Below are 144,179 nucleotides of genomic sequence, written 5' to 3'. Positions count from 1 at the left end.
AATGAAAGAACAAGAATGTTTCATTAACATAGTAATGAAGAAAGAGCAAATCCTGTTAAATTAGTATTTTCTTGTGTCACAGTTTGGTTCTTTTTCAGCCATTTAAGTCCTTCAATAGGACTTATTTAATCATAGGTTACCATGTCTTGAACTAGAAAAACTTACTAAGTCTTGCACACTTTCTCCAAATCAGATTGTAAGGAAATCTCTTGTTCAGAGCCTTCTTGTGAGGACAGAATGTCGAACATGTATCATGCAAATTCAAAACTATAATCGTTTTTTTGTCACATAGATTTTTTCTGTTAACTTTAATCTTTAACTGACTGTGATATAAAAAAAAAATCACATCTCTGAAGGTTTTGGGTTCAAACTGAATGGTGTTTAGAAAAGTGCACAATTTTTTCCCATTCTGTCTATATGGAGAATACAAGAAAGTAAAATGTTGTTGCAGCTGCATCAGAATAGCTGCAACCTTGTAGAACCCTTAATCAGTTTCTATCTATACAAGGTACAAACTTCTAGCACCGTTGTCCCTTATTTTTTCTAATTACTGAGGTTGACATTGATTTTATTTTATTTTTTTTTAATCCAGCGACTAAAACCTTTGATATAATAAAATTTCAATCTGTGAAATCTCTCTGCAAAAACATAGGTCCAGCTAAAGGAATAGCAACAAATCTGAATAGAGAAACCCAAACTTTATTTTAGGTCAGTCAGATTCACTGTCAGATTTTAACTTAAATAAAAAAAAGCTGAAAAGGAACCAAAATGTGTTTTTTTTTTAAGTAATAGCCTATGGTGTGCACACTATTGCAGTCAGATTATTTTAAAAATCCTCCTCCTACTGGTTTAGTTATTCTAGACTAACTGCACACAATATATGTCACAATAAAGATAAAGGAAATTTTAATATGATATTAAAACCAATTTTTTATTGCTTCACAAAACCTTAGCATGTTACCAGGGATGTGTGGACTTTTGAGAGGGGTTGTAGATTTCCAGCACTTTTTCCCTCTCACCATGTCTCATGCAAATATTGAAATAAAACCACAGAATCTCTCAACCCCAGAATGGGGAGCTTTTATTAGGAGAGCATCACAGTGGTATCCCAGCCAAGCTTACCTTGATTAAAAATGCATTAAATCTTCAGGCACTGTGAAGTGTAATAATTTCAGTTCAGCCATTATTTTTTCATACCCTCACAGACAGAGATGTAGATTTCATGAACGCTCCTCGAGAGTGAGATGGCTTTGCTCAGGAGGTCTTGTGTGTAGGGAAGAACATAGGAAGATATGAGCTGGGGATGAAGGTCCAAAGCCGCAGGAGTTGGGATGGCTGGAAATAGACTGGGTCATAACACAGGGGCTCGAGCCAACATCCCCCTTCTTTCCCTCCCCATCTCAAAAGTTATTGTTACTGAGCCGAGCAACGTCTGTATTCGCACTGTTATTCATGAATGTATCCTCACCATCTGCACCAGCCATGCTGCCCTCCAGAGAGCTGAGCAAACCGATGTTAACGTAAGGAACCCCATTTTTAATCTGATTCTGCTTGTAAGCAGAATCCAACTTAACTGAAGCCAAATATCCCACAGATCCAAAGCTTCTGGAGTCAACCTGTCCCAAAAAAATAGATGTGGCTTTGCTCAAAGACTTCTCTGTATGGGTTTGCAAGGCTGCACTTTTTGCAATTCAATAATGCTGCTGGAAAGATACACCCTGAAAACAAGAGTCTCCCGCTACGGAATGGTTTTCCAGTGTGTTGTGACAATTTCCTTTTGTCTGATTCTTGTCTAGCTGGTTGTCCAAAGCTTACTTTTTCAAATACAGTGTGAAAACCTGTATCTTTTGTGGATGTAACAAATTAGAAAAGTATTCTGCAGCACAATATGTCGTGGACACGTGAAAGCTTTTAGGCATTCTTTTCTCGTAGATCATAGCTCACAGCCCTCCCCTGCACATCAGGTTTAATGGGCCTGGTAGTGTAGCAGGACAAGCTTGTCCAGGCTAAAACTGAAACGCTAAACCAATACATTATGCTCGAAGAGCAAAAACCATTTTCCTTAATGGTCTTTTCCAGCAAGGCTTACACAAGAGAAACGATTCCTATCCTCTCAATGTTCCCCTCTCCTATTCCTCTTCTCTGTGACCATCACAAGGCCTGAGTAATGTTTTCTATGCACTTGTTAGCATGTTTTCCTGGTAGAAATTTTTTTATCAGTTCCATACATATTTATTTTTGTCCAAATGCATTTGGCAGGGAGTGTGTAAGGATGAGATGTAGATATGTGGTACAGGTGGATAAAAGAGATGGATAGAAAGCAGGTTTTAAAAAGTCAGCTAAGGGACAGATGTAGTTAAGGACAATAAAAGCCCCTCAAAAGTCACAAAAATAAGTTTTGGTCATTTGCTTTTGTCCTTCTGTTCTCAAATATTCTGTCTTTAATTCCCTACTACATGAAAATCCTTTTCTATTTTTAATTTACTACAGAAATGGAAGCAGAGCTACACATTCCACAATTTTCTTCTTTGAATCCCTTATCCTGTCAAACTGTATCATGTTGGCCTTCAAAGTGGGTGTCTGCAGGATCGAGTGGCTGATATTTAATCCAACAAATAGAGACTTTTCCACTGGCTGGGCAATCCAAGAGATAACTAGATTCCAACTCCCATGAGGAAAGACAATGATCAGTCATTATCTCAGAGCCTCAAAATGAGACTTCCTACACCCAGAATAGCACAGGCCCCTCCTGCCTCGATGGCGACACATTCCCCATCCGTGCACCCGCTGTGTCCAAGAGCAGTCAGTCACGTTCAAAACAATCTTAGGAGAAGATGCAGTCTGTATGCTTATCACAACAGTGTTACTAGATCTCAAGCAGATACCATTTGAAAGACAATGTATTACTCCTTAAAGTTATATTCTGTTTATGGTGTGTGCTCATATTACTCACCAGGCCAAATGTACAGTCCCTGTCTCTGTTTTGATGTTGAACTGGGCAAAATTAAATGACATGAATAAATAAATAAAACAAGTGTATCAGAAATGGTTGAAATACTGTGTACATATTTGAACTTTTGGTTTCTAATTTATAAAAGATAAGCTTTAGCTCTTGGAGTACTTATTTTATTTTTTTTCCTTTCATGCGTAGCTTTGTGTTTTTATTTTCTATTTCTGTAAAGTGTGTAAATATATCTTTATGATAATAAGTAATATTAAAAATCTTATTTTAAGAAAAGATGAGTGTCTTGTGTCTTTTCTTGTTCTAATATCGGGGGGGTAGTGTTAACAGAGATGATAATTTTTAACATTATCTTCTCTGTATTCAATTTAAAGTGAAAAAAACATAGCCTACAACCAGTCCCTGGTTGGCTGCTGTGCCACAATTTCGAGAAAAGTTGAGCAGAGAAAGTGTAGACTGCTGGAGGAACTGCAGTAAACTGGTTAAAGACAAGTGAAATGGCGTGCAAAAAGATGACCCTGCACATTTTGATTATGTTTGGCTCAACCTACTGCTGTGAAGCAGGATTCCCCACCACTACCATAATCAAAAATAAATATTGATAGACTTACAAATGAGCACCTTGATATGTGCTTTAGAATGACTTTGCCACCATTCAAACACAGTTTTAAAGCCTTGCAGGGTAGCATAAAGCCCACTTCTCTCATTAAGCCATAAAAAAAAAAAAAACAGTCAGTTCAGGTGTTTTATAAAATATTTGAATCAGGAAATTGTCTATATATGAAAATAAACAATTGTTGTTCTCTACTTCAAAAAAAAAAAAACATTAGATTTTAAAATGCAAAAAATTGTTTATTTCTCTTATATTTTTTTATTTAAAAAGTCAATGTATAGTATGGATTCTTAAACAACCTATTTTCTTTTAGTGTTAAATGCTGTTTAAAGTAACAGATTATAATTAAAGATGTCTCCGGACCTTTACTAGTTGTTGAATTACTTTATTTGGACCCCTCTGTTTTTAAATTGGTACCCCTACTCTAGAAGCTGGACAGGTCAGTTGTAGACCAAATTATCAGGTTCTTTTTTTTAATCTTTTGAAATCAAAAACTTTTTTTCGGAAAGTGTGGGACAGGTCATATTAAAATATTTAAAAAAAAAAAGTAAAAAAAAAAAAAAATCATTTTTTGATGCCTATTCAGGCCTCCATGTTAGCTGCTGTTAACACCACAGCAAAGCCTCCTGTTATGGGAAGTAGAAGTAAAAAGAAGAAGTTTGAAAATCTAAATACCCTTTTTTTTTAAGTATGGGTTTGTTTATCATTTGTTTGTAATAAATACTAATTTGGGGTAACTTTACTGATATCTAAACTTGAAGATCGGTACCGGACTGTAGTGGAGGCATGCATGAGTGTATGCATTGGATGGATGGAACAACAATAAAACCGCTAGAAATGGTTGTTTGAAATACAATGTGCAGTAAATTATGTTAATTGCATATAACATCTTCACATCAACTGAATTTGGACTTAAAATATTTTATCTATAGTACAAGTTCATTTAAACTCAGAGTAAGCACATATCCTGTTGCTTTTGAAAATGGGAAACACTGACATAACATTTTTGTTCTGTCCACATTTCTGTCACTTTACCTTTTATGCAGCTCAATATAATGCATTTCGTTTTTTTAATGTAGCTGCATCAAAAAATATCTCAAATAAGACAAGTTTAGTGAGGGTTGGCAATCCTCGTTATTCTGTTTCACTGTATTTGTTTGGTAAAATGAATATCAACTGAAAGGCTTATTTTTAACAAATACAAAAATACATGTACCGTCACTCCAGTATGCTTTTTTATGGTATTGAGCTTGTTCCATAGTCCAATTGTAAATGACAGCCATTATAATATAAAGTCGTTCAGGAGAATGTCTCTTTTCACATCAAGTGAAAGAGCAAGTTTGTCCAAAAAATCAATACAATTTAAATTGATTTTGTGCATTTTGGGAAAAATTAATTTCAGATTCCCCTGTTTTTTTCTAAAACTTAGTTTAAACTGTTGTTTCCCCTTATGTTAGTTCTTCACCTAATGGATTTTTAAGTTCTGTTCTTTTTGCCAAAAGAGTCGAATCCAAAAAGAAAACATACAATAGACTTGGACAACTTGAAATGGTCTGGTTTGATTCAAGAAACAGCTCTGCTTTCCAATTTGTTGCCAGAATTAAGAGGATGATTAAGATAAACGTCTTTTCATCAAGAACCAAGTGAGCAAAATAGATGTAATCAATTCCTGTGTGCAACTGGGCATTACTGGAAAGAGAGAGACCTTTCTGCATGACAGCAGTAAGTTGTCCATAGATCCATCAGCTAGGTGGGGGGTGAAGTCTGGCAAACAAACCATTTAGCTTGTGACTGCCTGCAACAGATTGCTTGTGTAGTAAAAGCCTACAGAGGCTTCAAAGCTCTGTCTAAACCTCTCTATAAGAACACATGTATGTATAAAGTTGGTTAGGTAAACAGAAAAACAATCTGTAACTTTGAAGAATTTTTAAGGGCCAAAATCTCATAACATGCCATATGTATGTAGCATATATATTGAAGGAAAGCACTGACTGTTTTATGAGTATTTTGTTTTATCTATGTTCCATTTTACATGTAGAGTTATATTTTTCTTAAATTAATTTGATTACATCCATTGCTGTTTCACCTTTATATTTCAGTCTATGTTGCAAGAGATTTTGGCCTGCATACAGCAGGCTGCCATTTGACCCCTCCTGGATGGTTGACAAAATTTATGTTGCAAAGCATTGTCAGTACCTCTAGATACCAAAGGACTGAATTGGCTTACTACAGTGAGGTATACTGGTAAGAGGTAAGCAAACAATGTGACATAATAAACCCTGGGTTAAACCTGGGATGTTTTGCTAAGCTCAAAATCCTTCTTTTGCCATGGAGCAGGCAAAAACAGCAACATGTTTACCTAACCCACTATTAACCTTTACCTCTGGCTAAATGTTGTCTGCTATGGAATTGTAAATCAACTCTTTGTCCATCATGGATATTTTTAACGGAGACTGTCTGCCTTTCCAGAGTTTTCTAAGTATATAAAACATCCGTCCAGCCATCAATTTCTTAGAACTTTTAATCCTCACAGGGTCAAAGGGGTTCTGGTGGCTGTCTCCAGCTGTCACATTTGAGTTCTGCTGCGCATTAGCTGCTGAGCATGCATGGGTCATTCTGACACAGTTTATTGATACAATAAGATGGGCTTTGATTTCATGTACAAATATTAACCATTTCAAATTGTAAACCAATCTAATTTTGGGTTGGAGCCCATTTTACTTAAGAAATGCCCTATTTCTTGGAAATATTAATGATATGTTGATTGCACATTTCCAGTTAGTTAACAATATGAATTTCCTGTTCAGTCATAACACAAAAGATGCTCTTTTGATTCTGCTGACTATAGAAAGCATTAGAAAACAGTGAGCTCTTTTTATGCCCAGTTAACCGGTTTTAGATGATTTGAACTTGACACTGTGCTTCTACCAGATGAAAATAGGAAAAAAGATGGGTACTTTGTGGTAATAAAGGGGTGAAAGGACATTTTTGGTGTTTAAACGGTTTTCAGATGATACTATAACAAGAAAATATACTAATGTCTACAACAATGCCATATTGAAACCCAATTAACCTGTTTTATTGAAGGGCTAATGTGCCATGTGTTAGCAAGAAAGTGAACAGGCATCCTTAATAGACACACTGATCGAAAAATACATTTTAAAGTGAAAACTGTCTGAAAACGAAGTTTTTATAAAAATAAAAACACACTAAGCTACTTTGGTTTGATATTATTTAGGTTGAAAAAGAACTTCTTATTCAGATAGTGTGATGAAATGCAAAGGGTCTTTCATGGGAGCCACAAGCCCTCGCTGGGACCACTCATAGGAAGTGTCTGGTTAACGCACAGTGCTGACATGTCATGACAGACAGGAGGTCCCCCTCCTGAGCACCGGCAGGCCCCAAAAGACACCCAAGGTTATATCATCAAGCTTGGGTCAGCTGTATAATTGGGCCTGAGGTCATGGAGAGGATATGGAGCGTGGCAATGAGGCTATAGAGTTACAGTTTGTGACTGGGCAGCAAGAACTGCCAGTAGGGCAATACTGTGAGGCCAGACTTCCCCTTCCTAAGAGTTCAAGATCCATCTGTGAAAGTGGCTCTATTATTGCACTGCAACTCCCTGCAGGGAAAGTGAGAGTGGCTAAAGGTGATGTAGGGTATTGTGTGTTATTTTGTTGTTGGGGTAAAAAAGTAGATCTATTAAACTGTTGACATTCCCTTTGCTATCAGTTAAAGAGTAGAGATTTGTAGATTAGAAGAGCTGATGGGTCTTATCTGCACAGTATTATATGTATTTGCGAGACATATTCTGACTTTAAGAGTCACATCTGGATTCCTCTTGGCACAGAGGCCCTGAATCAACTTCTTCCACATCATAAGAGACTTTATTGCTGTTGGCTGTCCTGCATAACCACCAACAAAGCCAACAGAAGTGCTGACAAACCCCCACTGATGGATATTACCCAGCTCCCTGCTGTCAGTCAACCACCTGGAATCTACTGCCTCAAATCACAGAGAGTATGCAGGCTGTGATTGGACATAAACCGCACATGTGGAGACACTTTTGATTAAAAATGTTTTTTATGTTTATAAATGTTATTCTGTCACTTTTATAAAAACACAAAGTAATGATTAACTGAGAGTGACTCACGTTGGCTAAATCTGCCACAAAAATGTAAAAACCAATGATTTTGGAAGCTGCACTTCTTCCGCTGAAACTTACATCCTGAGTCCGCTGATCCCCTTCTAGCTGTAGCTCAAATAAACAGAGATTTTACAACTCTTGATACATTTAGCACTATAAAGGGAATGTGTTAGCAGTCAGCTGAATGTTAATGTCTGTAACCATTTCAGTTTGACAACTTTGATCAGAAGTGTGACGAAATATTCTATTCCTACTTAGTAACTAACTTACTTAGCATTATTTAGTTACTGCAAAATCAATGTAACTAGCCAAAGTTACTATACTGTTAGTTTTTATTATCTAAAATGTTTCTTCCAAAACTGCTCATACCGTATAGTTCCATATTATTGGCTTTTGAAGGGCTACATCATTTTAAACTGCATTTGTAGGCTGATTTATCACAGCAAAGTCAATGCAGGCTGTACAAATGTGATGGCTCCTTCAAACATGTCATAAAAATACATTCTTCCTATCCCTATAAGTCTGTGTCATTTGTGGCCCATCCTGTAGACATCATCGTTCAAATTGATTTAATTTAAACAATTCTGGTTTTGATTTTTAATTCTTAATTTTGATTCTCTTTCCTATCAGCTCTTTATTCCAATTATTTAGAGATGAAAGGATGAAAAAATATACAGGTTTTAAATGAGCTAGCTAACCAGTGTTTTGTCCGGATGAAAGGATTTGATTTATTTTGAATCATATGAACATTTAATTTTTTTTTATTATCTTTAGTCTAAATTCTCAATTTTTTCAACCAGTATATAAGTATAAACCTATAAATTCTAATATAAATGTAATACATTTTCTGTTATACTAGCTTTTTAAAACCTCATGAAAACACATCTGCACATATCCACTGTCTGACTATATGATGTATTTTATTATTTCATGCACCTGATTCTGACTGCAGTGAGTTGCTAGGCTGAATGTCTGAGCTAGAAGGAAAAGCTGTGAAGGTACAATGGGTGTTATGAAAAAAGAAGTTATGGCCGGACAGAACTGGTTCCTCCTGCATTGTTCAACATGCAGGGGTACTTAAATTCAATCAACTTAAAGGTCAATTCAAGGTCAGTTAAAGAACTCTGAATGATATTTAATTGAAAGTTCAGCTTATCTTGGAAAACGTGGAGGCAGCATTTTATTTGTCCATAAAATCAAAAATAAATCCAACTGGCCCTGTAGTTTTGGTCCTAAAATGGTTAAAACTATAACCAGTTTTCTAAAGAAGTAACCTAATTAGCAAATAGAGTCCATCTTGGAACCACTAATAAACCTGCAGATTGAGAGTAAAGTGCCCTATAAGGAACAAAACTCTAGCTGTATAATTTTTGGATCAGCTGGAGGCTTTTAACTACAATTTGTCAACTTCCTGACAGTAAATAATTACAACAGTCCATCCTTGAAGTAACAAATGCATGGACTAGTTTCTCAGCATCATCCATGGACAGGATAGTTGAGACATGCCTACAGTCTATATAATCGGTCAGCTGCAATAAAATATATATCATAAGAAATAAATGCAACTTTGATTTCTTTTTTTTTTTTCTCTCTTCTTTTTTTGTCAAAACATGACCTGCCTGTATGACATGAAGTTATCTTGTAAATTACACATTAGACCATTTATTTTTTTGTTTGGAGAAAGGGGCACATATTATAGGCTTTTGTTTTCTTTGCTCTCCTTTTAACTCATGTAAAAAACATACAATGTGAAGCTATTCATAAAACAATGTTATGCTTAAAAGTAATAATTCTTTAAAGTGTGCTTTGTATTAAACCAATGAGCCCGCCTCCTATTATTAGAGATCTTTTTTGTAAAGAAGCTACGTTGTCTAAATATATTATGTTCTCTCTTTATATTGTTACTAATGTTGAAAACATTTTCGAAGATATATATGGAGCTAAACCAGGTCCATAAAGCAAATAAAAATAAAAAAGTAACCTGAAGAAAAAATATTTTTGCAATGTAGAGGTATAGCATGTAATACCCGATACCCAGTAGCTTTGTTGTAAAAAAAAAAATTTGAAGAGAAAAGACAAATCCAATCATACATCTCCCTAAGGAACTTGTTATTGAACAACTAAACGTTTTAGAAATGGAGTCTGTCCGCAGATGTTCACCTGTGGGGACTGCCTACCCTCAGCAGGCAACAAGGGAATTTAACAACTCCTCCTTCTGCATTGAAAAATCCAGTGAGTTGAACTCTTCTACCTTATTCAAGTTAGATTCAAGTTAGATTTTCCTTCACTCAAGAGAGAGAAATCCAGAAACCAAAACCAGTAGAGTCAAAAAATCCAACATTTTAACAAAACAATCCTAAGAATCCATCTTCTGTGCCACTTGTCAAAGGTCACTACCAAAAGTAAAAAAAAAAAAAAAAATTTCACTGGATTGTTTTTTAACTGTTTATGGAACCCCCCCAAGAGTAGCAGTCAGACCCTCTTTGAAAAATTGTGTTTTAGATTCTGAGCTGACCCCATCGCAGCTGGCCCCACCACCAAAACCTGAATACAAAGGAAAACATCAAATTTTACAACTTCTTTAAAGTAAGGCAGCTGCGAAGAGACACAATGCTAATAAAAACACCAGCATTACAATGGTGTCAGAGTTACTGTAGGGTTTAATGCCATTTTATGTTTCAAAGATGAGAAGATCTTAGTTCTTCAGCAAAGAAATACCTCATTAATAAAAGATCAGGTGAAGCTGATTCAGATAAAAGAAAAGCAGGAAATCGATCATGAACATGAGCTTTCTGCTTTGTATGATGAATGGATTAAGACAGACAAAGGCCGTCAAGATTAGCTGGTCAGCCATCAGAAAGGCTGATCAGCTGAAAGTGTCTCTGATTGAAGAGATGAACAAAACAACGGAAACTGAGATCTGTGGAAGGTGTTGTCCATGATGGATGTAAGCTTGGACAGCACCCTCCTCTCAGCCACTTCCTTTGCTGAGTCCAGAGCGCAGCCTAAAACAGAAGTGGCTTTTCTTCCTAGTTTCTTCCGTCACTTCAGTCACTTCAGACGACAGCATAGAGGAGGGCTGATGCCACCACAGAGTCATAGAAGGTTTTAAGCAGGGGCCTGCTCACTCCAAAGGACCTTAGCCTCCTCAGAAGCTATTGTTCACAGGGGGTGAGGTGGGGATCTTCTCCTAAAGGTTAGGACATATGTTGATGACATACGGATAGGAGTGCCTGAGCTTTTTTTGGAAAGAAGAGTGAGCAGACAATTCACTCATTAGGTGTGCAAAGATTTAGGTGCATCCATTTCTCCATTTTATGTCATGCTTAATCACTGCTGGGGTTGCTAGGGGTGCTGGTGCCTATCTCCATTTTCTGATTTCTGAAGGGTAAATACCCTAGGTTAAGACTAAATTGTAGACTTTCTTTATTTTGCCTTGTCTTACAGATCCTAGCTTCTAATGCCTGAATCTGTATAAACTAAATGTTAGCTCATGTTGTTAAAACAGTTTTGGTTGACAGCTAAGACAGGCTGTAGTGACAGCATGCAGGCGTGGCAGCCACTATGTTACCCCTAGCTGTGTTTGTAGCATAATAGCAAGGTCTCTCTACAACCAACATGAACAGCAAAAACTTCCTGCATGAAAGAGTGCCTGGAGCTATGCAGGTAAGAGGCAGGAACAACAGTCAGAGTAATTCCCCTCAGCTGTGTTAACACCAGCAACTTTGCAGGGGTAACGGATCACTGAAGTGGTCACACAAACAAAGACAAAATAAACATGGAACCTGGGGGCAGTTGATGGTGAAGTTAAAGGCAGGATGGTGGGTGATGCTAAGATATAGAATCTGAGGGAATTGAAAAATGTTGGACTTATGTAGTCTATTTGTTTAAGAATAATTGTTAATAAACTTTGCCTGCTCTTTTAAAACCACCATAAGAAGGGACTATAACAGCTTCCAGTGGATCTGAACCTTTCTCTTAACTGCAATCCCTTGTTGATGTGGCAACGCTTCCCTGAGGATTTCTCCACAAACTGTATGGCTCAGCCACTTCAGCTTTATCTCACAAGTCAGGAACAAAGCGAGTGCACCAGCCCGAGGACTAATATAATCAGGGTCATAACTTTCCCATCATTGGACCATTACACTTAGATGGGGGGGCTGGATACGAACTATTAGCTTTCTTAAGTCCTTCTTAAAGTATTGGCATTTAAGAAAGAGGACATTTTCTTTTTTTTTGTTTGAGCACAAAAAGAAAAATATCCAACATGTCTCTGCAGTTATGGAAAAGCCTAGGTTGAATAAACATGAAGCACCACATTTAAACTTCCAGTCTTGTAAAACAGTCAAGTCTTCTGAACACTGGTTTTATACTTTGCTATGTTACCAACACAAAACTACCTGTATTATAATAAGATAAGATGGATGGATGGATGGATGGATGGATGGATGGATGGATGGATGGATGGATGGATGGATGGATGGATGGATGGATGGATGGATGGATGGATGGATGGATGGATGGATGGATGGATCTAACATATTCAGTTAGTCATGTCAGTTTTTTTCTGACCTCCTCCCTTGTTGTAGCTGTATATAAGCATCACTGCAGCATGATGCTGCCAACACTTTGTTTTACTGAAGGACTAGCGTGCTGAAAATTAGGGTTCACCTCATTTTAAAATGGTCTCATCTGACCATAACATCTTCTTTAACACTACAAGCTGTGTTCCCTGTTTAGTTTGTAGGAAATATTTGATGGCTTCCTTTCTCTATATGCCATTCTTCCTGATTTGTGTAACAAATAGTTGCCGTAATAGTCCTCCTGCTGTAAATGTAGATCTTTGTGAGTTTAATTGTGGAGTCTGTGACATCCTTAATCCCTCAACTGAAAACCTTTTCTTTACCGTAACAGGCGGTTGTATTGGGTTGTCAGTTTACCGCCCTCTCTGACATCACTATAGCTACAGGTTAGAGAAGCATATTATTGCATGTTTATTCTCCATCTGGAATACTCAAGTCACCAAACTACGTCTTTCCTACTAGTAGAGCTACTACGTGTGGTGATCCCTAAGCGCTGACATTTAAATTGGGGGTATCAAAGGGAAGATAGAGGCCACACTTTTCAGATTTTATTTGCAAAGAACACATATCACATTTCTTTTGCTACTTTTTGATGCTCTTACACACACAAAAAAATCTTAAAAAAAACACATATAAATGTTTTAAGATATGGTAGAATTCACAGGGTTTGAAAACCTTTACAAGGCACTATGGGAGGCCGTAAATAAAAAGTATTCTAGGTGTTTCTGTGAGGTTCGGCAGCGTTATTTTCTTGTGAACTGGATTTAAAATAAAAAGGTCAACAATGTTTTTTAACGGGGGTCTTTTCTGTGTTTCGAATCTAAAATAAAAACATAATTACTTGTTCCTGACACAATTTTTTTTCCAACAGCTTGAGATGTAACAAGCTTGATATGAAATCTGAGGAATCCATTTGTCTGATGGTTTTTAATAGCCATATCTATAAAACAGAAAGCAAACAATTGTACACACAGCCAAGAAAGAAGCAAAAAGATCATATTAATTTCACAAAAACATGTTTATCAGCTTAGTGTTACTCATAGATTCATCTACACATCCTGGACCTCAGAGATTGCTTGACTTTTCATCAGAAAATATAGCTCTTCTATTTGATTTAACGATTAAAAAACAGGATCACTATTATCAACCTGTTAGGAATATTTAGGATGACAACGTTTCCGACGACTGGGCAGACCCTTTGAGGAAGGTATTGTCCCAGTTCTGTAAGCTGACAAACAGACACACACACACCTACCAGATACACTCTTAAAGGGATGAGCACCTCTCAAAAGGATGACCGTCACTCATCCATCTGGAGGTTCAAAGAAGACATTTCTCCAGAGAGGAAATTCTGGACGCTGTGGTTGGAGCCTGCGGGCAATGCAGTTAAAATTGCATATGGTGCAAAAGTCATGCGTCATTCCTCATTCTTGCTACAGTATGTCTCTACCAGAAAGTTAGACTTTTTGGCTAAAAGGTGATGGTTCTTTGGGTTCATCAGGTTTTACGGAATATGTTTCTAACTCTAACATTATCCACAACAAAAAAGCAGACAACAGGAAAATGAAACAGTTAAAATTAATAAAGAGGAGATTTATAGCAGTTCACAATCAATAACACGAAAAAAAGAAACTGGCATTTCAAACAGTAGGCCAGTAGATTAATATCAATGGACAATTTGGATATAATATAAAATCAAATCTGGTCTAAATCCAGTAATTTGATGTTTTAATTTTATCAATAAAACCTCAGGTGTAATATCAATGCTTGACTAGCCATATAGCTATGATTGATAAAAACAGGAGTAGTCATCAGCGATAGCACTGTATCGATTGTTAGGATAGAAATATGAAGCCAAAGCTAAATATGAACAGATTTTTGTAGCAGAGTATGATTTCATCAATAATCATGACATAGTTGGTTATATAAAGAAAGGAGCATTTAATAAAACAAAGATTAATCCCATGAAAACAGTATTTTTTCTAAAACAAAATGAAGCAGAGCGAGGTAACATGTCTGTCTTTGCCTTTGCCCTTACACTGAGAGTACTAGATCATTTCATAATGCTGTAAGCATATAATATTGCTAAATGTGTACATATACAGAGTCTTCCACACTGTGTAGCACACAATGTGTCAACATTACAGTGTGAAGCCGGTTATGCGTATAGGGTTATCATAAAGGAGAAGCCGCAGGGGGCAGCTTTAAACTTACCCACTGGGAGCTGAATTAAAATGTCAATTTCACGGCCATCTTGTTGTGATAGGATCCAAAAATGACCAAGAAGCTCATCGCATACACTCAAACCCAGCTTTGTCTGGACAGGGCTTCAGTAAAAGGATGTCTTTATTCCATTAAACAATCAAAAAAATTTAATGTCACAGAAAGTAATAAAATGTGTTCCCTATACATTGCCAGCTGTGGTTCAATTTTTTTTTTATAATGCTGAAGTTCTGTATTGACAGTAAACCATGAAAAACTTGTTTTGTTTGGTTTTCAGAAAAGTTCTTGTTTTTATTTTTATCTATTGTGCCTACATTGACACAGTGGTGCCCTGTTAAAGTGTTTATATCACCATTATCTAGAATTGATACTGAAGACAGGAAAATATTACATAAAAGTAAGGGAATAAATTAGGGGATGCTTAATTGACAAATTTATTTTCTATATACATGTGTTCACTTTAAAGAGGTGTAAGACTTAAAGGAAAATTCCGGTTTTTAACACTTTTAGCCCATTTTCTGTAGTGTCCAGGATGAAATCGAATGATCGACACCAAAATTTTGACAATTGGTCCTGTCTCTGCTATTTGGCTCATGCAGAATCCCCCCCTGGCTGCTTCAGAATGGCTTCCATAGTGCATGTCCGATAATGTCCTTAAAACAACCTTAAACGTTCTTTTTTTAAAATATGCTACTCACCGGGTCGTCAGCGCTGTTCAATGACGTTCCAAAAAAAGTTTCGTGAAGAAAAACCGTTCCTGTCTTGTTTTATTTAGCATTTTGTAAATCCCAGAACTATTTTTTCCGATACATCACAACCGCTTATAAACTTCCGCTTCCCGTTCGAATCTGAAGCGTTGCACACTCCAGACCACTAGTTGGCGACGGTATCCTCTACCGTCAAACTCAAAGTCCAATATGTCCTCCTCAAGAATCCACCTTTCGTATTCCATTTTCAGAGTTTTTTAAAGTGTTTAACAGAGACGTTAGCACCTCGACGTCGGAGTACACAGAGTGAAGCAGAAACACATGGGCCTTGCGAAAAGACAACAACTAAGCGTAAACAGGCCCCATTTCCGTTTCCGGTGGCGGAGGGATATTGACTATTCCAACAGAACTCAATGGGATTTACAAAATGCTAAATAAAACACTACAGGAACGTTTTTTCTTTACGAAACTTTTTTTGGAACGTCATTGAACAGCGCTGACGACCCGGTGAGTAGCATATTTTAAAAAAAGAACGTTTAAGGTTGTTTTAAGGACATTATCGGACATGCACTATGGAAGCCATTCTGAAGCAGCCAGGGGGGGATTCTGCATGAGCCAAATAGCAGAGACAGGACCAATTGTCAAAATTTTGGTGTCGATCATTCGATTTCATCCTGGACACTACAGAAAATGGGCTATAAGTGTTAAAAACCGGAATTTTCCTTTAAGACTGCAGTCAAGCTAGCTAGCCTAAAAAAGAGAACTAATGTTGGACAGACTGGAACAACAGGAATTATTATGTATAAGGTAACAGTAAGCATAGTAAAAAATCTTTACGATAGTGCATATCTACAATCACTAAAAAATTTGCATTTTTTTACTCACTGTTGTTATATTGTGGCTGTCGTTGTGTTGTGGCTGTTGTTGTATTGTAGCTGTTGTTTTGTTGTGGCTGTCGTTGTGTTGCGGCTGTTGTTGTGTTGTGGCTTTTGTGTTATGGCTGTTGTGTTATGGCTGTTGTGTTGCGGCTATTGTTGTTTGTGTTGTGTGGCAGTTGTTGTTTTGTTGTGTTTTGGCTGGCGTGTGGTGTTTCACTGTTGTTGCATTGTGTTTTGGCTGTTATGTTGTGTTTCGGCTGTGGTTGTGTTGTGTTTTGGCTGTTTTTGGGCTGTGTTTTGGCTTTTGTTGGGCTGTGTTTTGGCTGTTATGTTGTGTTTTAGCTGTTGTTGGGCTGTGTTTCAGCTGTTGTTGTGTTTTGGCTGTTGCGTTGTGTTTTAGCTGTTGTTAGGCTGTGTTTTGGCTGTTGTGTTGTGTTTCGGCTCTTGTGTTGTGTTTTGGCCATTGTGCTGTGTTTTGGCTGCTGTGTTGTGTTTTGGCTGTTGTTGTGTTGTGTCTGTTGTTGTGTTGTGGATTTTGCATTAGGGTGACCTTTCAGGGCCAACGTAATGATCTGAGAAAAAAAATGTTGAAACAAAGAAAAGACAAATCATTAAATACTTGTGGTAACTTTACTAGGGCTTAATATCGATTTAAATTGGAAAGAGAAATTATAACTAAATTAAACCTTAGCCCCTAGCCATTTAAAGGCCAGATGATGATGCTGTGACACTCTGTGACCTGTAATTGCCAACAGCAGAAGCAATGATTTGCTGGTCTCTGAGGCCTGGTGCCCTTAGAGGATGACAGTCATCATGGGGCTGCAGAAAATCAGCAAATTACTGACAGATGCAACAATCTCGCACAAACCAAAGACAATCTCTGGATGATTTGCTTTAAAAATAAAAAAAAGATGTGTCCTCTGTTGGCTTGAGTTTAATCGTTAAAGAACAAAGAAAGGACTCTTTCTATGTCTAACAAACACTGTAATGTGGATAAGGAGACAGCGTTTAGAAAAGAGGTATCTGAGAGATGTCCAAGCATTTTTAATCTGCCAGTACAGATTAGGTAAAGTCTATTTAAATCATAATGGTACATTTCCTTAAATCATTGCCAAAACGTCCACAGCTTTGAAAAACTGTCCCCATTAGCCCGTCAGGCAATTTCTGATGTCTTAATGAAGGTCAGCCCTGAGACATCCAGCTGCAAAGAAAAATAAAGACCATGAAAAGCGGGGAATAAAAGAAAAAGAAAAACTAGAATCAGTAGCTCTCCCTCTTCATTTTCTTATCTGCTCGCACAGCCAGTGGAGAAGCACACAGACACTGCTCTCTCAGATGCAGCCAAGCTTTCTTGGCATCTCCCCCTTTGCTGGAGAGGTGAGTTTGTCCTCCCATCTACACCTCTGTGTGAAGCCCAGCGCATGTCAAGCAGCAGCAGAGCACATTTAATTGGCCAGCTGTCAGAGCGGTCAGAGGTATTAACTGCTTCACAGGCGCCACTTCACTTTATTCAAGGCATATAGGAGAATACTTTATAAATTGTAAAGAGCCTCGTTTACGTACCGATACACCTAGATTTTTTTTCCAGTTTAATTTAAAAACTGCAAACTAAAATGGATTATTTTAGGAGTTAACATGACTAATCAAGACAAACAAGTACATAATTATCATGTGAAAATTGACTTTATAGAAAAAAAAAATATCCAAATCATAGTATACCTTTGTTTCATCTCTGGGAATATGTTTCTGCCTGCTGTACACATCTGAATTAAGATATTTCTCAGTATTTAAAATAGCTTAAACTCAACTTCAATTGGATAAAGATCAAATGTGAAAGTCAATTATTAGAGTTGCAGGATATGTTTATACTGAAAAATTCTAACACGTAATTGATCTAAAATTTTTCATTGTAGCTTTCACTGTAGACTGATGGGTGATGGAAACCTAACTTTGCCTGAATTCTGCTCAACAGGTTTTCTTCCAGGATTTTATTTATTTACAGTATCTTCATTTATTTTTCCACCAGCTCATACAGGGAAATGGTGTCATCTAGTTCTATGTCCAGTCCAGTATTGGTTTTTCCCCACTCAGTGTTTGCCTGTGAGCAAAATATCTTTGCTGTCCACCCTACATTGTTTGGGACCAACTGCAATTGAAACATTCCTCTCTCTTGACACTCTTACCAAAACCAGAGCTCTAAAGCCTTTTATTTTTGTAAAATAATAAATAAATAAATAAATCTCTGCACTTCTAATTATTTAGTGATTATTTTGTTATTCATAAGGCTGTTTGTTCTCTAATTTCTGCAAACCAACAGTAGAGAACTATTATGATGAAGTCTGGGGTTGCATTTTTTTTTTAAATCAAACTTAATTTAAATGACTTGCACCTTTGTCCATTTTTTTGTAAAATTCTACATAAATAGCTTGAGATTAAAATATGCTGAAAAGAATTTGCACGTCACACTTTTCAGGTTTTATTTCACAAATAAGAAAATGTGAAAAGGGTTCATTGAGTAGAAAATACTTTTGCAAGTGGCAACTGTATTAAAATATAACAAAATTGCCCTTCCCGATAAACTCCCTCTGAACCCAGTACCACAACAATTCATTAAAATTCAATGTATTATATAATGTATGATAATACAATGTATGTGAATGAGGCATAGCTTGCAGGCGAGGATGTTATTGAGCGCAGACATTAAATTAAGATCACATTTTATTAAACTAATTTCCTCTGCGGACCTGTTCATCAGTTCCAAACCCTTTTCATGAAAACGTTAATCTTTATTTTTAATGCATTGTTGTTAACTGACTGTATTTGTGTGCATGATGTGCATGTGAATTGGCTGTGTAGATATTCTTTAAAATTGTGTAAGGTGACATCTCTGGTTCTTAAAACAGCAACATCAGCAATAAACAGAGTACATTAACCGCAGACACCCCGGAGAGTCCCGGTAAAGATGAGTCAGGATGTCCAGAGGGTGGAAAAAATGATGAAGGGCTGGCAGGTTAATGGAAATATTGCTTTTAAATGAGAAGCACTTACATTGTTTTAATGGGCTCCAAGTGGCAATGGATAAACAATGATATTGCCATAAATATGTAATAACTGTCAGACTTTAGGAAGGATGTAAAAATTGTTACCAGACTTTCCTCATTGTGTTACCCCAGGGGAGATCACTTGGTTCTTTTGTATTTACCTGGTTGAGTTACTGATACACTCAAGCTTTAGTTTTGGTAAATCTCCTGAAAAGGTAACCATTCTTTCATGGTTTGTGTGTAGTAGTTCTAACTGGCGTCACAGGCCGCACTGACTTACGCCATGTTCACAACAGCTGAGTCTCAAAGTAAAAGGATAAAGACCAATATAAAAGGCTGGAGTAACAGAGTCAGCGGAAACAGTTTAAAACCAATCAGATAACAACGGATGTGACTTAAAAAGTATTTTTTTAAACTGATTTTTAGAAATCCAGTTTGTGTGGGTTGTGCTTTTGTTTATTTTCCCTCCACCACCAGGTGGCACCTGGTTCTCGTTGGCTTCCTTACACACCTGCGGATGGTTGACTCATTACCGGAGGACTCTTAAGCTGCTGACTGCCACTACCTCGACGCCAGAGTGTTTGCCAGTTTTGGCCAAGCTGAGTTTTGCTGAGTTAAACTGAGTTTTGTCACCTGAGTCTTAATCTTGTTTTTTTTTTTTTTTTTTTTTTTTTTTGTCTTTGCCTCTCGGCAGGAAGTCATTCTGCAAACTGGATGTTTTGGACCTTCTCCCCCCTGGAAGGATTCTCTGAGCATCAAACTGAACTGAGGATTTAAACTGGGGGTTTGGATCTACTCTGCCCCAAGGATTGTTTGGGCTTCTCTCTGAGCAGGGGATTCATCTCCAGAAGAGACCGTTCAAGTACTGCAGGAAATCTAAGTGGCAGTCAGCTCCTCCGTTCCTTAAGGAAACACCTCAACCTGGTTAAACCCTGTCCGCCCTCCAATGAACAAGTCTATTACTGGAACAACCCACACTGACTGGATTCAACGAAAGACACCTTTTTCTGGAAACATAAGTCCTGTTGCCTTTATTGCCTTCTTCAAATCAAAGACACAAATTTCCCACTGAGCCTAAACTAACCGCAGAACCTTCCCCTTCACTTTTCAGTCCCAGCTCAACAGTGTTCAGAGCAGCACTGGACTCCTCTCAACCAACTCACAATAAACCTGTTAAACTTTTCCCTGGTCTCTCTGTTTGGCAATCTGCAATCTTGACTGTTATGTTTGCAGGAAAGCACTGCTGCATTATGGGCTTGCTGAGTTCTTAACTGAGGACTAGTTTTGTATTCAGCAGTATTTAGCAAGACTGAAAGATGTTTTGAAGCCTCTAATGTGAAGCTGTTAGGACACCAAACCCTTAAGACATGTAGGATCTGGGGCTTAGAATTACATAGGGAAGGATTCAGCCTAAAAGTGTTGAAAAGTTAGAGTGAAAATCTAAAATACTGGTTTTAGATTCTGATCATAAAAGGTGCAAATACCTGTTAGAATGGCTTATGAGAGCTGTGAGAGAACAGACCAAAGTTGGATAAATCTATCACAGTTGAAATAACGTCAACAACCTCATTGGAGCAAAAACACAGGAGTCCTGAACATAAACTCCTGTAGTTTACTTCACAGCTAAACACCTCAGAAAGCTAAACTAACAAAACCCAGTGTTTAGCTTATAGCAAAGGTTTAAGAAGTTCAACTACTGTCTATGGTTTTTAACGAACATCAACAACCCAGGTTGGGATCCTGCAGGACGTCAGAACATAACATTGTTAAGAAGAAAATCCCTGCAAAGATAATGTCATCTCATAAGAGATTATTTGACTTGTTCAGATCAGTACATATCAGACAGGCTGGTGCCACATATGTTCAGAAAAACCCAACACCAGTACCAGGGAGTTTTTACTCACTGAATATTACACATTTGATCTTAACCAAACTTATAGTTAAATACATTAATTCAATCACTAATGGCAGACACTGAGAAAACCAGTGCATTATTTTAACCATTTAAGGCCCCAAATCAGAGTTGACCCACATGGGGCTGTCGCGTCAACAGCTCCTCCACTTATGTAAACATGACCTCTGTTAGACTAACAACAGCTTGAAAAAATGTGATCTCATTCCAGGGGGACTCGCCAAAAACCAGACCAAGCACTAGGCACGCATGTGCCAAACACATGGCTTAGCTGAGGCACAGACAGAAATCAGGTGACACATTCTTAACTTTGGTATAAGTATAAATCATGAGTCAGTGTGGCTCAGCGGACTGAGGGCAAGCGTCGTGTGCTCCTGTCATCACTGGGTCATAACCAGCCAGTGGCCTCTGCTAGTCGTCTCTCTGTTTCCATCCCAAATTTCCTGTCATGTCCATTTTGGACAATTTAGTGAAGCAGAAACTTTCTGAACAGACAATGCTCACGTCTGGACTCTCCCCACAAAGTAGACATCTGCTTTTATTCATTTTTGTGCAGTGCGACAAACCGCCATGCTGTCCTACTGACCAAATACCTCCAACACAGTAATCCATCACTCGGAGAACAAAGTGTGCTCTGTTGTTAGGGATTTTAATATCAACTGACTTAAAACGTCTTGCCATATCATGCGACACAGTGTTAAACTTCCATGCAGTTAGCTTCACCATGTAATCAAACAGGAGGATTTCTGAAGCTCAGTGATGACAGTTACTGTAAAACCAGTAGCGTTAAAATGACCCAGCCAAAGTCCTGATCCAAATTTATTGATATGTTTGTGGCAAGACTATATATTTACAGATGCTCTATCCAAAGATAGTAAGCTTTAGCTATTTGCAATGAAGGAAATGCATAGATAAAAAAGGGAGAAATCAGTCTTTCTACTGTTAAAAAAATCTGCTCATGGCTGGAGTTACATAGAAGAACAGCAATGGGGAAAATGTTTAAAACTTTTCAATTTAAGAGACCCCCTGGGTACAGTCTCATAGAATCCTGCCTAATATTCGATAAATCACTCAGATCAGCATCCTATTTAATGTCAACTTTTACAAGATGGGGGCTGCATGCATTCTGCAGAGCAAATGAAACATGAGCTTTCAGATTCATATAGTTCCCAGCGTAATATATATATATATATTCCTATCCTGGGATCCTGCAAAATCTGGAGCAAGTCTTTACTCATAATTGCTCCACATGTTTCTTACAGACATCTCCTCCTTTAGTACAAGCTCCAGGTTCTTGCCCCTGAAAGTCATCCTCAAGAAGTAATATAGCTGTCAGCAACTATGACTTCAGGGGTTGCATAAAGTGGCTGGTTATTTCCTTAAATTGCTTTAAACCTTTTTAGGTATATATTAGCACTGGCTTTGGTTTGGTTTTATGTGAGCACATTGAACAAACTGAACAATGCTATCTGTATTCATGTGTGGAAAAAATATTTATTTCTAAGTGGCGCACCCTAAATTCACCGGGAAGCGTTATCACAGATCCTTCCTCCCAGCAGTTGTAAGACTCCATAACCACCACTGTTCCTGACAACCTAAATAAGATGTTTAATTCATGCCGATTTTGCATAGTTTCTATCTTAAGTCAGTTAAATAACATGCTGCTGTCATTTTGCACATCTCTGATGCTGCTGCTATTTTCAAATATCCATTACTGTAAAAATGTCCATAGCTGCATATTGGTTATTTATTCTTCAAGTGCACAGTTTTTACATAGTTAAAACACTTTACAGTACAGTATTTTATTGTTTATCCTTTTTAACTCTTCACTATTATGTTATTCTTATACATTTTTCTAAGGTACATATTTGTGTGATCATTTTTTCTATAATCTTTTTGCTGCTGTAAACACCAGAATTTCCCCATTGTGGGACAATATAGGGATTTTCTGTTAAATTCTATTCTTTTCTTTTCTTTTCTATTCTATTCTATTCTATTCTATTCTATTCTATTCTATTCTATTCTATTCTATAACATGACAGTTCAAGATTTCTGAACCGAGATTATGTAGATAGATTATGACCTAAATTAGAAAGAGTTCTGAGAAAAACGGTATAAACATCATTACAGTTGTTAGTGTTATATCAATTAGAAGTTTTAAGGATCTATTCAGACTCCTATTTTTTCAAGTTGAAACAAAGAAGTTTGGTGAATTTTACAATCAAGAATCTAGTGCACAAATGTAAATTTATTTAGATATTTATTCAACCCAAAGAGGGCAAAGGTTTTTTACACAGGCTGATACACATACATAAACCACACACTTATGTTTTACAAACATAAATTGTAAATCTAAAGTTGAATGAAAATATCAGTTCTATTAACTCCTTTTGTATATACAACTTTTAAACATAATTAATAAACATGCCCTAGATGCCTGGTCACACTGTTTGTCTGGTGTGCCTTATTCAGAGAAAAAAAAATAAAAAGATGTGTAACTGTGGTCAAAGTTGAACCAGAACGGCTATAATGACTCCGGACTCTGGCAGGTCTCAGCAGACCTTGCACTGCACACCAACAGTACAACTCTAAAGACAACAAAAGAAACTCCATAAACTAACCTCTGGCTTTTTAACACGCTCACACTCTGCACTGGAAAACAGAGCGGCTCTGTGCTCAAGCTGGAAACCCGGCAGATTATTTTTCCATTAGATATGCTTCATTTACAGACCAGACAATATATGAAAGCCAAGCACAAATCAGTTTTACAGAAAGAGGTCTTGGCTGTAGTTTTTAACCTCTTCGTGTTTGCTTTTCAGTCTATGAATGGTCACATATAAACAGTCTGAAACTTAATTATCTAAACAGACAATCAAATTAAAGTTGCAAAAATACCTGTTTTATGTTTATCAGTTTGGCCTTTTTGGCATACAAAATTAATTTGTTTTTCTGTAACAGTTTTATTTCTATTAGACATTTATGCAGAGTCCACATTTTCCTTTAACTATACAACAAATTATGGAAGGAGTTATCACACAGAAATGTGACTTTTCCTGATATTCAAAACATGTGTTAAGGTTAAATTTAAACCTTCTAGAAAAATCCACAAAGGGGCTTTTTTTGTTGTTGTTTTTTTATGTTGGCTTGTTATTCAAATCAGAAAAGCCCACAAAAGCACGCTTTCCACAAGACTGTGATTTTGGTCCTCCTTCAGTATTCACGTCAAACCTGGAAGGGTTCTAAAATGAAACAGCTATGCTTTCACCACTCCTGTCTCTATTGTACCGAAAGGAGCGGCGATCCCACCAATCAGAGATCCACCTTCACTTTCATCATTAAGTCGTTTGCATAACTTTTTTTTCCTATTTTATAGAAAAGCGGTAAATGACAGCAGACAAACCATGGTAAACTGCCAATGTTGTTAATGCTACTTTCACATCAATGTGCATACTCAAAGGTCAAACAAGAAAGCAATGTGGTGTAAAAATGGGTCCAAAAGAGCTCTATTTATGTATTTTCCTTAAGACAATTTCAGAAGGATGTATAAGTAAAGTACCAGGATGTAACTGTTATAATAATTTCATAGACCCATCTGAGGCAACAAGAATACTTTAAAGTGCTTAAGAATTGACCAGTTTGAACACGAAACATTTTGTTTTTAAAACCATAAAAAATGCAACTGCATGCATTTCGTTACCACCAGGGCATTTTGTTTTCAACATAAGCAAATATTCCTCCCTACGTGAAAGTCAGAGATTCTATCATCATCAGGCTAATTGCTCCACTGTGTAAAATATCTGTTAGCCATAAGACGGGAATGTAAAACAAGTCAGAGAGCGCTGACGGCTTTGGATGCAGTCTGTCAACAGTGTGAAGGGATGTGTTTTGACAAAGCTCCAGTATGGGAGAAAAGACAGGATTCTGAATGTTACATGAGGGTGGAAAACTGTCTGCAGGGCTTTAATACCAGGTCAGCAGACTCAAATATGTCAACATACGGGTAAAAACGTAATAAAGTAACATGCATCTGTCGTGTTTAGTGGGGGTTTCTAATAAATATGTTTTATGAAGTGATAACGAGTCACAATTTACAACTTTATAAGCAAATGTTTACAACATCTTTATCACTGAGTTATGAACTGTTAAAATGTTGCACTGACGATTATTTCAACTGTTGACTGTTTAATGCATTGTCTTTTCATAACAAACTGAAAATGTTCAAATGTTTTATCACAATAATAAGAATGAATACTAAATTAAATATTTTGAGAATATTTTATGTGCAATGTATGATTGATTAAGATCTCAAAGTATTTTTTCATAAATGTATAGAATCTGTTATATCCAATACCTTCCTACCAACAGATACTTAAAAAAATTCCTTTTTATAGGTCAAACGGCAGATTGCCACAGTCTTTTTCCCTCTCTGTCTCCTGGGAAGACATTTCTGCAATGCTGGAGTCCTTCTCCCCAACCTTTAGCCCGCTGTCCACCAAGTGGACTTATACGATCTTCCATTATCCTCCTTCAATCCTCCACAGTTAAGGGCTGGTTTTACTCCCGGAGCAGTGTGAGCCTGACACAGATATTTTTGATTTATGCTCAATTTTGAACGTGGTCTGCAATATACGCTGTGGGTCTAGATAAGGCCGAGGCGGTGGGGAAGTGGGGGCAAGTTTGTCCGACAACTGGGGGACATGATGGAAAAAAAGAGCAGGGATCCAGGTGGAAAAAGGGTCCCAGCATTCTCGCGCACCTCGCTCTTCTAGCTGGTCCAACTTCACGAATTGTTTTCCACCATTTCGGTCTTAAAAACAAAACAAGCCGGCCTCCTGTCTGTGGCACTGTCTGTGGTCAGCTACAATTTGAGAGAGGTGCAGCAGAGTGTCTGGGGAGAGGGCGGGGACAACTTTTTGTTCACTGCGACACCTACGCAGACGACCTAGTTTCGAAGTATAAATCAGCCTTTAGCCTCTTTAGCTAGCCCAGGCAGCTGTAGCCTCTCCCAGGATTTCGACACTCTGTTTACAAAGACATTTCAATTTACCGCTGTGTGCCTCCACTCTTTTATTGAATTAGCAGCAACAAGCTGCTGTCTCTATGGCTGTGGCTACTTAGCTCCAGAGGGGGACACGGCTAGCTGCCTGTACCGATAATGGAGCTCTCTCAGCCGCTGTTCTGCCTGAGCTCAGGAATGTCGACTCACGTTACCTCTGTTGTTCGGGTGATTCTTCCCCCTGTTTTGGGCACTGACCAAAACAAACAGGAAAAAAAACAGGAAAAAAAAAACTCTTTGTCCTTTTTCTCCTCGATGTTGCACTTCTTTGTCTGAATTCTCAATGGCAAAAAGAGAATACGCAAGCATATATCAGCCGCTTTTATCCCCAAGCACAGTGGAGGGCAGGATTACATGTACCTAAGGGAGCGTTTCGTAGAGGTTCTTGGAAAGGGCTGGGGCAGAACTAAAACTGCATTTTTCTCTGTCAATATTTAAAGGAAACTAAGATGGACTTCTGACCCCAAACATTAAAACTAATATCATTGCTTCTGGCATAAAATCCTCCCTTTAGGTCTGAAAATTGAGGTGCATTTTACTTCCAGTAACCTGTTTCCTGTGGACTGCTTTCTGTGCATGACTCCCAGTCGACTATGGTTCCCCTGTTAGACTTAGACCTGTCTAGCACCATCAAGTATTGGGTCAGTCATTCAGTCCAAATCATCCAAAAAGAGCCACTGGAATCAATCAGAGCCAGCAAAAGCTCCTGGCTTCTATGGTTAGAGGCTTTAATTTAGTGAACATAATTAAGTTGTTGTTGGCCACTAACCTTGTTCTCCTCTCCATAGGGTTGTAGTTCCCGTCAGTTTCTGTAATTTTAAATACATTCTTTGAAAATTAACTGTTTGGGTTTCCATATTCTATCCACGCATTGCAGGAAGTCTAACAGCTAATTGAATTCCGCCCTCTGATATGTAGCATATAGCTGAGACATTAGGTGTTACTCCATTTCAGAAAGAATTATGTCAACTGTCAATTTCTAATCATTATTTGTAACTGAGGGCTCATAATGGAGTTAGATTTACCTAAACAAAAATTACTTAAAAAGGTTGTGCTATACAATGCGTATTCCTACAAATTATTTACAATGCTTATTGGTATTTCCTATCTCTGACAGGTATTTTAAGATTATGGCCTAAAACTTGAATTACAAACACTGATGAAAGCAGGGTTTATTTATTTCAAATTTTATTGGACATTATATTTAACCAGTAACTGGTATTCTACTTCTGACTGGTGTCAGCATTAAGATGGAAGTTCCATATATGTTCCCAAGTAAGATCAATGAATGGTATCTTATAACCACTAAAAACAATAGCATGTCTATAAATTAAACTTAAGTATTTTTTGGACTTTGTCTAAAATGGGCAATTGTTGCAGCAGCTGCAAAACACTGGCTATATGAAATTTTGTGAGATGTAATGTTAAACATATCAAGAAAATGAAATGCTCATGATATTCACATGTAATTCTCATTTCCGCCAGCATTGAAGCTTATGTTTTTATGGGTGTTATGGCTAGTTCTGTCGGGATATGTAGAAGTTTGTTCCTGGAACCAAAATGCAGAAGAGGAGGCAGATATGGTTTCTTGTAGATTTTAATGATGAAGGAGGAAGTAGTATAAATCCGAAAGTAATCAGGCAAGGAACACAGGAACCAGAACAGAGTAATCAGGAGGTGACTTACAGGAGGTTACTTACAGGAACTGACGAGGACATCACGAAGACAAAATGCAGAGGAGGAGTATACTGTATATACACTGAGGAGGAGACTAACGACTAACAGGATAAAGATTGGAGTAACGATTTAAGTGGGAACAGGTGTGCAGAGAAAAAACTAGAAGAACACTGATGGGAAGGTGAACACCAGGGAGAAATGGAGAGAAAATGGCAAACATAACCTATAGATAACTGTAAACAATGAATGGCAAAACAAAACTAGAGCAAAGACTAATACAGTAAATGCTAAATAGGAGATAACTGAAAAAAACAACCAAATACGAATAGTGAAACTAATTCAAAAATGATCTAATTCCTTATATTAAAAACAGAATAACATAAATCCAAGCCTAACTGAAAACCCAAAGTAAAACTAAATAGAACCAAAAATCCACGAATGGCGTCATAACATGTTCAGGCATGCCTGGTCTAGTTTAACCTTACAGTAAGAAATAGACTGTTTTTAAACTTTTCCCCAGCTTTGGGGCAAACAATATCACTGTGTGGTGTGGAGGCTGCAGCGCCTCAGACTGGAAGAACGTGGGAACAGTGGTGAGGACAGCAGTGAGGATCATCAGGGATCCACTTACCTCCATTAAGGAGATTTAATCCTAGCTCTGCGTGTCCCGAGCCGGTGACATCATCAGTGTCCCCTCACACGCCCACCATGGAGTGTTCTCCCTTCTGCCCTCTGGGAAGAGGCTTAGAGCATCTGCTGCAGGTCCAGCACGTTCTGCAACAGCTTTTCCCCACCGCCATCAGACTGCTGAACTCTTGAACTGTAAACTGGCAACTGCATCACACTTGTGACATTATTTTGCACTACCAACATGGCTGAATCTTTCCTAATCCTTTTAAGTAGGACATAACCCAGTATTCTACTGCATTTTGCACTATATTTATTTTGCACTGCACTGAACCTGTCCATACACATTATTTCTAAAATGGTTTCCTTTTCTCCTACACTGTTTACATTTTGATCACTGTTGCACTTTATAATGTAATGTTCATTTCACTGTTGTAAGCTGTAAGCAATGTAGTTTCTTTTTTTATACATTCGGTGTATACAAAATTACAATAAAGTTGGTCTACGTCTATAAAAAAAACTAAACCCAAAAAAGGATCAGTTTCCCAGTGTTAGAGTTGGTATTTCTTCAAAGTGTTAGGATATATCTAACACCTTAAGGCCTTAAGGGTTTGACCAGCTGTGTGCCAGTCATGTAGATTTTTCCCCCATCTTTTCAACAAACAGCACTGGGAAGCAACACATGAGTAAACAGCATGTTAAAGTGAATGTGTTTAAGGGAAAAGTGCCACTATAAGTTGTACAATGCAATGGAGACTGCCCAGAGGAAAAGTGTCATTTGTTTCCTCACGACTACTTCAATCGAAACTGAAGCAAAGAACGAGACTGCTTTGATGGGAGTCTGCCCATCAAAACTTTATACATTAAGAACAACCTGGTCCAGAGGCTGCAGAGAGAAATAAAGAAGCCTGCTAGTTATTAGCTCACATCTTAAATAACATCACAAGAACATCTGTTAAAGGTGCACATGGATTTTACTAGTATAGAGTACATACATGTTTCAGAACAACATATGCTGCCACCCAGTAAGACAAACCACACTGTGCGTATCTTACAAGAGCAGAGCTTTGTAGTAACAAAGTCCAGGTGATTCACTGGCCTGCCCACAGACCTGGTCTGTTCCACAATAAAAGAAAAAACAGTTGGCTCTTTATTAATGACCACAGTAAGGGTCCTTAGCAGCCTAAAACTAACAATAAACATGACTGGGAAATATTTTGCTTGAGAGGAGAAACATATTGACTTTTCTTAGCACTTTAATAGTGTCTTATGTGCACAATCAAATTTTCCACAAGATTTCAAAAAGCCCTCTTTGAATGGTGTTTACCTCATTACTGCTGGTGTTAACATTTTGCATTAATGCACCTTGGACATTCTGACTATTTGTCACCTCCTGAATGCAAATTGTTTTTTATAATTTTATGATACACAAGCAAGCTCATAACTTTGATGCCGAAAGCAATAAATAGATGCTTTACTAAAAAGTGTGGTATAAAACTTTAATCAGTTCCTTTAACTGTGGTATCTCTAAACTGTTTTCAAAACTGTCGGTTGAGACCTCACACATGACAATAAAAATCATATGGAAACAGGTTTGGTCCTACAGCATGTGGTATATATCCACACAGCAAGCGCATGGCCCCACACATCCACAGATTTCCCTCAGGAAAAATGAGCCGTCAGATGGGAAACCTCTTGAAATCCAACATGAGTACAGTGTCAGTAAGTGCAGTAGGATATTGGACCAAGACAATTCAAATGCTGAATGTCCATAATTTGTGGTCGGAGCTGTCCCATCATCCACCTGTTCACACTAGATCACTCTTAACACATCACACACAGAGAGGCTGTAAAAGACTTGACGAAAAAGACAAGTCTAAACATAAAGCCAGAGATACTATGGAGTTTAATTTCTAAACAACTAAAGATCCAAAGTCAGAGTTTGGAATTAAGCCTAATCTGCAAATAGGAAAAAGAATCAGTCTTTAATATGGACAAAGCTGGTAGAGGCAAATGCAAGTTTAACTGCAACAAAAATGTGTCTCACATCTTATTGACCTTGCAGGGTATAAATGCATCCTTTGATTTGCAGATTATTGTTTATGTGAAAAAAAGAAAAGACATGATTTTATTTTGCCTTGCTTTTCACACATGTGCAATCTATATATTCTGAATGAAATAATAATAATAGTAATTTAACTTTATTGATCTCACACTGGAGAAATACACCTCTGCGTGTGACCCATCCCCTTGGGGAGCAGTGGGCTGCCATTGTGCCCGGGGAGCAGCGTGGGGTTAAGGGTCTTGCTCAGGGACCCAGAGTGCAGGTTGTGGGGATCGAATCAAGTACTTGCAACCTACTCAAAACACAAGAGCACTGCTCTAACCACTAGGCCAACACTCCCCCTATACATATATATAAACCTATATATAAATGACAGGTTTGTGTGCAGTCCAAAGCAATGCCCTTAAGTAAAGAGGTTTAACAATCTATCCTTCAAAGCGCCCCAGCTGTATCATATAGTGAAACAGCATAGCCCCATCAGGGTGGCCGCAGTCATTTGGGGAAAAGGAAACACAGTTTAAAATATATTTTTCAATTTACTTTCACATAAAAACCATTCCATTTCAAAAACAAGAGGAGAACATTTGATAGTCCCTTCACGTGATGGAAAAACAAATATTCCCACAAATGAGAATATCTTGATTTAAAAAAACATTGATAAATTTAATCATGAAAGATTCAGTATATTATTTTCAAGCACTGTTTACCTTTTAAGCAGCGTATTGCATGTCATCAAATATAAATATGTTCCTCTAGATATAAGCATGAACAAATAAACTAAAACAAGGAGGACGACAGAGGTTTCAGTTTCCTCTGTTTCTAAAGTTAGCAGTGTCTGGGATATATCCCAAAAAATTCACAAGGGCATTGTGTGGCCATGTTTAAGGAGGCCAAGGCTCTAATTATCAATTAACTGGGTTATTATTCTCTCCTAGTTCAGCCAGGCAGCACATATGTGCAACTATGCGTTCAGGATGCATTGATTAAAGCTAATAAAATACTTTACTTTCACCATTCACAAGTAATTTCCTGGTAAAGTTGTAACATATCCGGTTTATTGTTCATTTCATGATGGAGAAACACATTTTAAGACACCCACATGAAAACAATTAAAACATAACTGATGTACTGTATGTTTCATGGAAAAACATGCTGGAGGCTACTGGCTAAATTAGAAGAAAGAATGCACCTTTGACACCTCGTGCTTACAGTTGGCTGATAAAATGAGCAGTCTGAGCCGTCCAAAATCCTTGGGGTGCAGATCCGATGCTGCTGATGCTTTGCATGCTCCCCTCTTTATGCATTTATCTTCATCTTTAGAATGGCTGCTGGCTCCGGCCCTGACGCCAGCTCCTTTTTGTTGGTTTGATGATTAAATATGTTTTGATTGTCAGGCCATGTTGTAAACTTCCTGTGTGGTTGCACCGTCAGTTCTGTGTTCCACACCATGGTTCCCCAAAGGGGTTGCATGAACACCATTATTATCCCTGCAAATTAGCCCAGTTAACCTGCCCCTGCTCCAGCTCACTCTTTGTTAACCCCTCATTTTTCACTATGTCTGGATTCAAGACCAAAGGATAGTATGACCCTCCCCTCTACCCCTGCCCCTGCAGATCCTAACCTCTGTGAATATTAAACAGCACAGAGTCCAGGAATGCCTTGACTTAATTGGCAGCAGATGTTGTTGAAGGAGTTTGGTTTTGAGGTGTTTTGTCTGCAAACCGAGCTGTAAAACATGGAAGGGCTGACAGATCTGGTGAGTCTCTGAGGTGAAATGGCACAGAGGCAACATGAAGCTTCAATATATCAATAGACAGTCAACTATCTATTATCTCAGGTGAACCAAGAAACCAATTTAGGCTTCAGGTGAGCCTAACATGGTTTGAAGTTTCAAAACTTCAAAAATAAAATTGAGACATTGTTTTCCAATGTGATGCCGACCTACAACACAGTGAACCTATTTGAGCCTTTCCAGATTTACACTTTTTCGCTCTTAAATGACTAGCGCTTTCCAAATCATCAGCCAGTTATATTAAACAAGGATAAGCTAGATATAAAAAAGAAAAAGTAATTACCCCAAAAATCTAATAACGTTTTTTGTCACCCTTGAAGTCAATAACACCCATCAATCTTTTGAACAAATACCTGACAATGAGTACTTTCTACTTGTATTTAAGTTTAGATTTTAACAGGGTCGCTCCAAAACCTTCATTTTTTTTATTTGTTTTTGGAGTTTGTGTCATACTACTGGTATGCTGTTATTTTTCCAACCCATTTTATTACATTTCTACCAAATACAATCAGATGCATGTATTTCACTACATTTTACTTTTGTCAGTCTGTCCACAAAATAAAATTCTTTAGCAGAGATTAATGTATGACTACAGGTCTTTGTTATTGTTGTCATACATTAATCTCGGCTATAACGAACATCAAGTAGAGATAGCAAACTAGTGGCAAGGTTTCAATGAATGTGTTGCAATCAGGCAAGTTGCACTAACCTTATCAACCTTACATCCTTATTTCCCCCTTTCATTGCATAGTAAAACAGATAATCATGTACTTACTACTGTTCATATACGTATTATACACATACGCTGTGATCGCTGTAACTAAAGTCAAACTCCTCGATTGTGCACAAAGCCAAGGCCAAATTAAGCTGATTCTGATGATCACTAAACTTCATTGAGATAAGTGAGACCTACAATTCTTTAGATTTGCTTTGTGTTTTTCTTACTTCCCTGAGTACTCAAGGATGCACTCTGACCCATGTTTTTTTTTTTTTCATTTGTGGGTCATGGCCCTCAGTGTAGAGCCCCAAAGCTTTAAATGCGTCTTTGGGATCCTTCCAGGTCTGATATATCTCAATGATTTTGCTTCTCATCTGTTCTTTAATTTCATTAGCTCTGTGCAGCTTGTGTTTTTTTTTTTTTTTTTTTTTGCTTTGTTTTTGTTTGTTTGCTATTATTATTCAGCTTAATTGAAAAGCAAGGCTCTATTTGTTTTTATTCACATGGTCTTACAGTAATTAAGCCCAGATTACGGGAGTTAGGCTAATAATGTTGGTCGCAAGAAATGCTAAGGAATCAACTTGGACAAGGGGGGCAATTAGGTTTTAAATAGACAAGCAGATTTGACTTGGAGAGATCTTTGTCCTTTTCATGTGATGTGCAAATAACTCTTTGGTCATCTTTATATGATACCTATATTTGGTTAATAATATGTAGAAGAGTACAGCAAAAAAAAAGTAACAAATGAATCATTCCTATAAGAGGTAAACATTTGCCTAGCATTAAGTCGTGCTAGTCCATGGTGTTTTCATCACGCTATAACTTTCTTTAATTACTTCATACAGCATAAGTTGAAAAATGATGAAGAAGGCAAAATTCCATTTAGATTATGCACCCTGGTGTAAAAATATACTTAGAAAAAAGAATGCATATGGCCCACTAATGGAAAATGTTGCTTACCTGCCAGTCATGTCAGTTTGAGCTGAAGCAGGTCTTAGATGTCTTGGTGGGAAAAGATGAATGACTGGTGCAAAAAGAAAATGATTTCGTACTTTTCCTCCTAAACCAGCTATTGCTTCAGGCCACGACTCTCAACATAAACTGTGACACATGTGATTTTTTTTTTTTTTTTTTACTTCCAGCCCCTATTATGATAGTTTGGACTACTGGTGCTCTGGCTCCAGGTCCTCAGAGGCAAAGGAACTTGAACTGGTTATGGGGTGAAATGAATCAAAAGATTCTAACAGGAAAGAATGTTTTGATTAGTCCTGCCTTGATATATTGGTTTATTGAATTTAAAAGAAACATTTAAAGGAAAAATGTAAATTGGGCACTTTTATAATTGTATTACTTACAAGAAACCACTGACCACTAGATACAGTATGTCCCTCTCCCTATAGCTCAGCATTGCCATGTTTCAACAGTAAATCAGAGAGGACAAACCAAAGGCACAGGAAACAAAGGGCCTTTCACATTTTATGTGGGCCACATAGCTGCTTGCATAGTGTTTCACATTTTATAGAAGGTGAGAAAGGGGAGGAAGGGCTCAAGTTGCTTGCAAACTGTAATTTCACCACTAGAGGTCGATGCATTTCCTGTTTATTCATGTTTTGCTATTGGATAAAAAAAGTTTATTACATCAGTCTTAATGCTATAGGAAATACACACTTCATGCTTCATGAAATATATTCCTGTAAAAACTGTTTGTAATCTATCAACAGAAAAACTCTAGAGGAGTAATCAGTTTAAGTGCTTTACAGGAAGTATGTAATACATTTTTCCTCTGATAAGAAACCATTACAATGCCAGAGGATATGTTCCCATATAGACTAAGGAAAAGCATAGAACAGCTCATTTAGTGACAAGGTGAAGCTTAACATGAACGCTAAATCCAAGGGTGGCCAAGATCCTTGCAGGCTGTCTGCCAAGAATCCAATTCAACAAATGGTTGGATCTGTGTAACCTTAAGCGAAAAACAGAGTCACCGTTCTTTAAAAGATGCTAACATCCTTTAATGGGAATGAAAGCCACTGTGGTGGAATACAAATCCTGGCTGTTTTCTCCTGCCTCCCAGACTTTTATCCCCCTCCATCCAACATGTCTTGTGAAGCTGATTAATTGAACTATTTGGGGCAAAGAAGAAACTTTTTAACAACTTTGATGTGACTGTCGGACTGTGTGGACTTATGGGAGCTTAAAGAGAAAAAAACAAAAACAGATTTTCCTTTATCTGCTCATCATGAGACATGAGAGTAGCATAGATGGGGGCTAGAGATGTTGGTGGTGTCTGCCACCTGCTCAGGGACAAAGGTGAGTGGAGTTTGGGGTGAGCATGAGGTCGTTGCTGTCAGCAGAGTCTCAGTTAGATAGGCAAAGGGGGAGATAGGAGGTTTGCAGAAACTGAAGCAGGTAAGTGATGCAGGATATGAGGGCAGCACAGTCACCACCGCTACTTTCATTCAACTTTGCATGGCTTATAAACTCTGTGAGTTGTGGAATGTGTGTGTAAACATTCCTATGAACAGTTTTCTCTCAGGACTTTTCTTCCGTGATGCTCCCACAGTGGAAGGCTGTCTCTGACCCCAAGAAAAAGAGAGCGGTGCCCACTTCCTTCCACCCTCAGGCATGCCAGTCTGTCCACAAGGGAATAAGGGCCCCTTAATTTATTATTTGTTCTCCTCTTGTTAAGGAAATACTTTCTCAATAGCTCTTTCTCCTTTGTATATTTTTACTGTTCTTATTTTCTTCCTTGATCCAACCATGTCCTCTCTTATTTATTTGCTTTCTAAACACTGGCTTGGTTCGCCACACTCAAGCTGCCGAGAAGAGACTTTAAAAAATGGCTTTTGTCCTTCCTGAGGACAGTGTTTATTTGCCTGAGTGAACCTGAGGGGCTGCAAGATCTTTTTAGGGATACCTATGTGTAGGTGACAACATGCAAGCTGACCTTGGTTAGAATTACCTCAGGCCTTAATCAGATTGCTGTGCTGCAGATTGAAGATATGTTGACTGATACAACGAGCTCACATGTCATAATTTATCAGCCCTGCCCTGCCACTCTTAATGTAAAGCCATTCCTGCACCATGTGAACTTAATTGAATGTTATGAACACCACACATGTTGCATGAAACGGCTTCCTTCAGCAAAATCACACAGTCACATTCAATCTTTTTCCAATCCAAAACACTCTCTTTAGAGTTTGTTAGTATTAGTCAGGTTTTTCTGCCATTTTAACCCTCCCCCTCCTAAAGAAGGACGTTTGGAAAAGCAAAAGCCAATGTTGACCACTGAGCCTGCTGGCTTTGAAAGCCTCAGCCTTCCACTGGAACTGTGATTCTTCAAGGAGAGAAGGTGCTGAACCCGTGCCCCCGGGTCACTCAGTGTCACCAGCCATCTTTTGAGGGGTTAATACGCATTTTCCTCCGTTATCACAGCTGTTTGATGTCAGCAAAAGAGAAAGAGGGTCACGGGGTCACTATATGAATGAAAAATAATGATTTTTCAAACTGATTTATTTTCCTTTTTTAAATTAATCTTCCTTTTGAAGAATATTTATCTCATTTTGTTTACCTTGTCATTTTTTTTATTTTTATTTACTCAATATTTATTCAGGTAAACTGTTAGAAAACCACACATTTACATGCATGACCTGGCCAAGATGCTGCATGAATCTGTCCCAAATCGGTTCATTTGTATGGAAAATTCACTCCACTGGTAATTTTTTGACAATTTAAACAATTTCTTGAGATTATCTCTCAAATATCCTTCAATAGGTGATAAGAATTTTTTATTTTTTTTATCAGACTTTTCTCCTGCACAGAAGATTAATCAACTTCACCTCACGCACTTTATCTCTGATGCCACCATCAGGTTTGGATGAAATAGATCTATTTTACAGTAGGTTCTGATCTGTGATACAGTCCTGATTAACTGTTTTTCAATGAATTATTATTTGTTAACTTTATAAAGTAAATATTCAGTCAAATGTGTCACTCTTAGCTGGTGAGCTTTATAAATTGATCCAGTAATGCCTTGAAAAGCTTTATAAGAGAAATTATGAGATAGGTTCCAAAAGAAACACATCAAGCAGGGTTTTCCCGTGCGCTCTCATGTTCCACATCTTATTATAGTGAAACACTAAAGGAAAAAACTTGGCAGGATCTGTAACATTTGACAAACATGTGATTTACAAGAAGGACAATGTCCACACTGAGTGAATCTTATATTTAATTACATATATTCAGAATCAGAATCAAGTTTATTGCACACTAGGTTTGCACTTACACGGAATTTAACTTGGTGTTGATGGTGCAGATAAATAATATATACATACACAATACAGAATCTCAAGCTATATACAATATAAAACATACAGTATACTATATAATATATATACTCTATAGCTATGTACTATATACACAGTAGACTGCGTTAATGTAAAGGAGGACGATGCCACATTGGTGTAGCTTCTAGGTCCTGAACGGGGGGGAGAGAGGCAGTGTCAGTGTCATGGGGTTCTCAGGGCCTCTGGGCCTTCATAAGGCTGGTAGCAAATGGGAAGAAACTGTTCTTGTGGCGTGATGTTTTGGTCCTGATGGACCACAGCCTCCTGCCAAAGGGAAGTGACTGAAATAGTTTGTGAATGGGGTGTGAGGGATCAGCCACAATCTGCATGCATGCCTCAGAGTCCTGGAGGCGTACAGATCCTGGAGAGATGGAAGACTGCAGCCAATCACCTTCTCTGCAGACCGGATGACCCACTGCAGTCTGCCCTTGTCCTTGGCCGTGGCACCAGCATACCAGATAGTGATGGAGGAGGTGAGGATGGACTCAATGATGGCGGAGCAGAACTGCACCATCATTGTCCTTGGCAGGTTGAATTTTTTCAGCTGCTGCAGGAAGTACATCCTCTGCTGGGCTTTCTTGGTGAAGGAGTTGATGTTCAGCTTCCACTTTAGGTCCTGTGAGATAATTGTTCCCAGGATGTGGAAAGACTCCACAGTGACAATAAAGGTCACCATGTGGATTTACTGGGGCAGTAAGGTAAGAGCCACTAACTGGACAATTACCTCAGTAATGATTGTATTTTAAATGGTAACCCTTACTGATGAATTTCTCCTTATTTCGCAAACAAACATGTCAGAAGATAAAAGAAGGGAAGGATTGGATCAGTGAGGACAGCTTTGTGACTTCAAGAATCTTGCTGCAGGTCCAAACCACCACCACTATCTATAAAATGTCATCTAATACAGGTGAGGTGGTAATGGACCATAATTTAGTGAATGATTTGCGGATAAATTCTTTATAATTGAATAGATATAAATCTTTAATCTCCCACCTCAGTTAAAGTGTGTATATATAAGTAATGGTAGGTTAACTGGTCTCTTCCTTTTAAATGTGAGTGAGTCCCGCTAATCAGTGCTGAAAGTCTCTGGCTTCATTTTTAAATTGGGAGTTTAATCCTAAAATCCTACGCTGTGCCATGTGTTTGGGGGGTTCTTGGGTAAGATTATTAAACTATTAGAGGTTCAGACAGGATTTGTGTAGCAAGCAAAAAAAAAAATAGCATTCTGGTAAGAGTAGAAAAAGAGTTGGATTAATTCCTAAGAGCACAGAGGAAATTGCGACATATTGTAGGGGGAAAAAACAAGCTTTAAAGGTGCAGTTATTGTGATATCATCGGATTGCATGTCAATAACATAAATTAATGTTGAGGCTTATTAAGGGGTGTTATTACATTTAGAGCAAAGCATTAACACAATTACATATTGTTAGATGTTTTACTCTTTTCTTTGATCAGATGCCCACTGACTTGTGGCTTGTAAGATTTTAGTGGAGGATGTAATTAAACAGTTTTTTTTCCTAAGTCTTTACTGGAGTAACCGAAATATTTCATTTTTTCTGCTTTTTGTAAAATGCCTTCAACCAATCCAACCAATCGTAAACTTGTGTCATATAAATTGAAATACACATGACTCTTGGAACCTTAACTTTTCCAGAGAATAAGGTACAACCAACACTAATCACATGATTTAAACCCTTTTTTTTGTTTGCCGAAACCAGTGATGTTAGAGTGACAGACACCTGGGTGTTCACCCTTACACATAACAGAAGCTTTCAGCAAACTACTGATCCCGAGTGGCTCAAATATAAACTTATTCAGTGACCCGAGGTCAGGAAGGCAGCTGGCGACACGGGACCGCTCTAATACGAGTATTTACACAGCAGTACTATAAGAAAGCTGCTGAGGGACATTTAGCCTCATATAGCTGGAAGGCTATGAATATGTTTGAACCTATATGGGATCATTCTAACATGTGTGTGTGGACTAGGAAAAGAAAAAAAAACACAAGAAAATAAAACATGTATGTTTTTATTTTATGTATTCCTTGTCAGGTTTTAGGTTAACGCTATTATTAGACCATTTTAAGTAGGCAAACAACCTCCTATTTATTACTGGGACAAAGAAAAGAACTCTAGGTGGATAAAAGAAGCAAAATGAATGATTACAGCAAACACATTTGGACAAGGAGGAGTTATGTTTGACAGAGAAAAATCTGAAATTTCTAGAATAACTTTGCTTTTTACAATTCAACAATGGATATTTTCTATACTTAAAGACATAAAATAAAAAGCACAATATTAAAACTAGAATATTCTTGGTCAATTCAGATAGGATAACAGTAAAATCATCAACTCAGAAATTTGTGACAAAAATGTCCTCTCATTGATTGTTAAACCATCTCTGTATATTTAGAAGTGAGAAAAGTAAAGCTGATTTATGTTAGTGGAGCTGCAGACAAGATGTGACAATCTGCATATTTTCTGGGACTTTCTACTTTTAAAATTCTATTGGCAAGGAATTCAAGATAAAATAATTGTTAAAACTTGATTTTCTTCTCGATCCAAAACATTACATCTTGGAATTGTCATTGGGTAACCTGGGTAAAAATAAAGTTATTTTACTCCAATGCTCCAAATCTGCTTTATGGTTGCTATGGAAATGATTACACATTCCTGGCCCAGGGTACCCCCTCCCATTGTCCCAAGTGTCTACATAATCAAAGAATTACTGCAAAACATTGTTTGAAAATGGAAATGTTTATAGACTTGAGGGCTCCTGTAAATGACCGCTTTGGCTGGACGTGATTATTGGCTGCCTTCCTTTGACATATGAACACATTTGGTTTGAAAGCAAAGGGTTTTGTTGTTATTTTGCTTTGGATTAGTTTCAAACTGAAATGAAAAAAATACATTTTGCTTGATTATCTTTTTTATTTGTTCATGTCATGTCATTGCACATTCTTCTTTTTTCATTAATGAACAAAAAGGAACAGAGGGAAGATAAATCTTGTATTATCTCTTCCTATATTTCCTATTTGATATTTCGAAAACTAAATAATGAATTGAGAATACGCATCAGGATAGTGCTATTTATTAAAGTGGAAGATCCTGAGTAGTTTTGAATGCATTTTATGAGCTCTAGAAGACACCTGAGAAGTTGAGGAGGAAGTTCAAACATGTATGCATCTACTACTGACCAAACTGATGACAGCAGAGATCACAATCTCCACAAAAGGCTTTTAAGATCTGAATTCTATTCCGGCAAACACTGAAGGACCTAAACTTAATGAAGAAGAATAGTCTTCTCTGTCCCTTACAGTTAATGGACAGTTCAACTGGTGCATCTACTCCTCTCTGGTCTATAATAATAATAATGATTATTATTATTATTATTGGAGAAATTTACCTCTGCATTCAACCCATCTCATTTGGGTAGCAGTGGGCTGCCATCATGGGGCGCCTGGGGAGCAGTGTGCGGTTAAGGGTCTTGCTCAGAGACCCAGAGTGGCAGGCTGTGGGAGTGGGGACCTCAGAACCTCAGGACTCCAAGCTCTATGCCCTAACCACAAGGCCGTCACATCCCCACTAAATGAACTGCTGGGATTTTAACCAAGGATCTCCTGTTTACAACACAGGCACTTTGACCAACTAAGAGCACTTTTAGCAACAGCGCCATCTGCATAGAGTAATATGGGCTATAAAGCCCATAATACTCTGTTTTGAAATCCCTTTTTATAAGGCAGAATATCTTCACTCTGGGATAATCTACAGTAGTAAATGATCTGAATTTATATAGTTATTCATTGAAGCTCCATTTACCTATTAATTCACATCAACATGCAATTTAAATCTAAGTTGCCTTATCCAGAGCCACATTGACATGAAGAACCTTGAATTGTGCAGACATCTTTCAGAATGCAAAACGTCTTTTAGAAAATTTCCTGTCCAATTGACTAAATTGGACTTTTCAAGCAAAAAGATATCATTTTCTATTGAGCCACAGTTTCCAATTAAACAAGTAACTGCAGATCATCAGGGACCGATCTTAGCCACATGCGAGGTCCTCTTCATCACAAGTTCAAATACCGTCTCTAATCCAATCTGATCTGTTATTAGCTGCATTTTTCAGCTTTGCGCCAGAGCTAACAAGCCTTTGAGAACTTTAACAGCTGGAAATGTTAAAATCCCACAAAGAAGATGAAGATCAATGAAAGCCGGAGTGTCCCACATAAATCATGCTGCTCTCCTCTGCTCTACAGCTCGCTGAAGGCCTTATAGTACCAGCAGTTCTCATGAAACCGATGGCTGTTATGGAAGAAGTCACACAGTGCAGGGTGATTTTTCAAGCAACTAGTTTTATTCAATCTAAAGCTCAAGTACATTTTAATGCTTGTCGGAGACGTGACCATAACCCCCCTCAACCCCCACCCCCACTCAAAAAAAAAGGAATGATTGATAACAGGCAGCTTTGATGCAATGTTGACAATAAGGAAAAGATTAGTGAGGAATGCATTACCAAAGACTTTTTGGTGAAATGACACCAAATTGGGACACTGCTTTTCAAAAAGGGGAAACTATGAATCACTCAAAGTTTTTTTTCTGTAGAAAAATCCAGGTGCTCATTTAGGTTGCACACAAAAACAACTTCACGAGCCATTTGCTAAGAAAACACAGCACGCTGCACAGTTGACTCAAAAGCAGCATGAACACATAGCTGTAAAAACAAAAGCAAGGTGGGATGCTTTATGTTGACTGAGGAGGAGGCTGTCAGTGTGTTTGATTACGGCGATGGGGACAAAGGTTAAGAGGTGGTAATCAGTCGGAGTTGGAGTGACGGACGAGGTGGGATCAGAGGCCCTGTAAAGCCGAGCTTGGTGCGATTCTGCATTCAGGAGGGGATCTTGTTTTACAAAGAGGGGACAAAACTTTTATGAATCAGCGAGCTGGAGAAGATAAAAACCACTTAGGGAAATATCAGTGCCAGACATTGAATGTCTGAGCCTCCCACAAGTTTTAGACAGCTCCATCTTTCCTGGGAGTCTCCAGGTCATCTACATGTGACCTGTTATCAGCGGCATGGCTCAGGCCTCCAGACAGCATTAATCTGTCACGATAAGCATACAGCAGCTAAAACTGGAACGTTGGTGTCATAAGCTTCATCAAAGTGCTCTTTTTCGGTCTGTATTTCATGTTTTGGGGTCTGTTTTTAAATGCATGTCAGGGGAGAATCCACCAAATAATCCATTGGATCATTCCAAGTCACAGGCTGCACAGTCTCCCCTCCTCTTCCTCCATCAGACTCCTGAATAGCAGCAAAACAAAACAGTTCCTGTAAATAAAGTGGCTTACTTACAGACCGTGGGTGCAGATCTTAAAAAATGAGTCAAATCAGAGGTTTGTTTGAGCAGAAAACAAAATTTTTTTTTCAGTATGAAAACAGAAAATAGTTTTTTAAATCTTTGGTAAGAAGTGGCACACTTATAAACCATATGCAAGAACATTTTGGGTGTCATGTAAATATATATATATTATATACATGACACCCTATATATACCCATATATATATATATATATATATACCCATATATATATATATATATATATATATACACACACACAAACACCATAGGTTGTATTTGTGTACCATTTTAGACGGGGTTAAAAACTGATTGACAAGTAAACCCAGATGTTTTATCATTAGGTTCTGAAATGTAAACCTGTGCTCTGAAAGAGGAGCGTCGCATAAATCAGGAAGGATGGCTGTGTCACGCAGCAAAAGAACAACAACTGCAGAATGAGTTACACCATCATGTTGCTCACATTTGCAGCAAAGTTATGCACAGAACATCTGTCAGAACTGATCTGAAATGCTTTCACGGGCCATAAGCCACCCAGTAATATGCTGGAGCATATTTGGGTGGGAGGCCTCTGAAGCTTTTTGTTACTGGGTTTGAGGAAGCTAAAACTGTGGTGAATTAGAAAATGTGTCTAAAGGGGGTGAGCTGACATTAGACGGAGGAGCAGACAGTAAAAGGTCTTTTAAAGCTTATTCTCATGTGTCTCTCTGCTCTGGTTTGAAACGGGGCCCCCTGTGGGTCAGAGGCGGCGAAACAGGCAGCAGAGGACGTCTGTGGCAGTGAGATGGAATGGCAGAAGTGCGTCACTTCACATAGCAGGATGGCAGATGGGTGAACCACCTCAGTGAACCGAGGGAAATGACAAGAAAGCTCCAAGGTCATATGCAGGAAGCTGCATCACATCCACGAGCTGTTTCCTGGTGACCCAGGCGGACACGGATGTCAACCCTGCCTTCAGGAACATCTTTAAAAGAAAACTGCGGATTTCCAGCTGAAACTATGTGAGATAGACCATGAAATAACCTGCACATTTTTCCCTGCTGGGGTTTTTGCAGGAGTATAGGGAACAGAGAAAAAGTCTTATATGTTTTGCTTCTTACTGTATGAATGAAGATCTAATAAAATGAATGTATTGATCTACAGAAACATTTTGATGTGATGCCCGTTCAAATCTACGGTATGTTGTAACCGCAAGCTTCAGCTCTGAGTTTTCAGGCTCTACAAATGTTGTTTTTAATAAAAGAGTTAATAATTAAATGCTGGTAAAAGAAAAGTCAAATTTACAATTGCACAAAAACCATGAAGATGCTAGAAACATGGAGAAGATTGAGCTATAATCAGATGATTCCTGAATCAAATCAAAATAACAACATGATCACAACATTTACACAATGAAACATGCGGGTGGCAGCTTGATGCTGTAGAGAAACATTTAGTTTAAGTGGCACAGAAAAGCTGAAAGCAAATGGCTGCTAGTAAAAGGAGGGCAGCCATCTTTTTTTATATCACCTGATCCACATCTCATTAGTGGTTTGGATGAAAACATCCAAACAACAAGGTCAAAATCCACATGGCTACTGGAAACCAATGTATAAAACATGTCCTAACATTTACTAGCTGACAAAAAAAAACTGCAGTTCTGCTGACAGCTGAGTCCTCGTTGGAGTGTCTATAGTTCTGTTTTTGGTCTTTTTTACCTAATGGTTTGATCAAGTCTTTACACGTTGAACACAGTTTGAACCAGTCTGCTTCTCCCAGCTTCTGTTGCTTTTTTTAAACTAAAGTCAAACTTGTTACAATCCCGCAGGATAGTTTGTGACTACTAGGTTTTTCTGCTTCTGAGACTTTGATCAAAGTGTTTAGCAATAAAACAATCATTTCCATTTAACTATTTATACCCTAAAAATACAATGTTTGTTATTACAATGCGGGAAAATGTGTAAATGTTCGCAGGGTGGGAATTCCTTTGCAAGGCACAATGAATGCACATTTTTGCTCTGATTAAGGACTAGATATCAGTTAATATTTGAACAAAAAGAAGTCAAAATGGGAATCCAGTAGATCCAAATCTAACATAAACATCCCAGGACCACCATGCTCTGTCCTTTAAACCCACCAATAGACACTTCCTAAAGGCAAACACGGTGGTGCACCATCTGGTTCATCTGACCTTCTGCCATGGAGAGACATATTTTCAAAAAATGTCAGATACAGCTAAAAACTCTGGGTTATAACTGCAAGCAGACTTGATGAGAACATTTAAGAAGTTGACAAACTTATCAGTGCAATCACTTTGTGCAGTGTTTTTTCTTTAAATAAAATATCTACTATGCCTTCATCTTGACTGACAGTCATACTAACAACAAAGCTCACGTTCCCAGAATCTTCTGAAGTCTCTCTATAAACCCTTGTGGCAACGACACAATGAGTGCGATAAAATATTACTGTGTTCTAGAAATGTTGGTCCACAGCTTCATTCTGAGAGTTGAGGGAGAGTTTATGCATTTATAATTTAGAATCAGTATGTATCAGACTTTTGCAATGTTCTGCTAAGACAAGAAAGCTGATTGATCTGAGAAGGGAAATTGAACTTTTGCTCACAATCAATCAGAAAAAAACTGATACTAGTCGATCTATTTACATTTATTTACAGTGTGCATTAAATATTTTCAGTTATTATTTAAATTATTTTAAGTAATTATTTAAGTATTTCAAATAATTTGATTCAAAAATTTTGCTATAGATATTAAAGGAGAAGTTCGGTTTTTTACACTTTAAGCCCATTTTCTGTAGTGTCCAGGATGAAATCGAATGATCGACACCAAAAGTTTGACGATTGGTCCTGTCTCTGCTTTTTGGCTCATTTAGAATCACCCCCTGGCTGCTTTAGAATGGCTAGCATAGAGCATGTCCGATAATGTCCTTAAAACAACCTTAAACGTTCTTTTTTTTAAATATGCTACTCACCGTGTCGTCAGCGCTGTTCAATGACGTTCCAAAAAAAGTTTCGTGAAGAAAAAACGTTCCTGTAGTGTTTTATTTAGCATTTTGTAAATCCCATTGAGTTCTGTAGGAATAGTCAATATTCCGCTGCCACCGGAAACGGAAATGGAGCCTGTTTACACAGTTGTAGTCTTTTCGCTTCACTCTGTGTACTCCGACGTCGAGAATCAAGAATCCACCTTTCGTATTCCATTTTCAGAGTTTTTTAAAGTGTTTAACAGAGACGTTAGCACCTCGACGTCGGAGTACACAGAGTGAAGCGAAAAGACTACAACTGTGTAAACAGGCCCCGTTTCCGGTGGCAGGGGAATATTGACTATTCCTACAGAACTCAATGGGATTTACAAAATGCTAAATAAAACACTACAGGAACGTTTTTTCTTTACGAAACTTTTTTTGGAACGTCATTGAACAGCGCTGACGACACGGTGAGTAGCATATTTTAAAAAAAGAACGTTTAAGGTTGTTTTAAGGACATTATCGGACATGCTCTATGCTAGCCATTCTAAAGCAGCCAGGGGGTGATTCTAAATGAGCCAAAAAGCAGAGACAGGACCAATCGTCAAACTTTTGGTGTCGATCATTCGATTTCATCCTGGACACTACAGAAAATGGGCTTAAAGTGTAAAAAACCGAACTTCTCCTTTAAGGCTTCTACAACCTAACCAGAAGAAAACTAAAGTGATTGTGTTTTTCCAACAAATAATCAAAGTGCTTTTCATCTTGGGGTATCCTTTAGACCAGCGGTCTGCAACTTGCGGCTATTTGGTCCTCCTGCAATGGCTCTTAATCATGGCTAAAATGATAAGTGTTATATCATTTGTTCATATCAAGTGTTGGTTTTGAGTACAGTAAAATAGCAAATGGCAGTTTTAGAAGCTCAAGTAGTTTTTCAAACAAAATGAAAATTTATTTTTCACAACAGGATGACAATAAAAAGAACCAATATTGTGTTTAAAGGTCTATTTTTCATCATTAGCTTGCAATCTATGTGTTTTATTTGACATAATTTTCCACAGAAAAACATCCAGAAAATCATTACCCAAAATAAACTTGTAGGTCTCAGGCAGAGAATAACGTTCTAGTTGGAAACACATTATTTTAATCAAAACATCATGTATATCTGCAGCTCTTTTTTTTAGCTGCATTCAGGTTAGAAATGGCACTATAGATTTTAAAGATTGCAGACTCCTGCTGTAAACTTTTTTTAGAATGCACCTTACATTTCTTTTGATCAGGTTTTAGCCTTAAAGCAGTGCTTTTACTAAATGGGACTTTTATCCAAGCTGAAACCATTTTTCTCTTTTAAAATCTTTGATCAGTTTAACCTTATGCTTATTTACAGCAGTGCAGTGTTAGTCAGGCTGTCTTTGCATGACTGGAGTTGATCTAGTATGATGCAGCTTGGTTTCTGATCTGTACTAAAAGGTGGGAACATGTTTCCAAAATACAAATTTTTTAATGAACTCCCTTTTGATTTTATTTCATTTTAAGTTTTATTGCTGACTTATAAGGCACTATTAGAACAGGCTCCTTATTGTGTGTCTGAAGTCCTAAAGCCTTATGGGCCCTCCTGGTACCTGATATCCAATAAAGACTTGTTTTTTGGCAGTCCCAAATCTGATGAAACATAATTGGTTGTAGCTCCTAAACTGTGGATTAAAATGCTCCAAAACATCAGATGGGCTCAGTCACATCTGCTCTTAGAGGCTTTGAATACTGGATGAGAGAAATGGTTAAACCGATGGGTGGGGTTATCTTTTCGCACCTCTGTACTCTTCTGAGCTCAACATTGCAGTTGTTTTAAATGAACATGTCAACGCGAACATCAAACAGCAGAAGTTATAGCTGGTTTATTTGTAAACCTGTTCAGCTTGAAAATAAATTCTTTTAAGAGCCCCCCTAGTCATCTTTTATTAGCGCTGCAGATTTACTCTCTCAAAGTCCACGAGTGGATGAAGAAACATCCAAACACACTGATGGTTGAGGCTTCCCAGTTTTTAGAGTTATAACAAAAAGAATAAACCATATATTTAGCTTTATAGAGATAACTGCTGATACTTTTATAAAAAGATTTTTTATTTAATTGAAAGTTGTCTAAAAGTTTATTACTACTGTTAATTCTCAATAATAAAGTGCTTGCTGCCCACATAAATATTTTTAGCTCTGGTTTAATTCTCTGCCCACAGCAGTGGACATCTGATTTTCATACCTGTAGGCTGCGATCTCCATGTCTCTTGCCATTTTCTCAGTGAGCAGCTCCTTGTATTCCTCACACTGCTCTTTTATCTGGGATTTTAAGTCAGCCTCCTGCTGCTTCATTTCTGTTATAGCAAACTGAAATATGGGCAAAGATTAGTGTATAATAGAAAAAAACAAAGATAACAGAAAATCCATACAAACTGATAAAGACTGCATCAATCCTCTCTCTCATATACCTCTAACTCTGCCGTCTCTTCTGTGTAAGTTGCCTTCTTCACCTCAACTTCATCCAGCAGGTCCTCCTTTCTCTTCTCAAGATCATCTAGCTCCTTCTTTAGCTCTGAAATCTGCAGAAATATATGCAGCACCAGCTGTTTATTTAAGCAGACTAACTTTATGTTCAGACCTTAAGCATACACTAGGTGGACTTTTAATAATGAAATAATAAAACCTTTAGCTTATACATATTTAACCTCCTTAAATGTAATTTTCTTTAAATGTATTGGGTGTTTATAAATCCTTCCATTTAGTACAAAGTTATATTTTTGACCACTTGATGACCACAAATCCCAAAGTTTCTTGTCGTGTAGCTCTGATTTAGCCCTATTAGAGCTGTTTAACAAGGCCTTCAACCATGTCAGTACAATGCGTCACCAATGTGATCCAGATGGAAATATCTGGATGTATACCTAATGGATTGCCATCAAAATTCATGCAGACATTCATTGTTTCCAGATGAGGACTCTCACTGATTTTGGCAATCCCCCTGATCATTCGTACAGCGCTACCACAAAGTTCACATTTGTGGTTGAAATATTTCCGCAATAATTGGATGAATTGCGATGGTCAGCATAACTGTAAAACTTTAATGTCAATGGAGGCTGCAAACAAGAAAGAGGAGGGATCAATTTGCAAATCATAAAACTACAGTAATGAGTTACAAGGGGTCGGTTAGTTAAAAACCACCACTGGAAACCTATTATAATACTTTATATAAGAGCTGAAGTACATTCTAATGTTACATATTTTAATTAGAAACAGCTTTCTTTAAAGTGAATTTAATATATAGTTCATTATTTTTGTTTTTTAAATATATTTTCAGATGAATATTTCCCAGCTAATAATTTAAAGGAGTGCTACATCTCCATTAATAACACTCCACTTTTTAAGGCACTATTTAAAACAACCTGAAAGGAATCTGTTAATGGGACAACTAGTCTTTGTGGACTAATTTGGACTTGGAAGGTAAAATTGTAAAATTTAGAAGAGAAGCAGAAGGAAATATTAAGAGAAAGACCTACTTTTGTTCAGGCTGTTTTAAAAACTGCCCTGTTTTGCATAGCAAGAAAGATTTCACTGTCATCCACACAATGAAAGATAACAAGAGAATACAGAACAACATGGTTGTAAAATAAATATAACCTCAAAGTGTTAAAATAGTCTGATAGAAAGATCGTTTCAACTGTTACTGATAAGCAGACTTTAAGAAGCAGTACAAAGCTTTTTAATGATACTGCCACCTGTGACCAAAACACAGAACTGCAGCACTCTTCTGCTCATTCTTGTGTCTCGTGCTTGTACTTGACACATGCTTGTTTTTTTACTTTTTTTTACTTGCATGGAGTTGCCTTTGGTGTCTGAGTTGAGCAGGATGCTGGTCGATTGTTTGCTAGATTGGACCCATTTAATGTGAACGTCATTGACAACAGATCTTGCAAACAGTGCGGGAAGTTCCGACCTTAATAACAATCAGGGAAACTAGGCGACAGACTTTTAGATGCATCGGCTCTGGACTACTGAGGCGTCAGTCTACCTGTCAAACCATGTTTTTCTGGGGCTGCTCAGTGTCGTAGTGGGTAGCACTGCTGCCTTGCAGAAAGAAGGTTCCGGTACAATTCCCAGCCCAGGATCTTTTTACATGGAGTTTGCATGCTCATCTTTTTGAAGAGTGAGCAATTATTGTTGCTGAGAATACACCAATATTTCTTTGGCTTAACAAAATAACCCATTATGAGAAAAAGGGTTTTGTCTTGATAGGTTTTAATATCTTCTGGATCTTTGATTTTCAGATCCCTTTTCTGCCTTTTTAGTGTTACAATTTGTGTATTGGTGTTACCAATACCAATAATTTCTACCTGACAACCCTGAGTGTGAAGGTGGCATATTTTATATACATAGGCTCCTTGTTCAAACCAGGAAAGGCCACATGGACTACTCTCCACAAAATGTGATTTTGGTCATCTTTCTTGATTAACGTTGTTCATTATTCATCTTTAGTAAGTGTTGCTGCTTGTACAGCTTTTTGACCAGTTAGGTAGGAGAGCGGGAAACAATGGTAAACGAACCATGGCAAACTGCTTATGTTTCTAACATTTCATCCACTTAAACTTGCAAACACACAAGTCAAATTCAAGTGCGTACCCTCAAGAAAAAGCATTAAAAGGAGTCCTAATGATCCCTATGTAACCTTTTTTTCTTCTAAACATTATTAAAAATGAATTTAAAGACAATTCAGACAGATTGTTTTTGTCAGATAGCAGGCTATGACTCCTTTAATTTGACGATTTTCTCCCAGGTGGCAAAACTCTGGACAGAACATAGCTATATTTGGTAAAGTGAGTTAACAGACAAGAGAGTCTGAGAACTTGAAGCTTTAAACAATAGGTCTGGTTCCTGGGTGCATAGTAAAAGCTTTTGCAAAGCATTGAACAGAGTAACCTATATTATTGTAACACAGTTTGTGCAATCACGAATAAAGGCAGCTAACAGAAATAGGTATGGTAATTTTTTTAGGAGCATCCCTCCCTCATTGTCAGTATCGGTGTTGTCCTGCCATGAGTAACTGCAGCAATCGTAGAAGTTCAACAATTATCAGTCGTACCTAGATGAGATCAGGCTCACATTTCAGAGAAACCTCCAAGCAGAAGACAACCTGTTTCCCACTCCTGCAATCCTGATGACTTCCAAGCCAGTATAAGTTCTCTCCTTCCTTTCCCTTTGGCATGATAAGTGGAGTGGAGTCATGTATGTATATGCAAGTAGTGGCATTGGACGCCATCACAGCCTGTTCTATTATATACAGCCCTGAGTCAAGGCTGATTTCACTGCAATGTGTTTGTTTGGTCATGTTGTGTCTCAGTGAGAAACCAGACCCTGAGAATCCATCAGAGGCGAGAGGGGAAACAGAGCAGATCGAGCCGAGCTGTCCATCCGTCAGGTGGCGCTGACCTGAGCGGGGCTCGTGTTGGAGAGAAGTAGATGATGTCGGAGGGGCCGTGCTGTGGTTTCAGAGGCTCTGTGTTTATTTAGAGAGCTGGAAGTGGAGCCACAGCTTCGGTAATGAGAACCAAACCACCATGTTTGTTACAGATGTGGTCAGGTGCCAGCTGTGGTGAGACCGCTGATGGATGTTAAAGAGAGCAAGGCAGACTGCGAAGGAGGAGGTTTCTAGTCCCATCTGCTCACTTCACCTGAGTCTCATTATCTTTCAGTAATGTTATAAAGGGTTTTCTTTCGGGGATATTTTCTCTCAGAATGTGGGACATAATGTTTGATTTAGATTTATTTCCACTTTTCAAATTGGAACATATGTCTTGAGGCAGTGTGTGTATAAACTTTTAAGACTTTTATGACTCTGAAGCCAATCTGAAAGCCTGTGCTTAATAACCGAGGCCACTGAGGGAGATAAATCCTGTCTGAGCTGCAGACAGGCTCTTCACCTCTCCTGCAGAAATCGTCCTCAAAGTAAACACACTGCTCAGCAGGATCTCCCACACTGCTGCTCCCCTGTCACTTCTCTTTGCTCCTTCATCTGCGGTTGGAAACCATTCTTCTCTAGTCGATGGATGACATGAAGCCAGTTGTGGATTTTAAACATGATCTGTTTCTGTGTTGCTAAAGAAGCACATTATTTATTATGAAATGATCTGGACCATTTTGTTGTAACACAAAAGATAATTTAAAAGAGTTAAATATTAAGGTTTTCTTTCTAGCAGTGCTGGCTGTTAGCTTACAAAATATGTCTTATCAGCAACTTCCTGGTGATAAAACTGCCAAAGCTCTTGAAAAATGACCAACCTTGAAGTAAAAAACATGCTTTTTTAAACTTCTCTGATTTCTCTAGAGTGAGTGGAAACCAACGGTAGAAGTCTGAGCTCTAAAAGGCTTTGTTGCTATTAGACCAAACCCTCCATTACCTTTGACCAGCAAACTTGTTTCTTTTATCTTGTGTTTTTGTCAACTATGCTTGGAAATCTTCAACTGACTTGAAAATCTAGGAGACTTTTTGTCATTAGATCTTCCATTAGCCAATAGCTTATTTTACAAGAGAACAGTTAAATCATTACCTCAAACATAAACATTACTTAAACTGAAATTATTCTATTGAAAATCTAAGAGTCCAGGATGTCTACTAGAGTGTCATTGGTCCTAAAACGCTGGCATGGGCTGAACTTAGCATATTAATAAAGAATCCAGAGCATATGTCCAAAGATAGCCTAACTTATGCATAACGCACGGCAGCGTTTGCCCATGATGCATAAGCCTGTGTCCTGAGGGGGGCAGCAATGGGTCCAGAGGTGCCCGGCCTGCATAAAAAGATTTATTTCATTAAAGTATTAACCTAGCTGCTGTTTACTGCCCACCAAAAAAATAAAAATAAATAAAAAGAAGGAAAGAAGGTTTGCAGTCGCAGCAGATTCAGCATCATGTCTGCTAGGAAGTTTGATGGTTGTGGCCGTTGGTGCGTGAACGCAGAGAGGATCCCTCACACTCACCTTCTCGCTCACCCTATGATGGTTGTAAGTGACTATCATCCAAAAATTAGTCACAGAGAAGAGAGCAGGGGTCTGTTCAACTTGTTGAAGCCAAGGAGGACACATAAAGCTTTACTGCAGTTAGGGTTTATTATACCCTTTTCCTGAGTTGCAATGTGCTATAGACTTGCAGCCTTAACTGGCTTTAAACTTGCGATCAAAATATTGGCACCCTGCCTTAGCCTCTCTCTGTGTCAAACAAACAAACACAACCCTGGACAGATCCAGGTGATATTCATTAGATAATCATTTAGCTAAAGACACATCCCAACACCCACTTTCAGCTCCACCCACATCTATACATACCTCTAACACATGCACCCTACCCCTAGTGACAAGACAAAAAATGCATCCTTGCCTCTACAATGGGGATGAAGTCTGGAGAATTGACAGTTTTCTTCTCTGAGCCCCCTTTTATACCAAAAACGCTGCCAATATGCTATTAAACAGTAGCTGTAAGTAAGAAACATATTCAGCGGTGGTCCTGGAACACGTCAAATACGTTGATATACGTTGGAGAAAAGTTCTTGATAAGTTACGCATAAGTTATGTACAAGTTTCTCATAGTTTATGGATAAGATTGATGCCACGACTTATGAGCAACTTACACTTAATGTACATCAACAATCAGATAACTTATCTGTAAATTATGGCCAAAGCATGGCATAGGGCGGGAAATTTGGAGCATCTTCGAAATTTCTCAACGTGCTTGCCAATGCTGACGTGTGTCCGCGTGTTTCAGCATACATCAGCGTGCTCATAACTTATACAAAATGTACCCATAACACATCCAACGTATGGCAACATTTTAGCCAGATTTATTCATACGTCAGGCATACGCTGTCTAAATTTTCAAGGTGTGACAGTGTTTTTAGATTCAGATTTTAGGTTTAAAATCTTAAAACAGGTTTCCTTCAATTAAGGTTATGGTCCAATGTAAGGACTTAATCGTGACAAAAATGTTTTAAAAAATACACTTTCTCTCCTTATGCTAGATGTATTGTAAAACGTTGTCCATTTTGTTACCAATTAGTTCTTCAAAACACAACTATTCATTAACTTACTGAAGCTAAGTGGGATGGTAACAAAACTTCCAGGATATGTTTAAAAGTTTCTAGACCAAGGATAAAAAAGTAATACTGCCTTAAAATACTGGAATGATCCACTGACTCATGTGAGATCAGTTCGGTGTTTTGAACAATTTAAAAAACATTCAAAACAACAGCTGCGGTTACCGTCTCTCTACTGTGGCTGAGCATCATGGGAAGCTGGATTTTATCAGATGGACCCTTTCTATATTATCTTTACATGCAGGTCTTGCCTCAGTGTTTGTGAGTTTTTCTGCAACTCTCTTCCATCCAATCCACCTCCAGGCACATGCTTATCCTCAGACTGGTTCTGGAGGTGTCTTTATAATTAAATATCAACTGGATATGTTCTGCCCCTGTCTTTCTGTGTGGCTAACGCTGTGAAAACCTTTAAACTGTAATTAAATTAATTTTTTTTTATTGGCACATTTATTGTCTTATCCAGCACTTTGTGATCTTTATCTGCAAATAGCCTTTCATGAATAAACTTTACTTACTAAATATTCAGGCTTTGATGCAAAGAAGCATGAAGCTGTTGGTGAAATTCGATTTCATTAAAACACAGGATTCTAAGTGCTCTTAGAAAATATAGTCCTACCTGGAGAAGTCTGTCATTTGAGCTAAACATAAAATGGGAAAATGGGAAAAATCTGTCTCTCTCCAACCTGGTATCAGGTAACGTGTTAATTAGTTATTTTAGGGGTGCCTTGCTTTTAAACAAATCCTGGATTTCCCAATGTTTTCATCTGCATGTGGAACCTGCATATTAAGAGAGCAGAGATGAATCTTTGTTTTCACAAGAAAATCTACAGGTAAACTCAGAACGCTTGAACCTTTTGTTGACAGAGATGTTCCACGAAATCAGCTGGTCTTTAGCCTGTTGGAGTCTAACCAGTAACTCGTTGGTTGGGAGCGTTTTCCTTTTAATAAGTCCAACCTAATTACACTCACTCTCTGTTATTGTAAAGCAAATATTTTTTGTTCATAAATTCATCCAGGACTTGCATAAAAACATGATTTTTTTTAAGCCTGACACAGCCTCTTTCAAAACCACTTTGAATGGCTACATGTTTTATTTTTATTTTGATAACTCTCATTTGTAATGAAGTTAAAAAGAGAAGGAAGCACACTCACCAAAGTCTTAATCTCATCCACATCAGTTATGTCTGTTGTATCTTTGACCACTGGCCAATCTGTTCCTCCCGCTTCCAGCGACTGTCCATCATCTTTACCAGAGGAGGATGCTCTGAACCCCAGCTGAAGAAACAAACGATTAGCAGACAGTGCAGTTGTCTACAAGTTTGCAAAGTTGGAAAACAGAGAGATCGGACGAGAGGAGCCTCTCTTTGAGCCAAATAAGTTCAGTTTGACAGACGGAGTAAAAAGACTATTTAGAATGTTGGATTGGTAAAGCTCTCCCTTCATGCACCTGATTTGTAATTACTTTGGAGGAAAGCATGCAGCTGAAACAAGCAGCATGAGGGGCGAGTGCACAGGTGTATGGGAGACAGCCAACAATCACCATTCCTGTTTAAATCCAACAGCAATCATTTTAACATCAAGACAATTGTGTCTCGTAATCGAGGCCAGGCGCAGACAGGACGCTGTCCAGCTGGCAGAGGAAGACGCTGAGTGGGAGGGAGAGAGTAAATAGATGGGATTTAAGCAGAAAAACCAGAACACAATCCCATCCACTCAGACACACAGATAATTCAAATATAAATGGGCCAGATATTCTTTTCTAATGCCTCTTAAAGCATACACTCTAAAGCAGAGAGGGAGCCTGGGAAGGCGGCCTGCAGTCTGATTACAGCCCTGACCTCTGAACCAGCAGACATCCTCACCCCAGATGGGGTCAGACCCACCGGAGTTCTATTCTGACCCCGATGCAGTACCTCCGAACATACAGAGGTGGACCAAAGGCATTCTGTCCAGGTCCAGGACTTCAGTCCTGATTCTCAGGTTTTCCTCCTCTGTTGTGTTAAGAGGTAAAGAAAACAAGTAGGGGTGTTGCGACGTGATTTGTGAAAGCTGAGATTTATGTGGAGACCCGAGCAGGCCGTTACAGAGGGGGGAGGAAGAGGAGGTGATCGGCCAAGGGGATGAGGAGCAGCTGTCTGAAGAACCTTCAGTTTTATAATAATCTGTGCTGTAGCATTTTTTTCTTAAACAAGACTCATCATCAAAGGTTCAGAAATGTACAGATCTTAGTATAGAAATAATTTTCAGGCTTTGGAAAGAAAAAAAAAGTACAGTTTTAGCTTGAAATATTTTTAGGTTTAAAGCCAATGACAGAGAACAGTGAATTTTAAACATGGTGTGTTTTGTGTCTTATGTTACTTATGTTTTGTACCTGGAGGCTCTGTGCCAGCTGGCAGTGGTACTCCTTTACATCCAAGGCTCTGGTGATGTCAGGGCTGCCAAACCTAATCGCAGCTGCAGCCAGAGTCCTTTCATCTGGCTGCAGCAGGCTCTGCACTTCCTGCATAGACATCCAACACACACAGAAACACACTGATCATTCTCTACAAAGCAGCAATTACATTCAGACATTACATATTATATACATTATTAGCCACAAGAAGGAAATGTACTGTAAGGCAATACTGAAAATCTGCTCTTAGTAATTTTTTTGACGGTTTGATATCCTAAGATACTCAAAATTACACTAAGGGAACATTTTAGTATTTAAACTTCGTTTAAAGAGGGCATGACAGGTACCATGAACTGCAAACCAATTTTACCGTGAGCCATGACAAAAGAGAGGTGAGGGTATGTGGAGAGAAGCCAACTTTGTCAGTATGGAGCCACAGACCCAACATATTTCTGTATAGTTTCTCTGAGAATTGTAACATGGTTCCACAGCACCCCTAGAATATTTAAACGCTACATGTCCTGCAAACACATAGAGCCACAACAAACCTCCTGCTTTTAGGTCCTTAAAGCCTTAAACTTAAACTGTTAAAAAAAACACAATGTTTTTAAAATAACCTGGGATTAACAGTGGAATTTTTTACAACTATGTTCATAAACTGCTTCATACATAAAATATTTCAGAAAGGGAAATCCTTAGAGCAGCTTTAACTACAACTCTTTTAATTATTTTTAGTTTCCATAATAGAAGCGGACATATAAATGTTACCGTTTGCACCAATTATAAAGTATTGATACTGAATTACGACTTTCTGTAGCCTCTTTTAATAATGTGTATTAATAGAAGGGAGATGTAAATGAAAAATTTGATGTTGGAGAAATAGAGAATATTCTACATAAAAAAAAAACAAGATACCGGTAAGTAAAAAAAAAGGGAATTCTCAAGGAGTTCTATTTATTGACTATTCAAAGGTCAATAAATAGAACACAATACCATCAAATTGTGTTGTTTATTAATCAGTTTCACATGAGGAGTTGGTGTAAGCATTAACTTATCCTACCCCTCTTTGCCCCATGCTTCACCATTGTTACCCTGCTGTTCTAAATTACATAGACCATAGATCAAATATACTATAGGCTACAATATAGATATAGACATTTGTCATTTTTACAAAAGATGAATATTATTTGTTTTAACATTTGAGTACCGGTAGATATAATACACTTAACAGGAATGTATAATTATGACTACAGGAGCAAAAACAAAAATCATACCTTGTTTTAATTATTTAAAGGTCAAAGCTACAACTTTTTAATCAAAACATAATCATTTACAAAATAATACATACAATAAACATCTAATGTGGGGAAGAATAAAAGTATTATTTTTTATGTGCGTGTGTGTGTGTGTGTCGTGTCTGGAAATGAGGCAATAGGAACAGTTGTCCTAATGTCTGAAAGAGCCCAACATATTTTACTCTCAGTGGAGCATTATCGCTTTTGCCATAGTGCTCTGCTTGATATATACATGTAAATGGATTTATTATGGTTTATGTAGAGAATAATTCATGTTATGTGGACAAATCAAAAAAGAAAAGAAAGAAAAGACAAAAGAGAGCTATTGATAATACTTCATCAGTCTGCTTCATCACCTGCACAGAGAATATACATAGAAGTATTATTATACTGAAAATGATCCCTTTATTGTGCCACAATGGGGAAATTCTGGATAACTCTAAATGTTGACGGGTCCAAATTGTATAAATATTAACTACAATGGTAACATTAACACTAAGAATTCTAAACAAACAGGAATAGCAGGTTGAAGTCAAGTGAAATAGAGCCTAGGTGTTGCCAGATAGTAGGGCTGTGATGATGCTGAGAAATGGATTCTTTTGGCATTAACTTTCTCAGTTCTAAGCAGAATTAAAAAAAAGCAAAACAAGGGTGAACATTGATCGAGGTTCTGATTTTTAGTGCCAATTTAAGAAACCATGCAGATGTTGCCGTTTTCCTTCTGGATGGTTTCAATGTCTACAGTCATTGAATCGGATGAGCAGCTTTAACTGCAACTCTGTGGGTCATAATTATTTTTGTTTTCCATGAAAGAAGCTGAACATGAAATCATTACCTTTTGCATCAATTATTAAAGTATTGATATCTAATCAACATGAAGAAGTTATGAAGGAATGAAGCAGCTTGTCCTGCAACTGAAGGGTTTTCGGTTCAAGCCCCGGCCCCAGTTTTCAACGTAGATCTGTCCTTGCGCAAGACACTTCACCCAGATTGCCGAGTGATTGATGATAGTCACAGGGCCTGGTGGTGCCTGTGTATGGTAGCCTCGCTTCTATCAGTGAGCCCCAAGGCAGCTGTGGCTACAATGTAGTTTGCCACCATGTGTGTGCATGAATGGTTGAATGACTGAATGTAGTGTAAAAAGCCTTGGTCAAGTCTCCTGATTTAAAAAAACACTATATAAGTACAGGTAATTTACCAATGTTTCCTAATGAGGTAAGCAAACCTGTCAAATGGCCAGCAACCATTTTTATTAAGGAATGAAAGAATAGCGGATGAAGTGCACCACCTACAGGCCAATAGGAGTTTACCTTATAGCAAAACTGTGACAAGACTTATTCTACCTATATAGATAGAGGCAACTGTGTATGACTGGTTAGAATAGTCGTGCATTCAGAAGATTGTGGGTTTGATTCCAGCTTCCCTCTGTCACATGCTGATTTGCCCCTGGGCAAGGCACTCAACCTGAAGTTGCCTACATGTTTGTCTGTTTCGGAGTAACACTTGGTGAAGTCAGTAGGACCAGAACACCACTATAAAAATGTGATCAATTTACCAATAAAAATTACTAAAAAAATAAAAAGATGACATATTATTTCCAATCATAACCTTTTTTTTTTTTTACAATGGTTTGAAATGTTTATGTCTGGACATTACTTCAGCTCTTTAATTCCTTCTGGTGGTTTTTACAATTTAAGGCTTAAAGTCAGCACTTACCTTTTGAAGCTGAAAAACATCTGCAGCATCTTCAACCTCTGCATTGATTGCTTCAGTATTCAATGCATTCAGTTGCACATTAATTATCCAGATGCAACAGGGAAAAAAAAATTCTGCTGAAAAATGACATGGCTTCTGATTTAACAAATTAAAATTGGACACATGGGGGTCATCACATTAACGGTCGATAAGAAGAAGAATTTTATTCTTTTATTTGGGTTTTAGCCATATTTCCCACATTGTGAGTCATGCAGGTAGGTCCAGGGGGAGAAAAAAAAAGAGCAATGGAGTTTCTCCTGCTTCAGCTGTGAAGCTGGGCTGTGTCTGTCATCTTCTGGTGAGGAGGAGGATAACTGAACGGTGCAGAAAAGCAGGGCTGTGCAGCGATGAGGCATGGTTGCAAACATTCATTTTGAAGGATCACCTCAGAGGTTTTTCAAAGGAACAAGTAAACAGTAGATACTGGTGTATTTTAAGTTACTTAAACATTAGTATTGTCTTTGTCCCTACAGCCAAAGGAAACTCTTCACAGTGTAAATTAGTTCTCAACACATATATAAAAGTTTAAGTTTCTAAGCGTTTTAAGCTCAAATGGAAACTGCAGTTCTCAACGAGGAAACTTAAAATAGACACCACTTCTCCTAAAAGATGGTTCTGAATAGGTTATATGGAAAATTACTGAGCCATCTAAGAGCTGTAGCTGAAGGATGGATGGATGGATGGATAGATGGGTGGATGGATGGATGGATGGATGGATGGGTTCAAAACCAATTTTAAATATTTTTTTTTTTACAACAATAAACTGTTACCGTTTTATCAGAAAGATCTCTCACCGTCTTATGCTGGGCCTCCATATTGGCCAGCTGTTCCTCATAGACTGCCACTTGCTCCCTCAGCGCCAGGCACTCTGCTGTGACAGCATCTACCACCTGCAGAGGCAATCAAGCAAGCAGAAACAAACAGAATGAGATAAGTTTGAGTCTATAGTTTATTAAAATGCTAAACCTGCGTTTTCTTGACATACTATAGTGTTTTTGCACCACTATCACATGTGTATCTAACAAAAGATGTCGACACTGCATTGCAGAGGAAAAAGATAAAAAAGAAACCAGCTAGACGCAAAAGCCCTGTTGCCCAATACATCTGCCAGCAGGGGTTCTCAGCTCACATGCTTCCTTTAATGATTAATCAGTGTTGGGTGCAGGCGCAGACAGTGCCTGCATTTCTGTTTCCATACAAGAGTTGGTGGCATAAATAAGAACCGTCTCTAGGAAGATGGAATATGGAAACAATCTTTAGCCATAGTTATTCTCTACCTTCTTTCACGTGAAAAAAATACCTGAGAGACTAAGGTTTGAGCATCTGTGTCTGTAAATCTGTTTAAAACGCTTCTGTTGTCCCTGTGTGAGAAACTCGTATCTATAAAAACTCTTGTGTATTTTTGCAAAATATTTCTACTTGTCAGGGCATTAACCCTATTGGACAGTGATGCCAAAAGAAGGATAGACAGAGGTTGTTGCTTGACATTTAGAGTACATGTCCCAGGATGGAGAAAATAAGAAATAATGTCAGAAATTCACATTTATAGAAATATTACTAACAACATTTAACAAAATGTAGTATGAAGGTGCATCAGATGAAAATATGAATGTGGCACTAAAAATATAATGCCAGTAATTCAACGGCGGCCTTTTAAATTGACTGTTTTTAGAGCAGTAGAGCCCCTTGGGGCGCAGCTTTGTGACACTATACTGCATTGCCTTTTTCTATTTAAATATTGACCTTCAGCCACTGTCATAAACTTTAAATATGTCTATACTGCGTAAAAGCACTGTGATTCTTTATAATGGAGAGCATTGAATTGGATCCCTTTGGTTGAGGCTCTGATCATCAGGGCCCAGGAGCTGTGCTCTATATATTAGATGGAAAATTTCTATTTTGATATATAGAGCTTTATGACAAATATGCATACAAAAAACTTGAATCTACAACTGAAAACTCTATGTGTAAATCATCATACCCATTGTGGATATGTTACAGTCACCCTGCTCTGCTTCACAACAATATTTTTAATGTTTATATGTAAAACAAAATCTTCCTACTCTGACAATTCACTCATAATGTTTATTTGGACCTGCTGTAAATGTTAAGAATTGAGGTGCATATTTGGAAACTTTGAAAGTCATTGCATTTAACAGGTGTAAGATAAGTAGTCTGGAAAATTTGCTTTTCTGGTAGGGAGAAGAAGAGCTTGCAGTGGGTTAATATGTGCAATATTCCCTTATCTCCTCCACATCTCTGCTCTTCATCTATTTTCCTGCCAATTTCCCAACTAAAACCTTGTCGCACTGCAGCTGCAACCAATTCAGAACCAAAGAATTGAGCCAGCAGGGACATTAGGCCACCATATTATGAAAAGCATGACATCTGTAAGCGAGAAATGAAAGCCTCTCCTACATCTGGTCCAGCTGCAGGCGTGTGTGAGGAGGGGGTGGGTTCTTGTGGGATTGTTGGAAAGTTGTTGGTTATGTTGCAGATCAACAACTACAGGTTGATTGAACAAGAGTCCATCTGACTCACAGACTCATTCCTTTAACAGTACTGCCCCCTAGGGGCCAAATGCATCATTAGGATTTTAACATTTTTTTTTAATGGTATCAGTAATAAATGTTGAAGGTGTTATGTTTTCAAAATGTCTTTGGAAGTATTTAGCTTAGGATTTTAGCTTTTAATTTTATAACTTAAGTTATCAGTTTTATTTATTTTATTTGCATCAGTAAATCAAAAGCTGAGAAAAAAAAAACTTTCATAATAAAGGGGGGGGGGTGATTAAACAGTGGATGAACCGTACCTCTGCAACATCTTGTTGTCGCTGTTGGACAAGGAGCCGCTGATGTGCAGCCTTTTCGTAATCTTTTTGTAGAGATTTAAGTTCTTCTTTCAGTTCCTCTGTGTCACAAATGATCTCATCCTGCATTCAGAAGACAGTGAAAGCAAAAATGTATTCTGATTTCTATTGAGCAGTATACAAACTGTTAATGGAAGCAATGGAGTAGGAGATGTTTTTGTTTCATCATATATGCACAGTTGCACACAAACCCAGATGTTCTCCTACCCTCTGCTTGCAGAGTCTTTCTGCAGCTGCTTCCAAACTGTATTCAGGCTTCACTAAAGTGGAGCTGATGCTGGGGGAGATGTGTTGACCATTACGATTGTCCTTCAGGTCAGTGATTTGGCATTCAAGTGAGTCATTCTCCTCCTCCAAACAACGGGCCTGAAAGGAGCGGACAGAGAAATAAAAAGGCATGAAAGCAAAGAAAATAAAAGGCTGTAGACTTGTTGAAGTTAGTGTCTGTCCACACCAACTCAATTAGTTTGACCAGCCGGTCATTAAGGGCAGCGATGGTGGTCCGCTCCTGTGCAAACCGGTCCAGACCTTCTCTGTTCAGAGCTTTTGCTGCTATGAAGTCTATTGTATCACAGCCACACTTCTCTACAGCTTCACTCCTGCAAGAAAAACAAACAAAAAAGGCTGAAGGATTGGAGATTTTTTTTGTTTTTGCATCTGTTAAGCATCAAAGAAGAAAAATCTTTACTTCCTACCTTGTTGATAGAAAAGGTTTTGTTGCAAAGGTATGCAAAAAAGCTTTGCATACCAATGTAAAAGTTTATTATTACAACAAAATGTGTTTACTTTCATTATATATGATATTATTATTATAATTATAGGAATGTATAATACATTCCTATAATTCAATTCAGTTTATTCATATATGCTGATGAAGATTCTCAGTCATCCAGGTAACAGTCATTCTGTACAAGTTTAAAAAACTATCCACTCGACTTGGTTTCCAAGATTTAAAGACGTTTTGCTACCTCTCCAGGAAGCTTTCTCAATTCAAATGTCAATTCAAAAGTTCAGACAGACCATTCTCATTAAATGACTGTAATATTTAGAATATATATCTCTGTGTGTTGCACCCTGACCTGGTAGAGGCACGGTACCGTCCTGCACGCTGCAGCCTTCCTCCATTTGGGCTCCACCTGTCGTCCTCAAACAGCTTGCGATAAGAAGAGACTCTGAGCATAGCCATGGCTGCTGATCGGTTCAAGATTCAAACAGCAACTGGCAAATATTGTCAGCAGCTCTTGACTTGGTTTTATAATAACAGGGGATATGAATGTGGCGTTTAGGTGATGCTCACTAATTATAGCAAGAACCTCACCCAGGGAGGACTTCACATCTAGCTGAGGAATAAACCACTTAATCAACCAGTTTTTTTCCCACTCTTCCTGTAATGAATGTAGCAACTATCAGTTACTTTGAATGATATTATTGTTCATCAATCATCAATCTCAGTTGACCATATGTAATTGATCAGGACTGAAGAATTTTATGAATTACAAAAATAAAGGGAAAATAAGTATATATTTGAAAACTTAAGCATTAGTAAGTGGCAAAGACATGATTTGAATCATTTGATGAAGTATATATTTATAGGACAGCTGTAGTAAAAAAAATTCTGTGGCGAGGTAAAGAAGTAAATAGTTTTAAACAGATCTCAGATCTTTTACTCTGATATGGAAATATAAACCTAAACAATGATTTCTTTGTTTAGTTCTGGTCTAAGAAAAAAAAAATGGGTCAGCAGGTTTCTAATGACCTAAGGGGCCTATATGGATTATAATTCTGTAATGTGTTCAGCAGGTTGCTTCAGCTGGTGTTGGTTAGGACTTCACAGGAGCATTTTAACTAGTTACCCCTGCCTGATAATCTGTCTCTTTAAAAACTTAAACACCAGAGCAATAACCTAACTGTTGGAAACTAAAGGCAATACAGCAGTTATCGTTCATCCTGCATTCATAACCTCTAAGCATATAGAGGTGGATGATAAGAAAAATGGAAAAAGGAAAAACTTTGTGGCTGTCATGATGGGAACATGACTAGAGATTGGAAAGTGATCAGTCGCCCGTTTTTTTGTAGTTTTTTTTTGTAGTTTGCTGGTTAGGAGCTATATAGCTTGCAAAGTAGACAAGAGCATGAGAAAAGAAAATAAGTTGAACATAAGCTGGACTGGCTGCTGTTCAGAAGGTGGTGGACATAAGAGTGCTTCTAAACCAAGTTCTAGCATCACCAATACTTTTAGACCCACTTCAATTTTTATACAGTTCATAGGGAACTCAGTGAAATATTTTGCTCTTCACCCCATCTCTAAGGGAGAGCCCATCAACCCTGCAGAGGAAGCTCATTTCAGCCGCTTGTATCCGGGGTCTCTCCCAGGTTCTTTCTGTCATAATCCAGATTTCATGACCATAGGTGAGTAGAGGAAAGCATTATAGCAGCAGCCACACTCATCCGTCTATGGATCTCCCCCTCTATTCTCCTCACACTCATGAACAGGACCTCAACATACTTCACTCCTCCACTCGAGGCAGGAAATCTCCCCCATCCTGAATAATACAAGGCAGTCAAGAAGCATGGCCTAAGCCACAGTGCCTGCTTTAGATCTTGGCCAGAAGGAGCCAGCAGAACCACATCAGCAAAAAACAAGAATGAGATCCACTTGTCCCCACACCAGACCCTCTGGCCCTTGGTTATGCCTAGAAATCCTGTACATAAGGTTGTGAACAGGACTGGTGACAGAGGACTGGTTGGGCAAACTCTCTTGAACCCTCAAGTAGCCTGCACATTTCCACAGACGGGAGGAAAACCACACTGCTCCTCCCTAAGCGTCACCCCTAGGAACACTGAAAAGAACTTGTACTATGAACTGGCATTTGGTCCGTAGGCTGAAACAAGTCAGAGACCTCCCTCCCGAAAGCGAAGGGATGCAACCTTCTCATCCACCGGTGTAAACTCAAATATGAGACGGTGGAGTTGGGGGGAGACAAGCAGACCCAGCCCCACCCTCCGTCTCTCCCTGCTTGGCCACTGCAGAGTAGAAGAGAGTCCAGCCTCTCAATGCGCTGGGTTCCAGAGCCCATGCTATGTGGGGAGGCAAGTCCGACTATTTCTAGTCAGAATTGCTGCACCTCCTGCACAAGCTCAGGTTTCTAGCCCCCTAGAGGCAAACTTTTATCTATGGATCAAGTCATCGAAGCCTCTGCCCGACGCCCAACCCTCTCTAAACCCTCTCTTGAACTGCTACCTCCACCACAATATGGTTGAGGTGTTTCAGTGCCTGGATGATCCCAGAGGCTATGTTCTCATTGGCTTAAATACTCCTGGTAGGGTCTCCCACACAAACAGGCTCTGGGTGATGGGTAAGACAAGGGGTGGCTCAAAAAGCCCCTGCAATGACAAAGTCAAGGCACATAATTTTGCCTGGTATGGTGGAGCCAAGACCCCACCCTGGAGCTAGGCCTGGGGTTAGTTGCCTTGCACCTGGTGGTTGGGTTTTTCCTTGGGGGGGCTGGTTTGGCCCAGCCTGAAGCACTGATATGTCGGCACCGGTCCATGAGGACCTCTTAATACAGAGGTGAACCTTGCAGCTCCTATATACAACATTTTACATCCCAATTTTGCCTTATTTGCTGATAAATGCTGTTAATGTCAAGACACCAAAAATGGTAACTTGAGCGACAAAGGTTTAGAAGAAAACCACACATCTCTGAAAGACGTTACAGAAATTCCTGCCCTCACTTTAGCAATGACACAGATAAATCATTCATCAATTCATGGATCTTTACACATTATGCATAAATAAATGGACAATCTTTCACATTTGTAAAGATCACATTGCAAATGTGAATGTTATTCATAAATAACTTTTCCTGTTAGGAATTATATAATAGTTATGTAAACTGCAGCTATAAGCTGTCCATCAACTAATAAAATGTTTTAATCTGCATCCACAGTTCTGGCAAAAAAAACTAAGTTCTTCAATGAGATTATGCAGGAAATAAATGAATTTTTCAAATGGTCCTGGCTTCTTTAAAGATATTTTGACTGTAGTATAATACAAGGCTATTATGCTAAGTTTTAAGAGCCAACGTTAAAGTGAATGATCATTTTTTTAAGTTCCTTGAGGTCAAAAGAAAATACATGACAATAACAACTTTTCATGTAGTTTTATTCCTTTTAAATAAATTAAAAAGTACCCAAAATATTTAAGTAGCTGTTAAACGTACCTTAAACCTAGGAAATAAAAGAAATAAAAAGGAGATTAACATCAGTTATATCTAGAAATTTGAGATATCTGATCATGTTTTGTTTGCGATGAAAACCGTCTTTCTACAGAAAGGGTAAACAGTTTGTCTTTCCCCAAACACAAACCATAATTTGGCAAAAGTCACAATAGTTTTTTTTTCTAATTTAAGTCAGCATTTTCACCCTAGTGTGTTCACATCATCTCCAAGTAGCTTCATATGTTTAGTTTTCCTGCAACATCTTACTGGGTCTTTCTAGTTTCAGTAAAGTTACACAAGACACCGATTGAAGGGTGATGGTTGTGAAAACTGTAGCCGACTTGAGCGGATAGAAACCGTTGGAAAGGAAACGCTAAAAAAAAAAAAACATGGGGGCGCAAAGTTTCCTTATTTCTATAATGTTTTGCAAGACAGGAAACCGGAAAAAGGAAAAGATAAAAAAAAAAAAAAAAAACTCAGTGGCACAGCTGAGACAAGAGTACAAAAATATAGAGCAATGAATCATTAAATCTTGGTAGATGTGCTCCAAGAAAACTATGCAGCACTAAGGAGAGCATCACACGGCAAACACTCAATACGACTACAGTTTTAGACGTGCGGGGGGACACATGTAAACAAACATGGATCTAAACAGTACCACTCTCATGGCTCACAAGAGACAACATCACAGAATCTCACCGCCAGACTGTCAGACATTCATGAAACACAAAACTTTCACTATTTACACATTTGTGAGACGCCTGGAGCCTCAAAGGGCAAGAATTTAGTGTAATAAACCTCTGTAAATACAGAACTGAAGGTAATGAGGACAGCTGTGCTTACAGAAAAACAAAGCAAAACCTCATGCTTTCTGTAATACCGGCACACAAGTAAATAAAACTAGACAAAAAAAAGAGAAAGTTTAAATGGTGCAAAACTCTGTGGAACAAATATATAAATAACAGTTAAAATACAACAGATGTTAGCCAATAAATTCTATTGTCTCCTCAGCTAAAACGCAACATATGATTGTCATTACTCATCTTAAGCATAATCATTCTTAGTAAATGAGTCGTTTCAAAAGACATGACACATCAGTATGCTTACAAAAGCAGTATTTAACTTCTACCACTTCAGGAAGTGGCATTCCTGTCTTTAGTGTGAGTCTTTCTAGATATATACACACACACACACAGTGTTTCCATATTCACTCCACTCACTGGTTTTGGCATGAGCACCTTCAAAAAAAAAAAAACAGTCTCTTCTGAGGGAATACTTCCTTAAGTGAATGCAAAGTGCATAGCATCAGTCCATCTCTATCCATCCAGATCTTTTAACGGGGCATCAGCGTGTGTGAAAAGAAGACATGATAGTTGCTAAAAATCTGGGACGTCCCTGACGCCTCTAATAACTAGGATGGTGGAAGGTAAGGTGCAGCGAGAGCGCTCAGGTCTCTGACGGATGACAGAATTAAAAAGCATGTCTGGGATAATTGCACTGAAGAAGCAGAGGTGAGCATAAACACCAAAGCCAGCCCTCCGCCATGTGGACTCCCCTGTTAGTCCTCGTCTCCAGACATGAGGAAACCAAGGATGAAGTTGATGGCTTTCTGTCGGTCTTGACTCGACTGCCTGCTGGCCACGTTAGGCGGCGGTCGGATGAGGAGGCTGGCAAAGAGGGTAGCTAGAAACACAAGATCCAAAAACCATGACTGTCGGTTCACATTTATTCATTGCATGACATGAATTATTGTTTGCGTGAATATTTTTCTCATGTATTTTTATTTATACTCAATGCTCATTTGATTACATAAATTCCTGCAAGCTCTGATTCATTAATTCATTTAATTCTCACCTATGAATAAATCATTTCATTATTGGTTCATATTTGATCCTTTAAACTCAGTCATGTGTTTATTCTATTGATTTTTTTTTCTTGGGTAGCTTTCCCCTCATTCACATTTATTCACGCTTTTCACTTATGCTTTTGTTCAATTCAATTTTTCACTAAACCTCTGTATTTTTCTTTTCCCCATTGAAATGTTACTCTAATTACTTTTATTCACCTCAACACACGGTACATTTCCTTTGTTTCTCCATGTTGTTATTTTTGTTTGTTCTTGGTCATTTAATCCTAAAGACCTTTTTGACTCGTGGCATCAGTCGTCTTTTTTATTGACATCAATAGGTTAGGTAAGCCAATAAAAATATAAACTCCACCCCTGGACCTACTGTGGGAGACAAAAAGCTGGCAAATATAGCTTGACTTTTAGACAGTGTTTCCCATCAAATGCAGGGAGCTGTGGCAGAGCTGGAGAGTTCCTTTAATGACAGATGGCTTCACCATAGCTGCACGAGGGAGCATTCTGCAGATCCTTCCTACTTCTTTTATAAGTTATAACATCACTAATGGCAACAAACTAATAAATTAATTAATGTACTGCTGTTTTAATGCAGAAACAGTTTTATTGTATATTTGATGTAATATTACCCTACTCAGTTGCAGTTCTTTCGTTTTAATATCCTATTTTTAATAAATGCACCCTGTTGTCATATCTTATATTCCTTACTTTGCTCCATATTAATTTCCCTGCTGTTGCATAATATAGTATATTGGTTTTATTTCACTCATTTATTCAATAGTTTATTCCTGCATTCTTGTCAGCTGGGTGACTCATTCATTTTAATTCATCCTGATGTACTTGCATATTTTGTAAGCATCTTTTTTAATTATCATTAGCAGTTCATACTAGTTTTGATTATTCATTGGTATTTATTACGATTTATTTTGTTCCTTTTGATTTATTTGGTTTATGCATTTAAGTTGACACTATTCTTTCTTTATTAATCGATGTCATTTCTCTGCCTGTATATGCAGACAAGTTTTTTTGTTTGGGGGTTTTGTCTCTATTTTCAAGTGAATTTAGTTAATTTGGAAATTGGTTTGGATTGGTTGATGTTAACTGGTCTGTTTTGTGTGTATTTGCTTGATTAATTTATTGGTGTTTGTCAAAGAGTCTGAAATAAATTCCTATTCATTCACTCATTCGTTTTATTTGTTCAGATTCTCTTAAATTTCTTCAATTCATAAATTGTTCATTATCATTTAATAGCTAATTTTCACCTTTGTTCCAGTTCTTTTAGTTCATTTTTTCCACTAAACACACTGAATAAATTCAAATTCAGTATGGTAGTTATGATCAGACAGAAGCCGCTCTCTCTTACCTATGAGGCTAGCTGTTAGGTTGTTGTTGTTTGAGTGCCTTAGCAGTTCTTTAAGAAAAGAAACCAAGTAGCGAAACACGTTCCGATGAGCACGGGGCAGCTGGGAGATCAGCTGTGAACAGAGACAGAGCTTCGTCATTAAGAGGATTGTTCATATTTTGCTGGATGACCACAGAAACAGAAGACCTGGCATCTCTGTACCTGCTTGCAGAGGCGGCTGTCATGAGAGCTGTCAAGGCACCGCTGGTACAGTTCATAACACACCACCGGCTCCGGCAAAGCCTCCAGAAATATCAGCAGAGCTTCAGCTACAGAGTGGTTACAACCAGCTGGGTGAGAAGTTAAGAAAGAACCAACATTTATGGAGTCTAATGGAGATCTATTGTGTTTGCACCAAGAAAAAAATTAATAAAAAAAGGTTCAGCCCACACGTAGTCTCCATGCTAAGTTTTAACATTTTAGTAATGATTAGGCACAATTTAGATTATTTATAAATCAAAATTCTTATAATGATCTATAATTTAGATAAAAAATTAGTTATAAGTTTCAAATTGGAGCTGGAACTGGTAATAGATTAATAATTCAACATTAATCAGCATTTTCATAAAGTTTTAACAAAAGATGTCAATTTGGGACAACAATAAAAAGTTCTAACTTGTAAACATGTTATACAAATATAAACCACAGCAGGAACTGTGCCATAGCTGTGCTGCTGTTAAAAGATCCAGTTACATATTTATATCAGTTTTGTTTTATCTTGTGCCTCAGAAGGTAACGGACACAAAAGAATCAGACTCATTTCTTTTTGTCGTAGAAGTCTCTCTCTTCAGAGTTGAAAATCGCCTTGTTGGTACAGTATGCTGTAGGTGTTTTATTAGTGAACCATGTTTTGTTTTCTACTGTCAGTTTTTCTTTCAGCAAATTATAACCTTGCCTCTTAAAAACATGGGAGGTTCATTTTACAGTGCTGAAATGATATGCAATAATATAATGTCTTCTCCAACTTCAGTTTCAGCAATTTCCCTCAATGCTGTCTAGAAGTACTTTGGGATCATATTTCTGAAGGGGGATAAATCTGTGGCACTAGGAGCTGAGACCTGGCACAATTTAAGTGTTAGGAATGGTGTTTCCTTTTCTGGAGGAGCTCGGAGGAGCATATGAGACAACATGGGCAAGTTCTCTGTGCTGCACTTAGCTTTTAATGTTGATGGCAAATGGTCAGGAATGTTAGCCTGACCAGCCAGTTTGATTTACACAGTGTATAGAGTTCATAAGACCAATCAGATTATGCTAAACTGACTTATGACTCATGCAGGTGGTCTGATTGCTCAGGCTACAGGGATAGAGCATTAAACTGTTACTATGCAGCACACGTGTACATGAAATCAATCCCAATCTATGGATCAATAAATTATCTATGTCAGTTTACTCTGTTCAAATCAAATCCCAATAGGTGTTTTGGTGTCTATAATATAATTTTCTCTTCACGTACTTTACACAAATGTCTTAGTATTTATTCAATTATATTTTCAAACACTTTTCAGACAGCTTTTTTAAATTATTTTCTTTTCACATGCCAAGTTACACTTAAACGCGTATTTTACTCAAACACTTTTTTATAATAAATAAGTATAATGTTGAGGAATATATTTATTTTCAATTAAAGACCTTAATTCTCTATCAAATTAAACTCGTGCATTGACCTTGTTGCTATATTCTTTGAGCTATATTTCCCTTCTTGATGCCACCTGTTCTGGAACCAAATATACCAATTCTATTCAGAGAGTAAAGCCCACCACCTGCAGAAATGGTGCCCACATCTGCCTGAGGCTGGATGAAACAGCCTCATGTTATATCAGAACCACAGTCACCATTCTGCAGCTGTCCCAGATCAAAGTATGTCTAAATCACAGTGACTAAAGACAGCTGCATGGCGGTCAAGTTTTAGCCCCTATTTTTATTTTGATCAACCTAAATGTCAGCAAATTTCATAGTATGACATGATAATCATCCTAAAAAGCCTGAGGAAACAAAGACACCACGATAAATAGAACTTAATAGGCACCAGGTTGTATATATATATTTTGAGTATATGATGGGGTTAGACTGGATATTGCAATTTTATCAGAAATGAACGAAATGGATTTGATAAAATAATATCGAGTGGGACTGCTTGAGTGTTGAAGGATACGCAAATACTCTGGGATGCTGGTGTCCAGACAATCAATGATGCTCTGGAGCTCCTCCTGTAGACCTGGGGTCTGGAACAAGTCCTCCTGGGGGACAAGGTAGGAATACAAAAGCTCAAATACTTTAGATATATTACCATCTGAGATCACAGATCACTTTACAATAAGAAAACTCGATTTATATTGTGAATCAAAAACATATTTAATCTTAAACTCAGCTCAATACTTCTTCAAATCAGTGACCTTGGCATAAGAATTTAAAACCCACTTAAAAGAAATACAAGTCATCACTTCCACTGATCTCATGAGACCCAGATCCCATCACAGATAAACACTCACTGTTAACAACTCAAAGTTTCCTTTGCCCTTTTTTTTTTTTTTTACATGATCCATATTTCATAAAATAACTGTAATCTTGCAAATTATTTTATTTATTTATTAGGGAAATAAAGTAATCTTGGGAAGAATGAAGTGATCTCACCCCTATGGCTGGGTATTTTCGCCAAAGTCCTGAATCGATTAGATTTTGATTAATAAAGTTCTAAATCGATTAATTTCGATTCCATATGTTTTTGCAATAATTAAAGTGGTTCAACTGTGTTTCAAAATACTCATGTATTTTATTTTTTCCTGTCATATTAAACACAAAGTGCAAAGTTGTAAATCAGACAGTTTAAACTTAATATGTGAACAAAACTGTCTCATAAATGCAAACTTGTTTGTGAAAAGTGAAGCCTCACTCACTCAGACATGCATGAGCTGCATTATCTTCTCTGCACAAATCACATTTCATTTGCAGCATTGTCTTTAACTACAGGGTGTTTGCTGGTCAGCCCCCATTTGTTAATGTCTTCAGTCAACCTATTGGCTATATTTGTAGCTGTCTGGCTTGAAGTAATCGTGAGTGCATCTTTCCTGCTCATTTTGAATTGCTATGCCATAAGCCACGACATTAAATTTGGAAATTAAGTGTGATATCCATAGTGATTTTTGGAGGAAGATGCCGTTTTACTTTGCTGTGCTAAGATCTCCTAAAGTGTTCCTTCAAGAACAATCACAAAAGGTTAAGGATCAATTATCTTAACTTGCGAACAGACACCTGGGAGATGAAGCTTTTTGCAGTTTCTATTAAAACTTCTTAAAACCCACCGGGTCGCCGGCGACGTTAAGAGGTTAATGCCTTCTAACTTTCATTTTGGACAGTGTGCGAAGACAGCAAAACCCAGCACATTACAGCAAACTGCTTTATTAGAGGATTCCTTCCATTTTGATGGGTAACACAACTGTGCCATTTGCTTCTTTAACAACTTCTTTTTGGAAAACATTTCATCCAATTTGGCTTCATCTGTGTCAAAATCTTTGTTTTGTTAAATTGTATAATTTAACAAATTAAAACAATTTTGGAACCAAATGAATACTATATTTATGACCTCATGTGTAAAATTCCTATATTCGAAATCTGTTTCGTGATGGTTCTACGTAGGGCTGGAAATAAAATATTGTGCTGAATTCAAAATATATTCTGCTTTAATCTTTGTAAAATGATGTTTTTTACAATCAACTCCTAGGGCTTCTATAGTTCAGAAGTTTATCAGTTTACCACTTTTTGTTCTTAGATCTCTACTCATTACTAATAAACTTTCTGACTGTGTAATAACACTGGCTGCCAACAAACTCATGCCATATTTTTGTTGTTGAAAAAAAAGCCAATGCCTGCCCACTTTTTTCACAGCTTTGATCACACCGAGAATCCTGGTCAACTCCCAGGATGAAGCACAACTGAAATAAAAGTAATTTCTCTCATTTCTCATTTTCTAACATTAAACTAAAATGAAAAAAATATATATAAAATTCAGTATGAAATTATTTTTAAGCCGGATCCACCAGCTCTAGTTCTGTGTGTAACCAATTTATTAACTTTAAAGGATAGACCTAATATGGTTCCTACACCCTTATATTTTAAATTTCTTTAATTTTCTAGACTGGATCTCCTGAAGGTAACGGATCTTTAAATTTGGAGAGAATGGATAGAAAGAAGAAAACGACAAAACACACAAGGGAGAAAGGAAGGAAAGATTTGACTGTTGCATGGAGAGCAAAGCATAGAAATGAAAATATCTTTCTGTGCTTCGTTTTTCTCCATATTTGTTCAGACTTATACAATTTTCCCATCCAACGGCAGACTGCAAAGTAACTGAAAAAATATGCATTATATTGTTGATGCTTCATTTCCTATAGAGAGAAACAACTTATGTTGGAAAACCCCAATTTCAAATTAATAAAGACTGAAATAATAAATGATCTGATGTTGGTGTTTTTGTTTGCCCACATAAATTTTTTTTTGAAGTTTACATCAGTTATTGCACGTTTTATTTTTGTGGTCTTAAAGCAATTCTTTAAAAAAGTAAATTAATAAAAATAAATAATAATAATAAAATTTTTAAAAATTATAAAAAGAAAAATAAATAAAAAAGAAAAAAATTATAAAAAAAGAAAAAAGAAAAAAAAAGTGATTCTTTTTTTCCAGCGACTGTGAAGAAAACATTGTCTTTTAGGATTATTAATAGAAAACAACAAAGACAATAAAAAAAAAAAAAAAAAAAAAAATTAAAATACTGTATTTCATAATTTCTATGAGCCTTCTCACCTGATCGCAGGATTTGGTGAAAAGGTGGTTAACCAGGATCCAAACCTCCTTAGGAATCTTCAGAGGTTTATCCTCAGGACTTCCTCCATCCACCAGCAGAAAGTTCATGCAATTTTCCTGAAATACAACAAAATCAAATCAAGAACACCTTCATTTCTGTTCTTAAAATACAAGTTTAGAGCAATTTTTCTGTGAAAATTAGATCATGAATTTCGCATAAGAAATGGTATGTTTATTTATTAGTGGAGGAGAAAGATCGTCTCCAAAAGCTAGATAACTGCAGGCGAGCCTTTTCATTAGGCTAGATCTCCAAAAGCAAGCACAGCTATGTGAAGGAAAGAAAAAAAAGGAGAGGACAATAAGGATGATTGAATGAAGCACATATGTTTCTACAGCAATTTAAGATTGATTCTTTAAATTCCTTTAATCTGAGCGCTAAGGCAGGGAAAGGGCTTTGAAATTATAAATCCTGCTCTGAACAGAAGGGGATCCTTATCTTCTCTAGACAACATGATATTTCAGAAGCTATAGAATCTGGACTGGACCCAGTCTCTAAAAAATTATTTCTAAAAACAAATTACTCATATGTTACTCATCATGCCTAAAATGACAAAATAATAAGAATACCGGGTCAAATACAAATGATTAATAAACTATAAAATATGTAACCATAGCAAATAGTTCAAGGTAGGATTGCAAATTAACAAGAAATTAAATTAATAGCTAAATTGATGAACTGCAAGTTGTTAAATAAATTGAAGCTTCCATTTTGTTGTTTTCCTGCAGCTTTGTGCACAGAAATAATTGGTTTTTTTGTGTGTACCCAGTGCCTGTGCAACAGAAGGAACTGAGCTGATCTAATATCTAAGCAGACATGCCAAATATATTTCTGCACTTTAAATGCCATGAGAGTTTTGTACTTACTACTTAAATAGTTTAGGTGAAGTCATCAGCATCTTGAACTTAATCCAAAAGGTAATAAAACTCAAAAAATAAAAATAGTAGAAAAGCAAGAGAATTGTTTTTTTTTTTTTTTTTTTTTTTTATGGATGTTTGTATTTATCTGCAGATTTAAATCCATTCTATATTTGCAGTCTGAGAGAAAAACAAAAAAAACAAAGAATCTATTATTTGTTTAAACTAGCAATTATTTTGCGAATCGATAAATCGATTAATAATCAGATAGCCAAAGGTTCCCCAAATAAGATTTTTTTTTTTATTAATGAAATTAAACCAAGGGAAACTAAACTTTTCCACTTGAGGAGTTCTGGATAGAACACATTGACGGACAAAAAAGCTTTTTTAATCATAAATAAAAAAAGTTTATATTTTGTTTCACAATTTTGCTATAGTTACTGCTCTAAGTGGGTCGCTCTCTCAGCTAAAGGTATGTTTTACAGTCTCTAGACTCCAGTTAACGATTAATCGTTTACTAAATTAGCTGACGATTGTTTCAATAATTGAATAATAATGATCTGATTAATTATTTCAGCCCTAATTTAAACATTTATTAATAGGGTTAAATAATTATAGGCAACTAAAAGATGCATAGGCAATTTTGATTATATAAATGAGGGTTTGATTTAAACGTATAAATATCTAACCCTGTATGGAAAACAAAAAAAAGCATTTAATTCAAAAGAAAGAAAGCACAAAATGAATGACGTTCTTGCCAAAGAATTTATGCAGCCTTTAATCTGTGTCTTTATTGATGTCATTTCCTGACATGACTGATTTTCTGCTACGAGGAGGATGAATGAGGGTCGATAATTTGTCAAGAAGAAAAATGATGACAGACTCTAATCTTGGACGAGGCTGACCTCATTGTGCCTGATAAACTGGTTTCTGTAAATGATTTACCTTTTCCGTATCGCTGTCCTCTCCCTTAGAAAGAAGTCAGCCCACAACCACAGCAGAGAAAGGAGCAAGAGGAGAAAGAAATGTAGAGAAAAACAGAGGAAAAAGATGAATAAAAGCAGAAAACCCTGAAGAAAACGTTATGATCTTCCATAAATATGTTTATATTATCAGTCAAGTAGGGAAATCAAATGGTTGAAGTGGAAAAACAGGAGTGACGGCACCTGTTTATTCCAAAGTTTGATCAGATAAGGTGGAAAATATACTGAGAGCAGAAAGAGGTGATTATGGGAAGACCAGAAACTCTTAGTATGACACAGACTTCAGAAGGTCTAAACCGAGTCAAATATTCCGTGTTTTTCCGGCGGTCCAGTCCAACGTTTCTGCTACTTCCTTGTTCACTCCGCCCCACACAGAAATATACAAGCTGAGACAGTTTATGCCTTCCAAATATAGAGCGATTTGTGACTGTGTTCACCCTGAGGAAAGAATAAGCCCTCACATGTTCACATGCTGCTCTCAGGAAGCAGAGTGAGAGCAGGTCACAGCTTTCTGATTAGATCTCAACTAAAGAAAAAAAAAATGCTCCAACCAAATCTGTAATGTTAGACAAACCAGCAGTTTTTTTTAGTTTTTTTTTTATCAGTGTTACAGCGTCCTACTCATTCTATTTTTCTTACCAGGTCGATGAGATTCTCGACCTCTCTGACCGGCTTCTTTATGCGACACAAAGTCTCAAGCGAAGTGCCAAAACAGCTGGACAGGTAGTTCCCGGAAATGGTGATGAAGTAGTCTTTGCCGCGGTCCAAGTGGAGCACCAGTATGTCGTAAATAGTGTCTTGTCCAGAGTTAAGCAGGGTGACCGAGTCTTTACTGACGTACACCTCCAGATAGATTTCCAGCACCTCACCTGTTCAAAGAGGAGAAAATAATCAGATGAAATGCTTATTTTTCTAAGGAAACGTGTGAAGTGTGGCTGGAGGATTATAGTCGTCTGGTCTTTGCTTTTGTTTGCTTCTCACACAAAAAAGAGCTACATCAATTAGAAGGAAACTAATTCTCATTCTGGCTTACTTGGCTCCAGGAATCCTTCGTTTGGCTCTGCACGCAGCCACGGCTTGCAATAGTTTGGATCATTTGGTTTGGGGATGAAGGCAAAGTGACAGGGAACCTGCCCATCGTTTGTAATAACGAAGCGCTCCTTCTGAAGCTGCCGGAATTTAACATCTTTAAACGTAAACTACAAGACAAAGAGGGCAAACAAAGCAAAAATGTGAATCTCAGCTTTACTGAGGATTATATTTGGATTCTTTGCCACCTTTAATGGCGATTCATAAAATATTAAAAGCCAGTCGGAGGAATATTTAGTGATTACCTCGAACCTGCTCAGAGAGACCGAGGGAAGGCAGTCGTTTTCCAATCGATCCATGTCTCGAACAATGGCCTCAAACACCTTTTTTTGGCGATTCTCATCAACAACTTTCACCTGTTACACAAACAGACAGACATCAACATTAATTAACATATAATACATTTCCAAAGGCACAATAAAATAGCTAAACATTAATAGCTCTTTAAGAAATTCTTCATTCTCAGAGTTTGACAACAGTCTTGACCAGACAGTGAACGAGTCCAGTTTTACCACCTGATCTGAACCATCATCTCATTTAGGCATTTAGGTTACCGGTAAATGATTACGGCATCAGAGGTCCCTTTTTTTAATCTTTGATTATTAAAGCATAGTTAACCATATCATATGAAATATAAAAGATTTTGCTGAGTAAATGGATTCCTGTACATGTTTCCCTTCATATTGCATCACCATCTTTATCTGTAATTTAGTTATGTCAGTCTTTAGATTATGCACAATATTGCAATACAGGTGTGATGAAATGCAGAGTTGAAAAATAGAAAAAATAAATGAATATACAGTTGTTCTACACATCAAGAGACAAAAAATGCACAGCTGGAAGTAATCTCAGGGACAGATCGGGTACAGATGAGTCATATAACAAAGAAAATTAAAAAAAAACATTTTTTCAGCAGAGTAATTATTATCGTTTTACACAATATAGTATTGTTTGTATAATTAGGGAGAGACATTTGTCATTTCTGTCCTCATCCATAAAGCAGATGCACATATGTGAATGAGCTAATGACACAGATCAGGTAGTGACATCCAGATACAGTCCACCCCTCTGACATAAATAAAAAGCAAATGAATGACTATGCTGATATATCTTTGCTTGTCAATCTGCTTTTTAAAGCATATTAAAACATAGAGAAAGAGAGCTAACATTAGCCTAGCATTGCACATTTGAGAACATTTCCCTTTGCACAGATCCTCAGCAGAGTGAAATGCACACTTGCTGAAGAAATTTTGTTGCAATGCATGCCTAGACATAAGGTCCTTCAGAAATATAATTACTGTAGTGCACTATAGAGCGCACCTCACCATAAGCCGTGCCCAATACGTTTTTGTTTTTAAAACTGGAAACTTGTATATAAGCCGCATCAGGATGAAGAAGAATACCATAAAAAGTTTTAAAAAAAACAAACCACTGGACTTGTTTTCCAAGTTTGAAGACATTTCACTTCCCATCCAGAAAGCTTTCTCAATTTAAGATTGAGGAGAATGCTAGCTCCTGTTAGCTCAGAGGAGTAAGAGCTTCTAATGAAAGATGGGGCTTCATCAACTCTTTATTTCAGCTCTGTAGGAGTTGAGCCCAGTCTCTTCATTGGTTCGGCAGCTTTAATGAGGCAAACAAATGTCAAAATGTGTGAATTTGGGACATTTGTTCTCCTTTCTGCCTGCTGCTAGCATGTTCTTGTGCTACATGAAAATTAGCCCGTTATTCTTTCAGTTCCAACTTTGACTTCCCCCTCTAGCGGGTTAGGAGAAATTCACTTCTTATAAGCCCCATAGTTTAAAGTGTGGGGAAAGAAACAGCAGATTATAGTCCCGGAAAATAACGTATTTGCACTTTAGAGAAAGTTAGCATTGAAGAAGCTTTGTAAAACCTGTTAATGGATGGACAGAGAAAAAAAGCATCAATGTGAAAAACAAAAGGAATATATTCATAATACTATTATAGAAAATGGTTTGTTAATGTGATGAATTGGAGTAAGTCAACAGCAACTTTGAGTATATATCTGAAGAGATTTTGTCTCTTAGGGTTTGTTTTTTTTTCCTTTACATCCATATGAAACAAAATGTGTACTTGCTCAATAACAAAACAATGAAAGTAATAAATACTTCAGTTTCCATTTGTCATAAACAAAACAGAGAGCTGCTAAGGTAAGAAAATCAGTGACAGTTGAAAAAGAGAGCAAAGCTTTTTTGCCTTTGGGTTTTAAATATATATCCAAAATCAGCAAGTTTTGTACACTTGTTAAAACAAATTTTGAACCAGACCTAAAATAAACAAATTTTAACTTAATAAAATACATAATTTAAAACTGCTTCAGTAAAGCTATTTTTAAAAATCTTACAAACCAGTTTTGTAAGTTAGGATACAAACCAGATTATGCGTTTGCTGCTCATTCGCCGGCTAACCATCGTGCAAAATAAGCCCGTTGCAAAAGAAAAGCTAAAGGTTAAAGACATCAGTTTTTGAAAGCTGAATAGACTGAGCTATATCAGACTGTTAACTGGACCCTCTGTTTGGTCATGATGCATCATCAGCTGTTGCCTTGAATTATATGCATAGCAATGCAGATAATAGTACTTAAATTTTTATATCGTTGCGAAGCAATAAAATTATATTTAAAAAAATCTAATGGAAAAAAAATATAAATAATTTATTTCCCAAATTTTGCACGTAGCAAAAAACCTTTATTACTAGGCTGTCATGTACTGTAGCGGATGTTAAAATTACATTTGCTGTGTGGCTTATATTAAAAAATTATTGACTACATTGTTAGAGATGCTGGAGGACACACAATAAAGCAACAGTAAGCATTAGGGACAGTTTCTTTTGTTTGGAAGCTATACAAAAACATATTTGCTAATAATCTTCTCCTGGTCTTCTGATCTTAACTAGCAATTACTTTTATACCTCTAAAAGTTTGACTATCCCTTCTTTTAAGGTGATGGTTTCAAACAGCAAATTATTGGGAGCCAGTTCCCTGTAACTTTCAGATTTCCCCTAGACCAACAAACCTGAATCAAACGGCCAAATTGTTTCATTAACCTGCAGTCAAGCTCTACAGAGCTCTGCTACAGAGCTAATATGAAACAGTGAAACGTCTAAAAGCTGCAGATCAATGGCCTTCTGGGACTGGAGTTTAAGATCATTGTTTTAAGTTGTTAAACAAATATCTTCTACTGGACCTCTTACCCCAATTTTGAAGAGTGAGCTGACAGGCTTATGGTCACTGGTTCTCATTTCCATGTGACTTCTGTATTTAAGCTGCTGGACGTTGCTGCCCCTCCAAAGAATCCTATCACACCATGCAGGGATTCGGCACTTCCCACTGCAGGAAACAGATAAACGTTTCACAGGAAAACATGGGAGGCAAAAGGCATGAAGCATGCAAGTAAAAACTGCTAAATGTGCATTAGTGGAAGGATAGGGCCGGAAATGGTTTAATCTGGTGAAAACAGAACCACGGGGCCAAAACTGTGGCAGTGAAAACTCAAGTTTAATTACCCACGATTTAAAATTCCAGGCATCCAACTTATCTGGCCTGACTGCATCCAGAGACTAAAAATTCAATGATGGGCTCTAGCAGAAGTTTTCATCTGTATTTGTAGCAGATTCATTATAGTTATACAGTTCAATTTCAATAATTATTACATTTTTTTCAGCTTTATTAGCCTTGAATGATGATGGTCAGATGGAAACTCAAAGGTGTAAACCTTTTTCCTATCTGTAAACACACCATACTGGAAGCACTCTCCAGTGCGGACAGTGATGTTTTTTAGTGTCAGTCAGGCATTGAAATTTTACTTTAAGAATAAGTCACCAGTTCATGCATGCAGCTGGATAGTGAGAGAGAACACAGTCAGTTTAACAAACTAAAACTCAAATCCTCAACTCAGAGTTTCCAACCTTAGGCTAGATCAATTCAGTTTTCAGTTTCCCAAAGGCTGCTGTTAGTTAATCAACTCTAAGTGGGTCTATTCAGAGATGAACACATGCGTAACAAGTATGAAAAGCCATTATCAGTGGAGCCCCGATTCAACGAGTCACCATGACAACAGAAACCAGGAAATGCCTATTTCAAACCACTGGAACTAGAGACTTTTACTGTAATGCAGAAAAAAAAAAAAAGAATTTTGTCTTAGAAAGAAAAACAACGCTACAGCTGCAGAGGAAGATGGCGAAGAACATTGTTGCTCGAGTTAATGTGCAAGTTTATATGAAGTGCACTATGGCAAGCCGTTTTAACCGTTAAAAGCCATTTTACAAAGTTAAAAAACTAAATTGTACCAGTAAGAATTAAGTTTTATATAGCCACAAATGTTTTGACATTTATCAGCTCAATGCAATTTTGAAATGGTAATTTTGACGAGGAAAAAAATATTTTTTTAGATATCAGAAATCCATATTCAGTCAAACTAATATATATCAAAACGTCCAGCCAAAGGCTATTGTAATCACAATAATATTCCAGAGAAAACAAGTTTATTGCTTGAACGGTAGTATTCTGTTTAGGTGCAATCACCTTTCAGCTGATAAAGATCAAGTATAAAAACTGTTGAAACAGGTAGGACCTGTGTATCAACTCATGTAAATCCTGATTTTGAATTTGTCTTATGTTACACAGTAAATACTAAATGGCTGCTTGACTGTGTAGTTGTTTTCTATAATGCTTTTATCACATCAATATGCTCTCATAGATGCCATGTTGTGTTAAATCCATGTGAATTAAGTCTGTGTAATGCTCCAAATATGAGGTCTGGAATAGATAAATAGATAAAGTCTGGATGTATGAGATGGATTGTCAGGTGAAACGATAGTGCTCATAAATATAACTTTCTGGATATAAATGATATCTATACGCGGTCTGAGAACCCTCTCCCTAATAATATTTAATTATCTGCTAATTTAGTGTCACTCATGTTTTAAGGTGTGTGACAGACCTAGTCAATTATTAATTTTTTTTATTGTTCACAAAATCAGGAAATAAAACAACATGATAGTCTTTAAGGAGGGCAGAGACAGAGGACACTGAGTTTATTGAGGAAAACCTCCATCTGACCAGGTTAGCTCTGGGGGAAACGTTACTATGGTAACAGGCACACAGGATGCATAAACTCTATTCGCCAAACAAAGAGAAATGTTTTCAGTAAACCTGCTTTTTGAAACAGGCCTGAAGACCGTCAGCAGATAGAGACCTGGATACGGCAAAGTTTTATTGTTTACTGCTTTCGTTAGGAATCATGCTGATCTTACTTTTGGAAAAAAAAAGTGAAGCTATATCATGTGTATTTTTTGGAAAAATTAAAACATTTTTTATTTTTTTTTTAAACAAACTGATGCACATCATGTTTTTTTTGTTTGTTTTTTTTTACCTCGAGTCATATCGGTCCGTCTTGTTGTCATACTTGTATGTGGGAATGAAGTTGATCTCTCCCTCCATGAAGTCTGTAAAGGCTCTTTTGGTCTGCCTCTGAATGTTCAGCTGTACATGGAAAGTGCCAACAGTTGCTTTTATATTTGGGAAACATATTCACACATCTTATATTTGTAGACTGTACTTAATGCATATATCATATTTAGGTCAAAAGAAGTCCATTACCTGGTCATACTCCTGCAGCTTCTTCAGCGCATTCGAAGCAATGAGCCTTTTGACTTCTGATGCATCATACATGAAGAGACGGTAATTTAGGTCTCCAAGCCAGATTACTACACTGAGAAACACAAAGTCAACAGAAGAGGTTTTAAACAAAAGACTTACCAGGGTAATATGTTGGTAAATCTGACCAATCTCAGTCTGGCTGTTACGCTTAAAGTTAAACTGTGCTTAAAATCTGAATAAAAATAAAAGGACAAAAAAAAAATGGCTGAGGAACTAACTCATGTTTGACGATATTCAGAGGGGGGTAGTCCAGCAAATGGAAGGACATTCGGGCACAGATGTCTCTGTAGTCCTGATTGCGACGCTCAAAGTCTTCGACGTGAGCTGCCAGATGGGAGTTGACGAAGCAGAAGCTGGTGTTGTGGAAAACAAACCTAACAGCAACACCTCCTTTGTTCCCCTGAAACATCAATTAAAAGGGCTTTTTAGACTCATGAAGGGAAGATGGTTATTAAACTATAAGGAAGCAAAGTAAGTCCAACTGTAATGTAAACAAACCATTTTCCCCATGATTCCTGTCCCCACATGCTCGGTGGCCAAATCCTTGATATGCTTCTTGTGCTTCTTTTTGACAAAGACCACAAGCATCATCCCAACAAGTCGGATGGTCCGAATCTGCAGATGTCATCAAGGAAAAAGTGACTTGACATTTTACAAACATGTATAAACAAACCGAGATCTTTTGACCTGTAGACTCATTACTATTTTTTTCCAAACACTTTTCTCATCACTTAAAAATTCCGAGTTTAATTTTAAAATATTTCAGGTCAGTTCTGCTGTCATTTTACCATGAAAACAAAAACACCTCATGTAGGGCTGGACCATAATTCAATATCAATATACATTGGGACATCATTTCATTCAATAACTGTTATATGACTTTTAAAAACATTTTAGGTATGTTGACATACATTACAGGCTGTGGTTACAGTTTTTGCAACACGGTGGCACCTGACAAAAACTGTCCCAGCAAATGTTTCTGATTGTAGCATCTGAAGAGTGATATGTAGATTAGAGAAGGCGTAAAAGATGAGGGTGTGAGCTAGTCATCTCCAGCAGGTCATCCTGTGACATTATGGGATGCGTGAATTGATGAAATGAGCTGATAATAAAGGTCTGGTTCAAGCTAGGAAGCGCCAGTGGTGTTGCCAAAGTTTGCTGTTCTCTGGTGAAAAATAGGGCTGGGATTGGTTTCGTTTTACTAAAGATGAGAAGTAACATTTACAATCGGGTGAGTTTTTTAAGCTTTAAATAAAAATATTCTTTTATTATTTCTAAAATGTTATATTGAAAGAGTTTTAAAGTTGTGGTAAAATGAAAAGTCTGCACAGGCGTCTGTTGGGGGCATGTATGGCAGTCTTTCTTGGGCTTTCATATTGTTTATAAAAATACTAGAAATATATACAGATTATTCACAGTAGACAGGAAAAAAAAATTCTCTTCTTAAAATGTCAGGTTCTGCTTCAGAAAAACACAATATTTATTTTGTAAGCCACTCATGCTTTAGATCTGGTACAGTAACTAAAAGCTTTAACTTAAAATCAGCTTTTGACTTAAGTTATCTTTCACTCCTTAACTCTGGAAAACCCTGTTTTTGACATGTGTAAAATGTCAAAGACTAAGATAAACAAAAGATAAACAAGAATAAAGCATGTTAGCACTCTACATGCTGTGGTGAATCTCATGCTTCCACATGCATTTCAACACTCTACTTTACTCACCATTTTATAGTCAGCTTTTTTATGCAATGCTCTCTCCACAGCTTCTATCCACACCTGCTCTTTGGACGAGTCCATGTAGAGAAACGCCTCAGTGCTCAGGTCCAACTCTTGAAAACTAGAATGAAACTTTGGAGTCATTCATCTCCCATCCTTAGCATAAGACAATTTAAATTTTAATTATGTTATTAAATGGAAAGAAAAAAGGCTCATCCTTATTGCTTACTGACCCAATGGCATAAATATCAGGAGGATCCGAGTCACAGCAGAGCCAGGGCTCAAGGCTGCTGTCTGGAGTTTGCCCGTTAACATTCCAGGTACCGATAAAGAAACTGTCAAAGCAAGATGTAGAGTTTGGTAAACTCAAGCATGAGCACCTTTTTTTATCAAAACAATTTAACATAATAATAATTAAAATGTATTTATCTCACATTGGAGAAATTTACCTCTGTAAACAATGAACTAAAGCTGCACATTATTCTGAAATGCAATTGTTATTGTAATATCAGTGCTTGTAGGATCACAAAAGACAATATTTATATAATCACTCTGTATATTAATGATATATTTGGCCAGTAGGATGGAGTCTAGCTGCTTTTATAAACACCAGATGTAAAATAGTGGCCTGAGCTCATGGCCGTTTGTGAAATGGTAAAGAAAAAAGCAGAGAGGAATTGGATTCACTTTAATTTTAGTTTTTAGGAATCACATTGAAAAGAAGAACATCCTTCTCTCATATGGTGCAAAACTCTTTTTGGAAAGAAAACTAATTTAAGAGCCTCAAACGTTGCCTGGTCCTCATTCAAAACAGCCTACTATAAATATTTAAGCAACTACTGATCAGCTGGGATTATAGAAAAGAGTGAGAATGAAAACTTGCTGTCAGATGATGAACAGGTTGGTTCAAGATGGAAGAAAGGGCGGCAGTAGCAGCATCACTAAAAACAAGGAATGCTAAATACCACCAATAAAACTTAAAACTCCTAAAGCTTTGAGACAGATCAGCTAAAGCAGCAGAAAGCAATAAAACGAGCCGGTCACTTCAGTTTGAAAGGGAAACTGAAACTGGACAATAACAGATAATAAAAACATTACCTGGCCTGATTTCTACTGCAACATACAGAAGGTAAAGTCCAACTTTGGAGGGGCTAAATTATGGAACCGTTTTAACTTTGAATCAATGCTTCAGGTCTCTAATGGTGGTAGTTTAATGGTGAGCCTGCAGGTCTCTAGAGTGGTCGCTCATGTGACCCAACTTCTCAATGGTGAGACAAAATGAGTGCCTGCAGGTGCTTTATTTTTCTCTGAATGTGAGAGACTTCCTGTGATTCATGGGTGTTTGCAGACAACTTTTACCTGGTAAAAGGGAGCTAAGGCCTGGTTAGAAGAAATAGGGGCAAAATCCAGAAATGCAATAAAAACTAATATAAACTAAAACTCCCATTTAAAACCATCCTGGGGCTAAATGAGGTTATGTGCTGCAGGTGCAGTAGGATGTTGGAAGACCCTGTTCAATTACACCAAATGGGAGCCATGTTTTCCAGAGTTTTTTAAGTAGCAGTTTATGTGATCACAAAAGTCCTTAAAATGACACACTATTAAATGTAGCCTTTCTAGTAATCAGTGAAAATCAGTAGATGAGTGTAGGCACAATTGAAAATGTTTTGTTTCCTACATTTTATTATCTTTTTGTTTTTCTAATGCATATGTAGTACAGGATATCGTGTTATAGTTTTGTCATCCGTGACAATTTCATAGAGATAATGTTATAGAAATCTTCCAGGAAGGTCTCATAGTCTACATATAAAGATCAAATTATTCCATCTAATTCCTAATAATTTGGAAACTATATGTCTGCTTGATTTTTCATTTACACACTTTGCTATAACTACTGTTACAATTATGTCTCTGCTTTTATTTATACATTTTTTTTGATAATTTTTCAAATCATCCTCTCAGTTCTGTGGTATTCATGTGTCAATCAATAGAATAAAGGTAAAAAATGGTTCAATATAAAATAGATAGTTTCCCAATTTTTTTATATTTAAAAAAAATATCTATATTTTTTTTAAATATTGAATGTTCAGTTTGGTAAATATGGTTCTTGCTTGGGGCCAAAAAATTATGTTATTAAAGTGTAGCCGGAGGAAATTATAAAACGGCTCCTCAGAGTCTAAGAGCATTGCCTTTCTATGTCTGCTATGTGGTTGCGTTCTTTATCTGGTTGAATTTTTAGGAAAGATCTGGTGGAGTTGAGCAGCTTGAAAACAATTTAAAAAGATTACTGGAGCATAGCACACGCAAGTCTTAATTATAGTGCTTCCAGAATAAACCAGGAATCAATGGGACCAGTTAGCTGCATCCATTCCCATTTCAACTCCCAGTATGAGGGAGCTCCTCTCACCTGAAGGGCTGGAGGTCCACATATTCCTTCTCTTTTTTCCCCAGGCGGTGTTTAATGAGGTTTTCTCTCTCGCCTGCCTCGCTAGAGAACATGGCCTGTCTCATGCTGTTGGTAGACGGACTCTCACACCAAGAGGTTGGCCTGTCTGAGTAGCCAAACTCAGACTTGAACCTAATGGATGGAAAAAGAGGTGAGATTTTGAAAAGGCAATAATAATTCAGAAAAATTACACTGACCGTAAAGTTGTCCAGCCTGACTTACTCTGACTTGGTGTTGGGTATAACGGAGCTGCCTCTGGCCTGTAGGGCTGCAGAGGACTCCTTTGGGATGGGTGCAGGAGGAAGAGGGTTGGATGGAGGGAAGGATGCTTTACGGGGAGGTAGAGTCGGGATAGGAGGCGGCTCCCTGGAGGCAACAATGCGATTCTGTTGATTCTTCTTCTCTTCCACTTTAACGGTGTTCTTTAAACTGTCCACATATGCATAATCTGGTTGGATAAGTAAACACAAATGAATAGCAAAGACGAATAAAGCAAGAAAAGATCAATTGTAAGATTGAAAACAAAGATTTCATTTGTAAACCAGTGGATCTATGCATTACCTGTAGAATTATGATTTGCTGCTGTATTATTGAGGTTGGACACTGGAGCTTTGATACTTTTAGCTTGATTGTCTCCAATAGCCAAGCTGTTAGCGGTCTTTGTCGGCCTTTGCGGCGGTATGGGGACGGGGCCTCTGTAGGCTGCTGGCGTGAGGGGCTCCATCGCTTTAGGTTTACTTGGTTTGGCTGCAACTAGAGAGAGCACATCATTTAGTCAAAATATATTCAATAATTAATATAAATTACTGTAATATTTACTTTTTTTTAAAACAATTTAAACAAAAAAATTGCATGAGACAAACAATTAATACCAAATAACTTTTAGTATATGTCTGATAGCGACCATAAAATTATTAGGACTCATAGGCTCCTAAAAAATGAGCATAACAGCCTAATTTCAGTGAAATGTGCTGGCAAAGAACCCGGTAATCCAACCCTCTTCAGTAACATAGGTGAGTTTATGAGAAACGCAGCCTGCACGGCGCAGCAATATGTACCAAGGGCTGTATATTGACCTGAAGAAAATAATTTAATATTACCCAACCTAATCTCACACTTGGGTCAAGCTTACAGAGTGTTGTTTTTAAAGCAAACTTAGAAACATAAATTTTTTATAAAAATATTTGGCTAAAAACAGCACGGATTTTAAATAAAAGAAACTATATATAATTTACAAATACCTAAAAAAAAAAAAAAACTTTATTTTATTAAGATACTGCAAGTTTTACTTTTTGCATGGCAAAAGGTTAACACCACCTCTGACATAAAAAAAATCAACAATCTTACAATGTTTTATAATTTTCCATAAAAGAATCACTGAAGCTCTATCATAATAAATTCTGACCATTCCAGACAAACCCCTTATCATCAAAGAACCACTTTTTCTTGAAGTCAATCTTTTGTTCTCAAATACAGCTCACCTTGTAACGCTTTAAAAATGAAAATAAAATATTTTAAAACTAAATATACTTTAAAAGACGCACAAAGTGAAAGAGAATGATAATAAAAATGATAAGAACTGGTCTGTTGTCTTGTGCCTGGTGTGATATCGCCAGAGGACCTTCTGAAATGTTTTTTTTTTTTTATTATCTAAAGAACAAATTAACAAAAACAAATACAGAGTGGATCTAAGCATGTTGTTCTGAGACAAATTCTAACTAGAGTGAGTTTGACTTTAGAACAGTCTGAGCACTAGATCTAATCAGTGAAACAAAGCGTGCAGTAAGAGGTATTTAACTAGATGGACAGGTTTAACTAGGATATTTGTAAGTGTCTTCTTTAGCGAAACCTGCCTTTAAAAATATGTACCTCTCCCGTGTTTGGCACAAGCAACAAGCAGGATAGAAATTCAAAACTCCCACTGAAGCGTGGACAGGGAATAGCTAGGTAACGATTTAGGCAACTGGACTACTTTTTTGCCAACTTGCTCTTTTTAATCACATGCAATAACTCTTTCTCAAACTGAACTAGTAAAACACAACCAAAGACCCCAGCTTTGCACGACTAAAAGATAAAATAAACTGACTGAAGAAAATGATTCAAAACTGTTAAGAATGTTCTTACGCCCAATCCACACAGGGACGAAATAAGGTGTAACCAGAAAGGCATTTTGTTGATTTAGTTTTGGGAGAGCATAAATGCTCATTTTTGAAACAGGGTGGAAAAATGAGATAATGCTGGTTTCATATTGCAGTGTGTACATAAGAGCTGCATCCTTTTTAATGATGATGCTGTAGCTCAGCATACCTCTGTAACCCGCTAAAGCCACTTTACCATAATGTTGCTTTTAGGGATGTAAATAAATAAGTGACTAATTATTGTGGATTAATGGTTTATTAGATAATAATTTGTTCCATGTAATTAGTTAATATCATCCGCTTAGGAAGAATTTCAGTCCGTGTTGTAATGTTACCGCTGCCCATTAGAGGGCGTCACCGTTTATTCTTAAAGGAGAATTCAGGTTTTTAACACTTTTAGCCCATTTTCTGTAGTGTCCAGGATGAAATCGAATGATCGACACCAAAATTTTGACGATTGGTCCTGTCTCTGCTTTTTGGCTCATTTAGAATCAATCCCTGGCTGCTTTAGAATGGCTAGCATAGAGCATGTCCGATAATGTCCTTAAAACAACCTTAAACGTTCTTTTTTTAAAATATGCTACTCACCGGGTCGTCAGCGCTGTTCAATGACGTTCCAAAAAAAGTTTCGTGAAGAAAAAACGTTCCTGTAGTGTTTTATTTAGCATTTTGTAAATCCCATTGAGTTCTGTTGGAATAGTCAATATTCCCCTGCCACCGGAAACGGAAATGGGGCCTGTTTACACAGTTGTAGTCTTTTTGCTTCACTCTGTGTACTCCGACGTCGAGGTGCTAACGTCTCTGTTAAACACTTTAAAAAACTCTGAAAATGGAATACGAAAGGTGGATTCTTGATTCTCGACGTCGGAGTACACAGAGTGAAGCGAAAAGACTACAACTGTGTAAACAGGCCCCATTTCCGTTTCCGGTGGCAGGGGAGTATTGACTATTCCAACAGAACTCAATGGGATTTACAAAATGCTAAATAAAACACTACAGGAACGGTTTTTCTTCACGAAACTTTTTTTGGAACGTCATTGAACAGCGCTGACGACCCGGTGAGTAGCATATTTTAAAAAAAGAACGTTTAAGGTTGTTTTAAAGGGATAGTTCGGTATTTTTGACATGAATCTGTATGGCATCCCCATCACCAGTGTCATGCAATCACACTGACTTACCCCTGGCAGCGTCCTGTGAGCAGAGTTCTCGTCCAGTTTTGGTCAAGCCGAAAGTAGTCCGGCAGGTTTGCTAGACCCAGCGAAATAAAACGTTTCTCTTCCCAAAACATTATGTGTTCAAAAGAGTGATATTTTTGCATCCCAAAAACTTTGTAGTGGAAAAAGTCACATGTCGTTATCACTTGGTCCTATTTTCTCTCTGTTCGTATCAGTGCGCGCCGTCATTCAGACAGCTAGGGCCTACTAACCTGACAACAGCCAGATGCATGTCTCCCTCCGCCCAGCTAGGAGCTAGGCGGAGGGAGACATGCATCTGGCTGTTGTTGAGCTCGCTGTCTGAATGACGGCGCGCACTGATACGAACAGAGAGAAAATAGGACCAAGTGATAACGACATGTGACTTTTTCCACTACAACGTTTTTGGGATGCAAAAATATCGCTCTTTTGAACACATAATGTTTTGGGAAGAGAAACGTTTTATTTCGCTGGGTCTAGCAAACCTGCCGGACTACTTTCGGCTTGACCAAAACTGGACGAGAACTCTGCTCACAGGACGCTGCCAGGGGTAAGTCAGTGTGATTGCATGACACTGGTGATGGGGATGCCATACAGATTCATGTCAAAAATACCGAACTATCCCTTTAAGGACATTATCGGACGTGCACTATGGAAGCCATTCTGAAGCAGCCAGGGGTGGATTCTAAATGAGCCAAAAAGCAGAGACAGGACCAATTGTCAAAATTTTGGTGTCGATCATTCGATTTCATCCTGGACACTACAGAAAATGGGCTAAAAGTGTTAAAAACCGGAATTCTCCTTTAAGCGGAGCGTCACTAGTATATGCAAGAGAAGTAATGCCAGAGCGGAAGCGTGCTAAAATAGAACCATGAATGGATGCAGAGTTCAGTCCAGCATTATTTACACTCCTTAATGGCAACAATGATGCAGAATGAATTTTATTATGTTCCGTTTGTAAGTAAATAATTCTTTGATAGACTCCTTAAATTACCACCTAGATAGCGCCCGTTTAACCAGCTGGTTTAAGTGTTGATGACAAGATGTGACATTTTCTAGAATTATTTGTAGACTAAAACATTAACACCAATAATGATGATGAGGCATAGGCATTTCCTCTTGGGAGCAGGAACAGGGTTGTGCATGTGCAATTTTTTATTTTATTTTATTTTTAAGTGGAGAGGGCGGGTCTTTTAAAAAAATGTGTGAAAAAAACCTCCACAATACCTTTAATGGTTAGACTATCCATGCGATCAACCAACTGTAGATCAATTCATTAACCCATAATTTGCGTCCCCTAGTTTCTGTGACTACCTCCCATGAGTCATCTGTGCATGCACCAATTTTAAACTAAAAGACTCATCATTTAAACCTCTAATTCCCTAAAATATAGGTAGAAGACACATATAAATCAGATGTTTTCAATTTCAGCATTAAACAAATGTTTGTTAATGATAAAGTTAAAGATAAAATGTCCCAGTCTGACCCTTTTTCAATAGCTAAAAGATAATCTGTCAGCATTTTTAGATTAAAAATATGAGAAACCTTTTGCTAAAACCAGATTCCAATGTCTGTTGCTGCAGCACGTTCAAGTCGTTTGCCTTTGGAAAAATATTTAGAGACATTTTTTTTTAGAAATATTGTCACAAAAATATCCGTTTTAATAAATCCATGTTATCTTTACTGTTGTGTCTCTCATCCTGGTTAACTGCATTCAAAATAGTCATATGTGATGCAAATATTATGTAACCTGACTATAGGATTATATGTCAGCCACACATTGTACAGTCCTGGCAGCAGCCCTGCGGGCTTTAATGCATACTAACCCCCAGGTGTTACAAATAGCAAATATTCACACAGATTGTTTGCTGTATTAAGGCTTAAAGGAATAGTACACCCAAAACATGATTAGCCTTCATTTTCTACTCACCTCCATGCTGAACAACACTCTGGAGTACTTTTTTGATATCTCAAATGCATCTGGAGATCTGGGAGGCTTCTTGCTGTCTGCTGACATTCAAATAATGGAGGTCCATGGCGCCCGAGACAGAAAGGTCCATAAAAGTCCACAAAAACGTGTCAATATTCCTCCATACTGCTCGTCCAATGTAATCCAAGTGTCCTGAGTGGGTAGCATCCAGAATTTACTCGAAACGAAGTCATTTAGAATGTTTTTAGAGCATAAACAGTAGTGTATAGGATTTCCTAATAGCGCCCCCATGCGCGCTCACGATTCTACGGAAGCCGGCAGACCAAACCGGAAGGAAGTGCGCATTCAGCGTCTGGTCTGCCGATAATGCAAGCGTAGAAGAAGAAATGTGCTGTTTACCTGTGCAAAGAAAGAAACAACGAAAGAAAAATGTCTGAGGACTTCAGTGTTGAGGAAGAGCATGAGTTCTTTGCCGAGCTGAATGCGCTGGTTTGGTCTGCCGGCTTCCGTAGAATCGTGAGCGCGCATGGGGGCGCTATTAGGAAATCCTATACACTACTGTTTAGGCTCTAAAACGTTCTAAATGACTTCGTTTCGAGTAAATTCTGGATGCTACCCACTCAGGACACTTGGATTACATTGGACGAGCAGTATGGAGGAATATTGACAAGTTTTTGTGGACTTTTGTGGACCTTTCTGTCTCGGGCGCCATAGACCTCCATTATTTGAATGTCAGCAGACAGCAAGAAGTCTCCCAGATCTCCAGATGCATTTGAGATATCAAAAAAGTACTCCAGAGTGTTGTTCAGCATGGGGGTGAGTAGAAAATGAAGGCTAATCATGTTTTGGGTGTACTATTCCTTTAAATCATAACTTTATTGTCCCAGAGGAAAAAGAAATACTAGAGTTGTCCCTCAACAATCTGTTATCTACTCTCATTTGATTGGACATTAAGAGTTAACTTTTCAAAGCTTTCACAATTAAGGGAAAAGTGCAGCGGAACTGCGACTCACTTCCTTTTATTATCTTCCGCTGTCACTACATGCATGTTAAGTATGAGGGGTTACCACCCAGTCAGCAACTCAATGCCAGCGCGTAAAAATAAATAAAAAAACTGAAATAACCATAACCATAACAACCATTTCCAATTCAAAGCCGTATTTGTTAGATCAAAATTCTCTAACCGTAACAGCTATCTTTTATTTTTCTAATCAAGGTAATAAAAACATCTAACACCATCATAAAATTATAATAACCAAATTATTTAATATTGCATTTTGGTGGGGGCTTTTTATTTCTCACTAATGTAATCCTTTAGTTGGGACAGATTGAGATTAGGTCCATGTCACTTTAAGCAAGAAACACAATGAAATATATCATATATATGCAAAACACAGTGGCTTCATATTATTATGGCTAGCAGTTAATGAAGCATCTATCTCACTGACTCAACACATATTCCAGCATGTTGGAACAGTTTTCTTCAATGCTCTGAGCTACAGACAGTAATAAAAGTAGCTAAATACATGCATATGTGCAAGTTCATGCAAAAAAAACAAATTTTGTTAAGCCCATAAATCAAATTGCAGCAACAATTATAAAACATTAATCATTCCAATAATATACTCATTTATATCTGTTTGAGTGCATTAAAAGAAATAGAAAAGTCCATTGAGGGCATTTGCAAAGTATTTCTATAAGTTGTTTTTTCGTGTGCGAAGGTAAGAGCACACAGAGATCAGCGAGTGGCGAAATCCACCCTAGGTAAATAAATGTTAGATGAGTGACTCAATAATTTATCATCTTACTCTAAGCAGCCAGTCTCACCTCGCTCTTGAGCACTTTTCACCTGGGTTAAGAACGTCTGAGTCCGCTCGTCATCCTGGAGTTCAAGCATCAGCTCTGGAGCCTTTTCTCCTTTTAGTCGGATTTTAATAGACGCTTAAGACGGGGGAGCAAAACAGATGCATGTCAGACACGTTTGGGTTTTGTAAATGCAAGAGAGATGCAAAGTGGCTTAGTAACAAAAGAGACGTGGCGCAACAGGAACACAAGTCAGCATTCTTTCAGCGAGCCCTGGCTACTTGCAGACCAACTAAATAAAGGCACTTGGCTGCAGGCATGCTCGACACATGTAAGAATGTAAAGGGGAGCTGCATTAAAGCTTGAAAAACTAAAAATCTCTGGATGAACTAGGAAAATAAAGAGAAAATCTAATTGGATGCATAAAGTTAATTCAAAGGAGACAAAAAGTACTCACGATCGTCAGAGAAGTCGATAAGAAGAGCCTCTTCAGCTTCTGGAGGGAAACGAGAAAGACAGGAAAACAGTGAAGTTCAAAGGTCTGCACTGGGAGTGGACCTGCAGTGTTACAGATTTTTCTGAGGAGCAGGATCTGGATTATTTCCAATATTTTCCTTTGAAGTGAAAATGAAAATGCTACTGGCCTAGACCTTCAATTTTACAGCAATTTGACCTGACCTTCAGTGAAGGTTCAAAAAAGAACACCTAAAATAGCAATGAAAACACCTTTGAATTTCCCCAGTTTGACACCTTACAAGTGAAAAAATTACAGCTATTTTGATTTAACACAAAGTGGTTCATGTCTGTGAACGCCGCCTATTACTGATTCTTTTAAGAAGAAAATTGAGCAAATTAGTCCATTTCTAAAGATACAAAGCTGGTACGGGCAAACCAGTGGTGGTTTTATTGAATACTAAAGAGGCTAAAACTCCCATGGAAATTTCTATCAAGGAGTGGTAAAATATGCATTCAAACTTCATTAAAATAGTCATTAAACTGCATCAAATATGCACAAAAATGTGCCTGATTTCATGAGACTGTGGCACATTAATCAGCTGCTCGTTCTCCCCCCCGCTCTGGAACAGCAGGAAGCTGCCTGTCAGTCTCTATGAGAAATCCCCTTTGAGGTTTGAGCCTCAGTCTTATAAGGTAAGCAGCGAGAAAGTGAGGTCCTGACTGTATGTCACACCAAAATATGTCACTTCCAGTGAGCCTAAACCTCTTAGGTCTGTGGAACAGGGGCTCGTCATGAAGCTGGCAGCTCGATGCTGATTGGCAAACACAAATAAGAGTTTTTGACTGACAGTGGCCAAACAGCGAGGAGGTTCTACTCATGAGTCAAGAGGGAAAAGTAATAATTCAGTCAGAGCAGTCTTGCACTGACTTGTGCTGAACTCTTTCCGTGCATTCTGTGTTTTATTATTTCAGAGCGCTTCATAACAGCTATTTTTATCCATTGTAGTGATGTGTTTTATGCGTTTCAACATTTGTTATTGCATTACGTGAAGTTTGGATTTATTTAAAACCACTGAGCCTCGCCTGTTTCTGAGAGCAGCAGCTTCCACTGGAGCAAACCCAAAACACGCGTCCAGCTGTTCCCGCTGAAGAGGGTGCGCATCACACCTTTCACATTTTTTCTTCAACTTCACAATTATGTACTACTTTCTTAAAGTCTTAAATTTAAATAAAATCTACAAAAGCTTGCAGATATGTGGTAAAAGGAGTGTGAATAACACATATTTGTGTATCATTAGCATTATATTTTACTGAATCCTTTGACAGAATTAGGGCGGATGTCCTCAAAAAATATCAAGAACGTAACAATATTTTAACATATGCAGAGTGAAACTGAAATGACTGACATGGAGTTGAAAAGCAAAAAAGAAAAACTACATACCTCGTATAATTTCAAACTTATGGTTTATAGGAATGGATAACTGGGCCACTGGACCAGACACAACGACATCAGGCGTGGCCAAAACACCCAATCTAGACAAGAGTAGCACAGATTTTGACCTTCCATAAATCCATAATGCTTTATTAAAGATGAAAATGTTCAGTTTCATAGACTTAAAGAAAAAAAACTAAGCATATTGAGATGAACTGCAGAAATATCTATTTTCTATCACATCTTCTATTATGCAATTAAAAATGACTCATGCAGAGCACTCAGAACAAATGAGATCTATGCTGGGAATAAACAAAAATGCATATTTAGTATTTAGAGCACATGCATTCATGCAAAGTAATTCTCTAAGGTGACTTTAGCTGAATAAGTAGAAAATGGGAGAAAACTAAGAAGCATGAACTGTTCTACATTCAGAGGTAATAGGGACAATCTATAGTGTCTACACTACAGCAATGGGATAAAAAGTGTTATGCAAGTTTTGGATCTCTGTTGAGTGTTCATGTGGGCTGTGTAATGGACCACACCCACTAATATCTGACCAACAGCAAGGAGGTCAAAGCAGCTCTCTTATCACACTTCCTTTTCACAATAAAAGTGATTGTGATGGCAGAAAGGAAAGTGATTCAGGTTCTCCAGCACTAAATGTGTCAGAGGCAGTCCTCTGAATTATCCCGGAAAATCTCAACAGAATGTCCATTGGAAGAAAAAAACCTCAACTGCAAGGGGGAGCTGGTATGAAATCATCCTGATATGATTACCCTGCGTAAAAAATCTGGATTTCACAGAACTCGAATCATTCAAAAAAAAAAAAAAAAAAAAACAGACAAGTACTGATAAGCATTATAATGTTTTCTGGAAAAAGTAAAATTATGATTTCAGCCACAGATTATTATCCAAAATATGATTTATTCCTTAAAAGTCAACCTGCTTACCAAGCAGAAAAACATTGCTCTGTCTTCTCTTTGTAAAATAACACTGGGAGGATAAGAATTAGATGGGCTATATTTCACCCATATTAATTAACCTAATTAACAGCTAGCTAACTTCTTTTTTTTAGAACTAGGTGACCTTAAAAATAAACACTTTAAGTTCAGTTTTTGTCCCCTCAATCTGATTATTAGGTCTTATATTTTTTTATTTGTCCCATTTGAGCAATAAAAAAATGTACACTAAAGCTTGCTACAAAGATAAAAGTATGTAGTTAGTGTATGTTTTTAAAGATTGTCATTGTGATAGAGCAGATATTTTAATGTAATTATAATAATCAAATATTACTATATACAGGTATGGCAAACTGTGTGTATTTGAACCCTGGTGGCTCAGCTTGGCCAATCAGAACTGCTCCTCAGTTGAGTTAATGTGGTTTAGACACGGTTAGCTGGACTGAACTCATGGGCTCCAAGCCTGAGGCTTGGAGCCCATGTGAGTCTCATTATAGCCCAAGGCAAAGTGAAGGAATTCTGGATAATCTGCAGCGAGGTGCCTGATAGCAAAACTAACTGAACTACGTGTGATTTGACTTCCCACTGCTGTCACACCATCACTAAACAAACCCTGCAGCTGTCAAACGGACACTGTTCAGGATCTAACGCCTGACTTCCAGTTTCTTTACAAAGCAGAGCTGTACTGCGTGGACACAAAGAGGCTGCTCACTGAGCTAAAAATCCCCGGATCAAAGTGATGCAGTTGAAGGAGGTTCTGGTTCAGCTCTGGGCTCCATCAGAACATCAAGCATGTTAATCAGATTTACGCCTCAGTGCATAATACAGCCAGATGGATGAAACATTAATGAAAACTTAAAAAAAAAAGTTAAACTATGCTTTTTTAAAATTTAACCAGATCTTAAACATACTTTCATTCGCTCAAAATTTCTCTGTTCAATTTTTTTTTTAAGTCTTCTCAATGTTTTATGACCAAATTTCTGCTGTAAGCAAAAGCTGATAATTAAGTTTGTTTTAAAAAACTAGAGCTAAAACAACTATTTGTATTTCTGAAATAACTGTCAACTAATTTAATAACTGATTAATCGTTAACCAGAGCATAGCGACCCACTCGGAGCACTAATTATACCAAAAGTGTAAAAAAATAAATAAATAAATTAAAAAAACACAAACATTTTGCATTTAAGATGAAAAAAACATTTTAAGCCATAAATATGCTCCATCCAGAACAGTTCAAGATTCATCTGGTTTAAAATCTGGGGGAAAAAATTCTTTAAGGAAGTGCTTGCTATCGATTATTAATTGAAAACAAATGAAAGATGAATTGATTAGCAAAATAATCCCTTTTTTAGGGTTTGGAAACATGATTTGGTATATCTAATATAATAATAACTAATGAATATTTGGAATAAATGACATGTTTCAGAAAAAAGGCCCCCCCCATCCTAATAATTTGTTTTTTTAATTAGCATAACCATTATAGTCACTGCCAGGGTCGCCACCATCAAAAAAGAATGATGCAAGCTTTAAAACTGCACTTTATAAAGATGCACTGAAGAATAACTTTTATTGTAAAATTTGTACATAAGAAAATTATTGTAATGCAAAAAAGTTAAATATACATTAACTTTAAAACCTTATATTAAAAATCATTATCTCAAAATAATAACAGGTTAAAGCAAACAACATAGGTGTATCCATGTACAAATGAAAAGAAAAAAGGTTTTAGATTGTGAAAATATTGTCTTGTAAGGTTTCACTTTAACTTTATTAAAGGACAGATTATTTTTATGCTGGCCTTGAGAACTTACTTGAATATGTGTAATTACAAAACATGGATTTTTGATGTTGCTGCTTCAGGCTGTTCGTGAGATTGATCAAGATTTATAGATGTCTTTTAATGGTTGTGATTTAATCTGAATATAAAAATCTAAACTCATTATGAGACAGATTTCAACACAATATATTTATGCATTATTTCGCCGTTTATTGCTGGAAAATGAGCGAACACAAGGATAATTTATTTTAATGCTAGATTTTCTTTTTATATTTGAAATATATGACTGGACATATATTTTATTCCTCTTTTGTGCCCCCCCTCAATCAAAGGCCCTTGGAATCTTCCTAACTCCTCCCCATACGGCACCCATGCTCACTTCTCTCTCATACTGTGCTGTAATGTTGCTTCTACCCCTTAACAGAGAAAATAAACTTTAACTAAAAGCTTAATGGTTAAACAAAATGCTGTTTAAACTTTAGTAGGTTAATGTGGAACAAAAAGCCAGAGCTTTACACAGAAAACTTTTAAACTATTCAGGCTGAGACATCCAAGTCGATTTAAAAAGTGATGTTTTTAAGGAGATATCTGGTACTTACATAAAGTCTCCATTGCGTTCAATAAGTGACAGTAGTCTGGGCTCCTTGTGGCCAGACCTCAGCTCCTGAGCTTTCACAGTTTGAGCAGAACAATCAAGGAATCATTGTGATGGAGGGTGGAAGGAGACAGTGGACATCACTCCTGTTTAACTCAAATATCACCTCTATGCCCCAATAAACTGACCAGTTTACAGTCTGGCTGTAGAAAACGTGTTTAAAAAAAGTCTAAATGATAACCATTAATCTGATCACAACAATCAAGCAGGAAGCAGTTAAAAAGCAATCAAAGCAGCAACTTTATCCAAAAATACAGGCTGCTACTGACACATTAATAGGTTTAGTCAATGTTAGTATGAGCGTCATTATTTTGGTTAAAGTGGACTCATATTAAAAGTCAAGATGTGTTTTTCTTATCATGCTACAGTAAAGACATAACAGCGCTAACATTAGTTTAAGTGGAGTGAAACATTCATGCCTAAAAGGATATTGCCAAGCATTCCTCGTTGCTTAAAGTGGACTCCATTCTTACCAGGAAACAAAATCAGTTTAAAGTTAATGTCAGCTTTGTTTTAGGATCAGTGGGACAAGAAATACAAATCCCCACCCGGTACTGCGGCGGCCTCCTTCCGGGGAAATGTTTTTTTTTTTTTTCACCGGCTAATGCTAACCGCTGTTTAGCTAGCCGCTGGAGGGTTTTCCTCAGATGCTTAACAAGGCACAGAGACCCTCAGATATCCATTAGCGCCCATCGCTGGGTCAGACGAGGTGGTGTTATCCAGCTGTCGCAACGTCCCGATCCGCGTCAAGAGGTAAAGCCGTCAGACAGCATAGTATGAAGGGGCAGCAGGGAGGAGAAACACCGCTACTTCTCCTGGAGGGAATGTGCTAAGCTGGCTCCTTGCACCACGACTTCATCTTCCAGACTTTTAGAGGCACTCAGTAATAAATACAGCCACATACTGCCACCTACAGCCCAGGAGGAACCAGTGATAGATAGATAGATAGATAGATAGATAGATAGATAGATAGATAGATAGATAGATAGATAGATAGATAGATAGATAGATAGATAGATAGATAGATAGATAGATAGATAGATAGATAGATAGATAGATAGATAGATAGATAGATAGATAGATAGATAGATAGATAGATAGATAGATAGATAGATATCTAAAAGTTCAATTTGTTTTTCATGACTTTGCAAATAAACACATCCTACAAAGCAGTAAGCTGAAATTTTTTTGCTCAAACATAAGTTGTAAAAGGTGTCAAAGATATGAAGAGGTGTCAAGTAACAAAGTACAAATACTTTATTACCTTACTTAAGTAGAAATTTTGACTATACTTTACTAGATTAATTATTTTCTAGACAACTTTTTTCTTCTACTCATTACATCTTTTTTTTTGCAATTATCTCTACTTTCTACTCCTTGCATTTAAAAATAGATGTTGTTCGTTTAAGCTCATTTTCGTTATTGCCTGCTCATATAAAACAAAATTATAATAAGCTTTATCCAGACAATTATATTCCTTTGCGGTCGGACTTGGTGCTGCACCAACTTGTTGTTCACCACAACCTAAATCATGATGATCCAAAGTTAAATTTGACACGGTTACAATTAATTATAAATATAGCAAAATTACATATAAGGAATTTTTCATCCTGAATTGTAGAAAACTGTTCTTTAATAGCATAATGCAGCAACCAGTATAAAGTTTAAAGCATCTGTCCTTAACGTTTTTTACTGCATTACTTTTACTTGTATACTTTAAGTACTTTTAAAAATTTTACTTTTTCACCTTTATTTGAGTAAAAAGCTTAAATTGATAGTCAAACTTCTTCAAAAGTGTTTTTAAACAGTAGGACTTATAAAGCTACTTGAGTAAATGAACTACTACTTTTACACCTCTGAAGATATGTCAGTTGCTGCAGCATAGATTCCTACGTCAAACATTTTATCTGGCCAGTATGCTATTTATACCTTATCAGTAGATGATAAGTGGGGTTTTTTCAAACCAGATAACATTCACACATACTTGAAACAGACAGTGTGTACTCTCAAAATGAATGGCACCCAACAGGACACATTTAGTGACTTTACCTTCATGGTGACTTGTGTCTGATGCAGCAGCAAAGGGGCCGACAAATCAGTCAGAATCAGATAAAGTTTTAATAAGGAGTGTTTTATAATGAATAAGAACTTGCTTTAGTCTTAAGGTGTTTTACTTAGACAAACATACAGTTAATATAAACACATTTAGAAACATAAAGTTGAATTAACAATGCATCTAGTATGGCTGCTGCTAAAGTAATAAGGACACTACTCTGATCGACCATCTTTTAGCTTTTTAGAAAGAGTTTAGTTAACCATAAACACATGAGAAAAACTCTAATCTGTCTGAGCCTATATGGTGCGGTTAACAGTAACAAAAGTGAAAGTCTAGTAATGCCAATACTGAAGATGTTTATATACATATACAGTGAGGAAAATAAGTATTTGAACACCCTGCTATTTAGCAAGTTCTATCATAGAGGGATCCGAAATTGTCATTGTAGGTGCATGTCAACTGTGAGAGACATATTCTCAAAAAAAAATCAGAATATATGATTTTTCTTAACTATTTATTTGTATGATACAGCAGCAAACATGTATTTGAACACCTTAGAAAATCAATGTAAATTGCCCTTGTTTCGAATTACAGACATCTGAGGTTTCCTGTGGCTTTTCACCAGGTTTGCACACACCACGGGAGGAATTTTGGCCCACTCCTCCACAAGGATCTTCAATCAGGTTTCTGGACTGTCATTGGGGAATGCGGAGTTTGAGCTCCCTCCAAATATTCTCTATTGAGTTTAGGTCTGGAGACTGGCTAGGCTACTCCAGAACCTTGATATGCTTCTTTGAGCCACCCCTTGGTTATCCTGGCTGTGTGCTTCCAGCCTAGACCCATCTTCAAAGCTGTAAGTGAGGGAAGGAGGTTGTTCCCCAAAATATCCCAATACATGGCTCCGATCATCCTCTCCTTCATACAGTGCCATCACTCTGTCCCATGTGCAGAAAATTACCCCCAAAGCATGATGCTACCACCCCCATGCTTCACTGTAGGGATGGTGTTCTTGGTATGGTACTCATAATTTTTATTCCTCCAAAAATGGTTTGTGGCATTATGCCCCAAAAACTTCTATTTTGGTCTCATCTGACCACATGACTTTCTCCCATGACTCCTCTGGATCATCCAAATGGTCTAATTTAGGATAATAAATGGAGTAGAGTTGTACATTTTGAAGGCAACCTGACAGGTCTTTGATGGTCAGAATTCTAGCTGATAGACAGCGTTCAAATACTTATTTGCAGTTGTATCATGAAAAGAAATAGTTAAAAACTAATACATTGTGCTGACAATTTCAGACCCCTCCATGAATTCTAAGTGGAAGAACTTGCAAAATATATTGTATTGTATTTATTTCCTCTTGTCCATTTATTAGTCTAAGCAATGTTAAAATAACTGTTAAAATTGTGTAAAATTTGCATATAATAATATCAATGAAGAGCATAAGGCCAGTTTAGATTTTAAAGGCATCAATCACAATATTATTTATAGGGATTTTACTTCAACATAATTGATGCAAAGCAGAATTTAGATTAAGTAAAAATTTCCTATAGTTACTGCTATTCTTCTTCCCCTTTAGGCCAAACAATCTGACCTAAATCAGTTGCTGTAAGTTTTAATCTTGTGAATGGCATAGGGACTGGAGTCCACCTGTGGCCAGATGTCTCCATTGGGAAGATCCCTTGTCTGCTGCACATCTCGCTCAACCAGCTCTACTGTTATGGTGGACGGGCTAAAAGTTTCCGTGGTACGGTAGGATTGCGTGAGGTGGCGGAAGGAGGAGGTGTCTGAGATATCTTCATCAAAGAGGTCATCCATAAGCTCTTTGCGCTGCCTGCGTGAGGCTTTCAGCTGATCGCTCAGGTCAGAAACCAGGTCTTTGACATCTCTCACCAATGTGGAGCGAAGCCCAAAAAGACAGAGCAGGAACACCAGACCGGCACAGATGCCAGAGACAAAGTATAGAGCCACTCTCTCTGGGAGACCTGAAAGAAAAAAGTGTCCATCAGTCATAAACCAAACACAGTGGTCCCATTAAAGAAATGTTTAATTCTGAGGGGGGAAAAAACAATAGCTTTACCTAAGATAGTGTCAGGGCTATTAAAGTCAAAGGTTAAATGGCTTAGTTCCACAATCCTAAACATATCCAGAAAATAGGACAGCATCAAACCAAAATATTAAATTTAACCTAAAGGAGATGGACAATAGTATGCAAATATTTAGTTTTTTGCTGACCAAGTTGCACATTTGATAAGCTGCAGCCTAAACCCCTGAGAAGCAGAGGAGACTTTGAAGTACATTTACTTGCATATGTCATTAGTGAATATTGACACTATGGAAACTGGACTGAAAATATTGAAGAGATTAAGAGATCACTTGGCTTCAAACCATAGGAAATGACTAAAGTGGTAAATTAATATAGAGGCCTAATGGAACTGAAGGAAATTGAGGAAATCAAATAATAAAAAGTAGAACTAGAAGAACTCAAGGACAAGAAAAATGAAGAAATGCAAAAATTGATTATTTGGAACAGTATTCAAGAATGGATGATGTCCTTCAAACCAGACTTCAAATACATTACACCAATGCACAAGCTGCAAGTGTTGATGACGGAGATGAAAATCTGCTAATAACTACTTCTAATCCTGGTGTGCTTACACTTGAGCTACTGGTAGGCAAGTTTTCTGACAGTAAATACATTAAATTAGACTGTAAGTACATTGCTACTTCCTATATTCTGCTCCAGAAAACAGCCAAATATCCCCCTTCAGTTTGTTAGTAAAAAGTCCAAAATGGAGATGCTGAGGAATGGCAAAATATTAAAGGGATCTGGTATTTTTTTGAATGAGCACATCATTAAGAAAATGTTGCAATTGCAAGAGAAACAAAGATTCAGAAAAAAAAAAGAATCAATACACCTGGACTGGAAACTGTTAACTGAGTAAATCTCAAAAACAGGCAAAAGGGAATCATGAGATACCAGAGCTTGATAAGTGATCAAATCATGCTATGGATTAAAACAAAGGAAAGAATGAAGATAACTCCAAATTAAAAGAAACAATAAACTGTTTAACATGACGTAACCAGTTTGACCAAACTCAACCTCAAACACAGTGAGAAAAGATTCTGGTTTATTGGACTAAGAAAAACTGCAGCCCAAAATGTTAAGATAAAACTATATTTTTTCATGCTATTGAGGAAAGTGAAATCCTTACAATTGTCAGAAAAAGTGAGGCAACACAGTCAGCTGGCTGGAACAGGTTGGATATGTCAATGTTAAAAATAAAGTATTGAATTCGTTGTCAAACATTGACCACATATTTAGCCTGTCTTTGCAGTCAGGTATATTCCCAGATTGAATGAAGTTTGCAAATGGAGATAAACAGGAATGACAAATTATAGACCCATTTCAACATTGTCACAATTTCTAAAATTTTACAGTTATTCCATAAGAAACTAGATAATTATACTAAGAAACTTAATATACTTGTGGGAAATGTTTCAGACCCAATAGGATAACCACCTTACCCCTTGTTCATCTTACAAAAAAAAAATTTGCAATATAATCGCAATTTAAAGAAAACGCAATTTTCCAATCGCAAAGACACTCACTATACTTAACAAGATACACAATACATCTCACTCTAGTCATTTATGTGGCTTAAAACATTTGAAGTGGGTTTGTCGCCACACTGAAAGGTAGATATTTTTGGGGCTAGCATGCAGGTCTGCACGCAAGTAGTAAAGTCCTACAACAATGGCCTCTGTGCAAGCAGGCTTACAAAAACTGAAAACCAGGGGTGACAAAAACGATAAGTTTGGGGTTAGCATAAAGGAAAATCACTATAAAATCACAAATTTGGTTAAAAATAATCGAAATTTTGATGTTTGGTAGAATCGTTCAGCCCTAGTCAGGAACGATGAACGATAGAGAAATGATGGCAACAGAGACAAACATTCACAGGCCTTGACTGTTTCAATGCAGTAACATTACAATAACACACTTTACTTATAGTGATTTCATGTGAAATCACATCAGATTTGAACAGTATCCCCTTACATGCCTATAAAACAACAACCCCACAGCATGACTCTACCCCCTCCATGTTTCACATAGTGCATTCAGGGTGAATTGCAGAGTATTTTCTTCACAATATGTTGTATTTTGTATGATCACTGTCTTTTGGCCAGAGCTCCCCCTCAACATGGTATGTCCACTTACTGACTTTATTCTTGGCACACTCTATGCATTGCGTCTTTTGTCTTTCCACTAACATCTTCTGTCTTCTCAACACTTTTGCCTTCAAGGTCAGGTTCATTGAGTGTAACATGACTAGTGTTGTCTCGGGAACAGATTATCCCAATTGAGTGGATGGCAGTTGCAAGTTTGTTTGTTTTTTCTTCGTATTTACTTGAAGGTCCATCCATTTAGTGTTTTGCTATGAAAATCCATTATATTATGCAGACATATTTTTTTTACTTAATTTGAGTTCCTAGTTAGTAAGTTAACAAAACTTTTTTTGTGTGTGTGTAATAAGCTATTGCTGTATATTTGCCCTTTGTTTTACACTAATGATCAGATGTATGGGCCATTTGTTTAAAATCAACTTGAGTCCAGACTGGCATCTCAGGCAACAGACGACATACCCAATAATTTTTCAATGATCTCCAGGCAGTTGTTTAAGAAGACATTTTGAGACCAGTAGGTGGGGCCAGTGTACCATCCGCCTGCAGGTGAGAGGGGTCTGGGCTCTGAGACCAGTCAGCCGGATACCTCACACAATGAAGCCTATGAGAATATATTTAGTGCCTCACCATGTGTGAGGTCTGAGATCATGAAAGGATCTGTTGACCCTCGACCCATGTCTTCAAGCAGATATCTGGGCACTGAAGAGAAAGTTAGATGTTACATGTAGGAGAAGGCCATATTTAATTAGCTGTGGATATTGATCTATAATCTGTTATTTACCACAAGTGAAGGAGACTCGCAGGTGTTTCCTGGTGCCAGGAAAGCAGGGGTCCCCAAAGGTTTGAGTATCTGCAAAAATTGAACAGTTTTCTCTTCCGTGACATCTGCGGGACACCTTCCTTAGAGCCACAGCTGACAAACATTCTAAAACAAACACAGATATGGACTAATAGAAATCACTTCTTAGCTCTGATCAAACAGCATCACAAGTAAAATTCCCCAATGTAGTTTCTGTTCCACTGTCTGCCAATGGATGTGTGTTTCAGACCCATGTCAGACTTTGATCTGGGTTCCTCAGGACAGTTGGGACTCCCGTGGAGGAGGTGGCCAAACGTAGCCGAGTAGATGGCCAGAACAGTCTCATTTTTACAGGACAGCCTCAGACGCTCATTTTCACACACAAGTCTTGTGTGATGGTATTCTAAAAAAAAAAAAAAAAAAAAAAAAAAAAAAAATTTATAAAAAGAAATAAAAAACAAAGTGGCCAAGGTTCAGTACAGGTTCATACATTGAAAGGAAATCAATAAAAAAATGTATCTAATAATACCACTGCAAACACGATGCAAATGCAAGAAAATAGCAGCTAAAAACAGAAAGTAAAGGAAAATAAAGGACTGATAATAGGATTATTTCACTGCTAAATTGTGTTAAAGAAAAGCAAAATAGATAGCTTACATATACAGCCAGGGCTGCTAAGTGGCGCAGTGGGTAGCACTGCTGCTTTGCAGCAAGAAGGTCTTTCTGCATGGAGTTTGCATGTTCTCCCTGAGCATGCCTGGGTTCTCTCCGGGTACTCCGGCTTCCTCCCACAGTCCAAAAACATGACTGTTAGGTTAATTGGCTTCTCTAAATTCTCCTTTGGTGTGTTTGAATGGTTGTTTGTGCTGTTTGTGATGGACTGGCAACCTGTCCAGGGTGTACCCATGTTTATAAGCAACACAGGTGCCAGCATCCCTCGCGACCCCTCTTGGGAGAAGCGTGACAGAAAATGGATGGATGGATGGATAGATGGACATACACAGCCATACATAGAGTAAGAAGATGATTGTCACAGAGTTTTGGTTAAGTAAGAGAAAAAAATTCTCCTTATGCCTCCAAAGGATTTCTGACCCACTGACCAATGGGACAGCTCTGGGTGTCCTCTGGCGTCTGGCTCCAGGAAGTATGCATCAGATCCTGAATGATACTGGGTGTGGACCTCAGGCCTACTTCACCACTTCCTGTGGATGTTCTCTGGGAATAAAAGTTTTTTCTGGTGGGGGCCAGGGCGGTCGATAGTTTGATGCTCTGATAAGGTGGGTGGTTCATACCATAGCTTCACAACAGAATGTTGGTTTTATTTTCCTATCTGTTATTTTCATACAATTTCTAAGGTGCACATTGAGTGACCACTTCTACTACAACCTTTGCTGCTGTAAACACTACAATTTACATATTGTGGTACAAGAGAGGGATTTTTTTTATTCTATTCTATTCTATTCTAGTAGCATTATCAATATTTTTAATCTAAATGTAATGAGTATACTCATAAAGATTTTCATTAACCTCAAAGAAGGGATTATTTTTGGAGTAAGAACAATAAGACAATATTGTGTTATTAATAATATAAAAGCTAAAAAAAATATAGAAATATTCAACAAAAACAACAACAAAAGTCAGCTATAGTGTTAAGAGTTTAAATAAGTAAATTTGGACCTTTGCCAATTATTTCAGAAGTGTACATTTAGTGACTTCTGCACATCTCTACTAAAGTATCAGGATTTTTCTGATGTGAAAAAAAAAAACAGAATTGTAAAACGGAAAACATACATCAAAACTTTCATCAAAATATGTAATGACCCAACATATTCTCATTATGAGTTCATACCCAGATACCATACAGAATGATTCACAATTCTGGCAGATTTAGATCTCAAACATTTTCATTCAACCAGAACAGTTTTTTGTCATTCATCTTTGGTGATTAACTTCAAGTGTTCAAATTTGGAAGGCCTCTTGATTTGTAGCTTATATTTAGATTTATTACTTTACTCAGAATTATGCACAAATAATTATTCAAATTTGTTTAATTTGATTATAATTAAAACCTCTGTAAGCGGCTAGCAAATCCCCATATAAATGTGTATAACTCAAGTATATACGTATATATATATATATATATATATATATATATATATATATATATATATATATATATATATATATATATATATATATATATATATATATATATATATATATATATATATATATACACTATATTGCCAAAAGTATTTGCTCACCCATCCAAATTATTGGAATCAGGTGTTCCAATCACTTCCATGGCCACAGGTGTATAAATTCAAGCACCTAGGCATGCAGACTGTTTTTACAAACATTTGTGAAAGAATGGGTCGCTCTCAGGAGCTCAGTGAATTCCAGCGTGGAACTGTGATAGGATGCCACCTGTGCAACAAATCCAGTCGTGAAATTTCCTCGCTCATAAATATTCCACAATCAACTGTCAGCTGTATTATAAGAAAATGGAAGTGTTTGGGAACGACAGCAACTCAGCCACGAAGTGGTAGGCCACGTAAACTGACGGAGCGGGGTCAGCGGATGCTGACGCGCATAGTGCGAAGAGGTCGCCAACTTTCTGCAGAGTCAATCACTACAGACCTCCAAACTTCATGTGGCCTTCAGATTAGCTCAAGAACAGTGCGCAGAGAGCTTCATGGAATGGGTTTCCATGGTCGAGCAGCTGCATCCAAGCCATACATCACCAAGTGCAATGCAAAGCGTCGGATGCGGTGGTGTAAAGCACGCCGCCACTGGACTCTAGAGCAGTGGAGACGCGTTCTCTGGAGTGACGAATCGCGCTTCTCCATCTGGCAATCTGATGGACGGGTCTGGGTTTGGCGGTTGCCAGGAGAACGGTACTTGTCTGACTGCATTGTGCCAAGTGTAAAGTTTGGTGGAGGGGGGATTATGGTGTGGGGTTGTTTTTCAGGAGCTGGGCTTGGCCCCTTAGTTCCAGTGAAAGGAACTCTGAATGCTTCAGCATACCAAGACATTTTGGACAATTCCATGCTCCCAACTTTGTGGGAACAGTTTGGAGCTGGCCCCTTCCTCTTCCAACATGACTGTGCACCAGTGCACAAAGCAAGGTCCATAAAGACATGGATGACAGAGTCTGGTGTGGATGAACTTGACTGGCCTGCACAGAGTCCTGACCTCAACCCGATAGAACACCTTTGGGATGAATTAGAGCGGAGACTGAGAGCCAGGCCTTCTCGTCCAACATCAGTGTGCGACCTCACAAATGCGCTTCTGGAAGAATGGTCAAAAATTCCCATAAACACACTCCTAAACCTTGTGGACAGCCTTCCCAGAAGAGTTGAAGCTGTTCTAGCTGCAAAGGGTGGACCGACGTCATATTGAACCCTATGGATTAGGAACGGGATGTCACTTAAGCTCATATGTGAGTCAAGGCAGGTGAGCAAATACTTTTGGCAATATAGTGTATATATATATATATATATATATATATATATATATATATATATATATATATATATATATATATATATATATATATATATATAGGGATGAATCAAATAAAGAAAGCATATGCTTACCAGTTCGTTTTAAACCTTTATGCTAATTGAAGTACCTGGTCTGCACTTGTAGGACACCAAGAGGTACTTGGTGGTGAGAGGACAGGGATCTGGTCCAAACACTTGAGCGAGGACGGGTAGGTGACAGGTCCGCTCATCTTGACACTCTGATAGCACCTTCTGCAACAGCCAGAAAACATCTGTTGACGGCCTTATTCCACATGATTAAACGATTTACTGTAGTCTCATTTACCTCTAAAGCAGTTGAAGAAGTGCAATCTGTGTCCTCCTCCACTGTGTCGTTTATGCTTGCTGCAGGACATAAGTGTTTATAAGGAACACGTCTTCCGTAGAAGGCTGATAGGACAGCTACAGATGTCCTGGCAGGACACTTGATGACGAGCAGGTCTCCGTCACAAGCGTGGGCCGTGTGGTTCTTTAGAATACTGTGGAGATACACTGAAAGCCACATATGATGGGATAACATCTTCTTTCCAATCTTTCCACCTAAGAATAAGTGTAATACATATTTTTTAGAAATGAAAAGGTCCCTTTAACCAGCTAGTTATCTGTAAGGCATGTATGGGACTAACTTTGCATGCGTTTGTACTTAGATAATGTATTTATTATAGATTTCAATCAACTAATGTTGCGTAAAAAAAAAATGGTTTATACACTTGAAATAAAATAAGGTTTTCCTTTTATTTTATTTTAGACTACATATGAGTCATTCCTACTTCCGCTTGTGGACAGGGTGGTGTCCCTGGGTCTCCGTCTCTGGGTGTAGCTTTCCAAGACAATGTTTGGACTATGACCACACAGACAATCATGTTTTACAGCAACACAAAGACACCAAGCTAAGACTCCACTCCCATTTGTATTTCCTGCACAGTCCCCCCGTCTCTTGTGAGTGTACAGTTTGTCTGATGTTCTCATAAGGGATCCACCTTTACTAGAGCAGAAAAACTCCAGGACTGTGGTCCAGATTTAGTGAACAATGAATCACTTCTAGAGGACACGGGTGTCGCCTCACTAGAGTTGTTCACATTTGTTACAGTGTCACGACAAACCTCTGTGTTTTATAGAGATTTTATGTGATAGGATAACACAAAGTAGCAAATGATTGAAAATTGGAAGAATATGGGTCACTACCCATGGGTGTGTCCTCTCCACGCTTCAATTCTCTCTGTACTCAAATAACTGCACCTCATTCCTTCGTGGACCTGTCTTTGAAACTCCTGAAGTTCCCTAATCTCCTCCAGGGGAGTGTTTAGTCTGCCTGATGACAGATAGTATCAGCTGGTCTACTGGTGCACTCAGAACCATTTGGATCTATACCCATTAAAGACTGAGGAAATAAAGATGGACTTCTAGAGAACTTCCCTCATACTGCCTCCCCTCACCACATTTAACAAGACTGGTTCTACTGTGGATCACCTCCACCTCCTAGGAGCAAACCTTTCTCAGGACCTGAGCTGGTCGCACACAGCCAGTGTTCAGAAGAAGGCTCAGCAGAGACTGTCCTACCTGCTGTCACTCTAGAAATACAACCCTCCACAAGAACTGCTGCTCACCTTCTACATGTAGGGTTTGGCTAGTGCATAAAACAGGACAGGTCTAAACTGCAACAAACAATAAGATCTGCAGAGAAGATTATCAAAGTTAACATTTCTTTCAAAAAGGACTTGTACAGGTCTTGGAGCATCTCTGCTGAACTCACACATTCTGGATACAAAAGAATTGACTTTCCAGTGGCCACAGATACAGATTAGTCAGCTATTCTGCTTTTAAGCAAAATTAAAGATATTTGCCCTATCACAACTTATCTTTTTTCTTCTTTTTACGTATAAAATTAATGTCTGTTCGTTCATGTGCACATACCATACCTTTATCAATATTTTTATTTCCTCTGAAGTTTATCTATTTATACATTATTAAAAGGATTTTTCTAATAATAAGAAGAAGACATGAAATTAAAAAAAAAATGGCAATCATTTTGCAAATGTGTGAGACCCCTCATGAACAGGTGGAAGGCAGTTTGATCCACTTGATTGTATTTAATGGTTTAAGGGTTGAATACAAATACAGTTCACATTTTTAAAGTTTTATTTTTGTGTCATTTTCCTTCCATATATATTCTGTTTTTGCAAATCTACATTATAATACCTTATTAAAATATAACTTAATTTTAAGGTTGCAGTATAACAAAATGTAGAAACGGTAAGAAATATGAAAGCCTTATAAAAGGCATTGTGTCCTTTCTGTTTGCAGATCTCAGGCTGTACCAGGCACTTATTCACAAAGAGCTATTATTAGCCTGAAACCAGACAAAATTATCAACTATTATCAAATACATTAAGTTCAAAACAGTTGTTTTACAATATCAATACTAGAACCAAAAAAAACATATGTTTTACTGCACCCAAAAAAAAAACAAACCTCAATGCTAAATATTTGGTTGTATTCTCTAACGTTTTCTGCAGACTTGTCCTCCCTCATTTTCGTATCTCAACTGCAGAATAAGCTGCTGCTTCGAAAAAAGGATGTGTGTGTTATTAGGAAATATCTTTCCGGAGCTTCCTGTTGTGGAAGCCAATACAATTGGAAAATCACGTATCAGCAATTTTCTCTCACACATAAAAAAAAAGGAGGAACTTACGAGAGAAATCAGGTGCCGAATGTGCAACGGGTGTCTTCAGAGCCATAAAAAGAAAAAGACGCATGTAAGAATAAAGAAACTCCATGTTTCTGCAATTGTTAGTGTTCAGCAACAGAGCACTGGGATTTGACGAAATGGGTTATTGTGTTTGGAAAAGGCTCAATGATGCCTTTGTATCTGCAAAAAAAAAAAAAAAAAAAAAAAAAAAAAAAAAAAGAACAACAAGGAAAAGGAAAACACCCCCATGCATGAGTGATCATTAATGCAGAACATGCAGTTAAAATCAGACAATTGTCATATTGGTTTGTAGTTTTTTGACCCAAATGCAGAAACACACGGAGAACCAGGGAATTTTAATGCTTTATTAACAAAAAGCAACAAGTATCTGGAAGCGGGTAGCTGCAGAAAGTAAGTTGAACGTTCTGGTTGGTCCTTTCCAGGACATCCACAAGATTCACAAGAAGACAAATTTCCACAAGAAGGAAATTCCTGGTTTAGGTTTTTTGCTGGAATACCATCAAGGGTAATCATCCAGCAAAGAGAGATGATCCTTTGCCTCCTTACATACATGCTAGTCATCTGGATTGAGAAACGTTCTCAGGCCAACCAGGAGCAAAGATCCTCTCTATGACAGGTCACAAACTGAAACGAAAAAAACTGTTCCATCCCTTATTAATGGGGAGTCGTTGAGGTTGTTGTTGGCCTGTAAGACCCGATACAGGCCAATGATACTGGACAATGATCCTAATGGCTCCCCTTTGCAGAGGCTGGTTTGTTTTTTTACTTTTTTAACTTTATGGAGACACTCTGCAAAAGCTAAACACATGAAGAAGAAAAAAACATTTTGCGAAAATATTAAACATCTTAAACACATGGAGGGTTAAAACCTGGCTAAAATTGGCTAAATCACCATTTTCTGTATGATAAGGCCAAAATGGTGAAATTGTGTATGAAGCATATAAAGGTTAATGTTCTAAAGAATATGATCTCAGCTGAAAAGGTGTGTTTTACAAACCTCTAGTTGGCTGCAGCAGGTGTGTCAGGATGGGCCAAAGTTCTATCAAACAGAACACCACATTATTTTACCCACACAGTAAATATTGCAGTATTAAAGTAACACTTTAGGCGTGCATTTTGTCCAACTCAGAATTAGTGTTAAATTAGAAATCTATGTAATGTATATTTTAGTCCAGTTGTTGTAGTAATAACTCTAACAGAGTCAATGTACTTACACACTACATATTCAACACTGTGGGATTTACTGTGGAGGTCATACAGTTTAAAAGCAATTCTGCAAAATACTGAAAAAATGTTTGCAAGCTTCTGTGTTTGTCAGTAAGTGAAAAAAATCTAATTAGTTATTGAGAAACATTGCGGTGTTGTGGGAAGAAATATGCTGAAAAGTGAATTTTGTTTATCTTCAAAAAATTACTATCTGAATTTTCCATTAGAATTTTTGAATTAACTTCTTTTAGTCTATTGTGTTTTTTGGCATAGTGTTACAGTTTTTCTTTCATAACATAAAAATGTAGTTCTTCACTTATGAATCAAGATGCAGATTTTCCTGTAGGTACAAGAAGAGGCAAGGGAATGAAAGTTCTTTCTCTCTCTCATTTCACTTTTGCTTTACTGTACTGTTTCTCTTTCGCATAAGTCATAGGACTGCATCCTTACCACACATCTTTTATCCAAGATGTTTTAGATTAACCACCTTCAAAAAATTATATTAGAGCCCATTTTACAAAAACATATTTCAACAAAGCTTTAACTTTAACTTGCTGGATCTTAAGAGCAATCAGAAGGTTGTTCATACATCTGAATTTTATCTCTTCCAAAAAATAACCTTTTTTTTTTTTTTTTAAGAAATTCAAAGACCAAACAAAACAAGAAAGAACAAGAACTAGATATTTGGAGGCTGACACCAGTAGGATCCTGTGTGGAGTGAAAGAAAATGAAAGATTAAATAAGAAAGTTGTCAGTGATGTGGGAACATGCACAGGATGAGGAGCTGATATAAAATGAAAACTAAATTACATAGACAGGGAGACAAGACAGATACAGATCTACTTAGTGAAAAAATTTAACACTTATCAAATCCAAATAAATCTAAAAAGATATGAATATCTTCAGCTGTAGAACAGAAGTAAACAAAACTCAGCTCTACAAAAAGGACGTTTTCTCAAAGTTGGCCTGCAGCACAGCCCACTGTTAGAGGACGTTAGCAAGGTGACGTATTTGAAAGTGGATTTGAAACTTTTATATCAGTACACAGCTTGTCGGTATGTGGCACAGAACTCTAAGCAGAATGTAAAATAGGGCCTATCTTCCTGTTAAGATCGTCACCAACACTGAAACTGTCTAAATGCAATTATGATTAAAAAAGAGGGAGAGTGGTGATTTTATTTTATTTTTTGCTAATAATTATTTGTATATATATATATATATATATATATATATATATATATATATATATATATATATATATATATATATATATATATATATATATATGTACTCCATCACTCAAGTTGGATGGTCTTCTGATTCCCAGTGAAGAAATAGAAGGATATTGTTGTTTGAAAAACCAGTGATACAATGGAAACAGATCTTGTTCCTAAAGAATTATTTCAACTCTTTAGGAAAAAGATCCTGTTTCTAAACAACATGGCCAGGTGGAGTTCAACCTGGTAGAACAAGGCCACTTTTGTGCAAAGGATATTCAGAGCTCTTTTATTAGGTGTTAAAAGACCAAATAACCATGAGGGTATATCACATACTCTTCAATATTGGGTTAATCATTTTTGGACATCTTCAGATCAAGAAAACTTGATAAAATGAGATAAATGAGATTCTAATGATTGATTCTGTCACTCTGTTTAATGCTTTTTGCAGCTTAGCAACCACTTAGTGAGGAATGTGACTCAATTTATTCATACATTAGTGTTTGTTTGATAAAGTTAATGGTGTTAAAAATTCCTTTGAAAGTGACTCATGTGTTGCAGGTTTACCTTAGATTAGCAAGTCTTAGGAATATAAATAAATATCAGTGTTGAAATAGGGGGTAGGAGGTGTCACTGTTTAATTAGTAGGGCAGGGCATTTATGTGAAGTTTATCCTCTGTTCCCTTGGTTTCTGACCCCAAGACAGTGAAAACATTAAATCAAATCAGCCATCTTAACAAAAAGAATGCGAAAATATAAAAAAAATAGGGTGTTGCTTAATACCGGACTTTCATGACTCAGTGTGTGTGGAGGACTCCGTTCTCCCCTGTTAGGGTCCTGTTTAGGGAGATAAGACTCTGTTTTTTTTTCCAAGAGGTCACTTCCAGCTGCTCTGAGGGAGAAGATATGTGTTTCTTTCTCCATGGCACAGGGGCTTTCCTTTATTTTTCGTAGAGAAGAGGAAGTAAAATACAGCAAAATACTTTCCTAACGTGACAAGTTCAGCAGGGATTCATGAAAAACATCTCATGTTGAACTACATAAAGAAAATAATTGAAAGGAATCAAATAGAACTAAAGGTAAATGAACTCTGTTCATGGCAACCAAACCAGAAGCAGCCTAAACACAAACATGAGAATTAAAAATGAACTTCTGACCAATCATTTGAATCATTTATCCCACAGGTTTAAATAAACACTTGCTTTGCTGGAACAGCAGTTAACAAATGGAGACAGATTGCTCTTAGAGAGAAACACACTCTTAAACATTTAAACGATGTCCACATGTGGGAGGGATACTCCCATCACATCGTGCTCCGAAATTCCTTTTGCCTCCCAGAGGGAGTATGGATGAAAAATTAATCGTTCCTTGGAAGCGCCTGCCGAGAATGCACCAATGGAGAGAAGAAAGAAAACCTGGGGTCAAGACGGTTTCAAAATTTCAGGTCATCACCTCTCTTAGCAGAAGAGTTGAATAAGGAGGATACTTGTCTTAGATTTTCCTACACAATTTATCTAATTGTGATATTTTGTTTATTTGTTCTTCAAGCTTATAAAAAAGTATGAACTCACCCCCAACCCTGTCTGGCCTGCCAACTAAATAGGCAGCTCCAAGTAATATATTCACTACATGTGTTTTCAAGTTCCTCAAAATGGATTTCACAATCTTTCTCTTTTGTTGGACACATTTCTTCAGGGAAGTATTTCCCATAATGGGGGATTTTGTGGTAAAGTTTCCCTTCCACAGTTTTGTGTAAATGAGACCATTTCCCAAAAAACACGAGTACTGAAGTCAGCAGCCTTTAGCCACATTCATCTTCAACAAGATATCACAAGTTCTCACAGATGATTACAATACTGAGCTGATTTTATTTTGTTAAAAACACAATTTATATATGAATAGTAATAGGTGCACTTTACAGGAAATCAAGGAGAAGGTCAGAAAGAAAAAAGCACCTAATCTTTTTAGTTACACTACATTAAGGGAATCCCCAACAGGTTTCAGTACATTACTCAGAAGAAAAAAAGGAGAACTAGAGAAGACATTTTCATGTATTGAACAAAAAAGAATAAACTGAAACTATGCACACCTGCTTTATCGTGGGTTGTCTCCCATTTTGAGTCTTTGAGGCATGGACTCCACTCGACCCCCAGAGGGAAGCTTTTGTATCTGGCCCCTAGATACCCATAAATATCAATTTAAGATAAACCAAGATGGCAACTATAACTGGTTTCACTTTGCAGATGGCAGCGATTTAACTAATTTCCCTTCACAAGGTGATAATCTTGCCTGTCTCCTTTTGGCTTTTCTCTTATTTTTCCACAGGAAGTGATTATCACTTATTTGTTACACTTTTCTTGCTGGAGGTCATTCCTGTTGCAACCAAGATTCAGACCCAGGTCTCCCACATGGCAGTCAGAGATTAAAATCATACATAGATATGCTGCTAAACGCTGAGGCTGCTGGAGGACATAAGGTCCACTTTATCTCACTGTGCTACAACATACATCTGTTCTACATTTTTCTCTTTCAAACTTTATGTTATCTGTGCTATTTTGTCATTATTGTAGCTTCAGCTGGCTTGGTTCCTACATATAGCTTTGAGCTCAGCTTTATCTGTGACTAACTGTATGTGCTTTTTTTCATCCTTTTTGGGTCTGACCACCAACACAGACCTCATCTGCATGTTTCTTTCATAGAAGGAGTCACCTAGGGAATTATTAACTGTTACCTTCTGTAACTCTGAAAACAATTATATGGAATAACATGGATCGTTGCTTCTGTTAATATTGTGTGTCCGCTTCTGTCTTCTCAAACTTCCAGCGTGCCTCGGCAAAAGGCTGCTTCCAGTAGTAGAACACACCAGCCCAGTGCTGATGTCCTTCCACTGGCCCTACTGTTGATGCTTGCACACAGCAAATTTTGAAGTGTTGATTCAACTTCTAGGGAAGCCTCTGTAAATATTAATCACTGTTTGCCTTTATTGGGAGTTCTTTTTACAGATCTAAAGATGTGCAATGTATAACATGGATGCATAAACACCTTAATTTATTTGAGTATTAAATTCTGTTTAAATTAACAGTTTTATTATGATTAAAAATGTCTCCAGACCTTTACTGGTTGTTGATTTTCATTATTCAGACCCTGCTCATTTTTAATTGGTTACCCCCGTTCTATATGATAGACCCTCTGTTCATTCATGTTTGATTTGCAATTCAATCGATGATACCAACTTGTATTTACAACTGACAATATTGAATCTATAAAAAATCTATGCATCACTTAACTATTAAAAAGAGAAAACTCAGAAATCTGCTAAACACAGAGGCAGCAGCTGGATGGCCTAATGCTCTCAGGTAAAGGCTAACACGGTAGAAATATATTTCTCCTAAGCAGTAAACAACAAAAGCCAAATATTAGAAGGGGGTTTTCTGTAAACCCAGATTTAGCATCTTGGCTTTTACAATTTAAACTGGTTGTGTGTATCAAGGACAATTAGATCCAACAAGAATGGCTGGATACAGACTGAATTTCTTATGTTGAGTTTGAAAATATTTGAGTATACTTGTTCTTGTAGCCATCTTATGTTTAATTTGTGAGTGGGTCAAAGGAGAAACAGTTTAATTCTACACTTCCCTCTTCACAAATACCTCCTCCAGCTTGTTTGGGTATGTTCTTAGGCAAAGAGAGACATATTTCCTCCTGTGTCGTCCCCCAGTCCTCCTTCTAATGGGAAATGACTTGAAGTACTCTGTCCAGGGCCTTCTGAGCAAATGCTTGATCTACCTCAGCTGACCAAGACACCAAGTCCCTTCAGGAAGTTCATTCCAGCTGTATGCATCCTTGATCTCATTCTTTCTCTTCCCTTCATGACCTAGATAGTATGGCTGTAGGTAGACCGACTGATACTGAATGATCAGATCCCCCATTCCTTCACCAAAAGCATAAATCTCCTGTTAGTGAGAACCAGAATCCTGCTACAGTAGGACAAAGATATGATGGTTCCTTTAAATGAGCCCACGGAATCAATATTCACTGAACCCTCGAATATTGAACCCAAGGTTACGGTACAAAGTTATAATTCAAATCAAATTATCTAAAAAAAACAAAACAAAAAGAGTTTAGAGGAGTAAAACTAAAAAAGTGGAAATCTATAGTAAAGTATTTTTGAATGAAATATCTAATTTGCTTCAACAGTTAAACAGCAGATCTTGTCTTTATCAACCCTTAAAGGGAATATAACATAAGACAAATGAAATAAAAAAGAAAAATTAATCATAAACTAAATGTAAATAAACTTTTTTTTTTCTTTTAAGGATTTTAACACACTGAAACATACAAAAAAAATATTCATGCTCTGTATCACAGCTTCAGAACACTAAATTAAATCAGTGTTTCAAAATAGGAAGGGTAATTATTAGGTTGGTCACAAAGCAAACATTACATAAACACACATTTAAAGACAGATGTGCAAACTTCTCTGGATTAATTCCTCTTTTACTTAAGTAACATTAACCCGAAGCATGATTGAAAATAGTTAAAAATATGAATACATTTTATTAGTTTATTTTGATAGGAATCCAACAATAAAGGTGAAAACATTTAAACTGTGCTACAAACCAAACCATGAGGAACTCTATGAACTGCAGCCACGTATGGTGGATGAGATTTGGCCTAATTATTTCTTCAAACCATTTAAAAACCATTCAAATTGATTAAAAAGTAAGGTGTTCTCATTTGTTAATGTCTCTGTTAATGTTTACCCGAAGCGTACTGTGTTTGTGCTCATTTGTCCAACATTTCAGTAACCCCAAATGAAAAAGCAGAGTCCCAACAAAAGCATGAAGCATGATCACTGTAAAGAATGTGAAAATCTTGTGGCTCAAGGAAAGAATTAACAGTTATCTCAAAATGTATCCACTTGTGTTTCTCAGATTATCGCATGTGAAGATAAATGGGATAAAGTGGAGATTTTATTTACTTTCCTGTATCCAAAGCAGATGGGATATATCTTTATTAGGTAAGGTAATTACTCGTTTATTTCCTATTTTCTTTACAGCTCACGTTGTGTAAGGGTGTTGATGTCTTTTTTTATGTTTTGAGTCACTTCTCCTTATCAGTTCCTGTGTATCACAATAAGCAAGGAAACTATTTTAAGCCTTCTCCTCATATAAGAGAGTGAGACTCTGCTGTTCCCGCCCCATTTCTCTGCAGATCCTCCCTCTACTTGGTTTGTGAAGTAAGCTTAGAGCGATACCCCACAAGGAGCAGGCGTGAGGGGACATCTGACATCTAACACTACTAACAAACTCTTTGAAAACACTTTTTCCAGCTTTTTCATTTGGTTTTAGTGGATTTTTGGGGATCCTTTGAAGGAAAATATTTTCCTGGAACAATTTTTTTGGTGTTTAAAAAAAAAAAGATTGTGATTTTTTTTTTCCTATTTAATTTCAACATGGCACTTCGACAAAACTCAGAAAAGGAGCCTAACATCGAGCTGTTCATTAAGGTCAGTTATTTCTGTCTATTTAACTCTTTTCTAACAGATGAATTACCAGACGAACAGTTAAATGACTAAAGTTTGATGTGTAAAAAAAAAAACAAAAAAAAACTAAACAAAGTATTCCTGCTTGTGTTTTACACTATCTGCTTTTAAGTCAAAAAGACAAACAAAAAGGTTTACTGCTCAGAAACAGCAAAAAAACAACTCCTATTTACCTGAACAGAACCATTCAGACAGGCTTCCCTCTTTCAGGATCTGTTTCCAGATACCATGTGAGGAAGCTGTTTCCCCTAACATGTTTGTATCCCTCCGCTGTCAGACCAGTCTGTTATCAGTGAATTTAGGCGACAGACTGTGCTAACGTTATCACTGCACACCCAGAAGAGGAGAACATGGAGAGAGCCTCAAGCTTGAACCACCAGGCACACCCACTTTAGACCAGCACACATTTAAAGATGTCCATGAATCATTTTATGTTTGGTCAGAAACAAGCAAGTAAAGGGTGTTGGTCATTGATTTGTAGTCATGGGCAAGGTTAATAGTATGACAAAAACATCTCATCTTGTTAAAATATTTAAATAATCATTTATTTTCCAAAACTAATGAAGGTTCAGCAAATCAGGTGGTGGTAGATCTTAATCAAATGGTACTCTGGACAAACCCCTTATTTTACCTATCCAAAAACAACTGGTAAATTCCAGCTTGTGATGAAAAAAAAGAATATGTTGTTATTTTATTCCTCCATGTTACTGATAAATAAAGAAAAACACTATGCATAGGATGGATAGAATCACTGTTCAGAGTAGGACAATGCATCTGGTCTCTAAACAGTCTAAATCTGGGACATTTAAATCCAGAGATTTGTAAATGGAGTCCAAACAAAATAACTCTTTCATTTTTTGTATTTAAGTGAAATATTTTTTTATTCAAATATCAACTCCAACATCTTTCATTAACTTACATTTTTATGTGTAGCTGTTGATTTATTTCTTTTAGGAGCTGCCTCAGCTGACTGGAGCTGGGCATGTGGCCATTTTACTCACTCCAGAAAACACCCCTGGGCCACCATGCTTTCTTTATTAACATTTATAAACAAAAAACTGCATCTTGTAAGTCTTGGCAGAAGTTTTGACTCTGGCTTTGATCACCGGCAACTAAGACTGGAGCTGTATGTGTTTGCCTTCTGTCCCAGACAGTTGTCTTGCAATGAGAATAATATTTTAGTTAGGAGGAAAGATCAGGGAATTAGTTGACAGGGTTAGACAAAACATTGCTGATAAGCTCAAAAAAAAAAAAAAATGTTTCTAACATAATTTCTTCTTCTTTTTTTTTTTTTTTTTATAGGCTGGGCACGATGGTGAAAACATTGGGAACTGCCCTTTCTGCCAGAGGCTTTTCATGGTGCTGTGGCTGAAAGGAGTCAAGTTTACAGTGACCACTGTTGATATGAGGAAGTAAGCACCCCTCTGCTCCTTCCAAAAAAAAAAAAAAACATTTCCTGAGCATCTGGTCCTGGGGACTTTCACACAGAACACCATAGAGATATTTTACTGAAATCCAAACCATTTCTCATCAGCCAAACAAAGCGTTTTCTCACACAGTGTTGTCAAGGTTAACCAGACGAGCCTGTAAAAAAAATAAAAGTACAAAGATCTCTGTGTTGCTTTCAAACAAACACCTTCTATAAGTTTATTGTGTTGATTTCTCAGGGTCAGAACCAACAGGCAAATGAGGCCAGGAAACTTTGTAAGGATGTAGATAAATGAGGGATTCATTACACACACACGCAGGCCTTTCAAAAAATGACCACTCCCAGAGCTGTGTAAACCCAACAGCATATTTAATATTGACAGCTCTTAGAAGCCAACTTAAGCTCACTGCTGAAAATCTTGATAACCGAATTGCAGTGTTGCACCCTCCTTCATCTTTCTTGTCTTCTCCAGGAAGCCAGCAGAGCTCAAAGATCTGGCCCCAGGGACAAACCCTCCTTTTCTTCTCTATAACGGCATCCTTAAAACAGACTTCATTAAAATTGAGGAATTCCTCGAACAAACACTGGCACCTCCCAGGTATTGTTGCACTTAATCATTTTGCAAATACCAAGTGAAGAAGGAGTCTTATTATGTTGCCGGCTCTTGAATCAAAGCAAACATTAAGGTTTCTAATCTCCCTTTTCCATTGAAGGTATCCCCATCTCAGCCCACTGAACAAAGAGTCTTTTGACGTGGGTTCTGACATTTTTGCAAAGTTTTCCGCTTTCATCAAGAACAGCCCAAACAATGCTGGTAAGTTGGTTTCTAATTTAATTTTCTGCTACATAGAAGTGCCAAATGTAACAAATCCAAATTAGATTCCGCTTAGTAGCAGTTACTGACCTGTCTCTAGATTACCAGAATAATGTGAACAGCCCTTGAATTTTTACCTTTTACGTATAAAATTTCTATTCAATTCAGATTATTCAGTTTATCTATATAGCACCAATGCACAACACATGTTTTATCAAGGCACTTTACAGAGACAATTCAACTGAGTCATGCTTTCAGATTGGTGAAAAAGGTTTTATTAAAAAAAAAAAAAGATAGCCTTGAGTCTTTGACTTTGCAGGATTCACTTTTCCTTGATGAGTATGTGGGAATTGTAGACATTCACTTGCATTGTCTCTCACTGTCGCATGGAGCAACAGTTGAGAGGAAACACTCTTTTTTTTACTCTGGAAGAAAATTCCAGCAAAGCTAGGCTCAGAGTGAGCTGGCTTTTGCCAAGGTCAACGAGACAGAAAAGGACATATAATAGGAACACGGTAGCACTGATCCATGAAAACTTAGTTAGCAGTTATTAAAGGCAACAGGGAACTAGCTCCATAGTTGGTTCTATCTATGAAAGCAGCTAAGCAGATGAACTATGAAATAATTTTAATGTCAAAATAGATGAAAGAGAAGCCTTATGGTTTGTCACAGTAAGAGCTGACCACATAGCTATTTCTAGAAGAGAAGCAGGATTAAGCACTGAAAAACAGGACCAACACTATCATCTATAATTGAATGTAGGAGATATAACTAACAAATATTCCAAAATTGGTAAACAGTAGAGCAAAGTAGAAAGATGAAAAGTGCCCCTGGTGTCCTCCAGCAGCCTAAACCTATAGCAGCATTACTGTAGAAACAGCTCAGAATAACCAATGCTCACATATGGTCCTCACTTGGGCTGGATGGGCTTCAGCTGGGCGTGGACTCTGAGTGGGCTCTGTTGTTGGGACCCATGTGGGAGAAACCTGTGTTTTTTTTAGATGGGGCCCAAGTGAAACCCACCCTCAGCCCATCTGAGCTTGGCCACATGGGGCCACCATGGAACCCCCAGACAAAAATATCTGGGACCCAGCTGTGCAGCCCAGATGGGGCACACTCACCAGCCCACATCCAACCTGCTTGGCCCGCAAATGGGTGTGTTGACAGGATCTTGGCCACTCTATATCTAGAATCGATCTATATCTATTTATCAAAAAGGAAAATTTAATGCCTAACCTGAAAGTAGACAGAGTGTCTGCCTCATGGACTAAAAGCGGAACCAGATTCCACAGGAGCCTGATAACTAAAAGATCCGACTTCCAATTTATTTCCTTGGAACGATGAGTTAATCTCCAGATTGAGAGTAAATTGCTGTATTAGGAACAAAAGGAACAAACAGATCTGTGATATAAAATTGAGTTCTGTTATTCAGGGATTTACAGTATACATGGGAAAGACTGTGTACAATTCTATTTTGGATTTAGCAGGAGGCCAATGAAGGGAAGCTTTCATGCAGCATTTTGGATCCCCCAAAGGCTTTTGACAACATTTTGTGTAAAGAGGAAGGAAATTCTAGAAACCTCTTTAATATGGGATTTGAATGACAAGTTTGAATAAACAAAAATGCCATCCAGATAAAGAGACTGAGTTAGGTTCTTCTACATTTATGGCAAATAAAGCTGAGTGTCATCAACATAACGGTGGAAATTAATCCCATGCTGTCTGACAAAACACTTTGCTATGTTGTCCTCTCCATTTAGATTAAGTTATTTTATGGTTTATATTAAATAAGCCTCAAACCTCAACCATTATATAGTGTTTTCAATATAAAAATCTGCTATGAATAAATTCATTCTCTCAGATCCTCAAAATTATGGCAAAACTTGTTCATATATTATGCTAATGTAATGAAATTACTTTTTACCAATCGAAGTAAGTCCTTTAATTTGGAGCTGCATATCCTTTAAGAGGGTAGCTGCTCTCCTGAAAGCCATAACCATCTGGAAACAGTGATGTGTTTAAACACACAGACAGAAAAAGAGACTCAGGAAGGCTTTTGTCCATCACAGAAAATTAACCACACTGAATGACTTACAAGAGCTTAACCTTTTTGAGCTGTGGGTGTGATAAATGCATGACTCAGTTGTTGATTCCTATGTCTCAGACATGTGTTTAAACCTTCTGAAACCCCTTTCAAGGAGAGACCCTAAGTTCTTAAAGTGAACATTTGGTCGGCCTACGTTCTACATCTGTAGAAACTAGTATGAAAAGAGAGGCCAAAAAGGTGTATTTTTCACTGTCCCATGAATAGATGTCTGATATTCAAGGCCAACAGATTATCCTGGTGTCTTAGAAAGTATTTTTTTGTGTTTCATAGTTATTCAATCCCTTGAATTGCAAAAAAGTAATAGAAGTACAACATAGACCATCACAGTAGATTATAGTTAACTGTAGTATCTCTCTCTTGAGCTTCTTGATGTTTCAAAGATTCTGTCTGGTTGTGTCGAGGTTTTGAGGACCCAAATGCAGAGAGGAGTAGGCACGGATGAGTTTGGATGGTTTAATGAAAGTCTAAGGGGAACAGATGCAAAAATCCAAAATACAGAAAACCAAACAAAACCAATAAACGTCAGGAAAAATACTCGAGGGAGGCAAGAGATTAGAAAGCCACAAAACAACATATACAACACAACAAACCAGCACTGAATGAAGGTGCTCTTTTAAGCCCAGCACTATGATTAGAAAGATTATTTTCACCTGTGTAGGCTATCCAGGTTCTCCACAAAGATCCTCTATGTTAGAGATGCACAACTCGGACTAACCCACACACACAGGAACCCTGACAGACGAATTTCTTATCTCAGCGGTTGACTAGACTAACATCTTATCCTTTTGTGTTTTCATACAAAATTATATATTATCATGTTTGGTGTCACTCGAAATATGTACTTCTTCAAGTCAGGAGACTTGACCAAAGCGCTTTACACTACTTCCACCCATTCACACACACTGATGGTGACCCTCCTATCATCAGATTTGTGAAACTTTTGTTTAAATGGCTTTCAATTGATTTTTATATATTTTCATATATTGTTTGTAACATTTTTTACCACATTGAGAGCTTAACCTTTACTCAGTCATTCTTTTTTCTTACTTTACTAAAAAAGCAAGTAATACTGAGACAAAAACATAATTACAGTGAACAATCTCTGTTATACTACAGCCCAAGAAAAAAATCTCCTGAGAGAGTTTCAGCGTTTGGACAAGTACTTGAACAGCCCACTCCCAGAAGAAATCGATCACAACTCGGCAGAGGACATCACTGTCTCCAAGAGGACGTTTCTGGATGGCGACCGGCTCACCTTAGCCGATTGCAACCTGTTGCCCAAGCTGCACGTCATCAGGGTGAGACAAGCTTTAAAAATGTTTAAAAGTAATCAAAGGAATACTTTTGAAAAAACAGGAATATTTAAAGTTTTTAATTCTATTTCTAAAAATAAAATTAATAAATTTATGTTTGTGGTTTGAAAATTAATAAAAAGTAGGAAATTTAAAATGACTGGTCATTTAATAGAAGTGATGTTTGAAACATACACATTAAAATATCATTTTTTAGCTGAATGTTGATGTTAAATTGCAGAACAACACCAGAGCTATTATTCAAAGAAGAGGAGAGCTAAATAATTTCCTCTAAATAATCTAAAGCTGGCCAATATTTAAGCAAAACAATTGGCTGGATACAGCTCAGCAGCCAGCAGTGGGCCCCCAAGAGCAGTAGGGTAATCATACCAAAGCAAATCCCAATATCTCATATTAAATCAAACACTTTCACTTTCAGAATTTTCTTCTTTTACCTTTACTGAACTTTTTTCTGAATAACGTCTTTAAAAGAAAAAACACGTATCAAAAACTTGTAGTTTCTTACTTATGTAAAGATCAAAAAGATCTTACTTACATACTTAGAAAGATATCTGAATAGCAAAGGAGACAAAAACAACAATAAGAAATGATAAACCATAAATTAATATCTCATTAACAAGGGCATTCACTGAATTGACCGCTATTATGTAATTTAATCTGCTTTTGTCTTTAAAAAGTTCACCTTTAAAGCATAAAATTACATTCTCTAAACAAATTTGGGCAAAATAAATTATTTTCCTTTTCATGCTAGAGGGCTGGGTCAGTCAGTTTATGCTTCTCTTTCTCTTCTTTGTAATTTATGTTGAAGCCCATCCCACAAAATAACTAAGGTAAAATATTATCCAATCATCCCAATTCAATGACAGCTTTAATAACATTTTATCAAAAGTCATATTTATTAAGTAATAGCAACTGATTTATTAGATTAGATTAGATTAGATTACATTACATTACATTACATTACATTAGATGACATTAGATTACATTAGATTACCTCTATGCCATGAATTTTAAGGCATTTATTACTCGGTCACTATTTATTGGGAAATATTAGTTAAGCATCAGTGGCTGTAAGTGAGACCCTGAAAAAAAAATCTTGGGCTACCATCAGTTTTAACAACTGAGAAACATTTATAATAATTCAAAATCAAGGTTGTTCATCCCATTTTGTTGAAAATATTGTCATGGTTGTTGGCTCTGTATGGTGTATACCTTATAAATGATGATCATGAGAGTGATAGGGTTATATATCTGTATTTGTTTTTTTTTTTGGATGTGAAGCTCAAAACTTTTTAATACACAATTTACTCATAGCTTTCTAGCCATTTAAGTCAAACTGTGACTTAGAAGTCCTAAGTTTTTATTCCCCTTTCAGGTCGCTGCCAAGAAGTACTGCGATTTTGAAATTCCAGCCGAGTTCTCTGGTGTCTGGAGGTACCTTGAAAACGCCTACAAGCGGGAGGAGTTCAAACAAACGTGTCCGGCTGACATTGAGATCGAGAAGGCTTACCTGGGCGTTGCCAAGAGGAAATAAAAAAATCTACATCCCATAAAGTTATTGTCCTGTTCTCACCTAATATACCCAAGATAGTGATCTACGGAAGGAGCTGTTGTCATAAGAATAAGCTCTCCTGATGAAGCGGACACACTCAGAACCCAGAACTGATGGCATGCTTTCACATGTTTATCTATAGTTACTCACAGATAAAAAAGGCCTAGAGTGCAATTTACTATTGGTGGATATTTAGGAGAATTATTGTTTATAATGTAAATATTAATATTTGAATGCTTTTGACATATTAAGCAATTGATTTAAAATACCTGCGTAAGAATAAACATGTAAATGACAGTTAATTTTAGTGCAACGTTTGTAACAGTCATCTGATTTAATGAACTCTAACAAACACACTATGAAATAAATGCTTTTCTTTATCACCTCTATATTTCTTTGTTGCTCTGGAAGAAAGCAAAAACCAATCACACGCCGTAGAGGCCGTTTAAGATATCCTAGTTTATTTCAGTCAAAAACATAAACAGAACAAAAAAATTACAGGTTTAAAAAATATATAATCTTCTTTTTTGTATCTGTTACAGACAGTACATGTGTGTTTTTATATGGGAAAGAAAAGAATAAGATGGAAGGTGGATTTTCCTCTGACGAGTCCCGAACATCTGTCTGCTGGGCTCTAGTTGGTCACACAGTATTTCCAGAAACACGCTGCAAACAGAAACACCAATCGGGTTACACTGAGGAAGCAGAGATGTATTTATAATATATATATAACAGTACAAAGAAAATCTGTTCCAGTGCTTCAGCAATAGCCTCCTCGGTTATAGAAAATTTCATATGATAATGATGCCATTTAAGAAAAACAAAACCTTTCTAAGGTTTAACTACTCTACACATTTTCAGGTAGTTTGGCTATATTTTGGCTGAAATAATTCTGAGCACTTTCATTATCATTTCAGCATGTGTTGAAGAAATGTTGTATACTGTAGCTGCAAGAGGAAGAAAAGAAATGTGTAATTAAACTTGATGAACTGTCATGTGGTCTAATTAAAACATTACTTTTTTTATTAAAACAGAAATGTAATCTGCAATTACATTTACAATTGTAACCTGAATTAAAGTAGAGATTTGAATGCCTTTGTATCAATACACACAGCATCTTTAAATAGACATGTAATGTCTTGTATTAGGTTATTAGCGAATGTGTTTAGGTTGAATCGGAAAGAAATGGTGCTAAAAGGCTTAAAAGGTTTTACAAATAAACACTTTCAACCAAAGGTGGTGTTTAAACTTGTTCATTTAGGGATTAAATGACTGGACCGATATCTGATTAAAAACACAGAAACGATATTTAAGCGACACCTAAAGTAGAGGTTCTACTCTGATAAATATTGCTTTATATGTTTTTAAAAAAATTAAAGTTAGATTTGATTCATCCTCGAAAGAGACCTACTGTAAAAAATGTCCACAAATCCTGAAAATAAGTCAATAATTAATTTAAAAAGCATAATCTCCCACTGAAAAACACATCTACCTCATCTATTCATGTACTTTTGCTCAGTTTTGGAACAAACCAATATGAAGAAACAACTGAATAATTATAATTCTTAGAGCTAAAATATTTACCATCTCCAACAAAGGCAACCTTTTCTTTTAAATATTTTGCTTCGGGTTGATCCATTTAATGAGTCATCATAACTATCTGTTTCTCTGGCACATGAATATGACCTGACATAGAGGCCCATTTTATTACTAATGCTTCATAAAGGGAAAGACCAGAAAACGTTCCATTCAAGTAAAGCTATGAGTTATAAACTTCTAAAGTTCATCACTGAAGTCATATTTTCAAAAATTCACAGTTAGAGCAACAATTAAAAGTTTTACAAGAGCTACTAGTAGCACTATGATGAGCAATGCTGGAGGATAGAGTTTATGCTGACACTGAACACAGCAAGCAGGGGACGGAAAACAAAAAAATAATCCTCTTTCAACTCTAGAGAATGTTCCTACCGAAAACTTTAATTTACTCCAGTGCTTTTATTCTTCCTTGACTCCAGGTGCCAATAAATTTTCTTTTCTTTATAGACACATTCCTGCCCACGCTGAATATTTGTTCATACAGGTTTCTATTTTGTTAAATATATTTTATGTCTTTTGTTTCAAACAAGCCCTAGAGGTTAAATAAAAATCTTAAGACAAGCCCTTTTTGACTAATGGATAATAATATCCTTTTGAACTAGGATGTAAATGAAGGTGTGGAATGTTTATCAGAGAGAGTATTTGTAGCCTCTCACCTCTTTTGTTTGTTTTTGGGAGACTCTGCTCTGATCTGATAAAGCCCTGAGAGCGCAGCTTGTCGGCGGCAGCCAGCTTCAGGACAACTTCCTTAAGGTCTTCAACCTAAAAAAAATTAAATAAATATATAAAACAGCATAAGTTTTCAATTATGAGTTAGATTAAATGTCCCAATCTACATTTATCGTAATTTTATTCTAAGTTATTATACTCAAAGACTAAAAACATTCATGACATTTAAGCAGAACAATTCCTTTGTTTTTGGTAAGATCTAAACTGAAACAATCATCCCGATAATTCAGGTTAAAAAAAAATTATTTATTGTGAAATTCTATAAGAGTTTTTCTTCAAAAATATAATTTGATGCCTTAAACAAAAAATATTTGGTTCATCTTTTTCCATTTTTGTGAAGAAACTTTAAACTGTATCATTGAAAATATTCTCCACAAACTTAAACATATTTTTGAAAACATCTTCTTACCATATTTGCTAAATTTTCTTGTGGTGGTGAATCCTTTGCCCCTAAAGGGATACATAGTCTCACTGTTAATGCCGTCAAGTTATTTGTCTCACTTGTCTGTTGGCTTTAAATGTTTACACATAGTTTGCCAGTTTTACCTTTGTTCCAGGAGTCTCTTCCTCCGTTCTGATGCCTCATTAAAGGATACAGGTTATTCACCTCTCTCTGCTCCTCCTCAGCAGTGTTGGCACCATCACCCACCTCCGACACCAACTTCTGAATAAAATCTGTTGGAATAAAATAATATTTCTGACTTTTAGCATTTTTTTTACTTAAAGGAAGACAAAAACTACTTTGGAAAGAGTATTTTCTTATTAAAAACAATTATTTAATCATAGACTTTGAATCTTACCTGCTTGTGGCTCCACATTGGGTTCCTGATAAAGCGGCAGAGCATGTGTCCATGTTGCAGAGCAAATTACAGCGAGAAGGTTAAACAGAGCTAAAGAAAGCATGGTGTCTCTACCCTCAGGTGGCCGGATCTGGACTGTTTTCATCTCCACCGAGAACTTCCCTTATATTTCATCCGTGCCCATCCATCACAGCCTGATCAATACATTATCACCACACCCAATCTTCTTCTTTAATGGTTCTGACTCATAGGATCAGGTGTCAAAGACACAATTTAGGGCACCTTGTCAATTCAGCCAAGGCCTATCTGTGCTTGTACAGAGGAGACAAACAAATGTTTGCCCTCCAACAGCAATCAGAGCAGGTCCTATGGTTTTTTATTTGGGCTGTTGGTCGTTGGTCATGTCTGAGGTGAGAGGAACATGCAGAGGGCCTGGAACTGTCACTGCAGTTGTCTATGTCATTCTGGGAAAAATAAGTAGCATTATCAAAATAGTAGATTATAATAGTTGAATTCAGTCCTTTAATAAAAACAGATATACAATTACACATTTGACAAAAAATAACAAAATAAATTGTTAAGTGATCACACTGCAGATCATATAAACACAAAATGTTAAGATAGATGGCAGTGTAAAGGTATTCCCATCTCTTCTTATATTTTTGTTGTGTTATGACATAAACTCTGAACATTTTATATAGTTTACTAAATGTTTTCCAAACTAGAAATCTAATTCTGGCATACGTTTGTATTCAGGCATTTTTATATATTCCTAAACAAAATCCAGCACAACTGACCTCCTTTCGCACCTAAATTGTAAGGTTTATGTTAATTAATTGCATAACAAATTTTCATGTACTTTTTTTATAGAAATCTATTAAATAAACCTTAAAGGACGCATATTAATTAAAGTCAAGTTTATGTATTCACAATTGATAAAGTACACTTACTCAATGAATACCAATGAGTGTGTTAATTTAAAATACATAAATTTCTATGCAATTAAAGCAATAAACTTTATGTATTTGAAATAATTACAAATTCCTTTTTATATGAGAAAATATAAATTGTTAATACTAAAAACATAAGCCTGATGATTGTTTATGTTATATAAATAAGCCTTATTATGCAAACGAATATGCATCATGTAAGGTTTGTTTAATAGGTTTGTGTTGTTATAAAATTTTAAAACTTGGGTGAAATGTTTTAAAAGAATGAATCTAATCCTGAATAAATCATTCTCATTATGAAACATGTTGGTGGCAGCATCATGCTTTGGGCATGCATTTCTTAAGCAAGCTGGTCAGAATTTATGGACAGAAATAGAAAAGGACTGTAGAAATCCTGCAAGAAACTGCAAAAACCTTGAGCCTGAGGGAGAGGTTCGCCTTCATGGCTGAGGATAATGCCAAAGCATTGTCAAAGGACAGTGCAGGTGCAGCCCTAAATCCTATTGAGAATCTGTGGCAGAATATTCAGGTAACCATCATCAAATCTGACTGAGCACAGTAGAATCCTATCCTGGTCGAGAAACAAACCAACAAGTGCTCACCATTTAAATTTTTTTTTCTTTCAGATTTGATTGATAAAGGTTTTTGGGAAAACATGTATTCGTTTGATTTTACTTCACAGTTATAGAACTCCTTTGTGTTAGTTTGCCACAACAGGAGATTTTAATACACTGAATTGTATGGTTGTGATGTGACAAAAGGTTAGAAAGTTAAAGCGGTTTGAATACCTTTGTAAGACACTTTATAAGAAAGGAAAGGGGAACATTACCCATGATTTTCTTTTAAACTCTACCCAGCAAAGAAAGTGAAACTAATTTGATCATATAAACAAGAGTTTCCCATACTTAAATGTGATTGGCTGAGCAGTGTTCTATGCTGTTGTACAATACAGTTTAACCCACATTGAGATCCAGCAGCAAAAAATATCCCCACACTAATGTCAACTGATGTAGCGTGTCTATATCTATTTTAGTTTTTGTTTTGTTTTTTCATTATTATTGCTAGACGACCATCCTGACCACTTAATCTGATATGGTGGGGAGAATAAATACTTAAAATTATATTAGGAGGAAGCTGCTTTTTATTCTTGGCTGCTAATTTAAAACACAGAATAACCTTTGTACACAACCTAAAATATCTTCATAAATGAAAACCACAGAGATCTATCAAACACAAACGCAACGTTTTCTTTCCTTAAACTAAACAGGTTCCATTGTAAATAAGACCGGCAAGAAAATACCGTTTGACTGTCATAAAATTAATGCCTAGTGTTCTTGCTTTCAATATAAAGGGAGACAATTCTTAAGAAGATAGGTATGCATACATTACACTGATATTGAAGATGAGGGGGAGAGGTTAGAAAAACAAATACTACCAAGAAACTAAAACAATAATTTCTTTCACATTTTAAATATAGTGCGACAGACTGGCCACCTGTCCAAGGTGTACCCCACCTCTCTGACCCCAACACTGGATGGATGGATGGATGGATGGATGGATGGATGGATGGATGGATGGATGGATGGATGGATGGATGGATGGATGGATGGATGGATGGATGGATGGATGGATGGATGGATGGATGGATGGAAGATCATAAAAACACTTTTCTTTTCCCTCCACAGCCATACAGAACCAAAACGGGGCTATGATTACATGTTTACAGGGAAATACCTAGCTGTCTATCAGCACAAACTTTACATGGCCAAACATGTTATAGTAGCACCCCCAAATCTTAGCTAGTTTTACAGTGCAGTATAGATGTAAAATTAATGGAGCCCACATGTGGACCAATTTTTTGCCCAGGTTGTGCTAAACAATACAAATTAGATGAAATATTCTCTATAAAAGACCTTTGAAAATATAAGGAAATTTCTCATAGAAGACATAAAATCTCTTAAAAGATGTTGATCAAGACTACTTAACAAAATGAAAGCAATAGCCTGCTTGCTGAAAAAAAGTTAAAAAATAATTATGCAAACCTGTTGTAAAGTACAGTATTTTACTCTAGTTAATGCAATACCAAAAACTGACGCATTCACCTTAAAAAGCAATGGATGAATCCATCTAATGAAGGCTCGCACAAGTTGTATTTGTCACTAAGCATAATGATGCATTTTGAATCAGGAGTTCAGGTAAAGGTGAGATACACACTTATGATAAATGAGAATTTAACATAGAGAGTAAATAACAAAGAAGTCTCTGTAAATTTCTATATTCTATATTTATAGTTATTGTCTTTTAATTTAAGGAAACATTTTTGATTGAGCAGATATTCTTTATTAAAAAGGTTATATTTATATAACAAAACAACAAAGGATTGGCTTCATAATGAACAAATATGATGGGCTTAGAGTTCCCATCTCCTCGTGAAGAGTTTGGCCTGTGAGGCTCTTTGTCAAACTGAAAGCTCACTAATGCTCTTCAGATGGGTGTACAGGTGATTTATGTTTTTTCATGGCTTTTTGTCAGCCGCAACAAAACAACATTTGATGCATATCACTGCCAAACAGTCAATGATTAGAAAAAAAGGAATGTTGGATGAGTTCAATTTCAAAGTTCAAAAGAATTTAAAATCTTAAGAGGAACATTAGAACCGATGACATTTTATGATGTAAAACATTTATTCTGGGGGTCATCAAAATTCACTTTTTCTCTTTTTTTTAACTAGCTGATCTCGGACCACTGGAAAGAATTTTCAAAAGAAAGATAATAGTTTTAGACTTAGACTAGACTTAAAGGAATAGTACACCCAAAACATGATTAGCCTTCATTTTCTACTCACCCCCATGCTGAACAACACTCTGGAGTACTTTTTTGATATCTCAAATGCATCTGGAGATCTGGGAGGCTTCTTGCTGTCTGCTGACATTCGAATAATGGAGGTCTATGGTGCCCGAGGCAGAAAGGTCGATAAAAATCCACAAAAAAATGTGACAATATTCCTCCATACTGCTCGTCAAATGTATTCCAAGTGTCCTGAGTGGGTAGCGTCCATAATTTACTTGAAACAAAGTCATTTAGAAAGTTTTTAGAGCATAAACAGTAGTGTATAGGATTTCCTAAAAGCACGTTCACGAGTCTACGGAAACCGCGGCAGACCAAACCAGACGAAAGTGCGCATTCAGCTCGGCAAAGAACTCATGCTCTTCCTCAACACTGAAGTCCTTAGACATTTTTCTTTCGTTGTTTCTTTCTTTGCACAGATAAACAGCACATTTCTTCTTCTACGCTTGCATTATCGGCAGAGCAGACGCTGATTATACTGTTTATGCTCTAAAAACATTCTAAATGACTTCGTTTCGAGTAAATTATGGACGCTACCCACTCAGGACACTTTGGAATACATTGGACGAGCAGTATGGAGGAATATTGACACGTTTTTTGTGGACTTTTATGGACCTTTCTGCCTAAGGCGCCATGGACCTCCATTATTTGAATGTCAGCAGACAGCAAGAAGCCTCCCAGATCTCCAGATGCATTTGAGATATCAAAAAAGTACTCCAGAGTGTTGTTCAGCATGGGGGTGAGTAGAAAATGAAGGCTAATCATGTTTTGGGTGTACTATTCCTTTAACTTTATTTAGTACAAAGAGTTAAAGCAGTATGCCATTAAAGATAAAAATACAACAGACAATACAAAAAGAGTGTATATAGTACAAAAAAGCATAAAAAAATAAAAAAGTTATATCCTGGTATATGTTTCCCTTAGATATAAAAATATCTGCACAGTAGAGAGGTAAGAAAAGACTACATAGCAGCTGACTTGGATTATTGCACTTGCACTGTAGAAATGTACTGACCTTATAAATAACTGAAAATTAAACAGACTAAACAGTACTTGACTTGGATTATTGCACTCCAGAGATGTACTGACTTTATAAATAAGTAAAAAAAATTACACATGCTACACAGTATTTGGCATGTGTTATTGCACAGTAAGAGAGACGAATATTGCACATTAGTGACAATTGGTAAGGTTTTGCATAAGATGTCCAAGGAGGGGATGCTGACCCTTATCCTTCTTTCTATCACCTCCTCCTTCCCCCAAGTGAGGAGCTGCTCAGCTTGCTGGCTTGAGGAACAAAGGACTTGAGCAGTCTGTTGGTCCTCCCAGCAATCTCCCAGTGATCAGGCTACTCTGAGTGGTGAAGACGGTGTGCAGAGGGCGGCTGGCATTGTTCATAATGTCCAGCAGTTTGTTAAGTGTCCTTGTCTCTGCCACCATCCCCAGAGGGCCCAGTTTTATGCCAATCACAGAGCTGGCCTGCCTCACCAGTTTGTCCAGTCTGGAGGTGTCCTTCTTGGATGTGCTGCTCCCCCAGCAAACCACGATGTAGAAGAGGACACTGGCAACCACAGACCGGTAGAACATCTCCAACAAATGGAATTACAAATGGAAGTTCATTGAACAATCTAAAAATGAGAAGTCCAGTTTAATCAAACACTCAGGACCACTGACATTCAGAAGATCAAATCAACAGAAGGTAAAGTAATGTAGTTGAGATTAGGCCGCTATGGGTTTGAAAGATGAATGCTGTTGGGCCACAAACCATGATGATAATTTTGGACATTGAGAACCAAGGTCCATGTCTCATTTTAACATCTTCACTGGAGCAGAGGGTGCTCCACAGTGCTGCTACCCTCTCAAAGCTTATGCAACACTGCAACACTGCTGCAGGAGTATAACCAGCCCTTACTGACACTGGAGAGGCATGCATCCTCATCCTTCCTGCCGGACTGCTTCAAGCTACAGAGAGGTGAAAGGGTGACTATTGAGTGATTATGTCTGCCCCATCCTCCCCTCTCCAACACCAACCCACATTGATCTGGATCCTTTAAGAACTTTCCAGACGTAGGCCGGTGCTCCCGTCGCCACCACTACAGCACTGCATCTTACAGCTGCATACCCAAACACAAGGGCTTCTTCTGAACTTTCAATTACTCCACAGTGAGCCTGCCGTGCTAAGGTCTGGCACAGTTAGGGAGAGATTGTAGTTAAACAATATGTTTTTGATGATTCTGATCAATTCATGTGTTTAATGATTTTGAGCTATTTTCTTTATAAGCTAAAACAAGCTTTACTTCACTAAAGGGCTTAAATTCTGATTTGTTAGCGTTCATGTGTTTTCTCATATGCTCATTATATTTTGATTATGAAATTTTGACCAAAAGTCATTCTATGTAGTCCTCATGTCTGTTCACTGCTGGCTATTTCAAAGAGGGGAAAGATTAATTTAACTAAAGGCCATTGGTTCCTGATTAAGCAAATAATTTAATAAAACATTAATTGGCCAAATAATGTTTTATTCACCTCATGGATTGATTGAAAAAAGTCAAAATGTTTTAAGTTACTGAAAAGCTAATTTGATCACATCCCAGATTCTTCAAGATAAACTTTGGTTTTCAAACACAAAATCTAACTTTGATGTGGTTTTCAACTATGTTTTGCTTCCTATTTGTACATAGTAGCTTAGTTTAGTTGAGGTTCACAAGTTTTTAGTCAAGAGCGTTTAACTGAAATATATTTGACTTGGAGCTGAATGATTTTTATTGTTAAACTCTTATAATTTGAAAAGAAGTTGTTGTGAATTTATTCCATCTATGTGCAGAATTATCTGTTTGACCATGAATTGAGGTCAATTCACACTTTTGTTTGTTGTCCTAACACACAACCAGTGGGGCGTGTGTTTATAAAAATATTTGACAGTGCAAATAACTTCTGATTAAGTAAGATATTTACTACCGCTACCGGGGGTGGTTAATAAATATATAAAAGTTGCACAACAGTGGCGAGGATCAAAACACATCCTGCTGGAGAGGTGATCAGGTTTTCCTCAAAATGTTTGTCAGATATTGAAAGAGTCCATGCACCAAATCTGTATTATTACAGCTGTAATGGCATCACAGTATGGCTATAAAAAGGATTGACTCAAAGGAGCAAAATGCAGATGAATTATCACTATTTTCATATTTCTATTTGTAAAACATTTCCCATTTTGTGTCAATTACTTTTAATTCTCACTAAAAGGCTGGAGTTGTTAGAATCCTTCTTCCTTGCCAATGAAGAATTTGCTTGCACCATTTGTGTTAATATTGACATGCAACAAAACAAATTAGTGTCTCAATAGAAAGCCACCAAAGAAAAATAAATAGCAGAGGAAAAATAACTAAAGACAAATATTTTATTTTATTTTAAATTAAAAATAGGTACAAAATGTCCAAGGTAATGTAACGTGTCATGTAACAGTTTGTAGGGGGCAGCATACTGCATGAACAACCAAATAGAAGAAGAAGAAGAGGAGGCGGATTAGACTGACGTTGATAACCCAACCAAACAGGAAAAGTGTGAGCTGAAAGACAGTAACAGCGAAGGCACCGGCTGTCACGGGAGGATTAACCTACCGAGGTACAGAAAAATTAAATCTTCTATTTTGTTGTATTTATTTTGGCCGATAAAAACCTGAGCTAGCCTGGGTACAGAGCTTAGAAGCTAGCCGTTAGCATTTGGCTCCAGTTGATGTTTTAAAGTTCCCTGCTAGCCTCTCAGAGCTGTTTAACTAAAGGTTACAAATAGATAAATAATACTAAATTATGTCAATGTTGCGTCAGTGTGTTTTTTTTTTATCTCTGGATTCAAGATAGGTGATAAATAGTTGTCTAACCTAAACTTAAAACGTTCAATATAATAAATGCGATTTTGTTTTGTTTTTTTACAGTTAAGAGCAATTTGTTAAACATGTAAATTGTTTCCAAGTTTCTTTATTTGCTATTCAAGTTAGATTGGTCAATTTTGCATTATGTATCTATTTTATTAAAATTATTTTTCTGGCATGAACTAACCGGTTTTTACTCCTTTATGACGCCCAGTAGAGGCTTAAGGATCCAGTTATTACATTGTTGTTTTAAAGTTTTATCTGATTGACATTCCTGTTTCTCTAACCTGACATTGAACAGAATCAGTATGATCTAAATCATCTCAGACACCTACTTAGGATGATGAGGTCTGTAATTTTCATCATAGGTATACTTCAACTATGAGAGACAAAATGAGAAAAAATAAATAAATAATAAATATATATATATATATATATATATATATATATCCAGGAAATCACAAAGAATTTCTTTGTGATTCATGGTGGAAAATAAGTATTTGGTCAATAAATAAATTTCAACTCAATACTTTGGGACATAAACTTTGTGGCATTTAAAAAGGTCAAACGTTTCCTGTACATCTTTGCCAGGTTTGCACACACTGTAGCTCGTATTTTGGCCCATTCCTCCATGCAGATCTCCTCTAGAGCAGCACTGTTTCACTGCTGTCGCTGTTCAAATCCCTCCACAAATTTTCTACGGGGTTGAGGTCCGCAGACCTGCTAGGTCACTCCAGGACCTTCAAAATGCTTTTTACGGAGCCACTCCTTCGGGGGGGATGTGTTTTGAATCATTGTCATGTTTGAAGTTCCAGCCATTTTTCATCTTCAAGGCTCTCAATGATGGAAGGAGGTTTTGGCTTAAAATGTCAATTTTGTCAATGTCAAGACAGCCCCAAAGCATAATGTTTCCTTCCCCATGCTTCATAGTAGGTATGGTGTTCTTGTGATGCAACTCCGCATTCTTCTTCCTCCAAACATGACAAGTTGGGTTTTTACCAAAAAGTTCTATTTTGGTTTAATCTGACCACATGATATTCTCCCAACCCTTTTCTGGATCATCCATATGCTCTCTGGCAAACTTCAGGCAAACCTTGACATGCATTGGCTTGAGCAGGGGGACACGTCTGGCACTGCAGGATTCGAGTCCCCCTCGGTGTAGTGTGTTACTTATGGTAGCCTGTGTTACCTTGTTCCCAGCTCTCTGCAGGTCATTCATCAGGTCACTCTGTGTACGTAGTTCTGGGAGTTTTGCTCACCTTTCTCATGATCATTTTGACCCCACAGGATGAGTTCTTGCGCGTAGCCCCAGGTCGAGGGAGATTATCAGTGGTCTTGTATGCCTTCCATTTTGTTACAATTGCTCCCACAGTTGATTTTTTTCACACCAAGCTGCTTGCCTGTTGTAGATTCACTCTTCCCAGCCTGGTGCAGGTCTACAGTTTTCTTCCTGCCATCCTTCAACGGCTCTTTGGTCTTGGCCATGGTATAGTTTGGAGTGTGACTGTTTGAGGCTGGGGACAGGTGTGATTTATACAGATAACAGGTTCAAACAGGTGCCAATAATACAGGTAACGAGTGGAGGACAGAAGAGCTTCTTAAAGAAGAAGTTACAGGTCTGTGAGAGCCAGAAATCTTGCTGGCTTCTGGGTGACCAAATACTTATTTTCCACCATAATTTACAAATAAATTCTTTAAAATCACACAATGTGATTTCCTGGATTTTCTTTTCTCATTTTGTCTCTAATATTTCAAGTGTACCTATGATAAAATTAAATACCTCTCTCATTATTCTAAATAGGAGAACTTGCACAATCAGTGGCTGACTAAATACTTTTTGGCACCACTGTATCTTTAAATTGCCATCCATTTTATTTGTTTCTTATAAAAAGAAACTAAATTCAAAGTTTGCTTAAGACATCAGCCAATATGAAGGTGTTTAGTTACAGAGGTTGTGTATAGTTTTCAGACTGATACTGATGTATAAATGGTTACTAAAACATTGGGGATTTATGGCCACATAAAAAGATCTGTGTCAAGCTTCTTGGCACTATTCCCTGGATGGAATAAGATTGAAAATTTCAAGATATTAACCCAAGACTTCAGAACAAACATATTAAACATGATACTATTGCTTTGTGCTTAATCAGGAAAAAATAAAAAAAATATATTTTTATCACTAACGTTTTGAATCAGATTAGAAATAAATATATTTATAATTAACATATATTTTCCTACTGTCTTTTGAAATGTTTTGCTAATCTTTAATCTTTGGCGGAGGCGGTTTAAACTACTTATTTTTTATATTTTGTTACTTTGGTTTCTTTACCAAAATGCTGTAATATTTAAAACCCAGGATTGTTTTGCCTGTTCTTTTGTCTTCTAAAAGATAAACATTTATCTTTAGCTTCCTTCGGTCAAATGTTGCCATTACTATTGGATGGACGCCACACTTGTGTCAAAATAATCTGATTGTGTTTTAGTAATAAGGGGTATCGATGTTTGTGTTTTTTAAATCAATGATCAGTTTAATTTACATTTTAATTAAAAAAAAAAGAATGTTTTTAATAATGACTCAAAAAGCTTCTATTAGCATCACTGCAAATCCTCCTGAACAGCTGATCGCACTCCCAGGTTTCCACTGCTTATTTTGCAAACAATTAATTTAAAAGCAGCTCTGATTCTTTGAGATTAAAAGGTCTCTGTGCCATTATCCTAATTTTTATATCTGTCTACGCATTTCAAATTTCCGTTCAAACATATATATATATATATATATATATATATATATATATATATATATATATATATATATATATATATATATATATATATATTTATTTTTTTTTTTTTTTTTTTTTTTTTTTTTTTTATGAAATTCTATTTTCAAATTTCAAATTGACTTTTGGGGATTTTTTTTTTTTTATTTCTCCTCTATTAGTATCTTCTCTTTTTATGTACATAGAAATGTCCTGTTAATATGCCTTTTCTGCTATGGGGTCAAGATCAGTTATAACTATTACACTATTAAAATAAATTTGATAAATTAAAAAAAACAAAGTTTTAAATGTGCCATACATCTTTTTAGAAGTAATGCTTTTAAGCAGTGATTAATTTTTTTCTTAATTGTTTTAAAAATGTATTAAAGATAGAGAAGTAAATACAATCTTTGTATTTTCTGGAAGTTCTAGCTCACCCAAGGATAGTGATTCTGCCTAAGTGATCAAAGCCTATTAAAAAAAACATTATCTGAGGACCCCAACTGCAGATAAAAAGTGGTCGCTTCTTCATCAGTGCTTCATCTGAAATGAGGAATAAAACCCTTTTGTTTGTCTCTCTTGTGCAGACTCTGTTGCCAACATGTTGTCTGAGGGGGGCTCCTTCATAAAGGGGATGCTCATTGGAGGCATCTTCTGCTTGGTGCTGTCGCTGCTGAGTAGTTTCAGCCCTGTCACTGAGTCCAGGACGGAGGAGCACCATCATCATCACGTCAAGGCTGCCAGCAAAGACGAGCTCCAACAGCTTTCTGATAGCAGATTGCAGGAGCTGAACAATCAACTCCAGGTCTATTGTGTCATTATGGTCCAACCCAAAAACTTGCTATACTGGGCCACAGCTTTGGACACTTGGACCAAGCACTGTGACAAGGCTGCTTTTTACACCTCTGAGTCCTCTAAGGCACTGGAGGCCATCAACCTGAAGGAAAAAGATGACTGGGTCAGGCTGCGGAAAGCTTTGAAGCATGCCTATGAGAATGCCGGAGACATCCGCTGGTTCTTTGTGGCGGAGCCCTCTACCTTTGCAATCATCGAGAACCTCAAGTATCTGGTGCTCACTAAAGATCCAGAGCAACCGTTCTACCTGGGGAAGGCCATGAAGTCTGGGGAGCTGGAGTATGTAGAGTTCAACAGCGGCATCGTTCTTAGCTATGAAGCCCTGAGGAGGCTGGTGAACGTATTCCCGGATGAGGGCAAATGTCCAGAAACGGGACGCGCTTTGTGGAAGCTGAGCAATGACAAGCAGCTTGCTGAGTGCCTGAAATTCACAGGAGTGTTTGCGGAGAACGGGGAAGACGTACACGGAAAGGACCTGTTCAACAGCAAGGGCGTGGAAAGCTTGATAAAGGAGAGCATGAAACAGAACCCAAACAACGTGGTGGAGGGCTGCTGCTCCGACATGGCCATCACCTTCAGCGACATGTCCCCGAACCAGATGCAGGTCATGATGTTTGGGGTTTACAGACTTCGACCGTACGGACACGACTTCCACGACCTATTGACGTTTTATCCTCCCAAAGGGTCGGACAATGACTAGTCACACTCAGCCAGGCTAGATCTGTTGTTTTTAAACACTTTGCTTCTGTGATGGCAAACTGGACTTTGGATATATTTTTTTTTCCGGTGATGTTTCTAAAACGTTTTTCTTAATAAGTTTTATGTACATTTGTAACTTTTGCACTTGAAGCTGTCTGGGCTGTTGACCAGAGCGGATGGATGAGCCGTTCACTGCAGGAGGGGACTGTGGATTTCACCCTAGAGTATCTCAATTTGAATTTCGGTTATTGAAGTTTTGTTCTGCATATTGTGTTTTTATTCTAATCACGGGTTTATTAAAAAATGGTGTTAATGTCATTAATCTGTGGAGTTTTACCAGATAATGATCCGATTTCATGTTACGTCGTCGCAACCTTGATCTTTATGGAGACGGACGTATCAAGGCGTGGTTTGGATGTTATGTTCGATTTTATCATTTATGAGGATTTAGCAGTTAAAAATGTTTCAGGCGACACATTTTTTTATTTCTTCCTGTATTTTAAAGTCGGATGATTTTGATTTTTTGATAATAAAAATGATAGAAATGAATCATCGAAGGAAGTTTTATGATTTATAGCGGCAGAAAAAGAATGTATTTACATGCCTAAATCTGTAGTTTTACACTAAAATGGTAATGTGGACTAACTTCAGTGGGTTGTTTATACAGGATATCTCTACTAGAAAATAAAGATCCCACATTTTATCAGAGACTTGTATGTTTTCATTGTATAACACTGTTGTTTTCTGGGGGTTGGTGGTGAAGTTTATGGTCTGGTGGAGCAGATGTGAGAGGGAGGCTGATGGACTGAAATTTCTGTTGGTAAAGAATTATTAGTAGAGGTCCTTCTCTATAAATTTGACTTATTTCTGAAATTTCATTTTAAAAAAGGGAAACTTTTCCAGGTTTTTACTCCTGTCGCAACTGTCCTTCATACTTTAGGTTTTTCCCCACCTTTCACACAACTGATCAAATAGGGGTCTGCATCATTTTAAGCAGGTTTGCTGGTTTGCAGTGGGCCCTGACGGCCGAAACTAAAA

At 37.3% G+C, this 144,179-nt stretch overlaps 6 protein-coding genes across 10 annotated transcripts; 2 read left to right on the top strand and 4 right to left on the bottom strand.

The window, feature by feature from the left end:
- Window positions 1–42,522: 42,522 nt before the first annotated feature.
- On the bottom strand, window positions 42,523–63,323 carry vimr2 (vimentin-related 2). Its single transcript, XM_038289531.1, has 10 exons — window positions 63,183–63,323; window positions 62,558–62,702; window positions 62,311–62,469; window positions 62,047–62,166; window positions 60,029–60,124; window positions 56,164–56,292; window positions 54,945–55,067; window positions 48,145–48,255; window positions 47,919–48,043; window positions 42,523–42,648 (listed from the first exon to the last, which is right to left on the bottom strand). The coding sequence occupies exons 1-10, from the start codon at window positions 63,287–63,289 to the stop codon at window positions 42,606–42,608; spliced, it is 1,158 nt and encodes a 385-aa protein (XP_038145459.1). The 5' UTR covers window positions 63,290–63,323; the 3' UTR covers window positions 42,523–42,605.
- A 2,928-nt stretch (window positions 63,324–66,251) lies between these two features.
- On the bottom strand, window positions 66,252–100,421 carry ocrl (OCRL inositol polyphosphate-5-phosphatase). 4 transcript variants are annotated; one of them, XM_038289527.1, is made up of 25 exons: window positions 100,103–100,421; window positions 99,986–100,022; window positions 99,499–99,578; window positions 96,170–96,261; window positions 94,730–94,768; window positions 94,297–94,410; window positions 87,770–87,961; window positions 87,431–87,656; window positions 87,170–87,340; window positions 84,996–85,097; window positions 84,769–84,883; window positions 83,546–83,662; window positions 83,266–83,447; window positions 82,988–83,099; window positions 82,761–82,870; window positions 80,581–80,716; window positions 77,616–77,726; window positions 77,315–77,480; window positions 76,921–77,150; window positions 76,244–76,267; window positions 74,384–74,500; window positions 71,739–71,823; window positions 69,749–69,876; window positions 69,548–69,659; window positions 66,252–68,006 (listed from the first exon to the last, which is right to left on the bottom strand). In XM_038289527.1, the coding sequence occupies exons 2-25, from the start codon at window positions 100,019–100,021 to the stop codon at window positions 67,882–67,884; spliced, it is 2,922 nt and encodes a 973-aa protein (XP_038145455.1). In that variant the 5' UTR covers window position 100,022; window positions 100,103–100,421; the 3' UTR covers window positions 66,252–67,881. The 4 variants fall into 4 exon arrangements, with proteins under 4 accessions (XP_038145455.1, XP_038145456.1, XP_038145457.1 ...); XM_038289528.1 differs by lacking the exon at window positions 76,244–76,267 and having other exon boundaries at window positions 99,986–100,420; XM_038289529.1 differs by lacking the exons at window positions 99,499–99,578; window positions 99,986–100,022 and having other exon boundaries at window positions 100,028–100,420.
- A 1,612-nt stretch (window positions 100,422–102,033) lies between these two features.
- On the bottom strand, window positions 102,034–112,967 carry si:ch73-335m24.2 (protein eva-1 homolog C). Of its 2 annotated transcripts, XM_038289478.1 has the most exons (8): window positions 112,838–112,967; window positions 110,432–110,637; window positions 110,235–110,358; window positions 106,851–107,003; window positions 106,583–106,726; window positions 106,429–106,500; window positions 106,261–106,341; window positions 102,034–103,598 (listed from the first exon to the last, which is right to left on the bottom strand). In XM_038289478.1, the coding sequence occupies exons 1-8, from the start codon at window positions 112,920–112,922 to the stop codon at window positions 103,213–103,215; spliced, it is 1,251 nt and encodes a 416-aa protein (XP_038145406.1). In that variant the 5' UTR covers window positions 112,923–112,967; the 3' UTR covers window positions 102,034–103,212. The 2 variants fall into 2 exon arrangements, with proteins under 2 accessions (XP_038145406.1, XP_038145408.1); XM_038289480.1 differs by lacking the exon at window positions 106,261–106,341.
- Window positions 112,968–120,489: 7,522 nt separating this feature from the next.
- Window positions 120,490–129,273, top strand: clic2 (chloride intracellular channel 2). The gene is made up of 6 exons (XM_038289598.1): window positions 120,490–120,787; window positions 122,126–122,235; window positions 122,725–122,850; window positions 122,966–123,066; window positions 126,290–126,471; window positions 127,862–129,273. Exons 1-6 carry the CDS (start codon window positions 120,734–120,736, stop codon window positions 128,018–128,020), a joined length of 732 nt encoding a protein of 243 aa, XP_038145526.1. The 5' UTR covers window positions 120,490–120,733; the 3' UTR covers window positions 128,021–129,273.
- On the bottom strand, window positions 128,476–131,319 carry urp1 (urotensin-related peptide 1). The gene is made up of 5 exons (XM_038289599.1): window positions 131,164–131,319; window positions 130,910–131,038; window positions 130,773–130,813; window positions 130,291–130,396; window positions 128,476–128,704 (listed from the first exon to the last, which is right to left on the bottom strand). Exons 1-5 carry the CDS (start codon window positions 131,306–131,308, stop codon window positions 128,673–128,675), a joined length of 453 nt encoding a protein of 150 aa, XP_038145527.1. The 5' UTR covers window positions 131,309–131,319; the 3' UTR covers window positions 128,476–128,672.
- Window positions 131,320–138,455: 7,136 nt separating this feature from the next.
- c1galt1c1 (C1GALT1-specific chaperone 1) lies at window positions 138,456–143,851 on the top strand. Its single transcript, XM_038289596.1, has 2 exons — window positions 138,456–138,581; window positions 142,175–143,851. The coding sequence occupies exon 2, from the start codon at window positions 142,189–142,191 to the stop codon at window positions 143,140–143,142; it is 954 nt and encodes a 317-aa protein (XP_038145524.1). The 5' UTR covers window positions 138,456–138,581; window positions 142,175–142,188; the 3' UTR covers window positions 143,143–143,851.
- Window positions 143,852–144,179: the final 328 nt, after the last annotated feature.

This window comes from Cyprinodon tularosa, unplaced genomic scaffold (assembly GCF_016077235.1).
Source record: "Cyprinodon tularosa strain WSP-4 unplaced genomic scaffold, ASM1607723v1 ctg27, whole genome shotgun sequence".
NCBI lineage: Eukaryota > Metazoa > Chordata > Actinopteri > Cyprinodontiformes > Cyprinodontidae > Cyprinodon > Cyprinodon tularosa.
This window is presented reverse-complemented; position numbering and strand designations above follow the sequence as displayed.

Coding starts and splice junctions, on each gene's coding strand:
- vimr2 (XM_038289531.1), bottom strand. CDS start 63,289: ATGGCTATGCTCAGAGTCTCTTCTTATCGCAAGCTGTTTGAGGACGAC. Junction 62,167..62,310: donor AAAGACTCTGCAAGCAGAGG/GTAGGAGAACAT, acceptor TTCTGAATGCAG/GATGAGATCATTTGTGACAC. Junction 56,293..60,028: donor TGGAGGCCCAGCATAAGACG/GTGAGAGATCTT, acceptor ATGTCTATGCAG/GAAGTGCAGAGCCTGCTGCA.
- si:ch73-335m24.2 (XM_038289478.1), bottom strand. CDS start 112,922: ATGGAGTTTCTTTATTCTTACATGCGTCTTTTTCTTTTTATGGCTCTG. Junction 110,638..112,837: donor TTCGGCACCTGATTTCTCTC/GTAAGTTCCTCC, acceptor TGTGGCTTTCAG/TGTATCTCCACAGTATTCTA. Junction 106,727..106,850: donor CAGATCAAAGTCTGACATGG/GTCTGAAACACA, acceptor TGTTTGTTTTAG/AATGTTTGTCAGCTGTGGCT.
- ocrl (XM_038289527.1), bottom strand. CDS start 100,021: ATGGAGTCCACTTTAAGCAACGAGGAATGCTTGGCA. Junction 85,098..87,169: donor GTGGACCTCCAGCCCTTCAG/GTGAGAGGAGCT, acceptor TTGCTTTGACAG/TTTCTTTATCGGTACCTGGA. Junction 69,660..69,748: donor ACAGCCGCCTCTGCAAGCAG/GTACAGAGATGC, acceptor CTCTGTTCACAG/CTGATCTCCCAGCTGCCCCG.
- c1galt1c1 (XM_038289596.1), top strand. CDS start 142,189: ATGTTGTCTGAGGGGGGCTCCTTCATAAAGGGGATGCTCATTGGAGGC.
- clic2 (XM_038289598.1), top strand. CDS start 120,734: ATGGCACTTCGACAAAACTCAGAAAAGGAGCCTAACATCGAGCTGTTC. Junction 120,788..122,125: donor ACATCGAGCTGTTCATTAAG/GTCAGTTATTTC, acceptor TTTTTTTTATAG/GCTGGGCACGATGGTGAAAA. Junction 122,851..122,965: donor CAAACACTGGCACCTCCCAG/GTATTGTTGCAC, acceptor TTTCCATTGAAG/GTATCCCCATCTCAGCCCAC.
- urp1 (XM_038289599.1), bottom strand. CDS start 131,308: ATGAAAACAGTCCAGATCCGGCCACCTGAGGGTAGAGACACCATGCTT. Junction 130,814..130,909: donor AAGAGACTCCTGGAACAAAG/GTAAAACTGGCA, acceptor GTATCCCTTTAG/GGGCAAAGGATTCACCACCA. Junction 128,705..130,290: donor CCCAAAAACAAACAAAAGAG/GTGAGAGGCTAC, acceptor TTCTGTTTGCAG/CGTGTTTCTGGAAATACTGT.